The following is a 113084-nucleotide window of genomic DNA, read 5'->3' as shown; positions in this document are numbered from 1 at the left end:
ATCTATCTATCTATCTATCTATCTATTTGTCTTTTTAAATTTGTCTTGACAACAGAAGGTGATTACAGGAACACAAGAACTGCTTACCTTTCTGGGGTTATGGTTTTATAAAGTTTGAGAGTGTGTGTGTGTGTGTGTGTGTGTGTGTGTGTGTGTGTGTGTGTGTGTGTGTGTGTGAATGAGAGAGAGAGCAAAACAAAGCAAAAACAATCAACACTTGCATGCGAGTGTGTGTTGTGTGTGTGTGTTGCACCAAAATGAACAGGTGACGGGGTAATGCCAGACACCACCACCCCTCCCAACTCACTCTCCAACCCTCACACACACACACACACACACACACACACACTGGCCAGCCCATGCTATGTGTCCAGGGTATTAATACATACAGGAGAGCCCCCACCTTAGCAGCACTCTGTGTGTGTGTGTGTGTGTGTGTGTGTGTGTGTGTGTGTAAAACCCATGAAAGTGAGTGTGGACCAGAGAGTTGGACCTGCTGCTGGTGTTCATGTCCTGTTTGGCCGGCCCTGAGGCCTCCTGTGGCTCCTGGAGGTCACGTAGCGTGGGAGTCCAGCGGCCATTTTTCCAGAAGGCGCCATGCGAGCGGCCGGAATGCCCTGCACTTCTAAATATACAGTGTGTGAGAAGAGGCCGCTTCTTCGAGGTAACCGGAGCCTCCGGAGAGCAGATTCCAGGTCTCTTCGCCGGCGGGGCTGGGAGGCCTTCTTCTCACACCTTTGGACTCGGCCTCCCCGCAGGAACCCGGCTCAGAAAAACAACTGAGGAACGCGGCCTTCGCTGTGAAAGCGCTGGTCGCTGCGTCGAAGTGAAGAGTGGGCGCCGGGCCATCTAAACATCTTGAGAACAGTCACGGGACCTTCATGAAAAACACCGGCGACCTTCAAACCCGCCGCCCCTCCGACCGCTACGGATTCCTCAGAGGAGATACTTTTCCATCTCCCTCGACCGTCCGTCAACAAAGGAGCGGCGGCGTCGAAGGTCGCCTCCGCCGACCGCCGAGGAGCTCGGCTGGACCTGGAGATCCACCTGACTCCGTGTGACTCTCCGCTGACCCTCTGAGACCAAAATGGCCTCCTGAATAACCGCGGTGTGAGAAAGGATCAAAACCACGGAGGAACCTGGAGAGCTAACAGCTGCCATGATCCAACGCTCCTCGTCCTCCATCCTGGAGCGTTGGAGCTCCAGGGTGAAGTGGAGATGGAGACGGTTGGGATGGACTTCAGTAGCAGGTGGTGAACATTCTGAGATGAACCATCCTAAGCCTTAGAAATGACCTGATGGATTCCCACGCTGGGACGCACCGGGTACGAGAAAGGATGTCCGTCCTCACATGGAGACTTCCGAGCTTCCACCCTGTCATCCACGTGTTCTCCACTGAACCTCCTGCGTGTGTTTGGGCTGCAGGAGGAACCCGGAGAACCCTGAGGAACCCTATGCAGACACAGGGATGACATGGAGAACCCAGAGGAACCCCACGCAGATATGGGGGCGACATGAGGAACCCTGAGGAAAACCACGCAGACATGGGGACAACATGGAGAACCGGGCCCTTCTGTCCATGAGTTGGAGGTTCTGACCTCTGTCTTCAGAGAGCAGCTCCATCTTCTCAGCAGGTTGAACTGACTGAGCAGCATCCATCTGGGACCACACCTCCCGGATGCAACGGGAGGACAGACTGTTTAGAAGGTGGACGAGGCGTGGAGACCTCGGACGACCCCTCGAACATCATCCTTCACCCTCAGATGTTCCCGCCGGCCTCCGCACGGAGACGTCACATCTTTGCACAAACAGGCCGCTCTGTGTGACGGAACATCTCCACCAGGTGCCGGAGACCCGAGCCGTTCCCTCCGCGGGGAGTCCGGAGCGGGGATACGCCACCCCGACCCTGGAGGACCTCCTCCAACCGAGCTCCACGCGGAAACAAACACACACGGTGTGTGAGATCTTCCCTCCTGACGTTCGGGGAAATGAACCCGGTCCCGGAGAAGAGGCTCAGCTCTGGAAGGAGGTGGAACCAGATGTCTTCAGAGGGGTCGCTCCCCTCCAGACGGGCGTCCATTGGCTGGCGGAGGAGAAGAAGCCCCGCGAGCCGCCCCTCCCCCGCCTCCTCACACTCCTCCGCTGAAGAACCCATTGTGGGTTTGACCACACATGAGCTTCAGCTCCAGGTCGGGGTTCAATGTCCAGCCCCCCACTGAGGGAGCTGGTGGGCTTCCCAGGATGAAGCCACTCGGGGAGCTGGACCTTCTCCCCTGGACCAGGAGCAAAGATCACAGATCGCAGCTCCGACCCCGTGAGAGCGACGTGTCCTTCTCACCCCCCTCCATGTGCCCCCCCGGGGGCAGAACCAATCAGACTCTTTGCCCCCCCAGCGTTACTGATCGACCAGCGGAGCTCTGGTTCCCGCTCCTCCCCTCGCAGACGCCACGCTTTTTTTCTTTTTTTGCCGTTGTTACCGGCGGCACCGGCAGCGGCAGCGGCAGCGGCAGCGGCGGTCCTCATGGGGTGTGTGTGAAAGAGAGAGAGGGAGGGACGGAGAGAGAGAGAGAGAGAGAGAGAGAGAGAGAGGGAGGGAAAGAGGGAGGAGAAGGAGTGTTTCCCGGACTGACCGCTAATACAGCTCATATATAGAGATGGACGCGCGGCGGAGCGGGTTACTGGCGGACGAGACGCTTTATCAGCCGCTGACGGGACGGGGGACGATCTCTGGACCCTCCCATTGAGCAACCACACACACACACACACACACACACACACACACACACGCGAGCGCACACAGCGGCGGGAAACAAAGGCAGGACGGCGCTGAGAGCCACGTGAACGGCGGCGAGGGAAACCCCACGGCGGCGGGTTGAAGATTGACAGAAGCTCCCCGAGGAGATAACTTCCTATCAGAGGGGCTTCAGGGGAGGAGAATGTGAAGGCAAGAAGAAGGAGGAGGGGTCGGAGGAGGGGGGGGGGGGCATGGTGACGGCCGGTACGAGGGACGGGGACGCACGTGAGGACCGGAGGGCTTAGAAGACGCCAGAAGAAGCAGGAGAAGTGGAGGAAGTGAAGGACCTTCAGCATGGGTGTGAAGAGCAAGGCTGCGGCGGCCATCCTGGTGCTGCTGCTGTTCCTCGGCTCCCTGTGGCTGCGTGAGTAACACACACACACCCCGCACCCCCACCCCCGAGTGTGTGTGCGTGTGTGTGAGCGTGTGTGTGTGTGTGTGTGTGTGTGTGTGAGAGTGTGTGTGGTGTGTGTGTGGCTTGGAATGCATACATCCAGGATGGAATGTCATGTGTCTGCGGTGAAGCTTCCCGCTTTCCTCCAAACACCGACGTCCACCGTCGGAATGGCCGAACTTCACTTTCTGCTTTGACTCAAATAACTTAGACAGCGTTGGAGCAACAGGGGCAACAGGGGCAACAGGGGCAACGGTGGCGTTCTAGGCCGGACCGCTGACCCTGACCCTCCTGGGTCCTGAGCCGTGACGTGGAGCTCAGAGTCAGGAGGTGGAAGATCCGCCGAAGCCTGGGATGAGAAGAAAGCGGTTTCCCGTGATGAGGAACCACGTGGCGTCCGCCTGGATCTCCTCCGGTGAGCTGAAGCCGGACGTGGGTCGTGACCCCTGAACCCCCGCGGTCACATGACCCAGACGTGGAGGCTCAAACTCCGTGACCTCAGCCTGGACGCAGTGGACTCACAGACCCTTGGAGGACTCACACCTGAACTTCATGCACGGTGAGAAGTATCGTTGAGGAGAAACGCTCCCGTCTCTCCTGATAGAGCGAAAGATTTGAATTTACCGGTGGATCTACATTCCCACCTTCTCCTGTGGTCACCAGCTGGTGGAGACCCAAAGAAGATGATCATGGATACGTGGAGTTTCATCCTCAGGGTGTTTGAGCTTTCCCTCAAAGATAGTCAGAGGACCTCCAGGAGGAGCTCAGATGAGCCGCCGCTCGTCCACATCCAGAGGAGTCAGCTGAGGAGCCTCCGTCTGGTGAGGAACACCTTCCTCCTCCCGTCCCACCTGGAGGAGGAGACCCAGGGCACGCCGGGAGGACCGGGAACACCTCTGGATTCCCCTGGAGGAGGTGGACCACGTGGTCAGGAGAGGGAGGTCCCGGCCTCAGACCCCAACCCGGAGAGCTGGAGAGGAGGGAGAAGATGTTTGGATGGACGGATGGATGAAGGGATGCTGATCTGTTTCGGTGGAGGATTTGAGACAGAGGACGTCTGGTGGGGCGGCGAGGACGGGCAGATGTTGGACATCTTCAGCTGGTTCTTCCCAGTAACCCTCCCTCGCACCCACATCTGTGAGATCACGTGGAAAAATCCGGTTCAGGTGTAGATCTCCGAGAAATCCGAGCCCAAATTAAGGTCAGAACCTCCACGAGGTCAGGACGCCGGCCGAGCGTCGAGCCCTCGGTGAGTCTGGACCACAGGGTCGGCTTTGTGGAAGGAGCTGGAAACGGATTAAGAGCCGGCAACATGTGAACAGAACGTTGTTCTCGGCCTCCAGAATGCGGGTCTTTGTGTCCTATAGGCAGCAGCTCCATCTGAAAGGCCGGGCTGGAGTTAATCAAGAATCTCCTCATAATCGGTTTCTCATGTGGGACAGAAATAGAGCCTCCACATGACGGTGGCAGAGCACTTTAATCAGGAACGAGGGATTCAAACCCCCAGAACCGGGGCCACGGGTGGCATTTCAACTATTCGGCTGACCGACTGCAGAAGGAGGTCCAGACCAGAGCCGGATGAAAACCTCGTGAGGTTCTTCTTAGTCGCTGTGGACGAAATGTTGCTCATATCAGCGGTAAAAAAAAGCGGTGCGTCATCCGCAAAGAAACGGAGGCAGATTCGTCTGTTTAAACCTGAAGTGAGCCGGATGAAATATAGTGAAAGAAAACGTCCGTCTGACGTCCGCGTCAGTTCGGGACGCCCTTCTCACCCGAGACCTCCTCAAAGCTCAAGGCTTCTCAGACGGCGTTGTGTTTGTTCTCCGCAGAAGGAAGCCTGGACTACCACTGGGACTCCTGCCTGAAAGGCTACAATCAGGTGAACAAGGTAAGATGAAGGCCGATGAAGGGGATTTGGGTTTATTAAATCATTCTGCTCGCTTTCACGCGCCGCCCCTCTCTCAGCTCAACCAGCTGTCCAACAGCAGCGTGGCCGACGGGGCCGAGGCGCTGCAGATCCCGGAGGAGTGTCCCGGGCAGACCTTCCAGGTGTCGCTGCTGCTGGCCCACCTCCAGGCGGCGCCGGCCGACTCGTCCGACGTGCTGCTGCGGCCGTATCTCTCCAGCTGGGACGAGCTGGTCAAGTAAGTCGGTCGGACGCGACGTCCAGTCAGGATCCTTTGATAGCCTGGACTTTGGCCGCTCAGTGATCTTTTTATTACTTCTGATCCGTCCCGCAGGTTCATGGAGGCTCTGGGCCCGATGGTCGGCCTGATATCTAAAGAGATCAAAACCAAGACTTCAATAATCCGTGAGCTGGCCCTTCTGGCAGGAGAAAGCCCGGACGCGGAGCCGGACTCCAATCTGCTGTTGAGAAACCCTTCCGGCGGCGAAGCCGGAACCGACGCCGGCGCGGAGAACCCGCAGCGCTCGGGCGGGTACCGCTCCGTGCGCTCCATGATCTGGCTGGAGCTGCAACGAGGCCTGGTGGACTTCCATCGCCAGACGGACTCGGGGTGCCGGACCCTCCTGCGTCTGCACCGGGCTCTGCTGTGGCTGAAGCTCTTTCTGGAGAAGCTGGCCTTCATGCCTACCGGCGGCCGTCTGCGGAGCCCGTCGGAGCTGTGCCGCGAGGCCTACCAGAGCACCCTGGCGAACTACCACACCTGGTTTGTCCGCCGGGCGGCGGAGGTGGCCTTCATCGCCATGCCCGAGCGGGGTTTCTTCTTCAGGCTGGTGTGCGTGCAGAGCCAGGAGGAGCTGAGCATCATACTGGGCAGGGTGGCCCGGGCCCTCGGCGAGGTGTACGATCGCACCCAGGTGGCCCTGCAGGACAACGGCATGCTGGAGCTGCCGTAGCCGCGGGGACGGCCGAGCCGGACACGTAGCCTCTGCGGCCGGTCTCCGCTTCGTCTGCGTCGCGCCCAAACATCAACACGAGAACCGACGACGGTAATGTCCACACCGGCCATAGTGCTCCGGTCAGACCCGGAGGACGGTGGCCTTCAGGTGCAGCTTCACCAGGGAGGCGTCTTTTTGTCTCCACGAAGCAGAGGCTTGTTTACAAGGCAGCGTTTAACCAAAACATACTCAGACTGTTAAAACTAAAGAATGAACAGACGAACGGGGCGGACGGACAGGTTCTCAGAGGAGAACCAACGCAGAAGTGCCTTAAATCTGCACTCTTTGGGTTGCAAGTCGATGTCAGAGTCAAGAAGTTTACTCACTGCGAGCCTTACAGCCTGTCCAGGCTCCAAACCTTTTCTATCGCCTGCCGATGTTCCCCATCAGCCACGCCCGTGTTCCTGCCCAGGGTATCTCTGAGCATCTCCGAGTATCTCCGGGTATCTCAGAGTATCTCCGAGTATCTCCGAGTATCTCAGAGTATCTCAGAGTATCTCCGAGTATCTCCGAGTATCTCAGAGTATCTCTGAGTATCTCTGAGTATCTCTGAATATCTCCGAGTATCTCCGGGTATCTCCGGGTATCTCAGAGTATCTCAGAGTATCTCCCAGTATCTCCAGGTATCTCCGGGTATCTCCGGGTATCTCAGAGTATCTCCGAGTATCTCCGAGTATCTCCAGGTATCTCTGAGTATCTCCGAGTATCTCCCGACAGCTGAGCCAAACGAGGCCGGTGTTCCGGTGTTCTGGGGGAGTTGTTTGGGTTCGAGGAGAGCCCAGCTATTTGCCAGGTCTTGGGTACTGGTCTTCAGACCTTTTCTCTTTGAAAGTACCGCATCCGTCGCTGTTTCTTGACGGAGGCCGTCCAAAGGTCTGTGGACCTTCCTTACCATGCTTTGCCTTCCCCTTTCCATCCTCGTCTTTCTTCTTCTCGAAATGAGCGCCACCAAGTAGGACGTGTACCTCACTGCTCCTCGCAGCCGCCACCCGCGTCCACCACGTGACCAAAGAGTGATGTGAAGTGTTTGGACCAGAGCCCAGACCACCAAGTCATGGTTTTTTTGTAGGGGTCTGGTGTAGAAGGACCCCCAGCCCCCGTCCCCTGGCGCTCCTCCATGCGCCGCAGCGTTCATTTCGTTAAGTGCATTGGGCGGGAGCGGCTGATCGGACGGGCTTGATTGATTCATCGGCGCTGAATCAGGATCCGTCCGTCCGCCAAACATGGCCGCCTCCGGACGCCGCGCCGGGAGGCCCGTCTGTAAATCGGAGCCCTCGGGGTCGCCGCCTTTAAGGGCCGAGACTCAATCTGGATTATAATCCGCGTGACGGGGCTGAGAGGTTTTAAAAACCGATTGTGCGCCTCGTTTCCCAGGGGATCTTTATTCTTTTTCATCCGTAATTCCAGAGTAACGCTCGCGGTTCAGCTCGCTACCTCAGAAGCCCTCGCAGGAATCCAGGACCGCCGGACGATGGCGGAGACAAATCGCTATGCTGGAGAACAACAACGACGGTCTCCGTCCCTGGGGGGGCAGAAGAAGGAAGCTTCGCCAACTCGGCAAAGCCCGTCCCAGACGACCCGGACGTTTACGGCGCTAATGCAATAACATTCACTCGTCTTAATTCTCAGTTTGTTACTCCGTCCGAAGCCAATCGCCGCCATGTTGATTTTCCCTCCGGTTATTTATGATGTTCTGAAGGCGCTCTGGTCGCCGTCGGACGGACGCCTCGCCACCATGAACCAATCACTGATTTACTGCCAATCACTGACAACTTTGTTTCTTTTGTAAGAACCTTTCAATAAAATTAAAGCGCTTTTTGTAAATGTAAATCCGTCTGAGGGTATTTGTTCTCACGCAGGTCAGCGGGCTCAGCACACACACATTCATTAACCTTAATAAAGCCTTTATTACACATTCCTGCGAGCTTTGCAGCATCTGGCATCGCTTGACCGCGGCTGACCAGCAGATGGCCACGAACTGAAAATAAACCTTCGGACAAACAGGACAAGAGCATGAAAGGTTCAGCGATATAAAGTGTAAATATCAGCGAGTTCTTACATGACTTGTGATTAGAGTTATGGCTGCAATCAGAGTGGGAGGAGAAAATCATCCGCCACAGCGTGACCCTTTCAAAATAAAACACTTCCAACGTCACCAGCAACGTCCGCCTTTACGCTTCCAGACTGATTAACACCCTCCTCACACACACACGCACACACACACACACACACACACACACACACAGGAAACATGCCAGCAGTGCAAATGCTGAACACAGTTTTGTGTTTGATATTCATTAAAAGTTAACAGTCTCGGACGCTGTGATGAAAACTGATTGATGAGGCATTTATCGCTCCGTCTCCATCAGACTATTTTAAACCTACAAATACTTCTAATGCCGCCTAATCCCGTGTCTCTCCCTGTTCCTGCCAAGCCTTCTCCCTTTCTAGGAAGGCCAGCGCTCTGAGGACGGGGGATCAGGGCCGCCGCCGCCGCCGCCGTCCCGAGGAGTCGCCGTGAAGACGCCACGTGGCCGGAGCGTCAGCTCTGCGGCGACACGGCGATAAAACCGCCGAGGATAACGTCACCCAGGCGATCTGTAATCACGCCTGGATCGCCATTTACAACGGCGGCTATCTACCGCGCCATAAAAAGCAGACTCTGACCTTTGACCCCTGCCAGGCCCCGGTCAGGATGACAAGTTACTGTCCGTTTTTATGCAACCGACATGTAATGGAGCGCACTGGCACACGGGAATTCATGGAACTTTGTCCATTCCACCTGTGTGTGTGTGTTTGTGTGTGTGTGTGTGTGTGTGTGTGAGGCTGCAGGGATTACAGCCAATGGGATTACCTCAGATTACATCCACCTACTTTGTGCTGCTTTGACGCTCCGCCTCCCCTCCCTGCATTTAACACTGACAGCTTCAAGCTCGCAGGCTAGCAGCTAGCCAGCGGCATGTAGCTCGTAGCATGTTAGCTCCTCCTCATCCACATTCAGCCGTTTCTTCGATGCCATTGAGCGAACGGTCATGTGTCTCCACGTGATGACAGGGTGCACGGTAGTATCTTCTCTTGGTGCTGGGTCCAGGGGGGACCCTCCTCTCGACCAATCACAGCGAAGATAGCCCCCCCCCCCAACCCTGCAGGACGAGGTGCAGAAAATGAATGGATGAATGAATTTGGAGCAGCAGATGTTTGCGTCTATACCCAATCAATAATTAATAGACGAGTCATCGCTAAAATGAACCTTGTCATGGACTACTGTGATATCAGCTTTATCAGTTGTATTTTATTACTTTATCAGTGGTACTTTTGCTACTTTATCAGTAATATTTCCATGTTGTCATACATGAGTTAACTCCTGCTACCAATATCTTGCTGATGTGACCTGCTGGATTTCCCCCTGGTCCTGCTTGGACGCTGAGGTCCATAGATGTTCCCTGGTCCTGCACGGGGGTGGAAAGACGAGGCGAAGGCCAAGCATTTCAGTTCCCTTAAATGACATTTATTAACTTCTCTATCTTGTTTTTGCAGTAAACATGAGCAAAAATAAAGGTACAGTAATAAGGACTTTCCATCCTTTGAAGAACAAACTGAGGGTTCTGTCTTTCTTCCACCCGGGAGGGGAGGGGGGGTGAGGGGGGGGTGCAGTGGACCTCTTAAAGGGACGGGGAACGAGACACCGGAGGGTCCGTCTGACATTCACATCCACGGACATACGGCGGGTCGGATTGATTCTCCGCGGCGTTCGGACGCCCGTAATAACACTGTAATAACCACGTTATGACAGGGGTGCGGTGACCGCCGCAGAGCCGCACGCGCCGCGGCTCAGAGCGGGCCTTTAAATTCTGCTTTTCGTCGAGTCGACGAACACGCGGCTCCCAGGACGCCGTACAATCCGGGCCGATACATTCTCATCGTTGCATTAAAAATACTCTTATAAACAAATACTTCTTTACATCGCCGTTCCCTGATCCTCGCCGTCTTTCCCGCCCGCCCTCCGAGAACCGCATCACACGGCGGCACCGCGAGGAAATATATTGCTTTTTTTTTGTGTGTGTGTGTGGAGGAAAATGTCCCGAAAAGCCGTCCGGAGAAGAAGGGATGGAGAGAAGGCAGGAAACGACGCTGTCCGTCCACCAGGAGGCGCTGCTATGTTTCACCCGCAACGCTTCCTCTTTGTGCGCATTATTACCGCGTAATTATCATTGTCATTACATAATCGTAAGCCTCTTAATAGCAGAAGGTCTTCTCCCTGCCACCTGGATCCCACGCGGGATCGCTAATCCCCTGCCGAAGGGGGGGGACGGGGGGACCGGGATGAGGATCTTTGGTTGAAGGACTCATCTTCACGGGGTGGAACGCGAGGAACCGCGAGGAACCGCGTTCTGCAGGGGTCGGAGGAGAAGCGGAGGACATTTTGGAGAGGAGAGGAGGAGGAGGAGGAGGAGGAGGAGGAGGAGGAGCCGAGCAGGGTGAAGAAGTTCAGCGTACAGGCTGTGGATTAGCCCACCAGATTAAGAGATTACAGTGAAATTAAGTAACTGTTGAAGCCGAGCCAGAGGAGAAGGAGAGGCCACGTCCTGACCGCCGGGGGGTGAAGACCTCCTGGTGGAGAGAGTGTGTGGAGGCCGGAGGGCCGGAGGAGAGGGGGTCCCGACCGGGGGGGACCCCACCTTCATCTGACGCTGTCAACGGTCGCCCGTCGCCCCGGAAACCACAGGTGTGGTTTGAAATGATGGACAGCTCAGGCCGGGAGCTTTACTTAGTTACATAACTAGTCGATTCCACCAGGACACGCGTGTAGGCGTGTTGGCGTGTTGGAGGACGCCCACACGGCTCCACACACACTCTCCTTCTCAGGGCAGGAGACACACCCACTTCCTGCTCGGGCGTCTGGGGGTTTCCGAGGGGCCGGGGGAGCGTCGCCATGGAGACCACCGCCACGACCGGGAGGGGAATCGATGGACGGCCAACTCAAGGGGAGGAACCATAAACTCCACGGACGTGGAGGAGGAGGACCAGGACCAGGAGATCAGGAAGAGGTCCTCCTATCAGACGGCAGGGCGCCGGGACGCAGACGCCTCCTACAGAGCTTCGTTTCACGTTCCAGACGACTCCTCTGGACCCCCCCGACCCGGAACCCACCCCCCCTCGTCTACGGCGACCGGGTTGGAGACAGAAAGGATGAACGAGACGGGATTATTATGGTCTGGTCTGCCAAAGCTACAACGGAAATAAGCGTTCATGATGAATATTGCACATTGCATGCAACTTCCCGACCTACAGTGTGAACAGTTGTGGAAACGAGCCCCGCGCACGCACACACACACACACACATACACACACACACACACACTTGAATGTACACAGTCGACTTTTGGGGTAATTCTGGTTCAATCAGACGTTACCGTCCCGCTGGTGGCCGCGGCACAAAGAGATGCTCCACCTCATCCACGGACCTCCACCCTGTCCTCCACCAGATGGAGAGCTCAGGGAGTCCACTGACGCTCCTGCATGTGTCTGGACTGTGGGAGGAAGCCTGAGGAACCCCACGCAGACACCGGGGAGCATGGAGACCCCACACAGGAAGGTCCCCGGTGGGAATCCCAGCAGGGACCTCCTGGCGGCGAGGAAGAGGAGCTGACCTCTGCATCTTCATCGCTAAACTGGATTTAAACGCCACACCACCGACACGGGAGCGATTCTTAATTTCTGGGCCAGGGAATACCGGCGCCATAGGCCACCCCTCATCGTGCTAAGCTAGCTTGCGGGGCCGGGTCTCTGGCCCGTCGAGCGCCGGTCTTCCTCGGGAGCCGCGCCCGACAGGCGGACCTCCCGAAAGCTAAGACCTCTAACTACCTGGCTTACGGTTTCCTCACACACAGGAAGAGTGTGTGAGGTTCAGTAGATCACATGGTGGTTTGTCCTGGTCAGTGGTTCACACTCAGCAGACGTGGTGGGAGGGGTGGGGTCGGGGGTCGGGGGTCGGGGGTCGGGGGTCGGGGGGGGGGGGGGGGACTCCGTCCCTCAGAGCACGCTAAAGACAACACACACATGCAAAATGGCTTGGTGTCTGCATCCAGCCGTCGAGTCGTGAGCTCGTCTGTCGGATCGGGTTTCTTTAAAATCGCAACAAAACAGAGGTGCGGACAGAAGGTTATGATGCCGTCGAAATAAATACGGCGGATATACACGCTCCGGAACGCCGCCCGCGTATATTCATATATAGAGGGACGCTCGGCGAGGAGCGGCGGTCCGGCGGGAACGCCGGCGGCCGCCCGAGCGTCGGTCATGCAGTAGAAACAGACGTCACCTCAAACTAATTTACAGGAAAGATTCGGTCCCAAAGTGCACGGACAGAAACCTCGGCGGGGTTCTCAACCTCCGCCTCGCCGCCGACCCGCCCGTCCCACCGTGTAAACAAATCCCAGAAGGCTGAGAACCCCGACGCCGGTTTCTGTGTGTGTGAGCGACTCGCAGAGGAGGAGGAGGAGGAGGGCGGGTTCTGAGAGGAGGGGCGGCGGGACCTAGTTGTTGATCCTCAGCTTGAAGGACACCCGCCCGGCGAACTTGTCCCTCTCGCTCCCGGAGGGGATGTTGTTGGCGTTGATCTTGCACTCGATGTGGACGTCCTCATTGAGGGTGATGTTCAGGAACTTGACGGCGACCAAAGGCTGGGAGTAGTTGACCTGCACCAAAAGATCCCAGGACATGTTCAAGGAGAGCACAAAGCCTGCACTCGGACTGTCGTGCCGTCTAAGAACACCTGAGCTAAACCCTCGGGGACGGGGGGGGTGGGGTGATTGTTTCCAGAATAATCCCGCTCAGCGGTGACTCCCGTCTTCTCTGAGGACACGACACGCCGGGATTAGAAGGCCTGAACCCATCGCAGAACTCTGTTTACACAACCACGTTCCGCCTGGTCTCCGGCGACCGCTTTCAAACGGCCCCTCGAGCACCATCGCGAGAAACACAAGGGACGCTGTAGTACATGTATCGCCCCACTAGTTGACGCTGTTTGTAACGAGCCCAAACATGCGGAGACACTTCCTGTCTGGGCAGGACAGCGTCAACCTCAACAGCGCCGAGCCGTTGGCGGACCGACGACGATGTGGAGCTCGCGCTCGGAGGGACCCTGAACTCCAGGGTGGCGCAGCAAATCCGCAGTTTGCCAAAGAAGCATATAAAGATGGGACAGAACGAGAAGCTCGGGCAGAACCCGGGAGCATAAACGCAGACGACGTCGAATAAACGAGTACTTGTACGGACCGACGGTGAGGCGGAGGCGCTGCTTGCCGTGACCCTGGACAACAAGACGGCTCACTTCCAGGAGGATGTGGACTGGGAGTCATGGTAGTCCGAGTACTGCAAAGTATTTCACAGTGTCTTAAAGTACTTCACAGTACCTTAGAGTACTGAGGGGTACTTCACAATACTCTAGAGTACTGCAGAGTACTTCACAGTACCCGAAAGTACGTCATAGTACCTTAGAGTACTGTGGGGTACTTCACAATACCCTAGAGTACTGCAGAGCACTTCACAGTACCCTAGAGTACTGTCTCTGCTCTGGAGTTTACAGTTGCTATGGTGTACCCATCTGTGCACAGCAAGTGACCCCCAGAGTACTCCTGAGGAGGCCACGGTCGGAGGGCGGCCGCCGGACCCTCCGGACGTATTCCACCCCGTTACAAAGTGCTGTGTTTTCCCATGCGTTGTTGCGTAAACGGGGCCTGAGACACATCCAGACGTTCACCCTCCCCTTCAGTGTTGGAGTGCGAATGTGACCACGTGTCAAAGTGACACTGTGGTATCAGCGGCGTCCATTTTAACAAAAAGGCGGCGTAATGATGAACCTGATGCGCCGACGCCTGTTTCATAATGTTACATTGGCTTTGGGGGGTTCCGATCAACATGTCCGACACTCCCGGGGTGGACGGGTCGCCTCACCTGAGCTTTCTTGCCGTAGTAAGGGTAGTACATCAGGTTGTAGGTGCCGTTCGGAGGGAAGAAGATCATCTCTCCGATCTTGTCCCCGTCTTCTCTCTGTGGGGATGCAAGAAAACCGGTCAGGCCATCATGAGATCTTCCATGTTTGCGTCCAGGAGAGCCAAAGCTGGTTCCCACCAGCTTGACCCGCGAAGGGGGGGGGGGGGGACCAGAACCGCTCTACTTCACATCTAAGACTTGGACCTTCGGACTGCTGTGATCACCCCTCCAGCTCTCTGAAGCACTGGGAAGACGGTTCCTCTGGTCTCAAACCAGCACATACCAGAACATATGAGTAATGGGTGGTGGTGGTGGGGGGTCGACCCCCGCCGACCTCGGGACTTGGACTTTTCCACTGGATGAATGCAATGCTCTATTTTCTATCCACCCTCTTTTCACCATCTCCTCACAGCCTTCTTCTTCTTCTTCTTCTTCTTCTACTTCTTCTTCTTCTTCTTCTTGGACAGGTTTAGACTGGCTGAGGTGACCCCTGAAGGGAGCAGCCCACAGGAGAAGAAGAAGAAGAAGAAGAAGAAGAAGAAGAAGAAGAAGAAGAAGGCTCATCTGACTTCATTTCTGAATTGTGTGAGAAGGTTTTGTGGCTCCGCTCTGTCAGACTCCACGTTCTTCCTTGGTTCTGTGTCTTTTACCCAGAACAAGTGCTGAAGAAGGTCAGAAGCTCTAACTATCATCGAGCAGGACAGACGTGAAGACACACAGGAGCTACTGGGAGGAGCAACTTCTAGCATCTACTCTACTGCTGCCCATCTTACCCACTGGTCTTTGCCCACTTTGTATTTCTGGAGCAATGTGAAGAGAAGACACACACACACACACACACACACATACACACACACACACACACACACAGAGTGGTGAAACAGGACTGAGATGGCGGTGAGCAGAGGCGGCCATGTTGGCTCCCCCGGCGTCTCACCTTGGCCCCGCAGGTGACGAAGGGCGCCTGGCCGTTCTTCCCCGGCCGCATCCCGATCACCTGTCGTCATGGAAACGGGACGTCAACACAGCGGGCGGGAAAACGCCGCCGCTCTTTCACTTCCTTTTTTTAAACCGCAACCATCTTTATTCTCTTTGTCGCAGCCGACCGGCGTCTCCTAGCAACACCGTCCTCTCGCTCCTTCCCCCTCATACCCGATTCAGCTTGATGATGATGCACGGCCTTCCCTCCTGGTATCCATAGTAACGGTCATCGATTCCCGAGCACTCCTCCAGGACGGAGCGGTTGAACTGGCAGGAGCGTTTGGGGTTGTTCTTCACGTCGCCGCTGTCCTCCTGCACGAAGTACTGGTCCGGGGTGCACCGGTCGTTCTTCTGGGCCTGGACCGAGTTGTTGTAGGCTGCGGGGGAACATGGAGGGGAACATGGAGGAAGATCTAACCAAGGACTGCAGCAGAGGAGCGATTTCCAGCAGAGTGGCGTTTTGCTACGTACGTGCCAAGAACTTGTCCAGAGCCTGAACGTAGAGGTCCCAGGTCTCCGTGTCCTGGAGGCTGTAGACGATCTCGAAGGTTTCGTCGGCTTTGGGTCTGATCACCATGCCTGCGGGGGGGCGAGGAGACGGAGGTCAAAGCGCTGCCGGCGCCGCTCTTTATCTGGGCGAGCGCAGCGAATACTGCACCTGGCGTGGAGAGGCGGTCCTGCCAGGTGGGCTTGTGGTCGTCCAGCGTCTGCAGCATGACGTACATGGTGAGCGCAAACAGGCCGGCCAGGAAGATGTAGAAGACCAGGTAGAAGACGAAGATGAGGCCTGCACGCGACACAGCGCCAAGAACACTGTCATCCTCCCACAGCATGATTTCACCGCACCGCCGTTTATGCCGGCGGTTCACGAGCGACGACGAGAATACCAGACGGAAAACGGGTTTCAAATTTACGTCGATTTGCGTCCGATTCCCGGAGCCTCGTCGGCCTTTTAAAGCCAAACGACGCCGTGACGTTTTCCTTCATCCGTCTCCGACCCTCGGCCGGCACCAGGAGGCCCAACTTAGAGGTGGAGACGCAAACGCTCGCCTTCTCGTTCGCACCTACGGACAACCGATAGAGCGGCCGCCGTCTTGGAAGCACCCAGATCAGATATTACCGGACGTAAAAGCGTTCGTTTTCTCCTTCGTGCTTCGAGTCTCGTCGCGCCCCGAAAGCTTCTCCCTCCCGTTCCCGTCCTCAGACCTCCTCGGCCTCAAAACCCCGCTTCTTTCTCTTCGGAGCCGGCATCGGTCCGAGGTCGCGTTGGGTTTCTGCGGATCATCTGAAAGATCCGGATCACGGAGCGAATCTGGCGCCGCGCAAACCGGAACGTGATTTGTCCTCATTAAACCGGGAGCCGCTGGAGCGCCGGCCCAGAGGGACGCGTCCAGGGAGGCCTTCCATCACCGTCAGACACGGAGATAAACCTTCGGCCGAGAGTCGGCTCCGCTTTCAGAGCGGCGGGAACGATGACAGAGTGAGACGGGAGCCGGAGGAGGAGGACGAGGCCCCGGGGACGGCGGCCCGGCCCGTTATAGACGCTGGCATAAACAGTCATCGGGTTACATCAGCCGCTCGCCGGTCACATGACAGGAAACCAGAGGGGAAGAACCCGGCCTGGAGGCCTGCACACTGTCACGGAGCTGACAGCGCTGGCCGGGGCCGACGGGGCCGCCGGGGCCGCAACTCCAGCACTTCCACACTGAAGTTCTTCTCCATCTCCATCTTGTTCTGCACTCACCGTTTGCTACCCTCTCTGGCTGCCTGCCGCCACACCTGTGGTATGAGCCGGGCAGCAGCTGTGTGTGTGTGTGTGTGTGTGTGTGTGTGTGTGTGTGTGTGTGTGTGTCACCCCCCAGCGTGGAGCTCCTTGGCTCCATCAGCAGCCCGGGCATCTGGCCCTGCTCACCATGACAAATGATCCCTGAGTTAGCTTTGAGTGTGTGTGTGTGTGTGTGTGTGTGTGTGTGTGTGTGTGTGTGTGTGTGTGTTTTGCAGCAGGGGGTGTGCCCAGCCAGCAGCTCACTGCGACCACTGCAGCCGAGTCATCGGATCTGGACCCGGCTGATGAAGTGTGTGTGTGTGTGTGTGTGTGTGTGTGTGTGTGTGTGTGTGTGTTGAAGGGGACTGTAGGAGCGAACGTAAACATGACACCCCCCCTGAGAGACTAGACGAGCACACGTGCACGTGGGGTCATGTGTGGGGGGGGTGTTGTGGTTACGGTGTGGAGTGTTGCTTTCAGGGCCTGCATTTGAAGGTCTGAAGGCCCAGGACAAAGGGGCGGCTCAGGTGTCTCCCCCCCCCAGGGCCTCCTTTCTTTCACAATTAATTAGGAGGCCATGTTTTTTTAATCAATGTGGAATGGGTGATCACACACGGTGAGGAGGTCTGGTCCCGTTCCCGTCCTGTCCGGCCCCGGACCGGCCCGGAGGCTTCTCGAGGGTCCCAGATGTCCGGAGGGTTCGGGTGCAGCCGAGGGGGAGGACCTGCGCCTGCGGCCAGATCTGCCCGTCCAATCCCCTTCTCCGACTGATCTGCTAGGTAACGGTGGCGGCGTGGGGGCGCCGCCCGGCCGGAGGGGAGCGCGGCCCGCGGCCAAACGCAGATTCCGATGATTTTGGCGCTCGCGTTTGGCGTCCGGGCCGGATCTCACGGGCTTTGGGGCTCCACGCCAGCGTCCGGACCAGGGCGGCGTTCTTCTTCACGAGGGCGTCTCCATGACGAGGAGCTCAAGGGCGTCTGATGCGACGCCCCTTCGAGCCGCGCGACCTCGGCCACGGAGCGGGCGACCTCGCCGGGCGAAGGCCGCTCGGACAAGAAGACACGGTGAAGGAAAGTCCGAGGTGAAGATCCGAGGTCGGCGGCCAGGAGCCGCCCCTCCGCAAATAGGCCAATTAGCGAGCCTTAGCAGAGCGCGGCTTAGAGCCACCAAGACCCCAAGGCTCCTGGATCCCCTGATCCAGATTAACTGGCCCGCGGCCAGGGGGTCCCGGCGGAGGAGCCCCGGACCCTCCCCTGCCCCCCCCGCTCAGGAGAACATCTCATCCCGATTCCTGAAAGTGGTTTTCTGTCTCGGGCCGGCGTCCCTCAGCCGTCCCGGCCCGCCGGCCAGCAGAGTCATTAGATTAGGATTAAGTCCCTCGCAGTTTCAGCCGCCCTCGGCTTTACCCAGATTACACCGACCCAATGTCATTAGAGCCACGCCATATGGGACCAACACCACCGATCTGCTCTGCAGCTTCCACCTTCTCCACCTTCTCTGGGACCATGACAACCTGTGTGTGTGTGTGTGTGTGTGTGTGTGTGTGTGTATGAGGGGGGGGGGGGCACTCTGCTGCTGCTGCTGCTGCTGCTGCTGCTGCAGGACCAGCCTGGACCCGCTGGAGACCAGGAGACCAGGAGACCAGATCCTCCACCCACTGCGCCACAGAGTCAAAGACTCCGGTGAACCAATGAACAGATGAACCAATGAAGGAGGGAAGGAAGGAAGGATGGAAGGAAGGATGGAAGGATGGATGGAGGCATCAGGAGCAGCAGAGCTGCATCCAGACTCTGTCCTGGACCAGGACTCACCTGCCCCCCCAGGGTGGACTCAAGTTTAACCAGGGTGAAACGCATAGTAACGGTGATCTCCTCTCCGCGACACACACACACACACACACACACACACACACACACACACACACACACACACACACACACACACACACACCGCCCCCGCCCCCCCCGGCGTTTGCTGCATTGCGCGGCGGGCTCCTACCCCAGCTGCTCGCCGTCCGGCCCAGGAACTCCCGCGTCCTCGGGTTCCAGATGAACTCCCGCCACTCGCCTTTCTCTCCGTCCTTTGCCATTTTGTCATAAAAGGTCGGGTCTCCGCGGCGGGAACTCCTCGATAAATACCCTCCTCCGGGGCAGAAGGAGGGAGAGAGAGAGAGAGAGAGAGAAAGAGGGGGAGAGAGAGAGGGAGGGAGTCCTGCTGCACCGGAGCCCGGGAGAAGAGGCAATTAACCGGCTCCGTTTGAAAAGACGAGGGAATTAGAGGGAAGAGGGGAGAGGAAGAGGAGGAGGAGGAAGAAGAGGAGGAGGAGGAGAGAGAGAGAGAGAGAGAGAGAGAGAGAGAGAGAGAGAGAGAGAGAAGAGGCAGCTGCGTCCGCGCTCCCGCCGCCCGCCTGCCGCAGAGTTTTGATGAGCGCTGCAGAAACGCACAGACACTGCGGTAAAGCCCCCCCCACCGCGCACCGGAACGATCATCAACGCGCATGCGCCTGCCCCCCCCCCCCGAGCCACGTCACCCGAAGCCCGGGAGAGACTAGCGTGTTCGCCCCCCCCACTCCGCACACATACACACACACACACACACACCTGATCGAGATGATCGATTGGTGATTCCGCGGGCGTCACGTGCAAGAGATATGATTAGTGTGACGTCAACGAGCGTGCACGACGCCCCCCCCCCTTCCCCTTGCAGACGAGTCCTCCGGATGACGCGCACAGGTGGAGCCGCAGCGGAGGTGGCGCTTCCTCCTCCGGACCTTCTGCTGTGCAACATCCGGGGTTCCTCCAGCTCAGACCGGACCCGGGAGACCCCCGTCCCCCCCCGACCCCCTCCCGACCCCGGCTCCCCGGCGAGTCGCCCCGTGTGGCTGGTTGGACCATCTCTGAGACCCTCGAGGTCCAGCTGCCCTCAGAGGAGGTGGAACACCAGAGGAGATCAGGAGGATCAGAGGCGAGGAGCTCCTCGCGGGCGCCCCCTGCTGGACGCCGCGGGAACTGCCGCGTGTGTGTGTACGTGTGTGCGTGCGCCCGCACGCAAAGATCAGCGTGGTTGTGTAAAGTTCAATATATAAAATTTATTTTTAATGACAATATCAATGCAAATATAGCACTACAGTGATTTCCAAGGTACACCGTATCTTACCATATCAATATAGTATGGCACGCATATAATGGCCACTGTTTTAGTAGACACACAAAACCAACAGCTTCTGTAAACTATTCCGGAAAGTTCTTCGGTCCTCGGTCGGCGAAGGGGAATCGTCACGAGAGCGACCGAGCCGGAACGCGGCGCCGCGCTCGGCGTGGTCGGAGCATCTCGGGCGCGAGGAGCCTCTGCATGCATTGCACTTGCCCTTCGCCCCCCCGCGGGCCGAACCGAAGGGGAAAAGGCCGAGCGGTGACTCCCCTGCCTGCGGGTAGGTCTTCTTCTCACGTGCGCCGTACAGTTCGGTGCTAACTATCCAAACAACAACAACAACCAGGAGACATTCAAGTGCCTTGGTACTATCACAGGAGGGCTGGCTCCGCCTCGCGTGGCTCGCCGAAATGAAAGCAAACCGTTTTCTGGCGGTGGGGGGGTGGGGGGGGGGTGAGGTGGGGCGGGGGGGTCGGGGTGTCGCTCCGGATAGCAGCAAAGTATTGGAAAATGTCCGGACGAGGAGCGGAAAACCTGTACGGGACGGGGAGCGGGCGTGGAGATGGAAAGAAAAGAAGGCATTGAAGGAAAAGAACACGGCTTAAAGGGAGTCTTGCATAAATCTAAATCAAGTGGGCGGAGCTTCCTCTCAGGGCCTTCCGGTTATTAGTGGGACTACGGGTGACGCGTGGACCGGCCGCGGCGGCTGACGAACTTCACTCCTTAGAAAAACAAGAGGACGCTTTATACAGGATATGCTACATCGTATGTGTCGATTACGCGTATGAAAACGGAAAGTTGCTACATCTCCAGTACGGCGGGACCAGGTGGTACCAGGTCGTCTATTTACAGGCCGTCCGGCGCCGTCCCGACGCCCTCCGCAGAGCGCGTCTTGTGCAGATTGTTCCGGCGTTCTGTCCCGGGCGGCCGTCCCTCCTCGCCGTCGGCGTCGGGAGGCCTTTGGCTCCGCCTACCTTTTGACCGGATCTGTCGCGCCGCCTCTTTTATTTTTTTTAAATACAACCACATGATATAATAGTGAAGATCTGCTGGATGTAAAAGTGGACATGATCATCTCTACACGTGTACATATATAGATACACATATATATATGTATGTATATATATATATATGTATCTTACAATACTGTATGTCTATTGTGACATGCAGAGAATGACGGTAAATATGTTCAAGTCTCAGATACGTACGTCGGCTCGTCGCCTCGAGCTCGGAGTCGCGCCGCTCCGGCCTCGGGAGCCGTATTGCTATAAAACTGCAGAAATGTTGAGAAAGTGAATAGATTTTTTTTTTACATTACAAATATTTTCAAACGGGTACGGTCGGTAGCTTCTCGCTCCTCGCCGAGTCCCGCCCGTCGGACGGCTCGCGGGATTCCCGAAGACTCGACGCCTCGAGGAGCGAGGAGGAACTTTTGGCGGCGCCCGACGAATCCCGGGCGTTCGGTAGAAAGAGTACGGCGGGCGGGAGGGTCGGCAACTAGAACCCGGCGGTGGGCGGAGGGGAAGCGGGCGGGTCCGAATCCAGAGGGCGAGGACGGAATGAGTTGGAGGCGGCGTGCGTCCCGGCCTTCCCTCGGAGCACGAGGCCGTCCGCGACTTCGGTTCCCTCCTCCGTCCCTCCACCTTTACCTTCCGGAAGCGTCCCGCCCCCCCCGGCCGTCCTCGGCGTGCCGCGCGGTCCTTCGGCGGTCCTTCGGCGCCGTCGTCCCGGGTCAGATGGCCGTGTCCCACACCACGGCCTGCGGCCTCTGGCAGGGCGGCGTGCCCGTCTTCCGGGGCTCAGGTGTCCGTCTCCAGCTGGGGAGGATGGGCATGCTGTCCTGCTTGCACAGGCTTTTGTCGGGACGCCTGTGGGCCTTGATCTCTTTGCAGAGGCAGCGTTTCCGCTCGATGACTTCCAGCAGCTTCCCGTCTCTCTGGGTCTGGGTCGCGGAGGGGGCGGCGCCCCCGCCGACAGCGGGCTGTCCCTGCGCCAGCTGGGCCAGCTGCTGGAACTGCAACTGCAGGTGGTGCTGTTGCTGGAGCTGCTGGAGCTGCTGCTTCAATTGCAACTGCTGCTGGTGGAGCTGGAGCTGCTGCTGCTGCCGGGACACGCCGGGGCTGCAGGGCGCCTGCGACGGGCCCAGGCCGTGCAGCTGGACACAAAGAACGCAAACGCAATCAGACACGGCGACGGATCCCGGAGAAACCGCCGCCCCGGGCCGCCCCCTGCCAGGGCCGCCCCGGGCCGCCCCGGGCCGCCCCAGGCCACCCCGGGCCGCCCCCCGCCCCGTGCAGTTCCCGTGCACGTCCAGCAGGATGCAGCACCGGCCCGTCTGGCAGGGGCGGAGGGAGGGTCGGCCAGACGCATGCAGACGCCTCTGCAGCACACTCCGACTGCGTCAGCGCTCGCTATGCAGCCAGAATACGCTTCAAAAAAACAACGGCGCCGCCGAAAGCCGCGTCTCTCGGCCCCGGAGCGCGGAGCGCCGCCTTCTCGCCGCCGATCGCTCGCGCTCACCGACCGGCGTCACGCACCGGCTCATGTTATCCTCCTTTTTTTCTTCCGGAGAGGCGGCCAGACCATTATTCTGCTCGGCGGGCGAATCTGCCGGCTATAAATAGACCTGCAGGAGCACCGATGAACGGGAGGGGAAGTCATACCGAGAGCCGTATTCATGCTCGCTCCGGACCGAGTTCATCCAGTCTATAGTCGTCAGGCCGGGCGCGATATATATTTAAAAATAGTCACCTGATTCAGGGCTTCTCGCGCCGGTAGGCTGCTCTGTCTCTGGACGTCTCCTCCGCCCACCTGTCTCACCCCGGCGGCGGACGAGGACCGGCCCAGACGCCCCACTTCTGCAAGGAAACAAACGTGACGGCGTGAACCAGAGCGTCCAAACACCACGTTTAGTTTCCGGTGCGTGTCCCATGTGCTCCCCACGTGTCACCTCATCGGACGCTCATGTGTGTGTGTGTGTGTTTGTGACAGATACTGCTCATTGTTTGCTGTTGTGTTAGGTAGCGGTGACTGTTTACATCCTGAAGTTCGGGCTGAATAGAACAAGGTTCTGGAAGCCGGCGGCGGCGGCGGCTCATCTGCGGCCGGCCAGTTTGTGAAGCCACGCCCTCTTCGGGTCGACGCCGGCGGAGATCGGCGCCTCCGTCTCCCGAGTCGGACCTCGGAGACCGGGGAGCGAGGAGGACGCCGGGAGGCTACCTGCAGTGCAGCAGGGAGTGTCGGGGCAGAGCGAGGCGTTAGTCGTGCAGAAGTGCTGGCTTACCTCCGTTGCGACAGGCAGGAAAGGTCTGGCAGGGCAGAGGCAGCCCCGCCCTGGGGAGGGCCCTGAACCCCGGCCCGCCGTCCGCGCCCGCCAGGGATTCGCTGTGACCCGTCGCCCGGCCGGCGGCGCCTCCGAAGTGGAGCGGCATGCTGGACGGGCCTCCCCGGAAGCCCCCGCCCGGCTCCTCCTTGTCCATCCTCAACAAGGCGTCGGCGCTGCCGTTCCACGCGCGGCCTTCGTCTTCTGAGACAAGACGGGACAGAGTTCTATCGGCTCGTGCCGAGGCGGGTGTCGGACAAACGTTCGGTCGTCGGAGACGGACGCCACTTACTCTCTGCCTCCCGGCTCCCGTGGCTGAAGGACAGTTTCCTCTGCATGGGCCAGTAAGAGCCCTCGTCCGCAGCCAGGCCGGCGCTGCTGTCCCAGGGCATGAAGCCCGCCTTCGACTGCAGGGACGCCGGCCCTCCGTTGCTCTTGGACGCCCCCTCGCCGGCGCCGGAGGGCTGCTGCAGGGACGGCGTTTGAGAGCTTCCCCTCAGGCTCTCGTAGGCCGGCGGCCTCCGGAAGCCTCCGGACGGGTACGTCCAGAGCAGCGGGCTGTCGGACGAGGGCGGCTTGTACGCCGGCAGGCCGTGAGGGGTGTGAGAGCGGAGGTGGGGTCGGGAATGAGGACGCTGGGACGAGGACAGCGGCGTCGGCGTCGAGCCGCTGCCGCCTTGAGACGTTTGGCCGCTAGAAGGAACGCTGTCCATTTGCAGAGAGTGCGGCCCTCCGTCCCGATCTCGGTCCCGGTCCCGGTCTCGATCCCTGTCCCTGTCCCGGTCCCTGTCCCGGTCTCTGTCCCGGTCTCTGTCCCGGTCCCTGTCTCGATCCCTGTCTCGGTCCCTGTCTCGGTCTCTGTCCTTATCTCGCTCTCTGTCTTTGTCCCTGCCCCGATCCCTATCCCGATCCCGATCCCGATCTCGGTCTCGGTCTCGGTCTCGGTCTCGGTCCCTGTCCCTGTCCCTGTCCCTGTCCCTGTCCCTGTCCCGGTCCCTGTCCCTGTCTCTGTCTCTGTCTCTGTCTCTGTCTCTGTCCCGGTCCCGGTCCCGGTCCCTGTCCTTGTCCCTGTCTCCCTTGTCTGCCTTCAAAAGGAAACTGACAGATTTCCCCTCCTTGCTGGTGGCCGAGGTCTGGGTCTGGACGGTGGTTTGGGTGCAGGTCTGGGAGCTGCTCTTGGTCGGGGCGGGAGAGTCCCCCCTCTCCGGCTTGCGATAGTGATGGTAGTGCGAGGGCCTGTGGTGCGGGTGGTGGTGGTGATGGGAGAAAGGGGAGGTGGACTTGGAGGAGGGAGGCAGGGGCGTGGAGTGGCTCCGGGCTCTCAGTCCGGGAGCCGGGCCCAGCTGGGAGTCCCTGCTGTGTTTGTCCTGCGGCGTCACGCCGCCTCCCGACGGCTCCTTGGAGCCCGACAGGGACGCCGGAGCGTTGGAGGACGAGGCGCCGGCTTGCGTGGCGGCGCCGGACGTCTGAGTCCCCATTTTGGAGGAGGCGGAACCCTTGTTCTGCACGCCGACCCCGCTGGAGGCGGCGGCCGGCTGGGGGAAGGCCAGCAGCGGGGGCCGGTGCTGCAGGAGGTTGGGGAAGGGGGCGGGGATCTTCGTGTTGGACTCGCATTCGGACTTACTCCCTTGCAGCAGATAGGGGGTCGGGGCCCGCGGGGTGTGGGGGCTGGTGGAGAGGACCTGGGGAACAGGGGTGGAGGAGGCGGAGGAGGGCAGGGGGGACGAGTGCGAGATGGACACGGCGGCTTTGGGTTTGGAGTAGGACGGCGACGAGGACGAGGGCCGCGGCAGCGAGGAGGAGCTGCTGGAGGAAGAGGGGGCGACGTGGAAGTGCTTGGAGCTTTTGGGTTTTTCGTGCTTGCCGGGCAGATGTCTGTGGGACTCGCGGTCCTCCTGCAGAGGGTACTTCATCTCCTCGTAGATGGCCTCGCTCTGGTCCGAGTCCGAGTCCGGCGTGGTGGCCACCGGGGTGACGGGGTGCGGCGTGGCGGTCTGGCTGTCCCTGGTGAACACCTGGCCCACCATCTCTATGTACACCGGCTCGTCCTCCCCGTCCCCGGTCTGGATCTGGGAGTCGGCCGACTGGAAGGGCAGCGACGTGGCGCAGGGAGGCACGCGTGGAGGCAGGGGGTCGAAGGACAGCTGGGTGCTGGGGCTCCTCTTGGGCTTCAGAGGAGGCACCTTTTTGCCGCCGACGTCCCCCGAGTCGGACTTCTTCATGGCTGCGGGAGAGAAAAGCGCAGGTCGCAAACACACAAAGACGGGGGTCGTTTTGACCGAGCCGACGCGCGGCCGGAGCGCCTCCTCACCGTTCTTCTTGTCCGAGTGTTTGGACTGCGAGTGGGCGGGCGGCGGGGGCGGCGGCGGCGTCTCCGGAGGTCCTCGGCTGTCGGCGGAGGAGGAGCTGAGGCGAGTGCTGGGGTGGCGCTTGGGTTTGGCCGGGGGGCAGCGCCCGCCGTGCTGAGACTGCGTGTCCGAGTAGTCGCCGTTCTCCAGGCCGGCGTCGCCGGCGCCCACGGCGTGGCAGGACTGCGAGCGCGGCGCCATGGCCGAGGCACAGGAGTGGGGGGACAGGTCCTGGGAGGCCGGCATGGTCATGAATCCCATCCGGAAGTGGCGGCGAAAGGAAGCCAAGTCTCTGACTTTGCCGACGGTCGCCGAGGGGTCGCTCTGGCCGGAGCTGCGTGGGGGAGAAACGGCGAGACGTTCAAAGACACCGGCGTTTCGGCGCCCGCGTGACCGACCGCCTCCTCCGTCGCGCTCTCTCGGCGGTGCGGGAGCGCCTCGGGGGGCTCCTCCTGCGGCGGGGGAAGCCCCCCGAGGCGCCTGCGTCTTTTACGCTCGCTTTCCATCTCGTTTCCTCCACATCTGCTTCCCCCTCAAACGCACTTAATTAGGAAATCAATTCCCATGTCAAAACAAAGTGCTCTTAGCGTACGCCGCGCCGCCGAAATTCACTTATTCTTTTATCCTCAACCCACATCTGTAGTCCGCTCTTATCCGTTGCCATGGGAACGGTGGCGACCGTAGCATATTTTCGACGGCTTCGCCTCTGAAACCGTGAAGTCGTCAATGACACAAATTCCCCCAAAACAACAAAGCGGGGGGGAAACAAATCCGGATTATTGTTGTGCTTGTTTGCGGCGTTTCAGCCGCCGCCGCCGCCGCTCCCGCAGTGAACCCCGGCTGCGACCGCCCGCAAGCCTCGAGGAGGACGTCGCCGGTCTGACAGAGCGAGTGCCGAGATGGGGTCGGGTCCGGCCCGAGGTCAAATGTCTGAGCGTTCGGGTCGAGCGGATTCCACCGAATGCCCGCGCGGGGGCCGCCGATGAGCCGGGACGACGCCCTTCGGACGCTCGCCGTCACCACGGCGGCCCGCGCCGTGACCCTTGCGGCGCCTGGACGTCGGCTCTGGATCGGCGGCGGCCGCGGGATCTGCCGCAGGACGACGGCGCGGCTTCCTCGCACTCGGGCGGAGACGGGGCGCATCTGGCTAACCACAGCTGTTTCCGCACATCCAGGGCCGCCAGTGCGTCCTGTGCAATTAAACACACAACCGCGGTCACACGGATCGGCGGCGAGGCTGATATTTATTTGTGCGCGTCGCGTAGCGACACGGCATTTCTCCCGCCGAGCTTCTGCCCTTGAATCATGGCGGAGATGTTCTTGTGACTCCTCGCATTCGACATAGATTCTGCGGGGCCAAATTTAGCCCAGAACAGGAGCCGGGCCGCTCCTCCGGCCCGCCTGAACTGCTCCCTTCTTTCATGTCATTCATTTATCGACGTAATTCCTCCTCAGAAGGCAGAAGGAACCGACGACGTCCCGGAGCACAAACGCTCTCGGAGGCGACGTGAGCCGGGTTTTCTCCGGAGTCGCCGTCAGCAGGAAACCCTTCCAGGCCGCGGCCGGGCGCTTCCAAGCGAATGTGTCGGGTCAGGAGACCCGGAGCCGTCGGTCGACATCCGAGGCGTCGGCGGGGAGGCTTGATTTTCCAATCGCGGAGCCACAAAAACCAAACGGTTCGGCCCAAATGTTTCCCGTCCACGTCCGAATGACGTTTATTTGCCGACACCGAGACTCGCCGCTCGGCCGCAGGAACGATACGGAAACCGGCTCCGGGGTGGAAAGACCTCCGTCTCCATGGAGACAAGGAAACGCAACACCTTGTAACCCTTGTGTGCCCAATAAGGTTGCACTCAGTTGCCTTGCGCAGATGGATCCGCCGTCAAAACAATGGCTGCCTACAGAGTACTACTCCCAGTCCCGACTACTCCCAAGTACTCATGAGTACTCCAGACTCCTCCAGAGTACTTGGGCTGGAACGGCTCCCGGTCCACAACCTCATGGGATGCACCCTCCTCGGAGTTTAGTCGCTGCAAGCAGTAACTCCGTGCAAACACTCGGTCGACGTTTACTCTCAAGGCACTTCCCACGTCTGTAACGGTGCTCGGACATGAAGCGCCTCTGCGCATCAAAATCACAGCGCCACCCGCTGCCCCGGCATGTGCACTGCAGGGAGGCCCACCAGCAGACTCGGGAGGGGTGAAAGTTTGGGCAGCTGACATGTTAGCCTGATGCTACGGACTGCGTGCGACATTATGGGATGTGATCGACGTGGTTTCACAGCTGATTCTCCGCCTGTCACCGGAAGGTCAACGAGGAGAGGTGGTGATCTGATCTCCTCGCGTCGTGATTGACGTTTTATGTGTTGCCGCTTCAGCGACGGACACCTTTATCTCCCGGTTACGAGCGTGTCCCGGACGCCCCCCGAGGCGCCGCCCGGCGCACATTGAATTCTTTCTGTCGGCGTGAAACCGGAGTCGCACGAGGCATCGACCTTAAGTTCTCCGCGTTTCACCGACGAGACAAGGCCTCCTTTCTCCTCGCACTTCCCCGCCGAGCCGCAGTGACAGCGCTCTCTGTTCGCAGCCCGAACGGGACGACCTCAAATAGCCGGCATCCTCCCGGGGCGCTCCGAGCCATGTGACGCGAGCGGGCTCGGACCGGCGCCGCGTTTGACCCGGAGGCCCGTTCTTCTGCGGGTTCCGCTCGCTTCAATGTTGCCGTTATCACTTCGAAACACAAGCGTGCACCTCATGCGACGTTCTAACACTGAAGCCACGAGGGATCTTCGGGGAGAGCAGCGCCGAAACATGTCTGACCTTCTGCAACGCACACCCGATTGGTGGCGGGACCTCAAACACGAGGTCAGGCCACAAAAGTACGAGCGAAGGTGGGCCTACAGGTGTGGGGTCTCCATGGTCTCCCTCGTGTCTTCGTGGGGTTCCTCGGGGTTCTCCGGGTTCCTCCCGCAGTCCAAACACATGCAGGAGCTTCACCGGAGGCGGTGGATCGTCTAGACAAGGTGAAGGTTGTATGTCTCAACAGTAAGTCTTCCCCACAACTGTCCTCATTGCTTGGAGAACTCTGTCTCCTGCTCATGTTGGACACCTTTTTCCCACTCAGTGTTTCCACATCCTCTCCAAAAGTAGGAATGGCGACGGCTCACGTCCTGCTCCTCACCTCCCGCCGTCCCGCCCGTCGGCCTACATCTCCAAGCCTCTTTGGCGACGCCGGGGTTTTGGTGCGGCGGCGCCTCTTCTTGCCGCTGCAGCCGGAGACAGCTCTGGGACGCCGCTCTGGGACGCCGCTCTGTGAAGGTGACGCCGCTCTGTGAAGGTGACGCCGCTCCGATGGGCGCTTTATATTTCCGCCGGTAAACAAGTTTTGTACGCCGGTAAACCGTGTTTATGAACTGTTTGTGACCTGGTTTCGGTCGTTTCTTGCTAAAAACGCTGCTTCCGTGCTCCCGAGTTGCACTGCCGTGCCAAAACTTCCGGAAGAGGTAGCACGGGTTCATCAGAGCAGTGTTTTCACTGCCGTCTAATCCGGGATGAGCAGGATTAGCGCTCCCTGCCCAACTTCCCGTCACGACAACACGTGGGAGCGTGTCGGATCCGTGGTCACGGGTCGGGGGGGACGGGGACCCGCACCTCGGCCGCCGCCAGCTTTTCCCAGAATATGGAGTGGCTCGCAAATGTTTAAATGATCGATCGCGGCTTTTAATGTGTGACTATGTGATGGGTCTCCTCAGATGCCTGGAGGTCCCTGGACCTTCTCAGCAAGCGCTCGCCTCACACCTGGAGTCACACAAACGCAGGACCCAATGCCATCGCGGGGGTTTTCACCCGCGAACAGCATTCCCATCGGCCTCTCCCGCTCCTGTCCGACCAACCGGAGCGCTAGTAATCCAATTACTCCGCATGGATCCGCGCTCCTCCTCCGGAGCGCCCGACAAGCCGACCTCCTCCGTCCACTCGCTCAGCACGGAGGTTTACTCTTCTTCTCCACACATCTCGGCATCGTCACCACATCTTTTAAGGGATGCGCGTGCGCATGAGATCTCCTCCCACGTGTGAGCAACCAACGAACCCAACCTCAACACCAACATCTGGGACCTGTGAGGAGGACAAACCCTGAAGGAGACCACGGTGGTGTTCGCAAAGCGGTGGGGAAGCAAAGCGGAGGGTCGGCCGCCTCGCCGCCGGAGCCGCAGCGTGAACGAGTGAATGAACGGCGGCGTGCTTGGAAACGCCGAGTGAGCGAGAGGGTGAACGCCTGCGTGCCTCCATCCGATGGATCCAGGGTGAGCCCCGCCTCTTACTGCGATAGGCCCCGCCCCCCACGACCCCGCTGCCAGGACAAGCGCTGGAGATGATGAACGAACGAATAGACCTTCAGTCCAGCACCAGTGAGGCCACATGGAGGTCGCTCCGGCAGACCTCTGCAGGTCCCACACCCAGATGATCCCCAGGGTTCGGTCCGCTCGACGTGAGCTTCAAACGCCGCGTCTTCGCCGCAGTAAACGCTCGAGCGAGGGACCGTACGCCGACCACGACCCAAAGCGTGGAGAAGAAGAGCGGCTTCATCTCGACCCGGAGATTGGCGAGAGCCGTCACGTGTCCTTCAAGGAGCTCCGGCGGCGTTCAGATGAAGACACGAGTCCTGGAGGAAAGCGAAGTGAAAACGATCCCGCCCATCCGGAGACGAAGGCCGACCCCTGACATTTGGGCTGACATTATCACGGTGCATCTCATTAGCATAGCATATGAAGATCATTACCGGCCGCGGCTGCGCGGACACGCCGCGGATGTTCAGGGCTGACTTTGCGACAAGATGCCGGCACTTAAGTTTAGCAGAAGACCTTCTGCCGCGGCTCACCTTTTCTTGCCGCCGTCTTGGTCCCTCTGCCTCCAGTCCAAACGGCTCCTCCGGTACAGCAGGTTCATGTCGCCGCGGGGTTGCTCCTCCTCGCAGCCAATCACAGCGCAGTGCAGCCGCTTGCTCCGCCTCTCTATGTCACGCAGGAAATGCTCGACTGCCACATCCTGGGCGGAGCCAGAGCTCATGGTACAGGGGTGGAGACCCGGGGCGGGGGGGCCTGGACGGGAGCGAGGACAAGGAGACGGATCAACACACTTGAAGCCTAAACACGTCGGACCGGACCTCGGGCGGAACCGGAGGCGGATCCGGCATCCCATAATGTCTGTTCGTCACGCTTCCGAGACGGCGGTCGTCGACGCCAACCGATGTCAGACGTCTCTACGGACCCTGAACCAACAAATACGTTGATATCGGGAAACCCGGCGTCGAAAATGGTCTGCCTCCGTAGATCCGGGCGTTCCCAGGCGTCTCCGACTGGAAAGCAGGGGAAAGTCTGCGGTCGAGGCGGCTCTCTGGCCTGCAGATGCAGTAACGGGAGCTAACGGGAGCTAACGGGAGCTAACGGGAGCTAACGGGAGCTAACGGGGGGTGCGCTCTTGTTTACCTCTGGCGCATCACATGCAAACTATTTATACTTGCATTATGAATATGTGAGTAAGCAGAGTGTTCGCGGCGGCCGCAGGCCTGGGGCCGCCGCGCTGCCTAATGTGGGATGTCATATGTGGTGCGTGCACGGCTCCATGCTCACGCTCGCCCTGCCAGAAGCCCGGCCTGTTGCGGGGCAGACATCCCGGGCTCCGGCGGCGAACGCGTCGCCCTGCCGCGCCATTGGCTGAGGAAAGCGCAGCTGTCAGCTGATGCGTGTTTCCAGTGATTTTCCATCATGGACGGAAACAGGAGACTCTGTGTTTTGGACGCCTCGGGCGCCGGGACGCCGGCTTCGGGAGGTCTGACCCTCCGTCTATCCGGCCTTCCATCTACGAAACGCAAACTCAGTCTCAATGTGCTTCAATGACGTGAACCCGATTCGGCGTCTCAAAACATCGCATTTGAGGACGCTGAGCTTCTGTGAAACATTCATTCGTTCTCGCTCATCCTGAGGGCGGCGGACGGCCGGAGCCTCCCGGGCCCTCACAGGGCCACGGAGAGACACCGGCTGGACACCAGGACGAGGCAGGGTCTCCTTGAACCTGCACCATGTGACCGGACTGAGGGAGGAACCCGGAGGAACCCGGAGGAACCTGGAGGAACCTGGAGGAACCTGGAGGAACCCCATGCAGACACAGGGAGAACACAGAGACTCCACACAGAAAGGCCTCCCGTGGGAATCCAACCGGGGACCTTGTTGCGGCGAGGGGGCGGGGCTAACTTCCCCTCCCGCAGAGTTCAGGGCTGTACGGCGGCGGCGGCCCCCGACTCCGGCTGAGGAGACGAGGGTCCGGAAGCGTCCGATATCTCCAAACATCGGAGCTTCTCCCTCCATTCTGCAAGGTTTGGCGGCGGCGTGTGACTGTGCTGTCGGAGCCCACTGGGTCATCCAGTGTCTCGGCGTGGCCACTGCTATTCCTGTATCGCACCGCCGCCGCCGCCGCCATGCTTGCTGACTCAATGCTAATTAGGTTAGGGAGCTGCGGGGGGGTGGGAGGGGCTTTGGGAAGCAGGATCTGTGATTGGGGGTTTCTGGGATGTGGCCGCTGAGCCAGCGGCCTCGCCGCAGGCTGAGGAGCAGAAAACACCCGCACCTCGCGCCGCTTTCACACAAAACGTAAAATGCCGTCACCCGCGATCTTCAACCGACCCCGGGCTTTTCGGCGAGCCGTTCCCGGGGCGACGGCGGCTCGAGCCGCGCTCTCGTGCCTCGTGCACCGGAACCGGGAGGCAGACGGAGCTGTGATTCACGTGACGCCATCTGCATGCGGCGACCCAAACCACTCATTCATGCACATAAGCAAACACAGCTCTCATCCACCACACACCCGCTAAACACACACACACACACACACACACACATGCATGCTGGCCGTGTAGCAGCAGGTGCAAACGTTGAATGTTGGTTGAGGATGAGGAGGAATGGAAATGCAGCAAGGATGCAGGACAGATGAGCAGAGCTGACCAGGAGGCTCCAGCATGAAGAGGAGGACCTTCACCGGCCCTCTGTGGAGCCACAGCTTCTTGTCATTCATTCATTCATTCATTCATTCATTCATCGTCCACGGCCCGCCCGCTCCAGCTCACAGATCAGAACAATACTCGATGAATGGGTGTGAATCCATCTCATCTGTATATTCATGTTCTCCCCCTGCGGTCCCCGTCGGCCCCGGAGCGCTGCGGCGGGTTGACCCCGCGGCCGGACCGGAAACCGGCGGCGCCAGACGCGGCGCTGCGGCTCAGTCTGGAGGGGGAGGAGGAGGAGGAGGAGGAAAAGGAGGAGGAGGAGGAGGAGGAGGAGGCAGGGAGGCGGGGAGGATGCAGCAAACATTGGGGAGAAGACCGGGCGGCTTAAGACGCACTGCCGGGGAAGAGAGAGAAGCGGGAGGCCCGGGGGGGGGGACGGGCGGGGGGGGGACGGGGGGGCAGGGGAAAGCCAATAAATCCGCAGCCGTCGAGGGATCGACGGGGACGAAGATAAACACGGCCGGGGGCAAAGAAGAGCCGTCCGGAGGGCGGAGGAGAAGCCGGAGGAAGAAGAAGCAAATGGAGGAAGAGATGATGGAGGGAAGAAAGAGCGCAGTGAGCGGCGGGCAGCCCGCGAGGAGGGGGAGGGAGGCGGAACCAGCCTCTCACACTGGTCGCTGTGTGTGTGGTCTCCTAGCAACACTGTCGGCCGCGCATCTCTGCCGAGCCCGCGCACGCGCGCCGTCCTCATCGCGCGCGACCGTCCCGGGGTTCGACTCGGCCGCCGCTTCATCCGCGTCCGGTCCTCCCGCCGTGCATCTCTGACCGGCCGGACGGAGGTTCGCCTCCCGCATCCTCCGCAAACCGGGGGAGAGCATCTGTAACCGATGGCAACCGCGCAACCCCGCACGCCGCCGCGCGTCCCGGCGATGATTCGCCGGTTCTCGGCCGGACAAACGTTCACGCCGCCCTTCATCTCCAGGAACGGAACCTTCTCGCCATCAAAGCGACATCACGGACTGATTCCCGCCGCCGCAGGACGCCGTGCAGCGTCTCTGCGCGGGAGACCAGATGAATCGGTTGATTCCTGGACCAGCATCTTCTCCTCCGCTGGGCTTCTCCCTCAGGCTCCCGCAGACGATCCCTGCCTCCATCTAACCTCCCGTCCTCCTCCCTCCGGCCGTCAACCTCCTCTCTGGTCCTCCTCCGACCTCAGCTTCCTCCCACCCAGATCTTCTCCATCCCTCCTCTGTCCGTGGCCGAACCATCTCGCTGGGATTTCACTCCAGAGCATCTACCAGGCGCCGTCCCTCTGACGGACCTCTTCCCGATCCGTCCTCCTCGCTCCCAAAGAGGAACCTCCACATCTCCACCTCTGCGGCCTCCTGTCTTCTCCTCAGGGTCTCCAAACCAGGCAGCATGGCTGCTCTTCACCTCCATCTCCTCCACCTTTCCTGTCGTTCTGGAGAATACTTCTGTTCCAACCTGCTGGCAGTCCTTCCTCCACCTCTTCTCCACCCTCTCCACCACTCTAGACCTTTGACCATCAGTACTTGAAATCCTCCACCACCTTCACCTCCACCACCTTCACCTCCACCACCTTCACCTCCACCACCTTCACCTCCACCACCTTCACCTCCGCCACCTTCACCTCCACCCCCAGAGCCTCGCCGTTCCTCTCGGGTTCCTCTCATTCACAAGCGTGCATTCTGTCTTGCCGTGACCACGTAGCTCCACCTCTCTAGATGTTCCTCCACCTGCTCCCTGATCTCGCCGCATGTCACAGTGTCATCTGCAAACATCACGCTCCATGGCGTTTCCTCCTCCTCCTCCTGTCCGTCAGCGCCGCCGAACAAGTCGTGCACGGACACAAACAACACCAAGAAGCAAAAACAGGCGCTCTGGTTCCTGATGTTGCTGACGGCCATTTTCTCATCATCTAGCAGCTCAGATCATCTGCTGCTTGCGGCCACTGGTTTTCCTCCAGCGAGCCTCCTCATTGCCCTCACTGGTGTTCTGCCGCGAGCGCCCGGTCGCCGGCGAACGCGCCTCGAGCCGTCCGGCCAGCACGGAGAACAGGATTCCCGCGGCGCCGCCGGAGTGGCGTGACTGGACGCGTGATTTCATCCCCGTTAAACGCTCGTCAAAGACGGAGCCGCCTTCCATAAACGTGTTGACCGTTACTCTTCGCTCATTACGCTCGCAGATTTACTGCCTCCTGACCTTTACGCGCCGTGCTTTTGGACGGCCGTGTTCTCGCGTCGAGATATCCGGCTAATTCCGGACCCGACGCTCGGTAACGATGGTGTTTATGGGATGCCACGTCCAATGACGTTTGTAAATGGATGTCATCAGTAACCTGGTATGATGCTTTGGTTTACGAGCCGCGCAATAAAAGAAGAAAAGCGAAACAATGCGGGGGGAAACTGGCACGGGGCCGTCGGGACGAAGCAACGCGCTGACTCACTTTTTATGTCTGAATGACATCTTGGCATCTTTAAACGTGGGTCCGGAGACACCGGGCGGCCGCCGGGCTCAGGTTACGCAGTAAAAGCCGGCGCCGAGTCCAGCTGGTCGGCCGATCGGGTCTCCGGTGAGCGTCCGCAGGAAGGAGCGCCGCGGCTCCGGGAACACGGACCGGGGGAACCGAGGGAGCGTGGCCACCTGGACACGGAGAGCTGAGCCCACCTCAGAACCGGGTCGTCAAAAGACGGGAAAACGCTGCAACACCTCACTTTGCTTTGGACCGGGCCTTTTACGGTCTCTGTGCTAAGCTAAGCTAAGCCAAGCTAAGCTAGGCTGAGCCGATGCTCGGCGTGCGGTTGTTTCTTCTTCCGGTCTCGATCCGGTTTGCGTGAGGAGGATCGACCGGTTAAAACTTGTGAAACGTTCTGGCCGTCCGGTTCAGGTCCGGCCCCGCTGAGGACCGGAGGCTCCCAATCATCCCCTGCGATCTCCCGGATCAGGACCCGCTCCGTCTGACAAGAACCAGACCCGGCGCCCGGCGGCCCGAGGGCCGCAAACCCGTTCCGGTTGCACTTTGAGATCCGTCTGGTCCAACAGAAAGGTTACGGTGCGCCGCGCCCGTTAACATTTACCGCAACGGTCCGGACGAGGGCGAGCCGGTCCGACGTGACGCCCGACCTTTCCTGCGCCTTCATCATCATTACAGTGAGGAGGATAAGGATCCACGAGCCTCCGCCGTGCACCGCCAGACGCCGTTTACAGCCTTTGACGTCTGTGTTCGCCGGCCTCGACCCTTTTTAATTCAAATATAGATAAAGACCGAGGACGCGGCTCATTGCGGCATGAGGAGGAGGAAGAGCCTCTTCTTTAAAATGTAAATATAAGATCCTCTGCAGGAGGAGGTGACGGAGAAGGTGCGGCGGCGCCGGCCGGCCACCTCTGCTGCTGATGCGTTGCAGGGTGGAGCGGCGTGGAGCCCCGGGCGCCATTTATCCGGAGTTTACTTCTGAGCGTCTCCACCAAGAGGAGCCTGGAGTTGGTGGAGACGCCTGGGGTCGGTCGGTCCCGTCCGTCCCGTCTCTCAAATAAGAGGGAATTACTTCCCTATCGCTTTCCGGTAAGAATACCGTCATGACGCTACGCTACGTCCCCCGCTGTTTCCTTCCCTCTCAAAATGAGGTTAAAGTCTGGGCGCCGGCAGCGACGCGCATCGTGTTTTCAGATCTACATCCCTTCCAGATAGATGTCCTTCATAAAATGTTTATTTCACACTTTCAGACTGTTGATCCGTCTTCTGGTCGTAAGCGTTACGACTGGAGCTTTCTCTTCTTTCTCTTTCTTCTGCAGCGTCTTTGTCTCTCCCAAGGATTGCTCTCTTCAACGAGATGCGCCTCAAGTTTCCAGGAACACACAGCGGCTCGAACGGCACTCCGAGGTGCCGAGACGTCGCCGTTTGATCACCAGAGGAAATCCACTGCGAGTAAAGAAGCGGCGAGGAATAAGCTAGAAATCAAGAGGAATCGCCTTCAAATTTGCAAATATAAAGAGCAGCACCTCATGAGATGATGGAGGGAGTTGTGGGGAAAGAATTACCAAATCATCTGTGAGAAATTTGGTAGAAATAAAGTAGCTGGAATTGTGGCGGCGATAAATGACTTTATCCAAACATGCTTGACTTTTCAAAGACACTCGCGTTTCCTGAGATAATATCTGCTAACACTAGGGGGCGCTGTTGCGAGAGCCGTGTTCACGGTCGGCTAGGAAGGAATAAACACGACGCCGCGCCATTTTGGATGACATACAAAACTATATAAACAGACGAAACAATCCGCTTTTGAGTGATCGCCTCGTCGACCCATGTGTGTAAGAAAGCGCCAGCAGCCGAGCGTTTGGCAAGCATCGTCTTCAACGCTAACGCCGAAGTGAACGTGTCGCTTTGCATTGCCGTCTTGACGACGACCAAGAGGTGGCGTTCACCTTTTTACCCTTAAAAGGCTGGAATGCCCACGGAGAAAATGGACAGACACATATTTGTGTGTTTCGTCGCTGTTTTATCCGCACAATCATGTACCGGTGATACGGCGTCGATGTCGAATCGGCGTCCTGATGCCGGAAGCTAACGTAGCTTTCATCCGGCTTAACTCTAAAATCATAAAGCTTTTTTAACTAGAATGTAATCGTCACGGTCGTCATGACCTTAGAGTGGCGGACGGCGGTCATTTCAATATGAATGCTACATCGCAGAATCGGTGCGCAGCCGGAGCTGGTTGCACACAAGCTAGCGCATCTGTTCCTCCCTCCTGCACAGGTCTGTCAGGTACGCTGTGAAGGAGTAAATACCAAGTGTCCACACTGCGTAGCTTTTAAATGATCATATAGTCAATTCAAGTGTGAAGTAAGCGGTGAAAAGCGAGTGTTTTGTTGTTGTGCTAAGCTAGCGAGTGTCGTCTCCAACGGGAACCCAACAGTTAGCCTGGAGCGAAGGCGTCTACTGGGGAGATCGCAAAGTGCTATTTTCTTATGTAGCCAGACTTTATTCATGTGCCGGGAAAGGAGAGAACACACGACGTCCTCTTTGGCCTAAACATGCCTCTTCAACCCACTGCCCGGTTTCCGTTGTTGCTACGTGTTTACGTCGCTATCGATCTGCGGATCGCGCGGCGAACCGCGGTACGACGGCAGCACCGTAACAGCGCCTCTATTTGTGCAACTCGGCGTCAGAAACTCACTCTTACTTGCTGATGTTTTGGTTGTTGTGGGGTTTCTGGTTCATCATTTACATTGTTAAAGAAGCGTTTTTCGCGTCTTCTTTTAAAGGATTGTCTAATACAGAAGATGATTGATTTTTCCAGGCAGGAACGCTGCGAGATGTTGTCTAGGATAGAATAAAATAGAACAGCCTTTTATTGTCATTGCGTTTCAAAAACACAACAAAACTGTAAAGCTGACTGATTAGATGACTTGCAAACAAAAATTGTAGATGGTCTTTATATTTGGTATGAATGTGTGGCATTAAGCTGTCTTTATTTCCTCATAAATACCATTAACAGCCGCCACGACTAGGAATTCCCGTCAGCCGCGATCTATAACCTCCGCAGCGTCTCAAAGCCGCGAGCGCCGTTCAACCGTCAGAACCCGGAAGCCGTGGGTCGAACCCGCTGAACCGGGTCTCCCCGGCGCCCCGAGACGCTCCCGGCGTCGGGTCGGAGCCCCGAGAGCAGCCGGCCTCCGTCAAATCACAGGAAAGGCGACCGAGATGGAAAGAACGGCGTCCTCAAATGCGTCACGTAAGAGCGTACTATTTTCCTGAACTCACTTTCACCCGTCAGCGTAACTTATAATTCTGGTAAATCTCACCCTCCGTGATCCCCGGTGGAAAGAAACGCTGATTTTGAAGTATTTTTTTTCTGTTAAGTGAAAAAGCGAAGTCAATAGAAAGCCCCGTCTCCTCCGAGCCGCTCGCAATGACATCAGCCGAGGACGGTTTGGAGCCTTTTCATCCCTCGTGACCACATTCTCCACAGCCCTCGATATGAAATCAACGCTTCGTTGTAATATAATCTGTCGGGTCTCGCTTCCCGATCCAAATTCCGTGTAACGGCTGACTCGACAACCGCCGCTCGCGAACGGCGAAAACCCGACCGGGTTCTGGTCCGCGAGGTCTTTAAAACATCAGGGCTTCTTGGAAGCGACCTATGACACGACCTCCTTCCTTCCCGCTCCGCCTCCCGGCGGGACGAGGACACGCCGTCGGCCCCCTTCGGTTTCGGCCTCCCGGTTTGTTCGGGAATGGATTTGAGCGCTTACCTCTGAGCCCCGGTGGCCTTCCTCCCAGCTTCGGCCCTGCTTTCCGAGCCCCCTCCCAGCTTTCAGGGCCTCGGACGGAGTCTCCGGAGCGTCCCGGAGACTTTGAGGGCTGGAAGGGGCTGGGATTTGGCAGCCGGAGCCGGAGCTCCTCTTCTAAGTCCCTTCTTAAGACCTTCTTTTATCTGAGCGCTCCCTTCAGGGTTTTATCCCACTCTTCGTTTCCTTCGCGTCGCTTTTTATTCCCTCTCGGAACACTTAGTTCAAACTCCGATTCCTCCGACGCAAGCCGAACCCTTTTAACTTAACAATGTGTTTTTACCTGTTTCAAATTTACGTCGCCGAGCATTTTGTAACCGCCGCTTTGAACAATATTATATTATTCCATTTTCTGGCATGCCGAGCCTCTTTGGCATGTACGTGAAGTCTGTCTGTTGTAAGATTCTTCGGAAAATCGCCTCGGCGCAGGATTCGGCATTTCCACCTTTATGTGAGGCTCCTCAATAAAAACGTGCCCGAGCTGCGCTTTGTGCGCGGCCGTCGTGCGGCGAAAGCCCCACAATATTGCATCGTGCGGTGAAACGCCCGTGGCCGAAGAGAATGGACAGGAGGAGGAGGAAGATACAGAGGCCGACGCTTCGCTCGCGGCCGGCGATGGAAGGCGTGCGGAGGAATGTAGCCGAACGTTTCTCTGACCTCTTTTCTCTTCGCTGTTTCGGGCACCGAATGAAAAGAGAAGCCGCGGTAAATACAGACGAGCGATAAACGGAGGGAAAGGCATCACGCCGAAGCTGCTCGGGCTAAAAGACCCCGAGCCCACGGGTGCTCGGGGTCGGCGGCCGCTGATGTCGTGGCTGCGGGGGGGTCGAGGGGGTCGAGGGGGTCGAGGGGGTCGAGGGGGTCGAGGGGGTCGAGGGGGTCGGGGGGGTCAGGATGGGACCGTGTGCTTAGCCATCAAGGAAGCAAGGAGTTACCCCCACTTTAGTTTTGGAAATATCTTCCAGAATCCTCGCAGTGATCTGGTGTTTCCTGCTCTATTTAGGGAAGTTCTTCCTTCCTTTATTTGGCCTCCATGCTAGTTTTGCACCTGGTGCACGAGCACCAGGTAGTATCCTGCTCACCTCTCGCCGTCGGAGGGTTCTTGCCGCTTCTCGGCCGGATGAGTCGAACAGGCGAATGTTTGTCGAGCTATATTTGGCTTTAGACGGTTCATAAGGACACTTATTCAGCTTTTTCATTTATTTATCGAAAATTGTCTTTCTGGTAATTCACCACTGAGTTCACAACAACCTGTTTTGTTGTTTTAATGCAAACAACAACGAGACGATCCAAGGTCAAGATACGTGGCGTTAAATATGAATGCACGGACGCCCCGGACACGCCGGTCCTCCCAACCTCAGTGTTGTACAAACGGAACAACCGTTCAATTTTTCATGGACTGCAACCAGAAATATCCTACAAAAAGCTTCCCCCCCCCGCCGCCGCCGCCGCCCCCCCGCCCCCCCGCCCCCCCGCCCCGAGCCCCGAGCCTCGAGGACATGGACGCGAGCCACGGAAATGTTTCCCCAACCGTCCCGGTGACAAATTCACCTATTTTTATCCCTGTGTGAAGAAGTAAATATCTGCGTGGTGCGTTTACAGCCGCACGTCCGGGGTGTGAACCTCCTCCCGGAAAACACACCTCGTCCTGGACGTTTACATGGCGAGTGCGGGAGCGGCGGCCGGCGCCGACCCGGCGCCAGGCCTCTCACCTCGGCCGCCCTTGGCTTCACCATCTTCTGCCGGAATCTGCAGAAACCAAGGTGACTCGCTGCACTTTGCACACATGAGCGGGGAAACGCCGGCGCTCCCAGAAAAGCTCCGCGCTCGGCTCGGCTCGGCTCGGCTCGGCTCGGCTCGGCTCGGCTCGGCTCGGCCACCGCCGGCTCGCGCCTTCGGATCCGGAGGAACGTCTCGTCCAACATCGGCGCTTCTCAGAGGTCCGTTCTTCCGGCATCCGTGTTCTGGCATCTCCCAGAGTAAAATATCTTGTTTTTCCGAGCGGACGCCGCCGCCTCGCCGAAAAATAACACGTTGCATTTTTAAACGTATTCAACAACCGGCGACGTGGTAGTTAGGCGGGATTTGATACGTATCGATTTATGGATGCTCTATTAAGAAGCGGCGGGCCGGACGTCGCCAAGAGGAGATGGAGCGAGGTCAGGAGACACCCGGGGAAGAAACCGATGCAGAACAGCGGGATGTGGAGGAAGACATTTCTGGGATGATCATGACGTGCGTCTCAAGAGGTCTGGCTCTGGATGCCTTCAGAAGAAGGAAAAAAAAAAAAAAAAAGAAACATCTCTTGTGTTGGAATTTCTCAAAGCCGCCTCGAGATAATCTGCTTTTGGAAAATGTTGTTCCACTGGGTTTATTCATCGCATGACAAGAAATCCATGGAGGAAGCATGTTTTGTTTGGCCTGTGTAGAAGATTGCTCTTATTAGAAGGTGACGCTGCAAGGAAAAGAGCCACCGCTGGAAATCTTGGTGCCAAAGCACAAAGGAAGAGCTTCGCTCTGCAGCCGCACTCGCCTCGCCGAGCAGCATCCGGCAACATCTGACTTACTGCAGATTACATGCGGATCATCCAGCGGGTCCTGCTGCTGCTGCTGCTGCTGCCGCCGCCGCCGCCGCCGCCCGCTTTCACTGCCGTTCCAGCCTTGGTTTCTGCTGAACACGTCCGTCCAAATTCATCGTTCATGATCTGTACCGCTGATCCCGGACTCGCTCTGGACGGTGCAGGGTGTGCTTGGACTGCGGGAGGAAACCGGGGGAACCCCACGCGGGAGGACAAGGAGACCCCTCACGGGACTTCCCAGCCCCTGTGGGAATCCAACCAGGGACCCTCTGGCTCTGAGGAGGCGCTAACCTCTGCGCCGCCAAGCCTTCCCTCCGGTCAAATCAAGATAAACAAGAGAGTAGACAAGACCTCGGGCTGTGAGATCAATCAGGTCAAAGTCAGCAAACCACCAGACAAGATGCCTAAAGTTGCAAGAAATGACACGAAAGGACAGGAAATCGCGGAACAAAATATAGTTGTTGTTCAAGACCACAGACGGGCCTGCAAATCGCCGAGCGGCGCGCAAATCCCAGCTGATTCGAAGCGTCTCGCAGGTCTGCGCCGACTGATCTGCGTCTGATCGGCTTTTAAACGGCTGAGAACACGTTAGCCTGCAGGATTTTAGGGCGCCGGCCCCGACCTGGCAAACCGCATCAATTATTCAGCAACAATTAAGCAAAGCCCAACAGCCCGAAGCCAGACAGGGATCAGCTAAACATCTCGGGAACGTGCACGTGTGATCACTCTGAGGGCAGCTCCGCTCGCTCCGTGATCGGCTCTCCGTGCACGGACGCCTGGCGACCCGGAATCCGGAACAAAAGGGGGAACGGATGGGATGCTCGCAGGCGCCGGAGCCGCCGGACCAGAAGACCGGAGGCGGCAGAGACGGAGGTGTGGAGGTTCTTCTGCGGGAGCGAGGAGGACGGAGAAGATCAGGAAGGCGTCCATCAGAGGGACGGCACACAGGAGATGTTCTGGAGATGAAGTGGAGATGGAGACGGTTTGGACACGCGAGGAGGAGGCTGGGAGAAGATCTGGGCGGAAGGACGCTGAGGTGGGAGCTGCTGGGCAGGAGGTGTGGAGGACCTGCACACAGGAGGTGTGTGGATGGAGGAGGTCCTGGAGGTCCACGTCCCACAAACTAAACCTCGGAAGTCACGGAAAGCCGGGTTTGTATTTCAAATGTGGTCCCACGTGGTCACCAGAACACCAAACTGATCCCGGGTCAGAACAGGCTTTGTTTTCTGATTGTTTCTCCAGCGTTACCTGGAACACAGAAAAGCCCCGGTTCTTTCTGGCCTCTTAGTTGAAGTCTGATTTCCCCCGGCTTGGAGTCTTCACTTCCAGAGCGACCAGGGTTGATTTCGAGCCTGATTGTCACCGGCTCTTCTCCTCGTCCTCCTCGTCCTCCTCGTCCTCCTGCTCTTCTGCCGCCGCTATCTTTAAGCCGCATCCTCTGTCAGACTTAATTGCTCTCAAACTCGTCTGAGAGCAATTAAGTCTTTAAATAAGTCCATGTGGGCTTCCTCCCCCCCGGCTCGCCGTCTCCCAACCCCGATGTTCTCCCGTCTCTCCGTCCTGGCGGGGGTCCCGGGTCCCCGCCGTGTCGGGTTCTGGGGTCGTGACCCCCCCGCTGAGGTGCGGCCACCCCCCGCCCCCCCACGGGCAGATGGTGGTGAAGCAGCCGAGCAGAGCCACAAGTGGCTCCCGAACATCACAATCATCCCACTCCTCGTGCTCTAAATCCCCCGGCAAGCCCGTCACAGCGTAGGCAGCGCACACACACACACACACACACACACACACATATCCCTCCTACTCGTTCACCTCATTACACACACATCATCTCTCTCACCGGCACAGCAGATTTCATGGACATGAGACGCAAGATTTTGTTTGACGTGTTCAATCAATGTGTAAATCACATGAACCGCCGGCTGAAAACTTTTTCTGTGTGTGAGGATGTAAGGATGTAAGGATGTAAGGATGTAAGGATGTAAGGATGTAAGGATGTGAGGATGTGAGGATGCGAGGATGTAAGAATGCAAGGATGTAAGGATGTGAGGATGTGAGGATGCGAGGATGCGAGGATGCGAGGATGCGAGGATGCGAGGATGCGAGGATGCGAGGATGTAAGGATGTAAGGATGCAAGGATGCAAGGATGTAAGGATGTGAGGATGTAAGGATGTAAGGATGTAAGGATGTAAGGATGTCTGGCGCCCAGGAGGCTGCAGGTAATCAACACGTCGGCCATTTTTTGAGGGTCGGCGCCGTAAATGCTTGTCTTGCCGAGGTGACTGTCGGCTCTCCGGCCTCAGCTTGTCTCCTTCCTGCTCTTTACCGCCGTGACAGGGATGAAATCAAGCGGAGGCAAATGACAGGTGTGTGTGTGTGTGTGTGGGGGGGGGGGGTAATCGGTCAGAATAGCCGGAGGGGAAAACAGGAAAACACTCCAGATGTGAGGGTTTGATTGAACGAGGCCGCGTGGCTTCGAGGCTCCACCCGCTGCGGCGCAGCCGTGATTCCCGCCTCCGCCATTCATTTAAGAGCCGTGGAAAAGGAAAGGAATCATTCGAAAGGGTTTGCCTGCTCGGGTCCGACCCGCCTGACCCGCCTGACCCGCCGGACCCGTTGGACCCGCCTGACCCGCCTCTGGACCGACGCCACCGACCACGAAAGCATGATGGTCGCCATCAGAAAAACAAAGGTGTGGGTTCACGTCCACGGTCAGAGACTTTCTTCTCCAATATTCCTGGTCGGGACAAAAACCAGGTGGTTCTCCAGGTGGTTCTCCAGGTGGTTCTCCAGGTGGTTCTCCAGGTGGTTCTCCAGGTGGTTCTCCAGCGGGTCGTCCTCGGTGCTCCGTATCGATACACGTTTTGCTCTTGTGATATTTCTAATTAAAATTGAGTGTATTAAATGAGCCGTCGATGGTCCCCCTTCCCAGAGCGCCGCCCCACATTTGTACCCCTGCTTGTGATTTATTGATTTCGCTTAAACTTCCTAGTTTGTTCTCCTAATATCGGGGATTTTTTTTCTAATTGAATTATTTACCATCACGTTCTACGATCCATTTTCTCAGCGTTGTTTCATGTTTATTTAAATATCATCATTTCCTTCCCGTTGAATTGACCTCCTTGCGGTGACGCTCCTGACATCGCCCCCTTAATGTGTTCCTGCCGCTCGCCTTATCAAACATGTATGTGATCTTGTGGGGAAACGGGGCTCACACACCGTGAACATATCAATTTACCAAATTCAATTATTTATACGACACCACAAGATCAAGTTACCCGCGACCAGAGCCCAATACACTCTTTTTTAATAATAAAAAAACAGTTTAAAGGATGGCCATACTGATATGGGAGACCAATAGTGTGTGTGTGTGTGTGTGTGTGTGTGTGTGTGTGTGTGTGTGTGTTTGTGTGTGTGTTTTAAGGTACCATCATTTGAAAGGTGGAGAAGGTGGAGTCTCGAGCAGCCGTGGTGTCTGGTTCAGGGACAGGAGATGCAGCAGAGGTGAAGACGTGGAGGAGCCGTCAGAGGGACGGCTCCTGGTGGACGCTCTGGAGATACAAGCACGCTGAGATGGTTTGACATGGACAGAGGAGGGATGGAGAAGGATGCAGAGGTTGGAGCTGCCAGGCAGAAGTTCTGGATGAAAAGCAGAGAGAAGAAGGCGGCGTCTGCTATTCTGGGCGCCGAGGAGCATGAAGACCTCCATGATGGAGACAAGACAACCACCGCGGAATTGGACGTCCGACCTCTTGGGGTCGGGCCTCTGAAGGTCTCCTTGAAGACGGCCAGGTCCTCTTTCTGGCCTGAGAAGACAGATGGTTTGAGAGGCCACCTGTGTCAGAGTGGAGACCTTCTCCGAGCAGAGGAGGAGCTTCCACACAACCACGTCCATATGGACACCATCTCCACAGAAACACTGCCGGCGGGGCGCTGATGAAGAACGGTGCAAGAAGAACTTCAGCCAAGTCTTCTCCGCTCCGCTTTGTTTGCCGTCGGCCATGAGAATCTTCTGGAAGCAGCGGGATCCTTCCAGAACAAGTGAAGATGGTTGTGACATTTGCCGGCTGGCGGGCGAAGGTACGCCGCCTCCCGCTTCGCCGCGGGTCGCCGTGTGCTCGCCGCCTTTTCGCTCGCCGTGATGTTTTTCCAGGTTGACCTTTCAGAAGGTGGCGGGCCATGCATTAGTGCTCCAGGACCATCAGAGCTCACGTGTGGGACGCAGTCGCTGATTCCAACCTTCCATTCCAACCTTCAAGCAGGTTGGAACGGGTGGAGGGAAGCGTCAGGGGGACCAAGAGATAGAAGAACATCAGCCGGAAGGAAAGGAAAGCTGGGGGAGACACTGGTGAGATGATCTACAAACACCGACCAAAAGACAGCAGGCAGAGCTGGAGGTGGCAGAGATGAAGATGCTGAGGTTCTCTTCAGGAGCGACCAGGATGGAGAGGATCGGCCATGAATCCATCAGAGGGACGGCACACGGAAGATGTTTCGGACCTAGACTGAGATGGTCGGGTCGTGGACGGAGGAGGGAGAGTGAATCTACTGGTAGACGGATGCTGGAGTTGGAGGTCTAGATGAAGACCAAAGAGAAGATGGATGGACGTCATGAGAGGATATGAAGGTAGTTGGTGTGAGAGGAGGATCCAGAGAACAGGGTTGGACGGAGAAGGTGGATTGGCTGTGGAGACCCTGAAGGTAAAGCCCAGAGGTAAAGAAGAAGAAGACGATCGAATACGATCATTTGAATTTAGGAAATACGACGCACTCAGTGCCATCAAGGTTTGACCGAACATCAGACGGCATCGGAATGTTTGTGTTCCGCACTATTTCAAGCGCTAATTGATTTTTGTGACCTCTTTCCAGATGGCCTTCATCCCTCGGACACGTCCAGAGAAGATGCGAGGGCGCCGCCCTCGGCAGGGCTCCCCCTCCTCCGCGCCAACGGGAGGACGGGAGGAACCGTCGCCTCCCGACGTTATTTATTTTGCAGGGCACCATGCAAACGACTTGGAGGGGAATAATGAGAAGAAAACAGAGGGGAAATGAACAGAGATGAGTCGCCTGGAGGAAATCATTAGCGCACATCATTACTCCTGCCTGCTCGCCGCAGCCTGGCCGGCCGCCGGCCTCTAACAAGCACACTTTCATTCGCATTTCAGACGCTCGATTTGGCCACTTTCTGTCCGAGACGTCCCGCGGTCACGGAGGGAGGCGGCGAAAAGATCTCCTGATGCGGCCGCATCCGACATCCTCCTCCTGCTGCCGCTGATCTTTGTTTCTGGAGTCTCAGGAAGGAAAGTGCACGAGGAGATACGTTTCAAACGTCGTCCGGACGCAGGTGAGACCAGGTGGCGCGGAGACGCCGAGGAGAAGACGGGAGGCGCTCGTCGGACGCCGGCGCACCTTCTACCTCCTGGAGATCCTGGAGATCCTGGAGATCCGGTCCCACCCAGATGGTCGGGACACGGACAGAGGAGGCGAGACGGATGCACGGGATTGGCTGCGGTTGGGATGGAGGAAGACGATTGGCCGTGACGCCGCTCGAAGGGAGGCGACAAAGAAGATCGTCATCTCGTCGCGTCAGACAAAAAAAACCTCTCAAACATCCGCGGAATCAAAGCGTAAAAGAAATGAGTCCAGAATCCGGGGAAAGCAATAATCGGAACGAAAGCGTCTCAAATAAAGTCCTGTGTTTTCAAAGGATGAGCGTTGAAGTTTCGGGTCCTCCTCCATCTGCAGGAGCAGCTTCTGCTCGCCGCCGCTCTCCTTCCTCCTCCTTCCCTCTCAGCCTCGGCAATCAAGTGCACCAAACAAAGAGCGAGACGATCGTTCCCAAAAGGAAAGCGGGCAATTTGTATCTCTTTATGATGTCTATTTTGGGGGATTTACAGTCTCCCAAACAACAGGAGACGTCTAATGGAATCCAAGTCTGGCTTTTCTCTTCCTCCCTACCTTCACGCCGGTAATGACCCGGAGCAGGAGGACGTCTGCAGACGTCCCGGGCGGCCCTCGTCCCTGCGACCCGGCAGAGGGCCTTTACCTTTACGCCTAATTATACCTCGGCCTCGGAGGCTCGGGAAGCTCGGTCCGATCTCTGAAGCCGACGGACGGGCGGAGAAGCTCCCGCGGCTCCGAGAGGGGAAGTCAAAACCTCCGCGGGTCCGGGGGGCCTCGCCCCGCGGCCGAGCGCCGCACAGGAAACAGGGAGCCGGGTTTTGACGGCCACGAACGCCGAGACGAACAACGATGAACTCGAAACGCCAGAGGCGATACCGTCTGATTCGGCGGCGGCCGGACGGCGAGGAAGGACCGGGAGCCGACCCGACATGTCACCGCCGCCGGGGAAAACACCAGACGTCGGAACTTCGCCGTCCAAGCGGGTGTCCGCAAGGCACGCCGACCGGCGCCGCCCGGACGCCTCATCAGGGTGTTTGGGCTCGACCTCAGGCGCCCCCGTCCAGAGGTGACCGCGACCGACGCCGTAATATCGCCGAGGACGCGGCAGAAACCGGAGATCCTCGCGCTGATGAAACCCTAACATCTGTGCCTGCATGACAGGCCACCCGGCGAGGAGGAGCCGCCGCCGCTTCGGCGTTTTAATCACAGGAAGCCACGTGGTGCCGTCAGCTGACGCCCCCGCAGGGGTCTGAGGAGGAAACCGCCGCCGATCCAGAGAGACTCCGACCGACGCCGGCCCGCAATCTTATTTAGCCTGCCGGCGAGTTCGCGGGGGAAACGGTGACGAGATTCAAAGTGAAACCGTCGTCGGCACAAACCCGGACGCTCCGGCCTCAAGACGGCCTTCTCCCTCACCTTCTGTCCAGCGACCCTGACAAACCCCTGGGAATCTCCCCCCCGCCGGGGACCAGGGCAGCGCCGGGTCGCCGGGACGCTGAAAAACACCCAACACCGATCTTGGTCCGGGACAGAGGAGCGCCTTCTTTCCCTCCTTCCTTTTCCCAGTGACTTGACAAGTCCTCTCTCATCTAGTTTGTCACAGACGGGTGGAATCCAACCGTCGACCCCGATACGAGTCGCCTCCGCGACATCCGCCGGCCTCGGAATCCCCCGGAAGCCGGCGTGCGAAGAATACTCGGATAGAAGGATCGGCCGGACGGGATCGGAAAAGATCGATAAACGCCACGGAAACATTCGTGAATATTTACTTTGGAAACGCAAACGAAGAACATCCGAGCGTTTCCCGAGAAATCAATGGAAGGGATCGATGATGACCTTGAACCCGGCGCCCTCGGACGAGGCGACCGTCCTTGAAGACGGGAAGCGTCGTGCGTTTCACTGAGGTTGAGATGAAACTCCGTCCCCGAACGGGTCTTGACATTCATGCACCTCCTCTTGTGGGATTGGATTTTAAATGGACGGCGGGTCTCGGGCCGACCGGCGCCGCCTCCCTCCCCCTCCTTCCCGGCGTCGCCGCCGTCTGACGCCACAGATGGACGGAGCACCTGCTCGGCGCTGCGGTGTGTTCTTTTGTATTTTTCTTAAGCCTGCACATTTCCACAGCTCCCTGCCAAACTTGAGGGAAACAATCTGCTTGGGCTGCTCCAGGAAGTAGACGGCACCGGGAAGAACAGCAAAAGAGTCCATCACGGACGGGGCCGACGGGGCCGACGGGGCCGAAAGGCTCTCCTCCGTCGGGCGGGGGTCCGGCAGCCGCCACCCAGAAGGTCTTTGCTTCTCAGGGGCTTCACTTGGACCTTAAAGGGCTTCAGAAGTGGACAAAGTTGTGTGACGACGATGGGAACCTCGCTGGCTTCACATCGCTGACAAATGAAAGGGCTTTTCCCGATGAGTACCGATTGTTCTCATCATTTTAAGGAATTTGTGAAGTCAATTATTGATCCATTTATCTTTGTTGATGTTTCTTCTCTTTCTGGTTGATTTGGATTCATTTTAAATGATTTTTCACGCCACTTTCAACAATCCGGCCCTGATTATTTTGCCGAAGTAAAGATCACCAGCCAGCAAAGCCACTGCCTATTTGAAGCGGATGATTCCTTTTTTAAATCAATTTATGGATTCATTTTACACGTCGGTCGAATGTATTTGTTTCATCTCGAAGCGGATCCATTCATTCCGTTCTTTCAAACCATTTCCGCCACCAGATCTTCAGTTTTATCATCGCGGGGTTTGTTAGCATCCCTGTTCCTCGCGCTCCTTCAGATCAGCCCAGGAACAAACAGCAAAGTCAAAATGTAAACAAAACGGCAAAGGATGACAAAGCGCGGGGATCCGAGCGACCGCAGCCGGCTGCGCTGCCGCGTCCTGGCCGCCGAGATCCTCCGGGATCCCAACGCCACCTTCACACACACACACACACACACACACACACACACACGCCCGCTAACTCTGCTGACATCTCCTCTGCATCTACACACTGTAACCCTCCTGCAGCTCATCCAACCCCATCCTAGGGTGGAAGCACCATCAGCAGGTGGACGGCACACTGAGCAGCAGCCTGGGCCGACCCCCCAACACACACACACACACACACACACACACACACACACACTCCGAGCTGCCTGCCAGGCCTGAATGCACAAGGAGAGCGGCCATGTGTCTGAGTATGTGTGTGTGTGTGTGTGTGTGTGTGTGTGTGTGCGTGTGTGTGTGTGTGTACGCACATGCACTCGCTGACCCCAGTCCACAGCTGCTCCTCCAGAGCGGCCCTGGACGTCACAGCCCTGTTTATCCAAACCAACGCAGCGCTGTGACGTGGAATTCTGTCATTCAGCCCCAAGGTCAAGTGTGTGTGTGAGTGTGTGTGTGTGTGTGTGTGTGTGTGTGTGTGTGTGTGTGTGTGTGTGAGTGTGACATGGGGGGGCGGCGTCATGAGCGAATCATACATTGATATTTTTAATCCTATTCCATCTCTTTGTGTTTCTCCTGAGATATGGAGGAGCTCCTGGTCCTCCTGTGGTCGGGGTCACCACCTCCTCCAGCAGAAGGTCCCCGGTTGGATTCCCCGAGGGTGGCCTTCTGAGAGGAGAGTCCGTGTTCTCCCCGGGTTCCTCCCACAGTCCAAACACACACAGGAGGTTCAGAGGTGTGTGTGTGAGGCCTCTTTGGGTGGCCCCGCCAAGGATCCGGGGCGACCCCGCCTCGTCCAGATGGACCCCGGCGCCCCCACGACCCCGACCGCAGGGGAAGGGACGACCATCTGACGCCGCCCGCGAAGCCGCCAGGTTGCTTCTCGATCAGAGCCGAGGGAATGAAAGGAGAAGAAGCTCCCGGAAGCAGTGACGGAGAACGTCCACCAGGACGAGGCGGCCCGTGGGACACGGAGGTCCGAAGCTGGCGGACGCTGGTGTTCGGTGCTCTCGCTCAAAACCACCGATCCATAACAAAACCCGGAACGTCTCAGCACTAAACACACAATTCGGATAATTCGTGGTAGGACGTTCTCTGGTCTCCGGCCAGACTCTCCCATCAAGGCAGGGCATCTTCTGTGTGACGCCGTCTCTGTTTTTACCATCTTTTATTTATCTTCTCCGTCTAAATATAGCAGGCTGCTTCCCAGGACAGCGCCGCACATGTTTGACGAGCAGGAGAAGGTCCACCCACACCCGGGGCCTGCTCGTCCGGCCAGGAGGACCACCATCACCTCCTCCACCATCACAACCACCTCCACCGACATCAGCACCACCTTCAACATCACCATCGTCATCATCATCACCTCCACCTCCCACAGCAGGAAAAACACCGATGTGCGCGTGCCCGACTCCCTCATCCAGACGCCACGACAACAACCTCACCTGTGCTGCGTGCGCACACACACACACACAAACACACACATACACACACCAGGGGAACTACCGCCCATTCTCACACACACACTCACGCACACACACACACACATGCAGATCCCCCGCGGACCCATCAGCTGAGGCTTCTCTTCTTCTTGTTTTAGTGAGATATGTATGGAGCCTCGTGATGTGTGTGTGTGTGTGTGTGTGTGTGTGTGTGTGTGTGTGTGTAAATAACAGGCCGAACATCCGGGACACGCGGGCGGACCGGCGGCTTCAAGGTTGAATAACAGCCGCTCCGGTCCGCCCGCCGGGGGGAGGAGGAGGAGGATGGAGAGGATGGAGAAGATGGAGAAGATGGAGGAGGTCCGTCCGGTTCCTCCGCAGGCCGGTGACAGCCGGGCCGGGAGGAACCAAGGTGAGACCTACCTCGATGGTGAGCCGAGCCTCTCGGATGGAGCCGCCGCAGATCCGCCGGAGATCCGAGGTCGTAAAAATAGGAGACAACAACAAAACCACGCCGGTTGTTGATGACACAGCTGGACTGGCGGAGCGGAGGATGAGGATGAGCCTCCTCCTCTTCCTCTCCTCCTCCTCCTCCTCCTCTTCCTCTCCAGATGTGTCAGTTGAGGCGGAGGTGAGGACTCAGTGTCCGGGCTGCCGCCCCCCCCCCGGCCCTCCCGGTGCCGCCGCCGCCGCCGCCGCCGCCGCCGCCGAGGCCATGATGAAGCTCAGACTGCGTCGGTACCGGAGGCGGACCTCCGCCGCCGCCGCGCTCCGGGATCCACGGGCGAGGAACGGCACCAGAAACGTCCGTGTGTTCTTCAAAAACACGACCTCCGTGACGGGAACATGCCTGCAGCTCCGGCAGGAGGAGGAAGAGGAGGAAGAGGAGGAAGAGGAGGAAGAGGAGGAAGAGGAGGAAGAGGAGGGGGGGCGGACGTCAAAACAAAAAAAAAAAAAAAAACTGCGCAGATGAGCGCGGTGCCGGTTCACGCGCTGGGCATCCGGATTAACGTCCGCACCGGAACACCGGACCGCCTCTTCATCCCGATTACCGGGACAACAACACGCACGTCACATGAGCGCGTCGAGCATCCGTTGGAAAAACAGCCGAACGGCAAGAAAATGAAATAGAAGAATAAAAAAAAAACAACAACTCTGGATCGACGGCGGTATCGTGGGATTACCGGAGTAACGAGTAACGCTGCGTGACGCGGAGACCGGATTTACATGCACGATCACCGGTGCCTCGGATTATTGCGCAAACGCGCACATATGTATATATACTGTATACACGCACTGTGCATGTACACAAACACACATAGGTACGCGGCCGATGTGAACAGTGTGTATATATATATATTTATGTACGTGTGTGTGTGCGGGCACGCATGCATTTATGCACACACGTACATATGTATATATAATCAGGATATGCATTTTTCATGTATGTAACACACGTGTGTATATAAATGTTTAAACACATGGATACAATATGTGTGTGTGTGTGTTTATGTTTATGCGCTGCTCAATCTGGATTATAACATGAATCGTCCACAATATAACGTACACATGCATGTGAGTCTCATGGAGCTTCTTCTGCGGGTGGGTCTGGACCTCCACCTGAGGACCTGCCCGGAGCTCCGGCCCAGGTGAGGTCAGGCGCTTCGCGCCGGCGTGGCCGCGGGCGGAGAAGATCCACGAGGACCGGCTCTCTGACCGCCGTGTGACCACACAGAAGGTAGAGCGTGAAGAACACGGTCCAAGCCCGCAGATCCACAACACTGCAGTATTCGGCAACGCGGGTCTCCTCCGAAGACCAGCTTCCAGAAGCTTTAAAGGTCCTCCGTCGTCCGAGCGCAGGAAGCCATCTCTGCATTTTACCGCCCTGAATCCGCAGCGCCGGAGCTCGAGGTCGGCACCTCCAGACCGGAGAGCAGACGCGTCGGCGCCTGGAGGAAGACGGGCGTCTCCGTCCGACACCGAGCCGGCCAAGATCTCCAGGTGGAGAAGGTCAGACACGAGAGGAACACCCCTGCGGAACCCACAAACATCAGGTCCGGCCGACAACAAATGACGTCAGCGGAGGGCCGGTTCCTGGCCGGGCAAAGGAAGCGAGCCGTCCGGCTTCTCCTGCCCTGGAGGAGGTGTCAGGAGCCGGGGAGCCGCCCTGCTGGCAGGCCGAGGGAGTGAGAAGAAGCAGAAGAAGCCGGCAGAAGACTGACTGGATTTGCTTTGAAAGGGAAAAGCACCGTTTGACAAAGACTCACAGCAGAAGGAGAAAGAAGAGGAGACGAGCGGATGATCGGCGACCGATGAACAAGAAAGGAGAAGAACAAGGACCGAGAACGCTGTGTGTTTAAGTCTGAAGACACACACATCTCAGCGGAGACCTTTATCTGTGGCACTGATTATCACGGTGTGTGTGTGTGTGTGTGTGTGTGTGTTATCAGTAGCTTCAGACGATGCGGTCAAAGTGCACCCTGAGCGTGGAGCTGCCCGGTCAGCGTCCATTTGCCACAAAGCAGCGGACGAGACCCAAGAGAAGGTAAAGTTGCGTGCAGGTCATCGTGGACCTGAACAGCTTTGTGTATTTTCAGGGCCCTTGAGCCTGAGGGGCCTCTGGGCCCGGAGGAGGTCCCGGGGGACCTTCTCCCGGGGGACCTTCTCCGGGCTGAGGATGCCCTCCGCCGGCCGCCGGCGAGAGGCGTGGCTGACGATCCTCCCCCGGGTTGTGTTCTCCAGCTGAAGGAGAAGGGACGCCGGCAGGATGCGGGCAGAGAAGTCTGGTCAGAAGGCTCTCCTGGAGACGCTGAGCGTCCTGCAGTGGGTCCTCACCTTCCTCTTCCTGGGTGAGGTCTCGCCCCGCGTTCCCCTCCGCTCGGACCGCGGCCGCGGCTAACGCTGTTCCCCGCGCAGGGCTGAGCTGCGCCGGCCTGTCGCTGGGGCTCATGTTCACCTCGCTGTGGCCGCTGGCCGTCCTCAACTTCCTGTGGCTGGTGGCCGACTGGCAAACCCCTCAGAGAGGTAGGGAGGCTCCGGTCTCGATCCACACACACTCCTCACCTGGAGACAAGTTACTGGGGAAAGATGACTTTGTACACACACACACACACACACACACACACACACCATTCACTTTGTGAATTTCTTATATTGTCATTTAAGCGTTTTTTTATTTTACAAATTCAGTTATTTTCCTTCTCAAATATCCGTGCTGAAGGTATCAGGTAAGGACCTGCACACCCATGACCTTTGACCCCCCCATATAGTACATTTCCGTGTTTGGGTGTCCATCCACCAGGGGGCAGGAGGACGGCGGCTGTGCGGCGCTGGAAGGTGTGGGAGCACTTCAGGGACTATTTTCCAATCAAGGTAAAAGGAAAGCGTCAGAAGACAGAACGTTGATGCTTAAAGCGCTCCTTCTAGAAAACCAGCGGGAGTTAAAGAGCGAAGGGATGAGTCGGCGAACCCGGGCGGATGTTTCTTCTCCGTGCGATTGTCAAAAGCCGATCCGTGCTGCGGAATATTTCCCTCAGCTGGTGAAAACGTCGGCGCTGGATCCGAAGAAGAACTACATCCTGGGCTGCCACCCGCACGGCATCATGAGCGCCGGCGCCTTCTGCTGCTTCAGCACCGACAGCTGCGGCTTCCGGGAGGCCTTCCCGGGCCTGCGGCCGTGCCTGGCCGTCCTGGCGGGCCTCTTCAAGATCCCGCTCTTCAGGGACTACATCATGAGCGCAGGTACCGGAACCCTCGCCGTCCGCCGACCGGCCCCCGGGACGCGCTGACCCGGTCCCGCCTCCCGCCAGGCCTGTACCCGGTCAGCAGAGCCAGCCTGGTCCACCTGCTCTCCGAGACCTCGGGCGGGACGGCGGTGGCGATCGTGATCGGCGGCGCCGCCGAGTCCCTGGCGTCCTCCCCCGGGGTCAACGCGGTGGTGGTGAAGCGGCGGAAGGGCTTCGTCAGGGTGGCGCTGGAGCTGGGGTGAGACGGACGCCGAGGGCCCGCCGGCGCCCGGGGCCGGCGCCGCGGTAACGGACGCTCCTCTCCCTCAGGGCCGACCTGGTTCCGGTTTACACCTTCGGCGAGAACGAGCTCTTCAGACAGCTGGTCTTCTCAGACGGGACCCTCGGACGGCGCCTGCAGGACCTGTTCAAGACCGTCATGGGTTTCGCTCCATGTCTGTTCATGGGACGGCGTCTGGCGCTGCTGCCCTCCCGCACACCACTCACCACCGTGGGTGCGTACCAGAACCAGAACCAGAACCAGAACCACAACCAGAACCAGAACCAGAACCACAACCAGTACTGCATCCAGTACAACAACCAGAACCACATGACTGGATAAATATTAGCAGAGGGCAATCAAGGGAAAGATTTAAAAAAATAAAGGAATAATCTGCTTTTTCAAGCGTAATGCAGAATGTTTTGAAATTTAAATGAGTAAACGATAAATAATGAATATACAGCAAACAAACTGAAGAAGGAATTCAAATCTGAAATGCATAATTACCTTAAGTGACCCAGATTAATCCACTGGGACTTCCAAGGTTTTTCATTTCAATTCCATATTTTTTTTTTTTTACAATTGATTTTTAATTTGTTTAGCTCATTTCTTGCCAATATACGAATGAATGCTGATCAATTTAGCCACAATTTCTGAAAGAAGTGTCTTGTTTCTCCATGTTTCTCCACGATGTTACTCTGAACGCTTGGCACCGACACAGATGTTTTCAGATCTTGGATATGATAGATTATTTCATGTCTTGGAGATGATAGATCGCCGTCTCACTCCGACCGCCGTCCTTGCAGTGGGACGTCCCATCGCCGTGCCCAAGCGCGTGACGGCGTCCGAGGAGGAGGTGGACCACTACCACCGCCTCTACATGGACGCCCTGGAGGAGCTCTTCCGCCAAAACAAGGTCAGCTGTGGACTCTCGGAGCATCACGAGCTGAAGATCATTTAGAGGTCGCCGCCGTGTTCGTCCACGGCGTCCGACGCTCTCCTCGAGGACGCAACGCCTTTGGGAACGACGTGGCCACGAAGGTCGGCGGCGGCAGGTTCCCCTCGGACGCACCGTGAGCTCAAGACTCCATTCAGGAGTGGTGAAGGACTTCACGTCATCAAAAAGTAAAACGTTTCACTCCATCATCTTTTTGCAAGTCATTCTATGAGGCCGTGCAGAACTCGCCAAAATACTGCACTGGAGGAGCTTCTGGGCTGAAACATCTTCAAGTGAAGAAGTTCAAGTCCAGAAGCCGCGACAAGAAGATTGTGACAAGAATCAAATCCCAAATCCACTGGAAACAGGAACGCAGAGAAACAAAATGTTGCTGGAAAGAGAATAAGGCAGCGTGCTGCACTTAAACAACTAATTTAGTCGTAATTTTGAAATCAAACATAATTCAAAATAGGAAACTAATATTTAATGTAATATATAATTGACACTAATATCTGCAGGATGTCTGTGGAGGTTCTCAGCCGTCCGTGTCGCGGTGAATTCTTGTCGAAATCTTCTCGTCTCGGCAGCCGGACTCGAACATCTTCCCTTGGAGATGTTCGTTCTCCCGTCCCAGAAGCTTCTCCAATATTTGCAGGAGGCGCTCGACGCAGTGTCTCGCTAGAAGTGGACGATGTGAATACTTACGGGTATTTAGGGTTCGGCTTCATCGGGGAAAATAAAATGATCTGAGAACAGAAAGTGTAAATTTCTAGTCATCGATTACAGAGGAGAAAAAACAGAACATGTTACAGTTGCGGTTAAATTTGCGCCCCAGAAGGCGCTGCGTTCCGGGGTTTCCGGTCATGCAGATTTTGGGTGGACGGACCGCGTGGGGACGCCAAGCCAGGCCAAGGTCAATGAAATGGAAGCTTCTAGAAGGACGCAAAAGAGGAAAGACCTTTGCTGATCTTTGGACTTTCTGCTGGGAGAGTTTGTTTATCACAGGAGCTCCTCCAACCCCGGGTAGCATCTGGAAGCTAACCACGCAGGAGCTAGCCCTTACCGATGCTAGCCGGGGGTGCGCTCGGCCCAGGTCCGGGTCCAGGTCCCGGTCCCGGTCCCGGTCAAATATGTGGGCGGGAGCGACGGGCTTGCAGGAGGCGCTGCAGAGAAGATCAGCTGGTGATCAACAAGGAACGGACCCAGCGGCTGGAGATCACCGGACACTTTGCACCTTTCCATCTGCACACTGAACACACACACCGATGGTCACAGTGAAACCAAGCCGGGAGTCCAGACCGCTCAGATCTCAGAGTGACGGCTGGATTCCTGGAGGTTTCATCTGTCACGTCATGTCAGGTCAGGTTGTCATACGATGTGCAATGTTTCACTGCCACGTGCGATCTTACCTTTCACTTTGCAATTTGGAGCATCTGGAACAAGAATATCCTTTTGCATTATCTTTTGAATATACCGAGCTTCTATTTTGTTACATTACATTACATTGCATTTGGCAGACGTTTTTATCCAAAGCGACTTACAATAGAGGACATAGTGACTGCAAATACACTTGCAAATACACGATGCACAGTTCACCTATGTTTTGTTGTAGTTGCTAGCCATCTAGCATCAGGTAAATGTTAGCTACCTAAGATGTCTGTGGAAGTTCTCGGGCCTCCAGGTCAAGGTGAATGATTGTAGAAATCTTCTTGTTATGACAGGAATCCTCCGGGATGAGGGGTGGAACGCCTTCAAGGGAATAAATTCGAGTCCGTTTGCCATGACAAGAAAACTTCCACCAGAGTTAGCTAGCTAATTAGCCTCAGGTAAATGTCAGCTAGCTCGCTAGCACCTGCACAAACTCATAGTTAGTGTTTACTTTGTGAAAGTTGTGTTAAATAAGATGCAGATGTCAGGTAGACGTCTTAACATTCCTTTAGTGTGACTTGTTGTTAATGCTTTTACTTTACTGTGCATTTTAGCGGCCTCTAATTAGACGCTATTGTGTCACTAAGTTACGTATAAATATTGCATATATTTTGTTGGCCAATCGTGGCAGTGGATTATTAATCCGATCTGAGTATTGACAAGTTTAAATTGGAGTCTTGTTCTTTAATTTGAGTTCTTGTTGTGGTAACACAGTCTGCTAGTTTGAACAATTCTGCCTCCACGCCTACTCAGATCACTTTTTGTTCAGAGTATTTAGTTTGATCCAAAAGGACCAATTTGAAGATACAAGACTGTGATGTCAAACATACTCATCACAAAATACTTCAGCTGGGTTTTACACTTCTATATTACCTTTCAAATGCAGCGTTCTTACGTGTTCTGAATGTTTGTAGGTTTCCACTGAAGATGGCTGTTTCCACCCCAGCCTGCCGTCCAAGTTGATTTCTGTTTGTCACGTGGCTTCAAACTAACACGGCGCCAGAACCGACCGGTTCTGAAGAGTTGGAGTGTAATATTGATGGAGGACTCCATCAATGTTTGCACATTGGATGCAGGCGTATTAGGTTGTTTACTCTCAGTAATAACCTCCTTTGTCATTTGTTCAGTGTCCCACTTTAAACAGCCGTTTTAAAATCGACGCCGCAGGTTTGTTTTAGTTCAGATCTATTTTCACACGTTCCTCGGAGATGTCGATTCTGCGTGCGTGGTTCCATGCGGTCCGTGGGTTCATCTGCGAGCACTCTGAACTCTTTGCCAAGCCGTCTCCTGTGCTGTTGTTTTCCCAGTTAATTTAAAGTAAAGTAAAAATCAGCATGTCTCAGAAACTTGTCTTTCCACCGTGAACTATTATTCTCCACAAGATGGAAGCAGTGAGAGTGTTAGGCCTGGTTTTCTTAAAGGGGTGTTACACTGTTTATGCACATTTAACCTGCGCTTTCTAGCCTTCACTTCATCTCCTCGCGGGAAACAGACGGTGACCGTTTTTGCTTTTTAGCACGTCTGTCCAGCCTAAGGAAGCAAATCAGATCCATCACACGCTTGTTTATTTATTTCTACCTTTCCTCCTCCCCTGAGGAACCGGCCGCTGGACTCATGCACGTGTGAACGTGCAAACACTCAGTCCGTCTCCTCGCCTCGTGGGACCGACGGCCACTTTCCTGTCCTTTCTGTCCACAGTCCACAGCCCGGCTCCGAGGGGCCGCCGGAAGACGACGGCGTTCCCCGTGTTCCTCGACAAACACAAACTGTAACGTTGTTGAGAAGAACCTGGCCAGGTCACTCCGAGCACCCGCATCACCCATTCACAACATCTCCAGGACACACCAGCAGGTTGCCTCATGGGAGGTGTAGGACTGGAGATCTGCCGACATCACGGACATACATCCTATTGAAATAACTTCTGGAGACCCTGTGGAAGTTCATGGTCTGTGAGCAAACGTGTGAAGTTCAACAAACACGTAGATGTTCTTTTGCAGCGTTCGCGGAGGCTTAGCAGATATTCCATCAAGCTAGGTTACGACAGCCGATTATCTGTATTGACTCGCACACGATTGGCGTGAGACACAGGACAGATGAATAAACACCGCCGGTTAAACTCGGCCTCGCCTCCGATGAACCGCCGACGTCACCTGAGGACGTCTGATCTGTGACTCGACCGCGTCCGAGCCCGAAGCGGGACCCGAAGAGCCAATAAGATCCCGATCGTGAATTTGACGGTACATTGACGGCGAGCTCGGCCGGAGCCCCGGCGCTGGGACGCCGCGGCGAGACAGGCAAAGCCGACAACCGATAGAAAAACCCAGGTATGGTTCATGGTCTCCAGTAAGACGTGCTGGTTCCGATGAACCTCTACAAAGTGTGTGATTTGACCCGTGAGCTTGTTGTGTTTCCCTTCAGAGCGACTGGACGTCCAGAAGAAGCGCGTCCTCTGTCTGGAGATCAACAGGCCCGTCTGGCACCTGAACCCCTCAGACAGAAATAGTGCCGTTTTCCTCCTCGCCGCTGCTGACGGACCGCCGGCTCGACTCCAGTTTCATTGCCCTCCCATATCACCCACATGCGAGTGTTTTTGCTCTATTGGGACATTTTCAAGCTTAAGGGGGCTGAGGAGGGGGGGTCATGTGATCACAGTAAAATTACAGGGACGCCCACTGGCATATTTGCATTATCTTGAAAAACATTAACGCCAAGTGGAAGTTTTCCTTTCCAATACCTGTTCACTGGGAAATCTTGGAGCGGCTGAGTATTCGGCCCCAATCCAGTTCCATCCTGTTACAGCTGGAACGCCGAGTGTTCAGAACCAGGACCGTGTGTGACTCTGACGTCCCGCGGATCATCTCTCAGGACGTTTTGTTCTCCCGCGGTTCCCGATCTGAAGACGTGTATCGAGTTAGACCATGAAAAGTCAGCATTCTTTCCACCATGACGGTTGAGAAGTTGGGTCCGGTCGTGATCCTGAAGTCACCAAAGACCAGGGTTCCACGGATGCCTGGGAGCAGATAGCGGCGGCCCGACGTCAGAGGGGCAGCTATTTGCCCCGGCCGAGAGCCAGAGACGCACGCAAACAATTATCTGACAGCTGAGCCGGGGACGTTTGCCGTCTCGGCGAAAATAACTCTCGGGTCTGTTATGAAACGCGGATTCCAACGGTCGGCGAGGGACCTTGAACGCCCCGTTCAAGTCCGAACACATCACTTCTGGCTCGGGAAATATACCCAGAAATACCGCAGGAGTCCCGAGGACGCCGTGTGAAAGTCACCTTCAAGTTTTCAGAACGAGAAGACATTCTGGCCAAATGAGTCAAGCGCGCATCTCGAGGTCGTGCCGACCTTGACCTTTGACCTAAATGTTCCGGCCAACGAGTCAGAGGCCTCTTGAGCGTTCGTTCCTCAGATAGCGCCTTCACACCAGGTCGCCGACCTCCGACAGCCGAGCTGTAAGTCACACCGCCGGTTAAGCGCCGGTGTTTGTGCCAGGCAGTAAAACACTTTCCTCGAGGTGTTCGCCGGTGTCAGATCACAAGACGGGCGCGGACAGATGGCTACGCAACAAGAACGCCGGTCGCCGCGCCGACCAGCGAAGAAGCAGCTCGGGTCTGATGCGTCGAGGGCGCTGTGTTTGCGGGCGGAGGGTTCTGTGAGCGATGACGGCGGCGCCGGGCCGCTCCACTAACCTTTCACCGAGGCAGGCGCCGACTTTATTTATAGCGCCGCGGAGATTAGCTGTTTCGCAGCGCCGCTCCGAGTTCACGGTATTCAAAGGCGGCGGGAACATCGGGGCTGAACACGCGGGGTCTCGCTCGGGTTGGTCTGCAGGGCCGGAGCTGGAGCTGATTTCAAACAGGAAGGGAGGGAAATAAAAACCCTGTGTCTTAAAGGCTCACGACTGAACTCTGACTGTAATAGCGGCTAAAAATGTTTGCACGTCCTCCTCCGGCTCCAGTCCTGAGGCCTTTCACTTCAGGCGGACTTGAGCGTTACCGGGGAGACGCCTGGTTGTGTGTCCGGGTCCCGAGGAAGTGAACCCCGTGTTAATTGGCGATTGCGTCTGGGTTCCACAGATTCTTACTTCCCTCAGACGACCCGGCGTCCATCACAAAGCCCTCAGACTGACCAGGACCTCCGGACCAGCGACCCGTCGCTGCCCGAATCCCTAAAGTGCCTAAATGGGAATTTTCCCGGCCTTCTTAGACCTCCAGAGAACTTTCCCGGTGCCTCAGGTCACGCTAACATCAGGTGTCGATCCATTAGATTTGCACATTTGATGTGCATTTGTAGTTACACATTTGACCGGTGCGTCGACCCGACCGCACGAGCGCCTTCCTCCTCCTTATTGTTGTTCCAGGTGGAGGCCGGAGGGAACGCTCGGGTTCGGCCTTCGGAGAATCGGAAGGGGCTTCTCAAAGGAGAGGCGACCGAAACAGCCGCGGCCCGACAGATGGAACGGCTGACAGCTTTGATATGTAGCAGGAGCGGCTCTGCCAGGGCGTGACACGGGCCGCCGGTGGAAAGTCACATGGACGCCGGCGTGCAAACTGTACCGGGACCAGAGAGGATCTGCTCACAAACACATTCCGTGCAAAGCGCATCTTTTTCTTCATGTGCTTTTCTGTGGGCGCCCTGAGCAGACGCTGCAGGCAGGCCTGATTACATACAGATGAAGCCTCCACCCTCCCACTGCTGCACCCACTACACCCTCCCACTGCTGCACCCACCCACTGCACCCACTACACCCACCCACTGCTGCACCCACCCACTGCACCCACCCACTGCTGCACCCACCCACTGCACCCACCCACGGCCATGCATGCTATGGATTGGCTGCGAAGCATCGCAGCGCCTGGAACATTCTGTAACTTCACTGCTTGCAGGAGGTTGTCTGTGTTTACAAGTGTGTGTGTGTGTGTGAAGGAGAGCGAGGGAGTGAGACGGCTGTTTTCCTGGTATTACATTTCAAAGGGTTTAATAAGTTTACCCATAAATAGAAAAAGATGTTATCTTATTTTTATATTAACAAGTCATCGGCAGCCGATGCCGAACACCAGTGTTCCAGTGTTCCAGTGCACCAGAGTTTCCTCCTCCTTCGGTGTTGAGGTTTCACTCGAACCTCCGGCTGAAGAATCACCGTCGGCTCGGTCGCCTCAGAGCCTTTGCTCCCGCCTGTCGGCCCTGGGAAACACACAGCGGCGTGTGTGTGTGTGTGTGTGTGTGTGTGTGTGTCAGTGAAATGCCTCTGAAGACTCTGGAGGAATTCCGATGGGCCTCTTTGTCTGATTGGCTGCAGGACGTGACCAATGAGCACGTGAAGGAACTCTGTGTTCCATGAGCTTCACACACACACAAACATCGGCCCCTTGGTGACCTTCTGAAGACAGAATTATGGTCTGGCCACTAACGTAGAGGAAGGTCTCTCCTTCCGAGTGTGAGCTCACACCGGCCCTCCTGACGGTGCAGGTCCTGCCGAGCTCCGGTGTCCCGGCGCGTCGCTCGGCTGGTAAACACGCGACTCACATAACAGGTGCGAGACGCCGTCAGGCTGCCGCCGGTCACGTGCGCAAACCCGCCTATAAATGCGAGGCGGGTTTGAGCGGCGGGGAAGAAGAATGCAGTGAGGCTCGGACGGCGAGGGATTACGGAGGGAAAGTCTGCGCTGCGCCGGATTATAACTCAACCATTTGGGGTAAACCTTTGCATCGGGAGAAGCGCGGGAAAGCAAGCGTGCAAAGCGAGATTTTCTCCGAACCCGGGTCGCTTTCATGCTTCCTGACCGATCCTGCGAGGAAACAATTCTTGTCACTTGTTTATGGAATTCAAATTCAACTTTCTATTGACTATAAAAACAAACCTTTGCTAATTGTAATTCGTTCTAATTGGTATTTCCTCCAGCGGACGTCTACAGAGTTCTGCTAGTAATGATGGTTATTCATGGTGTTTCAGCAGAGTCGCTCAGTGGGAATCATGCCGCAGTCCTGAGGGCCTGCACTTGGTGTGTGTGTGTGTGTGTGTGTGTGTGTGTGTGTGGCTGCCATGTGGAGCTGTGAAGCATTGAAACGAATGCCCTGTAAACGGGGAACCTTTGACTCAGTGTCTGCCGAGGTGCGACACATCTAATGGTAGATCTGAGGCGGACGGGGAGGCGCTGATGTCACACGGAGCTGTGCGGCCGCCATTGGACGATCAGAGGACACGCTGTGATGTCAGAAGGGGGAAGCTGTGAATGGGGTTGCGGTAGAGGCTGTGCTGCGGGGTAACGGGGAGCTGTGTTGCCCCGCGGGGGCGTCCACGGTGTTTGTGACGTCTCTGTGAGCGTCCTCCGGGCCGGCTATGTTCCGACCGCCGGCAGAACCTATAAGACCGGCTCTGGAGGATCACTGACGTGCCACGTCTCCCGCCTGTCCCTCAGGGAGCTCGCCGGCCTCCGGCTTCGCACCGGGAATCCAAAGTCCGGTTTCCTCCGGAGGAGACGCGACTGTTCCTTCCTTCCCGGGTGACGGGTGAGTCGGCCGTTCTCTCGTGGCCTGGTGTGTTTGTCCTTCCAGCCGACACGCCCTCTGTTTGCCTTCTGCGTTCCCAGGATGAGCCTCGTAGCCGGCAGGCCGGCCCGCGGCGCCGCTCGCGCCCAGTCCCGTCTGTGCCGCTGACCCGGCCGGGACGACCGTCGGCATGAAGGCCAGAGACGCGGCGCCGTCCGCGGCGGTCAAGTTCTTCGGAGCGGGGACGGCGGCGTGCTTCGCCGACCTGGTGACCTTCCCGTTGGACACGGCTAAAGTCCGGCTGCAGGTCCGGGAGACCTTCACGTGTTACGTCTCGTTCGAGCCGCCGGGCATTTCTGATCCCCGTCCTTCCTCAGATCCAGGGAGAGGCTCAGAGGGCCGAAGGCGCCACCGCGGCCAAGTACCGCGGCGTGTTCGGCACCATCAGCACCATGGTGCGGACGGAGGGCCCGCAGAGCCTCTACAACGGCCTGGTGGCCGGACTGCAGAGGCAGATGAGCTTCGCTTCGGTGCGGATCGGCCTCTACGACTCCATGAAGAACTTCTACACTCGAGGAACCGAGAGTAAGCCCGCCCTCGCCGCTCCAGACCGCACCTTCGGGAGCTCCCGCTCCTTCACCGACGTCCTACGCGCTCGCAGGCGCTGGGATCGTGGTTCGGCTGCTGGCCGGCTGCACCACGGGAGCCATGGCCGTGGCCTTCGCTCAGCCCACCGACGTGGTGAAGGTGCGGTTCCAGGCCCAGGTCCGCCTGGCCGACGGCGGGCGGAGATACAGCGGCACCCTGGACGCCTACAAGACCATCGCCCGGGACGAGGGGGTGCGAGGCCTGTGGAAAGGTACCGCTGTGCGCCGGACGCTCGCCACCGACGGTAACCCGTCCCGAACATCCGCCGAGAACTAAGAAGCCTCTGCTTTCAGGCTGCCTGCCCAACATCACCCGCAACGCCATCGTGAACTGCTCCGAGCTGGTGACCTACGACCTGATCAAGGAGGTCATTCTCAAGTACGACATCATGACAGGTGAGCTCCGCCTCCGCCTCGGGATTCCGATTCAAACTCCCAGACACGGAGGCGGGACGTGTTTGTCCGTCTGTCTCAGACAACCTGCCCTGCCATTTCACCGCCGCCTTCGGCGCCGGCTTCTGCACCACGGTGGTGGCGTCCCCCGTGGACGTGGTGAAGACCCGCTTCATGAACTCGGGCGGCGGCCGTTACGGCAGCGCCCTGGACTGCGCCCTCAGCATGCTGAGGAAGGAAGGACCCGGCGCCTTCTACAAAGGGTGAGCGCGACGCCTCGGTCACGTGACCCGAGCACGCCGTCGCCCGACGGAGTCGCTGAAGGTTTCCTTCTCCTCCAGGTTCACGCCTTCGTTCCTGCGCCTGGGCTCCTGGAACATCGTGATGTTTGTGACCTACGAGCAAATCAAGCGCGGCATGAGCAAGGCGCAGGCGTACTGGGAGGCGCCCTTCTGAGCCGCCTCTCCGGAAGGGGAAGCCCGGACGGGACGGGCGGCGCCGGACCCGTCCGAACGGGACGCCCGGAGACGGGGCTCGGGGCGGCTCCGACCTCGGAGCCTCCGCAGGGACATCGGACGGCAGTCGTCGCAGTTGTCGGGACGTCGGGACGTAGGTGGTTGTTTTATGGCGGTGTTTGCAGCGGCGGCTCGGGGGAGCCGGCGGCCGGGAGGCCACGGGACCCGAAGACGGGTGCAGCTGTCGGACCGTGACAGAACTTCACCCCTTGGAGATGCAGAAGCCTGACCTCCGTCGGGCACTGCAGCGCCTCCTCTGACAGACGCTACTTCCGGTCGGCGTGTCGTGGCCCGGAGGGACATTTAGAAACTTGCCAAGTCAGTAGGAGCGTCGCCAAACCCCCAAACACGACCCGGACGGAGAGCCTTGAACGTTGAGGACATCTCCTCTTAAAGACCTCTGTTTTGCCCTCCGGCACGGGAACCTCCAACCACCTACGCCCCTCCATGTCGTGCACGTGAGCCGGGGAGAAAGAACTTTCTATCTCTCAAAGTCAGGACCAAAGCAAATATGCGTTTGTGAATAAAAGTACACTTTGCTAAACAGCCGCTTTGTTTACTTTCCCTCTGAGACGAGACTTTACATGCAAGTTCAACACATCTGAAAAACATCGAAGCTTGAAGTTCTTCTGAGGATCTGCTGAACATCTGAACAACAGCAGGATCCGAAGATCTGCAGCTCATCCATCATCGGCCGCAGATGGAGTGGTTATATAACCACACACACACACACACACACACACACACACACGCACACACTTTTCCACCACCTGCTGTGGCGTGAAGATCAGGTCAGGGGTTCCAGCCTGAAGCCTCCACCAGCAGGCTCCCTGGTCTCCAGCAGCTCCTGGAGGTTCTCCTCCTGGCGTGTCTCCTCCAGCTCTTGGAGAGCAGCAGGCCGGGCGTCTCCAGAGCATGTGGATGTGATTTGGCTCCCCAGGCTTTTGTGTTTTCACCGTGACTCAGCATCGCCGTCGCTCTGCGCCTGAAGATGTCAGGAGGGTTCGTGAGGAGGTCCGTCCAGAGCCCGGGACTCCGAGGGGACGCAGAAGACCCGCCCCGCCTCCCGTCGGCCTCGGGCGCCGGGCCGTGCACCACCTTGGAGGCCTCTGCTGTGGACGTGGTGAAGAACATGGTGAAGGTACACGAACCCGGCGTCGCTACGAGGTGTGAGGACGCCGGCCTGGACACACAGAGGGGCTTCACCTTCCACCCATCAATGTTCATCCTGCTCTCTGGTCGCTTTTGTAGCTTCATGCTGTCGTTCCTGCGCCTGAGCTCCTGGACCCTGGGGATGATCATCATGTATGAAGCAGCTGAAGCGAGCCATGATGGCCGCCGGGCACAGCGGCGCCTGAGCCGCACGCTCACGGGACCTTCTGCAGGAGGCCAGTGGCACCAAGTGTCATTTTCACACACACACACGCGCGATATCTGTTTTCAATGAGTTCGCTGAAAGGAAGCTAATGCTAATGCTAACACTAGGGGTGGCTGACCGCGACGGAACTTTTGTTTTGTTTTGAACTTTATCCGGGGAAGCTGATGACCATCTGCTCTCCTGGACTCCTGTTTTAGATGAAGCCGAACCCGAAGCTTTCGAGATGTTTGTTGTCTTTTTGACTTCCATTTGACCAAATTAGCAATGTTAGCATTAGCCTCGGGGAGGCGTTTGCAGCTGCGGGCTCAGTTCCAATTGCTTCTCCAGCATTTACATCCTGATCAGTGAGAAGAAGGTCTGGGTTCTCTGGTCCACAGTGAGGTGCAGCCAGCAGAGGCAGGGGGAGGCCCAGCCTCACCCGGCGTCATGGAAAGAAACAAATGTAAAATGAAAAAATTGATTAAATGGTTAAATTTATTCAGTGATTTGTTCTATAATGTTATTTTCCACCAAACTTTTTTCCACCAAACAATTTTTAGTAATTTTGTTTCAAAATCAGTTTAAAAAAAAAAAATGTAGCATTTAAATATGAAGAAGACGTGCGGTGACACGGCAGCCAGCGGAGCCACTGTGGATCGCACAATGATTCTGCTAACTGTGCTAGCATGCTATGCATATTGCTGTCTCTGTGGATGTCACTAGTAAAATTTTCAAACACCTCAAGCACTAATATATGAACTAAATTTCCAGACTTTAGCTGATGTGTATTTTTTCGTCATCAACCGTAACATGTTTCTCGTGCCGAGCGATCGTAAAGCGTCAGCGAAGACACACTAAGTGAGGCACGCAATGACGGTGCCTCATGCTAGGGGGCGCCGCTGATCCCAGGGAGCCTTTTAATACTCGGCTAAAGAATGATAGAAGTTGCAATAGCAAGCTACTGTAAACAGTTAGCAAGTCAAGTGCAGCCATCTAGTTATTTTTCCTCTTGCTTGGCTTTATTTCCAAAATGGAGGATTACATAGCTACTGAAAGAATTTTCTAAACTGGACTTTCAGTCGAAGCAGGAGATAATAAGTAAGGGAAGACCGACGCCGGCGCTAACGGATTAGCTTCAGACTAGGAGACGGAGGACTCGGTCTTTTCAAACGGAGTGGTTCACTCCAAAAGGCTGCGGTGTGGATGTCCAGTAACAAAGAACCTTTTCTGCTTCTCCTGCATTCTTTTCTCAACTTCTGACAATCAAACATGAGCGGTCGGCCGCTCGCATTCAAAGTCAAATCGTGCTAAAAACATTGGAGATGTCCAGGATAGATTTGGCTTCGAATGAACAGCAAAGGCTCAACATCAGCTCCCACAATGCTAAGCTAAAGGAAAAGCGAGAGATTCATTCTCGGCACTGAAAAGGCTAAAAACATGCGGTCGGAACAGGAACGATCAAGGACGACTGTCTTCACCGGCCGTGATTTCTACTGAGACAGACTTTTAAAACTGAAGAAAGACAAGGACCATTTCTACAAGCAAGTTACCGATGCTTTTCTTCAGAAGCGGCGCATGGATTTCATTTATAAGTAAAGGTAAAAGATAATAATGTTTCTTTTAAATGTGCTTTTTTCTATGCTACAGTTTGCATACGCAAAGAATGCTGATATATTTAAACATGTTAACTGCTGCCAATAAAACGGTGACTAAGCTTCTCTGTGACATCAGCGCCTCAGCAGCCATCGACCTCGGCGCACGTCACCGCAGATCCACATGTCCTTCACAAAGCAGAAGCTGCCGCAGAAGATGGCGGCGCCTTCGCCACGGACGCTCTCCTCCGAGGGCCACCTTCACCTCACAAGAGCTGCTGGACATCTGGTTTCTCCACAGGCCTCTAGATGTTGCACAGATCTTCCTCCTTTCACCCTGTAAACTATATGGCTTTGACCACGCCCACTGCAGACAACCGACCAATCGCAGAGCAGTTCTCGGAACACCCCTCGAGAAGAACGCTCTGCCAGATGTGGCGTGGAGAAGAAGCTGCGGAGCAGCTGTGGAGACAGAGCTCGTGGGGGATGAGGAGGCCTTGGATCGGCTGAAGGTTCCCTCATCCCTCCTTCATGCTTTGGTCTTCTGGTTGGAGATGGTGGTGCTCCATGGAAGGAGACGGAGCGGGAGCGCCTTCATCTTCACCTCGTTGAATCTTATCAGGGTTTGAAGAGCAGCGCTCGCTCGACCAGCCGCTTCCTCTCCGCCGAGAGTTTCTCCGGGAAGCGCACGTCGAAGGCGATGACGAGGTCTCCTCTCCTGGACGGGTCCTGGACCAGAGGCATCCCTTCTCCAGACACCACCTTCCTGTAGGACGGGCTGACGGGGAGAAGAACACACCAGGAGAACGTCAGAGACGGACGCCGAGGTTCCCGGACGTTTCCTCCCGAGCGTCGTCCGAGCTCCTCCTCCGAGCGCCTCCTCCGAGGTTCTTCATCCGAAGGTCTTCAACCGAGGACCTCGGCTGAAGATCTGACTTACTGCACAATGTCGTTGACGGGGATGCGGAGGATCCTGCCGTCCAGCGTCTCCACGCTCAGAGAGAACCCGGTCAAGGCCTGGGGGGTGGAGAGCATTCTTCTCAGACCCGCTCAGACGTGTGAGGGTTCAAATCCCTCACCCAGACCTGGTCCAGAGACCTGGTCCTGACCCACCATGAGCAGGGAGACCTGCGCCGTGTAGACCAGCTCGCTGTCCCGCCGCTCAAACTGAGGATGAGTCTTCTGACGGACGATGAAGACCATGTCTGCAGGGACGCTGTTCAGTCCCTGAAGGGAACACACACACACACACACACACACACACACACACACACACACACACAGTCTGGTATCTGCCGGTGTTGAGGCGTGCTGGCAGGAGGCCCTCCCTGACCTGATCTCCCTCCTTGGAGAACACCACTCTGGTGCCGTCCTGCCAGCCGGGTCTCACGTCCACGCTGAGGATCTTCTCCCTGATGCTGGAGCTTCGTCCGTCCTCGTTCAGAACCTGGAGGCGGCAGGAAGGGAGCGGAGCTTCTTCTCAAACGGGTCTGAGCTTCTCGGGCGGACAGGTGGACTCTTACCCGCCGGCTAATCTTGATTTTTTTGGTGCATCCGTGGTAGAGGTCCTCCAGGGACACGTGGAGGTCCCTCTGGATGGGGGGGTCCTGGAGCTCTGCGGCCGGCGGGCCCAGGAGGCCCCGGGGAGGCGCCTCATCCTGGGTGTAGAACTCTGGCGGGGAGGAGGAGCCGTGAAGGCCGGCGGCGGCGGAGGAAGGCGGTCCGGGCCGGGCGTCGTACCTGCGAACGGGTTGTCTCCGCCGAAGACCCGCCTGAAGGTCTTGTCCGGTTTCCCGTGGTAGACGAACTTGGAGGTCCAGGCGCCGCCGGCGTCCACCTCCAGCGGCAGCCCGGCCCGGAGGCCCTCCTCGCCAAACCTGTCGTAGGCGGCCCTTTTCCGAGCTGCGGCACAGAGCGCACGGTGGCGGAGAAGATCCCGGTTCTGACACGTGACGGGACTTTGAAATAACGTTCATCGAATCAGAACCGGAAGCCACGGCTTTGAGAACGCAGCGCGTGCGTGGAGTCGTCTCACGTCGTGATGCGTTCAGGGACCAGAGGTTGGCGTCGACCGCCACCTCGTGGTCACGGCCGAGCGAGACGCGGGCGGCGGGAGGCGGGCCGTCGCCGCTTCCTGAAACTGACGCGCACATTTGCGGGAAAACAGACATGAAAGTCTGACGCCTTCGCTTTTCCTGCCGCTGAAAACAAAACCGCCGCGACAAATCTCGGTTTAAAGGCTGACTTTTCACCTTTACAGCGACAATCAATCAATCAATCAATCAATCAATCAGGATTCAAAGAGTTAAGCTATAGATCTTACAAACACATCGGTTCCTTCTCTTGTAAACTCATCATCTCCCACCACAGGTGCGCTCAGCTCTTAACCCCGAGTGGACGCGCACACGCACACGCGCACACGCACACCCGCCAAGCCTCGATAGGACGTATCGATCGGAGTGTGCGCGCACTCACGGTCGCTGAGCACCTCGTAGGCCTCCCCGAGCCGGAGGAAGGTGTCCTGCGCCGCGGCCCCGGGGCTCCTGGCCGGGTGGGAGTGGAGCGCCAGGCGGCGGTACCTGCGTGGATCGAGTGGGAACATGAACACGAGGAACCCCGCGCTTCACGACGCGCCGACGCGCCCAGACTCACGCCTGCTTGATGTCCGCGTCCGAGGCGGCCCTGCAGACCTGCAGGGTCCGGTACAGATCCCCCGCCGCGGCCATGGGAGGTCCACCCGAGGCTGCACGGTGACGGTGTGCGTGAGTCGCACGCACACGCACTCACCGCGGCGAGTGTTTGGGGCGCCTTGCCATGGAAACCCCGGCCGGGCAAACTCTCGCGAGAGCTGAGGCGGTGGGATGACCTCCGCCCGGAAGTGGAATTGTAGTTCTTTGTCATGGGCGGGAAATGAAATGGTTCCATGTCTGTGATTAAAAATCTGAGTGGAGCCACGAGGCGCTTCCACTGGAAGCTTCCACAGGGTTCTTCCACTGGATGCTTCCACAGGGTTCTTCCACTGGAAGCTTCCACAGGGTTCTTCCACGGGCCTCCCAGAAGCCTCCAGGACCTCCAGTCCTCCCCCTCCAGCTCGGCGGCTGCTTCACGCTCACAAATCAAACATCCACCCACCGGCAGTGACAAGTGTATTTTATTATTTTTCTTTAAAACTTCCCGGACAGACGCGAACACGAAGGACGTCTGTCGCCACATCCGACTCTCCTAGAGATTCAGGCTAAACTGCAGGAGCCGGCGACGGAAAAGGAAGGGCCGCTTCTGTTAGACGGGATCACACGGACGCAGGACTCCAAAGGAGGGTATTAAACAGCCTTACAAAAGAAACCCGGAAGAAATAAATATTACAAGTCATCGTGGATTAAATACGGGGTAGAATCACTAACGGAAAGACGGACGCCCCGAAGAAAAAGAGGCCAGAATGAAAGCGAGGATGAGGCGTGGAGCTCTGAAGGTCTAAGGTTACAGGATCTGTCAGGAAGTCTCAGGTTCTACCGCCGGCAGGTTAATCTACGCTTAGTCTCAACAACAAACCCGGGGGGCCAAACACCGGAGGGCAGGAAACGGATAAAAAAAAAAAAATCAGCCTTTGTGATGGAGGTGGTGGAGGTGAGGGTGGCGGCGGAGGTGTCATCCAGGGAAGGGGTCCGCTCGCCGGGGGTCTGACCGCCGCCACCAGGGTTTGGGGAAAGGGTCGGGTCCGGGCCCCCCGGGGCCCCCCAGGATCCTCTGAGGGGTTCGGGGTCCCATCAACTGATGCCCGCAAACTTTCCCCAAACACTGCCGTCAGTGTGTGTGTGTGTGTGTGTGTTTCAGCTGCGCACGGCGAGGACACTTCCACCGACTCCAACACTAATTTGCATTCCTTTCCAAACAGCCGGCGCTGGAAGAGCGTCTCCCAAACTGTCACATTTGAACTCTTCTGCCGCTCTGCCACCGCCTTCCTAACGTTTGGTTGGAAAAGTGACGGTATTCCTGCCTTCCTCCTCCTCGGGGCCGCCCCTCCGGCGAGGGGGGGGTTAGTGTCGTGTCGGGCCGGAGGCGGCGGGGGGGCGGACGTGGTGAAAAAGGGTGGCGGCGGAGAGAGGAGGTCATTAGCAGGAGCAGCCGCCCTCGCTGATGGGCTGCTCCGGAGGTTTCTCCAGCTTTATGTCGATCACTGGAGGCGCCGAGTCAAGGAAAACCAAAACACAGGAAGAACAACCGTGGCAACAACAGCGAGGAGACCAGCGCGGCGGCCAAGGATACTGTCCTCTCGGTTCTTGTCCTGCGTGGTGTCCATGCCGGGCAGGGCGGCGGCCACGCGGCGGAAAAGCTGCGGGGGAAGAAGAATCAGAAGCCTGGGGTCAGACTCGGGTCCGACTCGGGTCAGACTCGGGTCAGACTCGGGTCAGACTCGGGCGGAGGCGGCGGGCGAAGCGTGCTAGCGTGCGTCCTGAGCCGGTCGCCCGGCCATTCACGCCGGTTACGAAGGATCGCAGAGCCCTTCTGCCCCGCGGGGCTCCGAGGACCCGTGAACCCCAGAGCGTGCACGTCAGGACCCGAGCCCACCCGAGCCCACCCGGGGCACGAGCGTGGCGGCGGCTCGGCTCCATGCAGGAGAGGAGCGGCGCCCCCAAGCTTTCCGCCCGCCTTCATTTAGCTTTGGACAAGACTGGAGCCAAGATGGCGGCGGAGAGCTTGGGGGACCATCACACCTCTGCCAGGACATGCAAAGGCTGAAGGGCTGTTTGCCTGCCGGTCATGACCCACACACACACACACACAGGAGGATGGAGGCTCCTCCTCTGTGAGTGTGTGTGTATGTGTGTGTGTGTGTGTGTTAGGGGGCCATACACCCACTTTCAGCTGTTTAGCTTAGCATAGTGAATGGATATCCTTTGTAGCTTTGCGCTGACGGGTCAAACATGCACTCGCATCATTCCTAAACAGTCCTGTACACACACACACACACACCTCATGTTACTGTAAGTGTCATGACAAAAAGCCAAGTTCCCAGTAAGGTTGGCGCATGGCTGAAGCACACAAGGGAATGACACGTGTGTGTGTGTGTTGAGTGCCAAATCAGGACGGCATGAGTATGATGGAGACACAAACACACACACCACTCACACAAAGACAGGCAGGCACACACACACACTCCCGGGTGCACACGCTCTACCTGTTTCACATTGTAGCCTGTCTTTGCACTCGTTTCAATAAACAGAACATTCATGTCTTTTGCTCTCTGCTCTCCCTCCTCTGTGGTTATCTGTCTGCCGACACACACACACACACACACACACACACACACACACACACACACACACACACACACAGGGGAAAGAGTACAGACTTATTATTTAGCAGGGGACTGTAGAAGTCGTGCCCCCCCCTGGCTGCTGCCGGTGCTCCCCCACAGAAGCCGGCGTCTGCCAGGCCAGCTGGAAGGCCTCCAGAATTCCAGACTCCCAGACTTTCAGACCTCCAGGAACAGGAAGCCGGGGTCTGGGATTCGGGGATTAACGGATTCAGTGGCGGCTGCAGGGCTCCCACACTGGAGCAGAACCCCTTAGCTTGGATTAGATCTCTCAGATGCCCCCCCCCCCCCTCCCACCCCAGGGGCAGTAAGCCCCCCCCCGGCTTCGGGGCCGGGGTGCAGGCGGCAGCGGCTCAGGAGGACCACGGGGCACGACTGGCACGCACGCTTACCTGCTTGACGTTGTAGCCTGCCTTGGCACTAGTCTCAATAAACATTACATTTAGCTCTTTGGCTTTCCGCTCGCCCTCCTCAATAGAGACCTGCCTGCGGTGGACAGAGGGGTGAGACAGGCAGCCAGCGGCAACACACTTCATCAAACCGTCGGCTAACGGGGAGACGGGCGCCGCCACGGCTCTCCGCCCGCGATGGGACGGGGCGGCGGAGGGGCGGCAAAGGGGGGGGGAGGGTTACCTTTTGTCCGCGAGGTCTGTCTTGTTTCCCACCAACATGATGATGACGTCGCTCCCTCTCTCCGTCCTCACGTCGTCGATCCACTTGGTGGTCTGCTGGAAGGAGTTCACGTCTGGGGCGGCGCCGGACAGGAAGCACAGCAGGGAGACACGGGAGCAGCCGGTCAGGAAAGAACGGACACCGCAGTGCTCACAGGAGTAATCTGGGTGATATCACTGATAACCGTTTACGGCGTCCTCAACGTACGTTTCCTGCTGACGCCGCCATCTTCCATAAACGTATTAAGAGAGTCTCGTTAAAAGGGTGTCAGAGAGGAGGATGCTGAGGAAGCTCCTCAGCATCATGGACGTCCATCACCCCCTGCATGGACACTGACATCCTGTCAGAGCTCTTTCAGCCGTAGACTGATCCCACCAAGGAGCTCCACTGAACACCAGGAGGTCTTTCCTACCTGAGGCTATCAGACTTTTTAATTCCTCTTCCCTTCAGCCGAAGGCAATCTTCAAATCTTTGTACTTAAGACCTTTAAACACTTGATAGCCTTAACCTTGACAATTTATATTATTGTATTTCTTATTCTCCCTCCTTCCTACTATTATCTATTATTGTTGTGTTTTTGCTTGAAACTCTGGCACAATTTCCTTCAGGATAAATAAAGTTGTTCTCATCTCATCTCATCTCAAAATGAATTTTGCTCAGGAACTATGCGGTGAGGGAAGCGTTCTCACGCCACCCAGCGCCAGGAAGTCGTCTTCCTTTCCATTCGCCAGATCGGACTACAGACTACATTTTGTAAATAAAAATGCAGTTCCTATATTGTCTGCTAGGACGCACAGTTTGAGTCAGTGTCAGCGACACGGCACAACACCGAGTGACTCACAGCTGACAGCAGATGGCAGCGATGAGGCTTCCGGGTCTGTAAATCACATTTTACTTCTTGTTAGTAATGGACTTGCTTCTCCTTCGGCCCCGACGCCTTCATTGTCAAGATGTGGTTGTGAAACAGAGAAAAGCGGACATGGACTGAAGGGTTTCTAAGAAAAACGGACCGCTTCTTATTTGTCGGTTGAGGTAAATAAGAAACCTGTGCGTTCAGTTTTGGTGCTCAAGGAATATAATCTTGGGTGCCGCTATGAGACTCACCATGGCGAAAAATACAACAAGATGCCCGGAAAACTGAGAAAACTGAAGATAAATGAATTACAGGTGGGTTTGAGGAAACGGCAAAAAATCAAACCTAACTATATCTACCTCAGCAGAACTCACCGTTGTTCATTGTTGTCTGTGACTAATTATTGATCATCTGGTGCACTTTGCACCGTGGGTCTGAACGTAACGCTGTGTGTGTGTGTGTGTGAATATATGGCAGTATTGACTTTGACTCGGTTTGACCGTCCTCTCAGCGAGGCTAACATCACCCAGGTCTTCCTCACCACGCTGAGGTAAGACGGCTGAGCCGCGACGCTGCACTAAAGCACTTCTTCGATCTTTGTCAGGAAATCGCACCGTTCTTGGAGAGAAAAGGTAAAGCGGTTATGGAATGACGACGCAAACAGTGGGCGCGGGACCTTGCATTTCTGGCTTTAACAAGCCGAACAAAATGTCACGAGGGCGCAAAAGACTTGTCGGGCAGTATTAGGAGAGCATCGGTGCTTTCCAGTGAAAGCTCACATTCTGGGAGCAGCAGCTTGCAGGTGATGACACTGCCCACTTCCCCCGAGTGAGAGACGGATGCGCGTCGAGTGCGAATGCCGAAACGAGACCGCGCAAAGACGAGACGGTCGGATGGACGTGCCGGTGTGAGAGACGATTCAGGTCTTTAGCAGACTGCAGAGAGAATCTGTGGTTTATCAATCAGCGTTCGGTCAAAGCTCCTGACGTGCCCTCTGACATGCAACTTAAAATATCTCCTTCCAGGCTACCCTAAGTTAACAACACCGGCCGCAAACGTGTTGCGTATGTTTGGGACGACCTACCGCTGCGAGCACGTTTTCTCAGTAACAGACATGAATAAAAGAGCTCACACATAACGGACATTGTGAAATTGTCCGCGACTCAGGACGTGATGCACTTGTGGAGGCGAGAAGATGACAAGTGTCAGGAGCCAAATACAAAGCAGGAATGAATCCTGAAAAATGCTGCTTTAAACATGGTTTGCGCTACTGAAAATACCTTTTCTAACGCATGCTTCCGTGTTGCGTTTTGTGTCTATTTTTTACATTTCATACATAAACAAGGCAACACGTATTCTTAATTGTCTGCACAAAATAGCTGCCACTTAAGATGTAAAAGTGTACAGACTTAATTTAGGTTTTCAGAATAGCTTTTTTTTCCCAGGACTATGTCTTAGTTCCACATACCTGTGACTAAATATCACTGTGATCAGTTGTGATGAACAACACACACAAATAAATGTTAAACTGAGGCAGAGCGTTGTTGACATTGCACTTTTCTTCATGAATCTCAGGTTGATTGTCGTACACTTTTAAAGGAAGAGTTGATTACATTAAAAGATCTTTATCATTTCCCTGTTCTCCTTTACGCCAAAATAAAGGCAACACTTGGACTTTGTGTTTCTTCAAGTTAGTTACGCTGTGATTTTACCGGTCGGGCCCCTTCACATCAAATGAAGCCTTATGCTGCCGCCGGACCAGAATGAGTTTGCCAGCCCTCAGCTGTGCTAACTCTGCCCAGACAGAACCTAGAATCTAGATTCTGACTGTGTTAGCGTCGCTGAGGGACACGAGTACTTCTGCAAGTCCAGACTTACGGCCAAAATCATGTTACGTGGCACCGTAGGAATGGAACCCCGACGCAAGTCGAGGACCTTCTGAAATCACTGCCAACTTCATCCTTATTCCATCCAGATTAAAAAGACTGATGTGCAGATGCGACTGACTGGGAAATCTACTTCTGTGGTTTCTGACCATCCTCAAATTCAGCTTATATTCCACCTGATAGAATGCAGTGTGTGTTTGGGAAGTGAAGCGAGGGCCCGAAGAGGAGCGTGAGGAGCGTGAGGAGCGCCTCTGTCCACAGCCCACGACTCAGAGGAACCAGGACGGGTTTGGGGAACCAGGACGGGCGTGAATGAACGTCTGCGGCTCGACTGTAGCTCGACGGCGCCAGTCCGTCTGGAGCAGGTCTAAGCACCTCACTGTGTGCGCAACCCACGCTGAGCTCACAGGCTCTTATCTAAAGTCAGCACACCTCACTAACATGTCCCTGCTTGGACGGCTGGATATGCCTGCAGGCCCCGTGCACCGCCACGGGCTCCGTGCACCGTCACGGGCCCCGTGCACCGCCACGGGCCCCGTGCACCGCCACAGGCCCCGTGCACCGCCACAGGCCCCGTGCACCGCCACAGGCCCCGTGCACCGCCACAGGCCCCGCCCACCGGACACCTACTTGTGATATCGTACACCACCACGGCGGCGGCCGAGTCCCTGATGTAGCTCGGGATGAGGCTCCGAAACCTCTCCTGTCCCGCCGTGTCCCAAAGCTGCAACCGGATCTGAGGGGGATATCAACCTTCACTTGGCATCGACACAGACAGATAATAGATATGTAACAAAACACACACACACACACACACTTTACTCACTGTTCTGTCTTCCAGGTACATAGTTTTGGACAGGAAATCAATCCCTATCGTGGCCTGAAATTGGAACAGGTTATTAGATGATGTCATGTGACCTGGCGCTCGGCGGCCCGAGGTGGTGTCTCACCTGGTAGGTGTTGTCGAAGCTGTCATACATGAACCTGGTGATCAACGAGGTCTTCCCCACTGCAACACACACACACACACACACACACACACACACACACACACACACACACACACACACACACACACACACACACACACACACACACACACCTGCAGTTGGTCAAAGGTTGACAGGTGGGTCTCCTGGGGCGGGATCCATCATCATGATCACCATCATCTTCTGCACCCTCAGGTCAGTGACTCACACACGTGTCCCAGAGAACAGAAGCAGGGTTGCGCGGCGGCCTGATGCCTCCACGCCCCGTCACAGGTGATTCAGCCATTCATCACAGGACATGAATTTGCACCGTGCTGACGTTCCTCTAGGAGGTGTGATACCTCGCTGTTCTCTGGGGCCGTCCCTTCGCTCTCCGGGCTCCGGCTCCGCCCGGCCCTCAACCGGTTCAGTGGGTCTGAACCGTAGGTCGGCCTGCTAACACAGTCGACGGTTCAAAAACCAGCTCCGGAGAATCCAAACCCAGAGTAGGTGTGGAGACAGCGATGCCGGAAACAAAGCGGGAGTCATTTGAGTAGAATGGCGGCTCCGGGCTGTTTCCAGGCCCGGATTCCCAGCGTCTCAACTCGTCTGCTCCCGAACCCCCCGCCCCCCTCGGCCCGCCATCGCACAGAGCGCTCAGCCCGCCGGACAGCGGACAGGAGCGCCTACGCAGCTGCTCATATCAGTTACAGCGTGTCAGAGGCCACGCGGCTGTTTGCACAGTCATACCGACAAAAATGTCTGCCGGCCGGAGGCCCCAGAGGCCCCGGAGGCCCCGGAGGCCCGAGCACGTCGGGTGCGCCCTCACAACCCGAACCGTCCCGACACAGTGTGGCTGAGCTGCTTTCATTCTGACTGACGTTTGTGAAAAAACCAAAGCAATAACAGCGTTCTCCTCCTTTGCAGGGCTTATCTCCAGGGCACACCGGGAGCTTGGTCCCCGTCCAGAGGTCAGCCTGCAAGCCAGCCTACCGTCACCCCATCCGACACTTAGCGTGTCATCGGCCGCTGGATAAGCAAAAGTAAACAGAGGAGTGAGTGAGTCTTTATTCAAATCGCCTCCCTGAATATTTCCCTTGTACTCGACTTTCCGGCGTCTTTCCTGTGACCGCACCTCCGCTGCGCTGCTCTCCGGGACTCGCCAGGGATTAAATATTAACGGGGAAATGGTTTATTCATGACGACGACAGCGATGCTCTGGCCGAGCTCGCTGTGAAAGACACGACATTAAACCAACGAGATGGTGATTATCAGCCACGCCGGAAGGTGCCGGGCTGTGTCTCCAGCCGGTGGACCACCAGAGACCACCAGAGACCACCAGCCTGACGCCAGACAAGACAACACCACCAGACTCGTGTCCTGGGGTGCAAATAAGAGTGAACCTTACAAACAACTCCTATGGTTCCCAGAAAGTTTTCCTCACACGTCACAGGAAGTTGGAAGAAATATGAATAACAGAGGTGAACAGGAGGGGAGGAAGGAAAGGAGAGGCCAGTGATACCTGACCGATGGCAGTGGATTATTTAACGTCCCTGCATGCGAGAAGCGTCTTCCGGTTGCACCGTGCTGGTGGAGAGTCCTGGTAGAAACAAGGCATCTCAGTGTGCACTTCATTTAGTTCAACAAGGACGATGCAAGAAATCAATCGGTAAATGACCTGCAGCTGATCCAAAAGGTGGGAACAGAGAAGCTACTTGGAAAACAAGTTACCTCAAAACTGACAAGCTGAAGATATGCAAGGGAACCTTGGATCTGTACATAGAAAGATAGTTATTACCTGAGAGGGCTTTAGATCAAGGATCCAAACAACCACATCCTGTCTCACTCTTAAACACACCTTCTGCATGTCCAATAATCCATCCAAGCAGAAGGGGATTAAACTGCTCCTCTCCAGTTAACAAAATATTGCCAACATCCACACCCTGGTGTGCAGTTGATCTGGATGAGGAGGTCTGTAGATGGACTCAAGGAGGACAACAAGAAGAAGGTGGTTCTTCTGTGGGAACTGATGAGAGGTGAAACGTCTACAAGGGAGGACTATCAGGTCCAGGTGGTATGAGAAGAAGATCTCGACAAGAACTGGCGATGGCCTGGATGACTGAGAACCTCCAGACAGGAAGAGGGTGAGCTTAATAAATGTGAGACAAGTCAGTCGGTTGTAGAGTTTTTTAATTGTTTGGTCTGTTTTCGTATCCAGGTTTGGATCCCCGCACCGCCCGGGCCCAGCCTCCGGACTCCAGGCTCGGGGCCCCGGGGAACCGTTGGAGCGGATCGGCCAAACAGGGCACGGTCACCGGGGAGAGGTGGAGGAATGCCGCCGGGCGGGATGCGCGGCCCGGGACGGGTGAGAGAGCCCGACCGGCTCAGGCGCCACGGACGAAGGCGTGGAGTTGCCTTTCCACGCCGGCGCCTTCGAGCGGAGGCCGAACTTCGGCCAACTGTTCCCCACTGCGACCGTTGAGACGGCGCTCCAAACCGCCCGAAGTTATCCCGGACGCGCAGACGGAGGGAAATGAGAGGAAACATCGGTATATCAACCGAACCGGAGCCGCCATGAAGCAGATATTTGACCGCGACCGGGCGGCTAGCGGCGGGGTGAGTTAGCTAGCTGCCGCGGCGGCGGCTGGAGATTATCACCCGAGCCGCTGCGTCGGAACTCCAGCCCCGGCAGCACTTTGACCGGACGGGTCTCCGGACGGGACCCGGGCGCCGACTCGGAACTCGACTTGACCGGGACACTCACCGCTCTGCTCCCCGAGGAAGACCAGTTTAAACTTCCTCAGTGGGTTTCCGAAGTCCCCGGCCGTGGACATGGTGCGGCGGTGAGGCGCTGCTACTGCGGCGGCTGCTGCTGCGGCGGCGGAGGCGGCGACGGCGGGTCTCTGCGGGAGCTCCCCGGCTAGCCGGCTAGCTAACCAGCGGGTGTCGGGTGTCGAAAGTCCGGGATCCCCGGGGGTTCTCCTGGTCCGCCGGGCCGTCCGAGCAAGGGAACCGGGGTAGCTTCGGGTTCTACGGCGGCTCCTCGAAGCTACGAAACACTTTGGAAAAGTCTCAAACTACCGCGGGCAAGTTAGCACTGCTGCCCCCTGTGTGACATGTCTGCCCGGCACCAGCTAGCTGCCAGCTAGCCGCCCCAGGCCACTCGCTGCCGCGGCCGCCGCTTCTTCTTCGACGGAACCAACAACACTCACAACTTGCGTCGGTGACTGCGGGTGCTGCGGGCCGCGGTGCTGCCCCCTAGCGGCGGGATGGCAGCATTACACCCCGCGCTCATCCGAGGCACATCTCAATAACGCATCTTACTAGAAGGCGCCTGTCGAGGCGATCGCGTTCGGATAAAGCGAATAAAGTGAATAAAGTGGCTAAAGCGTCCGGATATCGCGTCCAAACGGCTCATCAGTACCGTTTCCCCGGCGCCGCTAGAAATCCGGAGGCCCCGAGCCGCCAAGCAGGGCTATGTCCCCGGGTGGCCACAAGAGGGCGCACTCGCATGACCACCGCGCAGCCGCTGACGACTGGGAGGAAAATGACCTTTCAAAAGGATTTAATACTTTAAGGGAAGAAATATTAACATCACCATCGTTGATAAATGATTACTTCGATAATGTTCATGCAGTAAACATGACTCTGATAACAATTGGACTTCTACCTTCATCGTGCACATTTATTTCAAACGGCCGTGTATTTATTGCAGTTATTTGGTTTATACTACACTACAACATGCTCGTCCTGACACCACGGACCGTCGACTTCTCCCACTGTAAGTAGGAAGCGCAGTTGGTTTATTGTGTCATCTTGAATATTTATAAATAAAATTGTCGCTGCCAATCAATCCTGTTATATTAGTGACGTACATACAGTACATATCTGCACGTGTATTTACATTTGCACATCCATTATGTGAGCTCGTTTTAATCGCATCAGGCACGAAACCCTTGAGAGCGGACGTGGTCGCTGGGGCTGAAAGCGGAAGTCGGACTTGTTTGGATGATCATGTCACACACAATTTAAGGCCGGGCCTTTGTCAGGTTTATTAAAGGAGCTGCTTTGGTGCTGATGTGATTGATGGTGACCCCCGGCTCTTCAAGCAGCTGTAAGACAGAAGGCTGCAGCCCCGTGGCAGAGGAGAGGCCGCCTCGGTTCACTGTCATTACAGAGATAATGAAAGGGTTCACGGGGTAAATATATTACCGGGTTTATGGTCGACAAATCTTCTCTCGCCGTTTTATAATCATTTTGGAAGCTGTAATTCGCGGCGCTGTTGACCCTTGTGTATGAGTCCTATCTGCAATAACCTCCTCCCCTTTTCAAGCCAGAGGGAATGAAATTGCAGTCCGTCTTTTCAAGGACACCCCAAAGATCTCCGAGATCCCGCGGACGTCCTGACGCCTCACCCGCTCCTTGTATCACGCCGAACACGCCACACGCCAGGAACGCAACACCGCAGCCCGCCGACCACGTCACAACATGATGCGATCCCTTACACACAGCAGCGTATGCCAACACACAATCATCTCACACACTCCCGGCCCCACCACATTCATTTTGCCATTTCCCCCAAATCTCTCCGTTCCCTGCACATTCAGTGTACGTTCTGCAGTGATTGGTCCAGGCCACAAACACACACACACACACACACATGTTTGAGGGCAGCTCTAAAATGTGTTTACACTTCATGAACAGCTCCTTGGTGGAAAATGCCCCCCCCCTCCGGCCGTGTGATGTATTAAAGTAGAAAGAGTGGCGGCGCTCCCACATGAATGAATGTGTTAGTGTGCGCTGGATGTGTGTGTGTCTGGGTGAGTACAGTAGTGTTGGTGCAGCAGCCTGGCTCTTCTGGGTCAGTGAAAACACACCTGCGCCCCCCCAGCGCCCACAGCTCCGGCCGGCTGAGGCTGGCGTTCAGCTGCTCTCTTTGTCACCAAACTGAAGCCGTCCTCCTCTACTGCCCCCCCGACGCCCCCCCCCCCCCCCCCCCCCGACACCCTCCCCTCCCCCGCCCTCCTCAGTAGCTCCTCCATATGTCCTCTGGAAGGAGACCCCATCTCCCACTGCAGAAGATGCTGAACCGACAAAATCCTCTCAAGCACTGCTGTCTCCCCCACTTTATCTCCCTGCCTCTCTGCACACACACACCAGAAACACACACACACACACACACACACACACACACACACACACACACACGCGCGCGCGCGCGCAGGGGTTCCTCACGTGTGCCTGCACACACTGGAGAGGGAATTGATCACCAGCTCATTGAGGAGGTTGTGGATCGGCACTTTGATATGTGGATACAAACACACTGGATTTCTTTCTGTGTGCGTGTTGGTGTCACACACACACACACACACACATAGACACACACACAACCATCAGTGTGTGTCCGCTGTGTGACGGAGGCCTGCTCTCCACGCCTTTTGCACACACAGATTACTCACCTTGTTCCTGATGGCGCTCCGTCTGGGGTCAAAGTCTCTGACAACCATCTTCTTTGTGGATCTGTGTTTCTGTCATGGCGTTGCAGAGGCCAGCTGCTGCTCCTCCTCCTCCTCTCAGCCAGAAGGTCCCTGCTTGGATTCCTGTGTGGAGTCTCCACGTTCTCCCCGTGTCTGCGTGGGGTTCCTCAGGGTTCTCCGGGTTCCTCCCTCTGTTAAAAGACATGGTGGAGGTTCACCGGAGGCCCTACGTTGTCCAGACGCGTGGATGAGAGGGTGAATGTTTGGATCGGCCAATAAGCTGCCCTGTGATTGGTCCAGGGGGAGCCCCACCTCTTGCCCAATCACAGCAGGGACAGGCTCCTACCCCACCAATGCAGGGTGAGCACTGTAGATGATGAAGGAATGAATGAGTGAATGACTGAATGTTCCTGTTGTGTGTGTGTGTGTGTGTGTGTGTGTGTGTGTGTGTGTGTGTGTGTGTCATAATGAGGCCAGTATTCAGCTTGAAAGGCCTGTTTCTTTAACCAAAGCCAGAGGAGCTTCTCGAGGAGCTTCCCAAGAGGGGCTGCTGGGACTCACCGTCCGAAGGAACTAACCCACCGGTGTCCGTCGGTGACACGCCCCCCCCCCCCTCCAGAGTGGGCTGGGATGGAGGGGGGCGTCCCATCTCCACAGCACCACCATAAATCTGATGAAGGCAGCGCTCAATGTCACAGCAGGGGGGAGGAGGGGGGCAGGATGAGGAGATGGAGAGAAGAGGAGAGGAAATGGAGAAAGGGCAGGAGAGCTGGGTCAGCACGAGATAGCCTGTGCAGGAAGATGGAGACGGGGAGGGAATAGATGGATAGACGGGGGTGGAGCGGAGATGATTTGTAGCGGGGATGCGAGGAGGACAGGGAACGCCGGCTAGTTCCCGCACCGCAGGGAAAAGATGTGGAGGAGGGAGTCCGTGAACGCATCATGAGATGTAATATTCATCTGCCGTGGGGAACATGCAGCAGAACACAGCGGGCGCTTGTAAGCAGGAGTGAAGCGGAGATACGGTTAGCAGCTCAGGAGCACCTCGCAGAGAAGGCGGGAGAGGGAGGAGAGACCGGGAGGAGGGGGGGGGAGGTGTTGCATGCTGGCGGTGTGTGACAGAGATAGAGGAGGAGACCGGGAGCGCGCAGCGGCCACGGGGAGCCGGCGCTGAGAGCCAGCTAGCCGGGGAGACGGGAGATCTTCGGGAGCGAGGGGCGGGCGGAGGAGGGCCGAGCGGGGACGGGAGGTGATGGAGCCCGGGGACGGGAGGTGCAGGACGGCGTTTCCCCTCGGCTCGCCGCCGCACACCGGAGCCTGAGCGGCGGACGGCGCTGAGAAGGACGCACAGCAAGTCTGCAGCAAAGCGCCTGCCTGGATGCAGCAAGGCAGCTGATTTATTACCGAGGGGCCGGGTGGCAGCGCACGCCGGTGTGTGTGTGTGTGTGTGTGTGTGTGTGTGTGTGTGTGTGCGTGATGCTTGGGGCTGCAGGAGCCACCATTCCTCCAGTCATAAAGTGACATTCAGCAGGCTGGAGCCTCCAGCGCTGCTCAGAATCTAGGAAGGGAGCGAGTGTGTTTGTGGGCTTTTGTCTGCTCCAAGCGTGTGTGTGCCTTTGTTTACGGCGTGCGCGGCGAGGGCAGGCAGGAGGGAGGAGAAGGTGGTCGGTTCTACGCCCGGCAGAGAAGCAAGGGTGCAGCAAAGGCAAAGGCACAATGCAAGGACGAGTGGAGAGCGGCAGCGATGGCTGGGAGTGCAGCTGAAGTACCAGGAGCGCCCTGGGGGTAGGGAGGAGGACGGAGGAAGGGACGGGGGAAGAGGAGGAGGAGGAGCGGGAAGGAGCGAAGGGTCGAGGAGAGGGAAGCCAGGAAGAGAGAGAGAGGGAGATCATGGCTGTCATACGGTGAGCTATAGCATATGCTGTAGCGCAGAGCAGAGCGGTGCGGCAGGGGGAGGACAAGCATCACTGCACCGGGGGGAGGAGGAGGAGGAGGAGGAGGAGGAAGAGAGGAAGAGGGAGAGCCAAGGGGGAAGCGGTCAGACCAGCACCTCCTCCACCGGGAAGAGGTGCAGCTTGACGGGCCGGGGGGGCTCACACCACCGAGCCGGCATAGACTGGGACCAGAGCCAGGATCGGGACCGGGACCAGAGCCGGGACCAGAGCCGGGACCGGGACAGGGAGGGGGTCGGATGCTCCCCTGCGGCCCTGCGAGGAGGCGAGAGGAGCCCGACCGGGGAGAGAGGGGTCCGCTAGCTTTCTTCTGACAACCCTGACACCTCTCCATCACCATGGGGGAGTGGACCATCCTGGAGAGGCTGCTGGAGGCGGCGGTCCAGCAGCACTCCACCATGATCGGGAGGTAAGTCACACACACACACACACACACATCTCCCGCATCAGTGTGTGTGAAGCTTCTATTCCTCTGCTCCGTATCTGTGGTGGCTTCCTGGACATGTTACTGTACATCGATCAGCTGATGGTAACCCCCCCCCCCTTAGCTAAAGGATAATTGCAAATAACCAATCAATAATCAAGAGGTGAGTAAGCAGGTGTGGCGGGGAACCGCAGAATGCAGGGCTCTGAACTCGTGGAACTCCAAGAGAACATATGAGCTGGGCTCCTTCAGCGTCCTGGTCTTCTGCAGACTCTCACTCCCACCACCGTCCAGCCAGAAGCAGAATGCAGAGGCTGCTGGTGGAGCTGAAGAGCTTCAGTGAGCTTTGACTCTGACAGGCAGAGGAGACGCCATGGAGACATGGGGGGTCCACATCAGCTCAGTGATTAACCAATGCAAAAGTGTATTTTCAGGTGCATTTAGCACAAACCTCTGCTCCACTGGCTACTCCCATGTGTGTGTGTGTGTGTGTGTGTGTGTGTCACCTGGATGACTCTCACTGCATCACAGAGAGTCGATGTGGGCGTCATCGCACCAAACTCCATGGGTGGGGGGATCTGATTGGCCGTGTCCCCCCCAGCGGGGCCCCTGCCGCCGCCCCGCTGGGACGGAGACGTGCAAGCAGCAGCGCATGGCCGCCCGCCTGGAGATGCACTGAGCGTTAGCGTGAAGAGGCCGGGGTCCGGCCGCCTCGCGTGGAGGTCCCGCTCCGGCAGCTCTTTGGGGCCCCCAGATGTTTTCGGCCCGTCGTTCCGGTTCCCCGGAGACGTTCCGGTTCCCCGGAGACGACCGGGGGATCTGACCGTGGGCGGGGAGAGTAAGATCCCGGTTCGGCCCGCTGTGAAACAGCATTGAGAGGCAAGGGCAAGGAGGGTGGACATTTGTCACGCTAAAGAAAGTAGCTTCTGTGATCACCTGAGCTGGAAGCTGAGGAAAGGCTAATACGCCGGTCAATATTGGAATTACGTTCAACAGGTGGCCCGAAAAAGGAGACCAAAGGGATATCCGTGTTGCTCTCTTTCTGCTGGATATGTAAGTAGGCCACCGTTTGCTACCACGTTAGCCGTAACCACTTGATAAGCTAACCGCTAACTGTTGTGACCTTGTTCCTCGAGTCTTTCCGCCTCCTAGTGGTCAAAAAAAAAAAAAAAAAAAATCACGTAACGCGGCTTTCAAATCTCGTCCTGGCGGCAGAACTAACGTTCTAACGTTCCCCGCGGGGACCGTTGTGACACGGTGGAGCCACCGACACCGTTTCAGAGGCACAGAGGCAACTCTCAATTTGTCTGCTACCTCTTTCAGAAGCCCCAATGAGCCACGCCCTCTCCTTCTTCCTCTCCTTCGCCCAATTCGAGCTATTTGCCCATCACGCGCTTCGCTAGCGGAGAGGTTAGCTCAGCTACTGCGCTAAAATCACCCTTTTCCAAATTTCCCGAGCATGCAGGACATCAGCGGTGCTACTGTGCTGAATACAGCGACGGGCTCTGGTTTCCCTCAGACTGTGTTTGTCCTACGAGACGCTCAAGTTGACCCGAGGGGTTTAGCTGTAACATTAGCCATTTGCCGATGAGGTTTCCTCAACGGGCCGCTTGTCAAGTGCAATAGGAGCCAAGAAACGTAGTCGACGGAACTCCCTGTCCAGCGTTTGTAGGAGCAACAGGCTGCGGGTCCCTGCAGGCTCGCTTTTTGATCTCTTTTTGCAGGCCATTCTAATCAAATACCCGGCAATTCTCGGGGGGACAGAGCTGGAGCGATCCGCCATCGAGCCGTTGTCCGGACCTCGACAAAAACGTAGAACTAATCCAGATAAAGACTTGATTCCTTATCCTAAGCATGTGTCTGCATGGTCAGGAAATCAGTGACACGCAGCCATCTAGAGAATGTAAACAGTCCCTGTTGGATGTACCGGCAAGTTGGAGAATTGTTCACCACTGGCGCAGTGTTTACGCTGTACAGGTGCCTCGCAAAATGCCAACAAACCATCCCGCGCTTAAATTGCGTTTGGAGTCCAAATTGTTGCACTGACCTCTAAGGGTTGAAAGGTTCAAGTCTGCCGCGCAGCTGACGGCACCCGGCGGCGCCGTCAGCTGCGCGGGCCGTCGCATCTGTGAACGTAGCCAACTGTGCGGCAGTGTTGCACAGTTGTGTGTCGGCGTGCCGCGCCCCGGCGGCAGCGGCCGCAGCAAGCATGCAGCCACGGCCGGACGGCGGCGTCCGAAGAAGCTTTGCATGCCCGTGCCTGCAGCCGCTCCGAGAAGATGCCGTTCCAAAGAGCGGAACAGCCATGTCTCCCCGTGGCTGAAAACCTCTCCCTTGCATTCAAACTTTGGAACGCGGTTGCATGTCAGTTTCTGTTTGAACCCCTACCAACCTCCACCGCGAGACTAGGGCTCAGGGGACATTATGGGATGTCCAGCTGCGTTATCCAGCTACAATTAAGCTGCTTCTTAATTGTAGGTTTTAAGCTAACCTATGCCCCGGCATGGGGTCGATAATTATCCGAGCGCTCAAAAGACAGGGAGCAGCAGTGGCATAGGTTAGCTTAATGACGGCTTTTGGAGAAGCGCGGACCGAGTGATGCTTCTGTGCCTCTGACTAACCACGAGTGGCTCGCATACTAAGCTTTCACGTGTCCCGTGTGATTTCCGGCGTGGGTTCGCGGCCTGCATGGATCCCCACCGTCCCACAGGAGCCGCTGTCGGGTTGCGCCGACACCCCAACACCCGGCTACCTGCCCCGTCACCACCCGGGGACCCGGGACGGAGGTCCCGCTCCAACCGTTGCCCAAACACGGAGACGGCTAACACTGGCTTTACGACACAACGGGCTGATGCCTCGTACGTCCAGGTGAACCCGCTCCCACTTCTCGCAGGCCTTTGTGAGCTTGCGTTCTCTGACGGACACCTGCCTGCGAGGGCTCCGCGTGGAGGCGGTTCCACGCAGTTTAGACGCCGTCACAACGTCTTCCCTGCACCGTAGACGACCGAGCGCGACACTTGTCGGGCACCCGTTCGCCGTCCGGCGCCGTCGCAGCTCGTTACGTTCATAAAAGTAGGGGAAGAGCAACTCGGATCCGACGGCTCGGAAATCCGGGGCCGGAGGGTTTGCAGGAAACCCGCGGGGGACGAGGCTCATCAAAGTAAACGTCGACCAGAAAACAAGCCACGAGAATGTCCCTTTCCCTTCGGTGTCGATGGAGTTTACGCCGTTGGTTCTCAAGAACAACCCGACACGGCTCGGGGCGTCGCAGCCACGCAGCCCGGCCATCTGGAGCAGGAGACCGGGAAGCTCCGAGGAAGCCATTCTGACATGAGCTTCTGTGACAGGTCGTCTTAAGGAGATGAATATTTCAAGTCCCAACTTATCGCCCCCTTTTCAGGGAGGAAACCTCCCGCCGCTCCGTACGCTAAGCTTTTGTTTGTGGGACCGGATCATCTGCAGGAAGACAGGATGGGAACGCCAGTTGATGAGGACGCAGGGGGGAGCGGCCATGTTGTCTGGGTTGGAGACACTGACAGGAGGCAGAGCTGCAGAGGTGAAGATGTGGAGGTTCCTCTTTGGGAGAGACGAGGATGGAGGGAATCAGAAGGACGGCACATGGTAGATGTTGCGGGTGGAAGGATGCTGAGGTTGGAGCGGCCAGGCAGGAGGTCTAGAGGAAGACCAGAGAGGAGGCTCATGGATGGAGGGGAAGAGGACACTTGGAGGCAGATGGTTGGTTGTGGCCCATGTCCTCTTCATGGGTGGTGATTTCATCAAGCATGCAAAGATGGCCAGGCTAGCTGTAGCCATGTTAGCCATGTTAGTAAAAGCTCATCAAGCAGTAACTTAATCATGATAATATCCATTCCTAAGGCTTGAATAAACTGCCGGGTGGACCTGGACCTGGACCTGGACCTGTTCTCCAAGACGCTCGGCCGCTGTTGACAAATCACCTCAGCGGGGGGGAGGTGATTGATGGATGGAGCCGGCAGGTCAAGCTAATGCGGTTTTCCTGAGATTACACTGAGCCCGGGGGGGTCCACCAGGTGGATCCGTCCACTTTGCTGATTGCGGAGATATCAGCTCCTCCACGGGTGCAGACCCAAGGAGGAGCTCAGGAGGACAAAGAAAAAAATCCCAACCAAAAGTGTTGAGATGAACTTTGGACCTGACGGTGCCTTGGATCCACCTTCGCTGTCCTTACACTCAGTATTCTTCATGAGGATCTCTGGAACCACGGCTTCCTGCCGCAGAGCTCTCCTCATCGGCACACATGAATAGTGATTGTCCTCACCGAGTGCCGGGATGGAGTACAAGTACTGCACCCGCACTCCGATGGTGGCGCGGCGGCCGTGGCCGTATGCGTTCTGCACGTGCGGCGCTCAGGCTGCAACCACGAGCTCAAAGCGTGGAGCCTTCAGAGGCAGCAGGAAGTAAAGGTGCACACCTGGCGGCTCGGAGGCCAGGAGGAGGCGTGGATGTGCCTTCCTGCGGTGACATCAGAGCCTTTCTGAGAACAACTGGAGCAAAAAACAGGGTCTGAGAGGCGGAGATAATGGAGGGCCGAGTGATCCGGGAAGGACGGGGCGATGAGAGTCGGCAGATGGAGCGGAGATGTGATGCAGAAGAACAGGTGTGTTGCTCTGCAGAGCTGCAGATCTGTGTCAGAACTTCAGCGGGGCGACCCGTCGGCCGAGGACACGCTCGCACAAATCCGATTCTCCGGCTTGATGAGATTTCCTCCCGGCGCACACATCCTCCTGCTCGTCCGGGGCTCCGGAGGCCGGAGGAACCGAGCGCGGCAGGTGGGAAACCTCTGCTGCTTCGCTACATTTCTTCCACGTGCACCTTTGGGCTCCGGAGCAGCACCGTTCTGGCAGATGTTGCAGATGCTCCTCAGAGATGTCCAGGTGTCCCACTGCCTTCAGTCCCTTTCTCACCCCGGGAACCTCCTGCGGCTCCTCGAACCTTCTCAGGACCTCTCGGGTGCCTTGGGACAGCAGGAGAACCGGGAACCTCAGTTCCTAGAACCATCTTAGCCCAGGCTCCGAGGCAGGGTCTCCTCACGGTTCCGTGGGAACTCCTGGGAACTCCTTGGTGATTGGTGGAACTCATAAGCCACGCCCTTTCGCAGATACTTCTTGCAGAGTACCATTTTCAAAACCTATTGCAGTCCCCGGTCAGACGTTGTCTTCTGACAAAGCGGATCGAAGCAGCGAGAAACGGACCGGCCAGGAGGTCCAAGCTCGTCTGGTTTCTAAGGCAGAGGAACGTCTGCGTTTTGGCCTGAATAAGTGAGGGGTTAGCTAACGGCTGACCTCACCTGGTGAAGAAGTACAAGGAGAAGATAAAAACACGTCAGCCATCTGATAGCCGTGGTTATTGTCCCATGAAGGGACGGCGCGGCGGCAGCTTCACCTCCACTTCTTCTTCTTCTTTGCTGGTTTGTCTGTGCATGCGGAGCTGGAGGTGCTTGTTGTCGCCGCCGTCCCAACCGTGTGGAGCCGGACTGCAGGCCTTCACCTTGCGGACCATGAGTGTCCTGAGGAGCAGGAGTCCCCCTGCCGAGGATGCAGACGCCGCCTCTGTTTGGAGCAGCAACAGATGACGAGCTCCTCTTTAAAAATGGATGCAGATGCGAAGTGGAGTAGAAAATATCTCGCTCCTTAAAAATGCCCCGAAAACCCCACATCCCGCCGGCTAAAAGCACAAAAAGGCTCGGACGAGCGCGTTTGTTGCGCCGTCTCGGCCTAAATGGGCCAGGACGTCCGGGAAGAAGGCACCCCACTTTGAGGAGGCCGCCCGGTCCTCCCGAAATAGTCCGAGGACAAGAAGCTTCCGAGGACAAGAGGCGTCCTCAAGCGGCGACGCGTCTTCTGCAGCCCGCTGATGCTCTTTGACGGAGGAGAAGCCGCTCCAAAGGCAGACACTCAGAGGCTCGGGGGACGGATTCAAACACCTGCTGGTGCTTCAGGGTCTGCTGTGAGTGAACCCGGTGAAGGCTGGCGTCACTCCATATGTGGCCCGAGATCCAGGGGGAACAATCACAGCCAGGATACACTCCGGCGCTCGCGACCCTGACAGCAGGACAAGAAGGAGATGATGAGGGAAGGAACGAAGGAACGACGAAGGAAGGAACAAACAAACATACAAACAAACAAACAACAAACAAACAAACCAACTAAACGAGCAAACGTGTCTCCTCTGGTCCCAGAAGTCCTCTGCTGGAAGATGTTCTAAGTACCCAGGAGAAGTCTTCCTTGAGCCTGACAGACACTATCTGGACTTGAAGAAGGTCCTGGTTCCTCTCCTCTGGTACTCCATCAAACTGAGCTCAGCAGAAGACCGGGTCCCCTCGCTAATCCGCACATCTCGCTCTGATTCATGGAATAATCCAAAGCCAGCGGAGACGTGAAGGTGAGGATCCAGGCGGGACCCGCGGAGTCGGATGAGGCGGTTTAGCAAAACGCCTCCCTTCCGCTCGCTTCGGAGCGAAGGGTCACCTTTCTCGGCGGCGTTCGAATAAGCCCTTCAATGACGCCGGACGTCAACGTCTCCGAGCACGAAACACCAAGTCAGCTTTGGAGCGAGTCAAAGTATCTACATGAGAAAAAAGATAAAAAATCCATAATAGTGATCATCGTGATTATATAATAATTCTTAGCTCGTCTCAGATTTAGCGGCGCGGCTCATCTCCGCTGAGCTCCTCCTCCTCCGAGCCGAGGCCCGGACACTCAGCGCTCCTCAGATTAGCCTTCGGCCGCCATCGTCTCACAAATAACACGGCGGATTAAAGCGCCGACTCTCCGCCGACACTTTATCCTTCACCGAGGCTCCTGGCGGGGCCTCAGGAAGGTCCGGCTGACGCAGGGAGGAACGTTTGAAACTCCCTGGAAGTGGAACGGGGGATTAAACTGCCTCATCTGTGAGTCTTAATTCATCAGCAGCTCCGTCAGAGATCCATGGAGCTTATTAGCCTGCGCAGGATGGGGGGGTCCGGCATCATCCGCCCCGAGACCAACCTCAGGAAACATCAGCTGCACACACACACACACACACACACACACACACACACACACACACACACACACATCCATCAGGCACACACACCTGCACGTGTGTGTTCATCTCTGTAAATATCTGCAGTGCTTGTAAAAATGTATGTTTCTCCCGTTGCATCTGCCGCGGTGCTCGGGGGTCGGCGGCCGTCCCCAGGGGCCACCGCAGCAGATGCTGCATCACTGCATGCGAGTGTGTGTGTGTGTGTGTGTGTGTAAGCCTCGGAGACACACAACGCCAATATGTCCCTGTCAAAACACCAGCTGAAGAGCAGCGCTGAGGCAAACCATGGGTTTGCGCCACCGGCGGCGTCGCTATGGCAACGCAGCCTAAAAATGAGGATTTGGGCGAGAAGTTTGAGGGAAGGGGTCCTCCTCCGTCCCCGGACTCCAAACTCCTCTTCTTCTTGGCGCGGCCGGTCGTCATAGCGACACCGCATGAGACCGGCGTGACCCGGTTTCTCTGCGTGACAATCATGTGTGTGGAGCTTCTCAGCCACCCAGGTCACTCTTGCAGAGCTCTCGCTGAAATCTTCTCCTCGTGGCAACTGGACTTGAATGTCTTCACTCGAAGACGTGTCTTCTCTGATCCCAGAGGCTTCTTCAGCTCAGACAAGGACATTGAAGAGTGATTCTCTTTGGAGAACTCTGGTCGCAGGCGCCGCCGCAGCTCCGGACCTCTCCGGAGCCCCAGGAGGCACCAACGGGAATCGGACGGCCAACAGCGAGTCACTGTTTCCTCTGGTCCCGACACGACTGCCCGACTCGCTCCACAGCACCTTCTGGCAGCCTCAGAGGTGTCGGACAGCTCCTCCTGGTTGTAGCTCTTCCAGCCTGTCCTGTCCTGTAAAGCCCTTCAAAGCAGGAGCAACAGGACAACTGTGTGTGTGTGTGTTTGTGTGTGTGTGTGTGTGTGTGTGTGTGTGTGTGTGTGTGTGTGTCAGCCTGGTCCTCTGGCCAGGTCCGGCTCTGAGCTCCAGGCCCGGTCGTAAAGCTGCAGATGCAGCCCCCGGTCAGGAGCAGATATCTGCACTCCTGACGTGGAGGAACTGCAGATGAGGGCGGCAGCGAAGCCTGATCTGCGCTGGTCAGCAGCAAACATGGCCGCTGCGGCAAACGTGGCCGCTGCCACCGAGATGTTTCCTGGGGTTCGGCAGGAGAGTCGCTCCACGGCGACGGTCATCGCGGTGCGTTCAGGGCAAATGGGAATTTGCCTGATTGACCCTCTTGAGCTGCGACATCCTGCAGGAAGTGCTGATTGTCCCTCACCCTCTGGTGACCGGTGCAGTGTGTGTGTGTGTGTGTGTGTATTACCCCCCTGGTTTGAAACTTTGAGGAGTGCATCTTCTTGACTCAGCAGAACGTCCCGCTCTTCACTTTCTGCAGCGCCCACGGCATCGGGGGATATTTAAAATTCCAAACCCTTTGTTTTTTCATCATTAACAGGGGTTATTGAACGTTCTGCAGGTTCGGTGGGGGGTCGGGGGGGCTGGAGGCTGGGGGCTGAAGGCTGGGGGGGGGGTGATGCCCAGATCTCCTCTCAAGCACAGTATTGGCTTGTTAAAAACCCTGCCGTTTGCAGATAACCCTCCTTCACTGCTTCCTGCTCACGCAGCAATCCGCCACGTGCTGATTATCCAGCAGTAAGACACACACACACACACACACACACTGATTCACAAAGTAAATGATCCAATGGGTGCACCTGATTAGGATCCAAACGGCCCGGCAGAGGAAACAAGTGGAGTGTGTCGACACTCACGGAGCCACACACTCCCTAACCGCAACCGTCAGATCATCGATCAGCACGATTGATGATGGCGAGGCAATCAGTGTGTGTGTTTGTGCATGTGTGTATGTGTGTGTGAGTGTGTGTGTGTGTGTGTGTGTGTGTGTGTGTGTGTGTGTGTGTGTGCGGCTCCTTGCCGAGGAGCCGGAGACCAAGTCCTGACCGGGGACAGATTGGTGCAGACGCTGGTCCTGCAGAGCTTCAATCTCAGCCCAGAGGAGGAGGCGGGGCGGGGTTAGCGGTTAGCGGCTAGCAGTAAATGGTTAGCAGTTAGCAGTTAGCAGCAGGTCGGTGGAGCGCGGGAGACGAGGGTCGACTTGGATCGGTGAACGGATGCAGATCTTCAAAGAGGTCATTGTGGAGGAGGGTTGTTGTTGTAACCAAAGACCTCCAGCCGCTGGACGAGGGCAGATGGAGGAGAAGAGCGAGGATCTTCTCCCTGCGAGCAGGAGCTGCAGAGCTGCTCAGCCTCGGCACCACCGAGACTTAGTGACATTTAGTTAATGCTATTATGACGTGGATATAATCCCTGGCATCAGAGCTGCAGGCCTCTCACACACACACACACACACACACACACACACGCACACACACACACACACACACACACACACACACACAGAGTCCACACCTTCTAGCATTTCATACATCCTTTCACCAACAGCCTCCAGAGCTGAAGTCCACAAGGAGCAGCTTCTTCTACTTCCTGATTCTCCTCCTCCTCTGGGCTGCTTCCTTCTGAACCTGAGCCTCTCCGTCCCTCCAAATCTTCTCAGTGTGACTTTATCTCCAGAACATCTACCATGTGGTGTCCCTCTGATCCTCTCCATCCACTCCCAAGAGGAACCTCCACTCCTTCCCCTCTGCCGCCTCCAGCTCTGCCTCCTGTCTTCTCCACAGTGTCTCCAGACCAGACATCGTGTCTGCTCTCGCCTCCGACTTTTCCACCTTCTGGCTGGTGCTCTTCTCTCCAAACCTTCTCGCACACGTTCCCCCACCTCTTCTCCACCCTCAGCACTTAAACTCCTCCACCTTCTTCATCTCCGCTCCCTGCAGCTTCACTCTTCTTTGGTTCCTCTCATTCACCCATGTATTCTGTCTAGATGTTCCTCCACCTGCTCCCTGACCTCACCATCAGTAGTATCTTCAAACTCCGCATCGCGAGGAGACGATCCCTGGAGATCGGCCCTCCCGTCAAACCTCCTGTCAGTGAGCAGTGAAGGAACGCCAGGAGAAAATGAGAAGATCAGAAGAAGGTCCGACCTGAGCCTCGAGGTGCCTCCACCCTCCGGAGGACAAAAGAGGCCCGGACGCCTTTTTGCCGCCACATTTTGCGTCGGCTGCGAGTCAGCGGAGCGAGTCGGCTGGCAGCTGCTGCTAGCAAACACACACACACACACACACCACACACCACACACTCACACACATTTTTGCCATTTTACATGAGTCTCACACACACACACACACAAAGGCAAAGGCTCTGCTCACAGGTGGAGCAGGAAGTCCTGCAGCGACGCTCTGCTGTGTTTCCCAGGGTGTGTTTCCAGGACCTCCACTTTCAGGCCAGAACTTTCACCATCAGGACTTCAAAATGTCTCTGTTGGTTCAGCCTGAGGCTCAGCTGGTCGGCCTCTGCTGCCGCACTGCCGGGACTTGTTCGCAGGTTGCTTCAGTAAACAGCTGTAGGAAGGTATGTGTGTGTGTGTGTGTGTGTGTGTGTGTGTGTGTGTGTGTGTGTGTGTGTGTCACCCCATTAAAACACCAAGTATGTAACATGTGAATGAGATCAGGGTTGTAATTTTCCATCCCGGTGTTTGGGGGGGGGGGGGGGGGTCGATGGAATGAGTGTGTTTTTAGTCACTGCTCCTCCATGCTGCCTTCTGCACATCTGCTGCATTCTAGCATAAACCCCAGACCCTGGAGATACATAGGCCTCCATTAGAAGGAGCTGAGGAGCTGAGGCGCCCCCCCCCCCCAGCCCCTCCTGCACCCCCCCCCCCCCCCCCCCCCCCCCGGCCGTCCACACCTCTGGAATAGATGGGCCACCTTCCCCCATCGAGGCTCAGCTGCTTTCATGGTTCTTTAGGAGACAACCAGGCTGTGACAGAGGAGGTGACCCTGCTCTGAACACACACACACACACACACACACACACACACACACACACACGTGTGTGTCTCTTCTCCAAGGAGCCGCAGCAGCAGCAGCAGCTCCACCCCAACCCCCCTGCAGATGCCTCCTCCTGATCCCCCCCCCCCGTCCCGTCTGTGTGCAGGATCCTGCTGACGGTGGTGGTGATCTTCAGGATCCTGATCGTGGGCATCGTGGGTGAGAAGGTGTACGAGGACGAGCAGATCATGTTCATCTGCAACACCATGCAGCCGGGCTGCAACCAGGCCTGCTACGACAAGGCCTTCCCCATCTCGCACATCCGCTACTGGGTCTTCCAGATCATCCTGGTGTGCACGCCCAGCCTGTGCTTCATCACCTACTCCGTGCACCAGTCGGCCAAGGCCCGCGACCGCAGCTACTCGCTGCTGCACCCCTACATGGATCACCACGGCCACGGCCACCACGGCCGCCACCACGACCACCACGCCCGCAAGCTCCACTCGCGCAACGTCAACGGCATCCTGGTGCACCCGGACAGCGGCAAGGAGGACCACGACTGCCTGGAGGTCAAGGAGATCCCCAACGGGCCGCGGGGGCTCCCGCAGACGCACAAGAGCGCCAAGGTGCGGCGGCAGGAGGGCATCTCCCGCTTCTACGTCATCCAGGTGGTGTTCCGCAACGCGCTGGAGATCGGCTTCCTGGCGGGCCAGTACTTCCTGTACGGCTTCAACGTGCCGGGCATGTTCGAGTGCGACCGCTACCCCTGCGTGAAGGAGGTGGAGTGCTACGTGTCGCGGCCCACCGAGAAGACCGTCTTCCTGGTCTTCATGTTCGCCGTCAGCGGCATCTGCGTGCTGCTCAACCTGGCCGAGCTCAACCACCTGGGCTGGAGGAAGATCAAGACGGCCATCCGGGGGGTTCAGGCCCGCCGGAAGTCCATCTGCGAGGTCCGCAAGAAGGACGTGTCTCACCTGTCCCAGGCCCCCAACCTGGGCCGGACCCAGTCCAGCGAGTCCGCCTACGTCTGACGACTCGCTTCCCCTCGTCCGTCGCCGTCGGACCCCTTCTTTCGCCGGCCTCCGCGCGCATGCCGCCGCCGCCCACGCGCACGCGTCGGCACGTGCCAGAGGTGAGCCGGCGTCACCGGGACGGACGGACGGGCGGCGACGAGCGCCCTTTGCTGATCGCCGTCGGGGGAATTGAACCTGAAACTGGACGTGGTCTTTGACCCCCCGCCGCCGCCTGGCGTCTCCCCGCCGCTCGCTGGAGTCCGACACCGCCGACCCCAGTCAGGTGACCCTCGCTTCTCAGAGCCAACCGCAGGCCGTCAATAACGCGTGTGTGTCAGAGTGTGTGAGCGTGTGTGTGTGTGTGTGTGTGCGAGTTCCATCCAGACCTTTTCAGGAAACCACATGCCGGCGTTTGCCAAATCCAAGGTACTGTACTGGACCCCGTCCGTCCCTGCACGCCGCGGCGGGCCCTGGAGGAGGCGGGGCCTAATGAAGAATAATCATAGATCGCCAGCTTTAAGAATATGTATTATTAACTTTGCTCTTTGCCCCCCCCCCCCCCCCCCCCCCCCCGATGGACTGACCGAGGCATGTGAACGAAGCATTTAAAGAGCGGACACACATTTACCCGGTGTGACTTTACAGAGGAGAGTTTGATTCCTTTGCATCCCTGAAATGTATTACTCAGCATGCGTTAAAGACCAATAGATGAATAAATAAAGGAATGAACAAACAGGAAGTGAATCCCTGGAGGCGCCGACCCGCAGCAATAATAAGAGACAGGACGTGAAAAGACATGAAATATATATGTGAATAAATTATTATGCAAACAGCGTCTTCTGGCTCTGCGGGATTTTTTAAATAACTCACCAAGATGTCTGTTTACGTATATAAGGATACATATACATGTGAATATATATGTATATATATTCAGTACACGCTGAAAGTATCTGTCGTTCATCAAATACTACTTTGTTGAAGTACTTCTATTTCCAGCGGTCTTCAAATGTACTTGACTCAGCAGGAAGTACTAGATGGAAGTGTCGAGGTTCTCTGGTGCGTCTTCCCACCAGAACCCTGCAGCTAAATGGACCCGGGCGGAGAGGACGGTAGCTTTAGCACGGTCGCTACGCGGTTGCTATGGCAACGTTTGCGACGGAGCCGCTCCATCAATCGTGAACTCCACTGCGGTGAGGAGGAAGGAGGTCAGGAGGTGCATCTGACAGGAGGACAGTATGAAGGTGTGGAGGCCACATGCAGACAGGCTGCCACTGGAGTGACTGACATCACTGTGTGTGTGTGTGTGTGTGTGTGTGTGTGTGTGTTGGGGGACCTTTTAACATTATTAAAGCTGCGGTGGGAGCAGCGGCATGCAGCTGTGTCCCGGGAACACAAAGAGCCCAGCGGGAGGTGAGGAAGAGGAGGGCGGGTGATGAAGGTTTGATGGAGCTGATGGTCGGGGGGGGGGCGAAGGGGGGGTCACTCATTGGCTGAAAGGACACACCTCGCCATGATTGATGCATCGCAGCGTGTGATGTCTGCTCACATCTCACACACACACAGTCAATATCTGGCTAAAACAAAAGCACGCAAGGCGGAGGGTGGAGCTGGGCCGGTTGCCGTGGTGACAGGAGGCCAGTAATGATGGAAAACTTCCAGGCCAGAAGTTTAAACCTACTCCCAGTTCTCCTCCACTCTCTCTCTCTCTCTCACACACACACACACACACGCACACACACACACACACACACACACACACACCTTGGCCAAGGTCTATGTCATTTGTTCAGAATTCAATGGAATCAACAGAGCTGTTCTGCCGTGGCGGACAATTAAACCCACAGCAGAGGGTCAGCAGGAAATGTGTGTGTACATATATACAGTGTGTGTGTGTGTGTGTGTGTGTATGTGTGTGTGTGTGTGTGTACATGCAGTATACATATATATCATCCTCCTTCACCGGTCTTTTCACACAATTAATAACAAATGGGTTTTTAATCCAGGTTAATCCAAATGAATCCAACGCGGCCTGGAGATTAATCTGCTGTGCAGAGAAGCAGCGCAGGTCTCTGGAGGAACAAGACGAGGACAGAAGAAGAGAAGAAGAAGAAGAGAAGAGAAGAGAAGAGAAGTGCTAACAGTAGTGATGATAGTAGTAGCCATGTTGTTTTGCAGCAGTGCTGTTTCTGTCAGCAGATTGCTTCCGGTTGCCATGCCGACCGCAGGGTTCACCCTGCCTCCTAATCAGAGCTCCGTCTGCTCGCTGACCTTCATCGTGATGCTCCTCCTCCTCCTCCTCCTCCTCCTGGGCTGCAGGTGGAGGCCCCGTCTCTGCAGGTCTTGGACCTTCATCCTGTTCCATCTACACCTCCTCCACCTTCCCTCCTGTCTCCCTGACGACAGGTGCTGTTGGAGGTCCTGCTGCGACGCCGCCCTTATTGATCATCTGCTGATCCATGGCTTTTCTAATCACCCATCTACTGATTATCAGTAGAAATGCCTTTCCTCCTCCTCCTCCTTCCCTTCCTCCTCCTAAAGAACTGAGACCCTCCAGCCTCTGCCTTCACCTGCCACAATAGTGCTGACATCTCACATGCACTGTGAGCTCCGCGCCTGTGTGTGTGTGTGTGTGTGTGTGTGTGTGTTCTATCTGACTGTGCTCTCTGAACGTTCTCCAGCCTTGAGGCCTTGAGAAGGTTGGTGTCCCGACCGTCCTCGCTGTGAGGTGAGGAACATCAACCAGGACGCTGGAGGACAAGATCCAGCCGTGACATTGAGGTTTTTGACCTTCAGCTGCGTCGCCGCGGTAACGCAGGACGTGCAGGTGGAGGAGGACGTTCCTCCAGCCAGAAGTCATTTAGCAGAAGTGTGTGTGTGTGTGTGTGTGTGTGTGTGTGTGTGTGTGTGTGTGTGTGTGTGTGAGAGAGAGAGCACGCAGGAGCAAAAGATTCCTCTGAATCCATGGCCCGGAACACACACACACACACACACACACACACACACACACACACACACACACACACACACACACACACAGGCTTATGGCAGGGCAGCATTCCTGCACAAACCAGTTTCTGCTGATTTTCTTTTCCTTCTGTCTCATCAGCCAAGGCTGGGGTGAAGGTGAGTGTGTGTGTGTGTATGTGTGTCCATGGGTATGTGTTCACCTTGCAAAGGCATGGGGTGGGCCTGTGCACTAACTCACACACACACACACACACACACACACACACACAAACACACACACACACATTTAAACTCAACAAGCGAGTGAAGCTGACAACCCTGAGAAAACATGGTGTGTGATGCCTGGAACGCGTTCATCACACAGCTGGGGGGGGTGACGGGGGGGGTGACGGAGGCGGGGGGGGGTTGATGTGGACGTTTGGGGGTCACAGTTTGGAGGCTGCAGGGTGGGGGGGTGATTGGTGGGCAGGTCCGTTTGGTACAGCGCCCTCTGCTGGAGGCTTCAGGAACTGCAGCTACCACATGGAAACCACACCGGGTGGGGGGGGCCTTCCGTCCTTCCCTCCTTCCCTCCATCCCTCCATTCCTCCATCCCTCCTTCCGTCCTTCCGTCCTTCCGTCCTTCCCTCCTTCCCTCCTTCCCTCCATCCCTCCATTCCTCCATCCCTCCATCCCTCCTTCCCTCCTTCCCTCCTTCCGTCCTTCCCTCCTTCCCCCCCACAGGTAGGTCACCTGCAGACTCACAGAGGAATCAAACGCCAGGTGACCTGAACCTCCAGCTCAGCATGGAGGTCGTCGCTGCTCTCATCCATCCAGCCGTCCGTCCGTTTACTTTGAGGTTAGAAGAAAATACATCCACACACACACAGACCGACTCTGGTTAACTGTGTGTGAGTGTGTGTTTTGTTGAATGTATGTCTTTGAGTCCTCCTGGGGTTTGGGTCCTCCTAGATGCCCTCCTCCTCTCCTCCTCCTCCTCCTCTCCATCTCTTCATGCTCTTCCTCCTCTCCTCCTCTTCCTCACCCCTGAAGGTCGTCCTTCTGCTGCTGATTCAACGCCATGGTGACATCATGGCTCTACAGACCTTTTCCAATTAGCACCTCTCAGCAGCATCCTGGTTGAGTGTGTGTGTGTGTGTGTGTGTGTGTGTGTGTGAGAGACTTTCCACCTGAGAAGTACACGAAAGCCTGTGTACTCAGGAGGAGGAGGAGTGTGAAAACGCTCGACAGCCGAGCGAGCGGCGTCTATTTTTACGGCGTCGGTGGGCAGTGAACGCACCGCCGTGCCTCACAGTGAACACCTTCTGGATGAGGTCATCCAGCCGGGCCCACGTGGACCTCAGAGGGCAGCAGGTCCTGCCACCTTCTGCGGCTTCTGCTCCTACGTCAGAAGGCTCCGGGTCCTCTCTCCGCTGAAGCTCCAGCTGTCTGAGCAGAGTTCCTCCACGTTCTCCTGTGTTCTTCACAGAAATGACACAGTGAGTGAAGGAATGAGAGGTATGTGAGCGTCTCGCCCCACTGCCATATATGGAGTGGGCGTGGCCTCCTGCCCCCCCGGCCTCCAGATGTTGCTGCAGAGCAGAAGGCTCCTGGTGGTCCTGGTGGGTCCTGGTGGGTCCTGGTGGGTCCTGGTGGGTCCTGGTGGGTCCTGGTGGCCCACCGGCAGAAGAAAACCTGTGCTGGTCTGGGAGCTTTGAGAAGGCAGGCTCGTCCCCTCACGGCGGCGCCATGACAGCGACACCTATGTCACCCTGGCGACAGTCTCCATGGCAACCAGGAGCAACATCTGGACACCCAAGGCCGCCGCCAAAGTTGTGACTCAAGAAGAGCACACACACACACACACACACACACACACACACACACACACACACACACGGATACATACATACACACACACACACTCAGAAGAACACAGGGGCTCATTCACATGAAGAATTTGTCATCTGTGCTGCTCCCCACATCTACATGATCCACACGCTGAATAAGATTTTCCATGTTCCCACACAGTCTCACACACACACACAAACACACACACACAAACACACACACACACAAACACACACACACACACACAGATATCTGCCATTTGGTTTAACAAGAACACCACCCCCATCGGATTTCCACCATGTCAAAGAAACCACTGCATTCCACACGGCTGTCTGGGAGCTTCTCACACAACCATCACCTCGCACACACACACACACACACACACACACACACACAGTGTGAGTGTGTTAGTGTGTTAACCCTGTGCTGCTGACGTGAGTCCCCTCAGAATCACAGGCTGATAAAAAGAACCATGAAAGGGTTTGTGGTTATCTTGGACCCGCCCATCTGTGTGTGTGTGTGTGTGTGTGTGTGTGTGTGTGTGTGTGTGTGTATGTGTCAGAGGTAATAATGTGATTAATCTGAGCTTATTATTGTAGTGATGTGCAGGTTTCTGTGGCTCCTCTGAGCTGATGGGCTCCTCATCGCAGGGAGAAGACAAGGACAAAGATGGGACAAGGACAAGTGAGCTGAGGGCCAGCAAGGTCCTGAGCTCCTGAACATCTTGAGCTCCAGACCATCTTGAGCTCCAGACCATCCTGAGCTCCAGACTGTCCGACGCTCTTGAACATCTTGAGCTCCAGAGCTCCAGGCCGAGGAGAGAACAGGCCTCGGCAGTGAGTCAGGCAATCATTAACTCTGTGGCGCTCACATATCAGGCCTGGGAGGGGAGTGACGTGGAACTGACACACACACACACACACACACACACACACACACACACTTGTTGTACCACCTGGACGGTGACTTTGCACCCTCTGGCCGTGGCGCCGCCCTGAGCAGACGGACTCGCCCGTCCACGCTGAAGCGCCCTGGAGGGAGGGGCTCGCTCTCGCTCTTTCTCCGTTGCCATGGGAACCACCAGGATCTGAACCCGAGCGGCAGCAGTGAACACACACACACACACACACACACACACACACACACACACACACACACACACACACACACCTCGGTCGGCGGCAGGACTGTGATTGTTTATTTTGCAACTGCGGTGGGGAAGGAGGGCAGTGTGTGTGTGTGTGTGTGTGTGTGTGTGTGTGTGGAGTCTCCTTATCAGCGGTGTGTTGTTCATGTCGGGGCAGTGAAACAATGGCGCCCCCCCCCTCCCGTTCCTCCGCTCCGCGGCGGAGCCGAGCATTCCTCCCGGTGACCGCAGCAGGATCCCCGGTCACATGGGCTCTTTTTCCTGCCTTCCTTCTCCTAAATAAGGCCTTGGAGTTGCGTGGGAGGCGGCGGAGGAAGAGGCGGAGCCCGCGTGAAACCAGAGGCCCGCGGGCGTGTCTTCTCCCCCTTCCTCGAACCTCCTCGAACCTCCTCGTTCTGCTGAAAGCGGTGAAGTCATCCTGTCCGGTGAAGCGCCGCCGCCGCCGCCGCCGCGTTTCCCTCGCTGACTCTTTCCGCGCCGCCGCCGCTGAGAAGAAGAAGCAGGAAGGCTCACCTGTGCTCACCTGAAGGCCACGAGAGGTAAGTCCAGATCCAGATGTTCTGCCGACCTTCTCTCGGGGGCCAGAAAAGCCGGAGGACAAACGTAGGCTTCTCCAGCTGCTCCTCGGTGGGGCCTGTTCCACCTTCTCCTGTTCTTCTGTCTACTCCTGCTCCACCTTCTCCACCTTCTCCTGTTCTTCTGTCTACTCCTGCTCCACCTTCTCCACCTTCTCCACCTTCTCCTGTTCTTCTGTCTACTCCTGCTCCACCTGCTCCACCTTCTCCACCTTCTCCACCTTCTCCTCCTGCTCCTCCTTCACGCCCCCTGTGTCTCCTCCGCGGTGCCTCCTGGATCACCACGCCTCGCTCTTTCACAGACATGCGAGCAGGTCGGGCGTCTCCTGGCAGGGCTGAGGGTTGTCAGACAGCTGGAGGACCTGGAGCCGGTGAGGAGCTCAGGGCGGGGGGGCGGGGGTGCAGATCCGATCGGATCTCCAGTGAGACCGGGAGGGGTTCACTCCACACTTCTTCTCAGTGAGCAGCTGGACGACGTGCTCGGCGTTCCTCAGACATCGAGGGACACTTCTTTAGTTTCTGTAGATCTCCAACCACAGCCTACAGGAGATCCATTTGGTGGATGGATGGATGGATGGATGGATGGATGGATGGATGGATGGATGGATGGATGGATGGATGGATGGACCTGACCGAGGTCCTGGTTGTGAACCTGACCCTCAAGAGGGGTTCCATATTAGTGAAAGGCTGGTGCTTGGACCGGTTGGAGGCCCACTGGGTTCCCTCCTGAGTGGAGTCCTCATGTTCTCCTGGTGTCTGCATGGGGTTCCTCCTTCAGCCCAAACACATGCAGGAGGTCCAGCAGAGAGATTGTGTGAATGTCTTTATAAGAGGCCCTGTGACTGGTCCAGGGTGACCCTGTAGAAGATGAGGGGACGAATGAAGGAAGATCGAAAGAGTGAAGGCCAAGAAGGAGGAGGACGTTGCAGTGTTGGAGCTCTGAGCATGAGGACGTGAGGACGTGAGGACGTGAGGACGTGAGGACGTGACCCCGCCGTCGCAGGTCTCCTGCTCGGCCGCTCCCCCCGGATCTCGCTAATCTCCAGAGCACACAGGAACACCTTCACGGGATTGTTCTCCTGGCGCTGGAGGATCCGCCCAGGCGATGAGGAGATAGCGAGAAGCCTGACGAGCTCAGGGGCTCCTGGAACTCCAGGAGCGCCGCCGTGGCCGGCCCTCATCTCCAGCGCGATGCAGAGATAGACGGCGGATCTTCTCGGGCGTGTTCGGGCGCCTCGGACGGAACTCCTCCGTGTTGCGAAAGAGGGTTTAAAAGTTCAGATGCCTGGATGTCCAAGTCAGTCTGGCTGTGGATCATCTCCAATCTCCAGGGAGGAGCTCCGGCACCGCCGAGGGTCGTCTTTGGCGCTTCTCCGTCCGATCCAGATGTTTATCAAAGCTCTCCTCTCACCCTGTGCTCGGCAGCTGCCAGCAGGGAGGAGCTTCCTGACATTTTCAAACATCTCCAGATACAATCTGATGCTGTCAGCTTGAAGGGGGGGGGGCAGGAGGTCCAGCACCTCCACCTCCTCCTGATCCAACTCACACAATTCTCACTTCCCATAGAGACCAGAACCTGTTGTTGTTCTGTTTAGCCCTGCACACACACACACACACACACACACACACACACACACACACACACACACGTGTGTTAACCAGGGAGGAAGGAAGTGACAGCTGAGTGAGCAAACAGGATGCAGGAAGTGGGTCTAGAAGCCACCAGGAAGCGCACACACACACACACACACCTCTTACCAAATCAGTGGTGCAATCAGACTTTGCTGCATCCACGGCCTCATCAGACGCCTTCTCACCTTCTCACCCTAGCTGGACTGCAGGTCTGTGAACTCTTCTTCTTCTTCTTCTCCTTCTCCTTCTCCTCCTCCTCCTCCTCCTCCTCCTCCTCCTCCTCCTCCTCCTCCTCCTCCTCCTCCTCCTCTTCCTCCTCCTCCTCCTCCTCCTCCTCCAGTCTTTCCCCTTCAGGGTCTCCACAGTGAATCCACCTTCTCCATCTCAGCCTGTTCTCTGGATCCTCCTCTCACACCAACTACCTTCATATCCTGTGGGTTTGTGAACCCTGGTGGAGGCAAATCTGAGGAGAGGAGATGGTGTTTGGAGGAGGTGAAGGGACGGTTTGATATCAAGCTGAGAGACAGGAGAGGAGAGCCTTCATCTCATCGCTCGTCCTCCTCTTCACTTTTGGCACCATCTGCACACCTTTCCTGTTCTTTCCTGTTGTCCTAAAAACCTGCTTCCTCCTGCTCCTCCTGCTCCTCCTCCTCGGGGTGCAGCGTCCTGCCAGAAGCTCGGTCTCCTCCCACCTCCTGCATGAACCAAGATGGTGGCGGTGAATGACAGATGGTGAGAACCAAGATGGCGGTGGAGTTTGGAACAACACAATCACACTCCAGACACACTCCTGGAAGCAGCTGCTGCTGCAGCTCGGACGTCGGTGGAGGATGAGGATGTGTAGCTCCAGCATGATGGAGGTATCTCGTGGAGATGAGGAGGTCCTCCCCGAAGACAAGCTGGTCTCTTCAGACATGAGGAGGACTCTCTCAGGCGGCGTTCCTCTCGCTCCCGGTGACAAAGCCGCCATTGTTGTGGCCGACAGACGGCTCGTGTGACTTCCAGAGCTCCGCCTCCAGGACCATGAGCTCACCGCCGCTTTTCTTCAGTGCTTACACACACACACACACACACACACACACACACACACACACACACACACCACCACACACACACACACACACACACAGCTGTGGGTGTGGTCACACAGGGGTTTGAATGTCGTCTCACTGGCTGGTTGGAAGGCGGAGCTCCGCTGACCGGCGCCGACCTTCTGGTCCTGCAGGAGCATCATGGCGAACCGAGGCCCCGCCTACGGCCTGAGCCGCGAGGTCCAGAACAAGATCGAGAGGAAGTACGACGTGGAGCTGGAGGAGCGGCTGGTGGCCTGGATCGTGGCCCAGTGCGGCCCCTCGGTGGGCCGACCCGAGGCCGGCCGGAGCGGCTTCCGGGATTGGCTGATGGACGGGCAGGTGAGCGCCGGGCGGCCGGGCGGCGGCGGCGAGGAGGAGGAGGAGGAGGCCGGCGCGTCATCTCACGAGGGTTCTTCTCCTCCTGGTCTGCAGGTGCTGTGCGAGCTCATCAACAGCCTGCACGGAGCCAACAAGCCCATCAAGAGCATCAAGGGCCACAGCATGGCCTTCAAGCAGATGGAGCAGATCTCCATGTTCCTCAAGGCGGCCGAGAGCTACGGGGTCACCAAAACCGACATGTTCCAGACGGTGGACCTCTACGAGAGTAAGACGGGTCGCGCCTTCGGGTGGCTCCGACGGCAGCCGGTCTGACCCCGATGTTTGCTGGTCTCCAGGTAAGGACCTGGCCGCCGTGCAGAGGACCCTGATGGCCCTGGGGAGCCTGGCCGTCACCAAGAGCGACGGCAACTACAAAGGAGACCCCGGCTGGTTCCACAAGTGAGCGCCGGATCGCCCGCGGAAACCAGAAGGTCAGAAGGTCAGAGCAGGAGTCGATGACGGCATCGTGTGTGTGTGTGTGTGTGTGTGTGTGTGTGTGCAGGAAGTCCCAGGAGAACCGCAGGGACTTCTCCGAGGAGCAGCTGAGCGAGGGCAGGAACGTCATCGGCCTGCAGATGGGCACCAACAAAGGAGCTTCTCAAGCCGGCATGACGGGGTACGGGCGCCCCCGGCAGATCATCAACAACAACCCCTGAGACCACCGACCCCCCCGACCCCCGACCCATGACCTCTGACCCCTGACGGGGGCAAGGGTGGAGGAACTGTGTAACTCTTACTGTGGTCACGGGGGTGGAGGGTGGAGGGTGACCAGGGTTCTTCAAGCTAAACTGGATGAAAACGGGGACCAATGAGATCATGTGCACATAGAACACACACACACACACACACACACACACACACACACACACACAGCAGGTTGGATGTATCTTGGTAGCCAGGCTGTGCTCTGCGTGGCCTGCAGGGGGCGCTCTCTTCTCCACCCACAGCTGGAGATCCAAGGACCTGCTGGAAAGCCCCGCCTCCACCGCGGTGCCTGAAGGCATCTAGAAGGCCTGGCTCCCTTTTCCAGCAGGTCCAGGGTCTCCATGGGTTCTCCTCCTGCTGCCCTCTGAGGTGGAGACCAGAGGAGCTGCTCCGACCCCACGTGGCTGCAACCAGATGATCCACAGCATGAAAACCACTTTCCAATAAAGTCCAGTCTCACTTTGGAACACGTCTCCTGTGTGATCCATGGAGGAGCTCACACACACACACACACACACACACACACACTCGAGTCTCATGATGTTCTCAGGACAGGCTGTGGACCCTGAACTGAGTCCTCACCTGACCGAGGAGCTCCTCCAGGAGAGGAACCTTCTCCATCCACCTGGAGGCTTCTTATCTGTTGGCTGCATCTTCTCCATCCCTCCTCTGTCCACGCCTCAGTGTGACTTTATCTCCAGAACATCTACCGCATGCTGTCCCTCTGATGGAGTCCTTCCTGATCCTCTCCGTCCTCCTCCCTCCAACCAATGTTCCTCCACCTCTTCTGCTCTTAAAGTCCTCCTCCTTCCTGAGACAAGAAGTAAATAAAAGTCCAGCCTCCTTTGTCTGTCAGACTTGAAGAGTCTGGACTTTCAGCAGAGCAGAAGAACCCCCTTCTTCTTCTCCCTGGAGAGCGTCAAGCGTGTGGAAACCCCACCAGGTCCTCGGTGCTGGACGGTCCTGCAGGCGTGGACCTTCTGCCCGGGCCAGCTGAGTTCAGGAGTATGTGAAACAGGAAGCCCATGTAACACCTTCTCTGCCCGGACGCCGAGCCGTTGAAGGCCAACTTCTGCAACTTCCTGAAACGTGTTCTCCGAGGGCCGCGGACAGGAAGCCAGGTTCAGGCTCTGAGAGAACTTCCTGTTCCAGGTCCTCGGAGACGTGGGGGTGCAGGAGGCGCCGCTCCGTCCATTCAGAGGACTCTTCTTCACAGTCTCCATCTTCACCGACTCCTGAGGTTCTTTCAGAGGCAGGTTCAACTGGAGAGGATTCTCATGTTTCAGTTCCCGGTCAATATTTGGACCGTCCAGAGTTGGAGAAGATCCTCACCGTGGGAGGACCATCTCATCTCACCGCGCTGGCAAGTCGAGCGTTGAGGTCCTCTTCATACTCTTGCATGGATCTCCATCTTGGAGGTTCTCCCAGAGGTCACCTCGAGGAGGCATGGAGGCCCTGATTGACCCCCAGAACCGGAGAACATCAGGAGAAGCAGGAGCTGCAGGAGCCAAGAGACGTCTGACGGGGCGGCTCCACAAGGATGAAGGTCACTCCATTAGAGGTTTCATGACTTTATTCAGATCCAGTTCGGGGCCGGACGGACAAAACACACACCACGGCAAGTCTCGGCCCCGTCGCCGATCAATAATCAATCCTTCCTTTGGGCGGAACGTCACGATCAATACATAGTAAACACACAGAGCGTTCATGAACGCAGCTAGATAGCATTCAAGCTAGCAGACGTCAATCCATCATGGATTGATGTCAGTTACCCGTCCTCTTGTGTGTGAGGCGCCCTCTGCTGCCACACACACACACACACACACACACACACACACACACACACACACACACACACACACAAACCGCAGGCACGCACACACTTCTGATGAATAGGAATTGAATCCAGCTGTGAGGAAGTTGAGTAAGTGTGGGGTTTTACATTGCTTGAGTCACACACACACACACACACACACACACACACACACACACACACACACACACACACACACACACACACACACACACACTTTGGCAGCCTGCACTACATCCCATCACTGGTCTCCTCCCGTCCCTCCGCCGCCTTGCTCCGCCTCCTCCGCCTCCCGCAGAGTTCCGGAGAGCGGTAACCATGGCGACGGCAGGCGTGTGCCGCGGCGGCGGCCCAGGACGGCGTGCAGCGCGGCGCCCGGGCCCGGCTGCTGCTGGGTGTAGTACCCCTCCAGGCCTGCGGGGGCGCAGTGCTTGTCCTGCGGGACCAGGGACAGGAAGAGACGGCTGACAAACAGGAAGTGCGAACGGCGTGTGGAGGTCAACGCCTCGCTTGTCATGTGATCAGCTCAGAACCTGAGCGCCATCAGAGGGTTCTGCGGACGTTCTCCTCTGGTTCTGGGTTCTACATGTTAGCAGGTTCTCCTGCTGTCATGGTCCATCTTCCTGCCTCTCCCTTTCTGTCTGTCTGTCCTCCCGTCCTGACCTTCTGGACGAGGCTCTCCACGTCTGGTTGTGATGGTGTCAGAAGGTGGTCCCGGGTAAGAAGGTCTCTGAAGGCCTTCTGCGCTCAGACGGAGGTTCCAGAACCCTCTGATGATCGCCGGACGCCACCGCGGCCCGGTCCGGCCGGCGTGTCGGGGACGGATCCAGAAGGAACGGCGGCGTGGGGTGAACACGGAGGTGGAGTCCTCCAGGCCTGGAGACGTTTCTTCTCACGCTCAGAGCAGAGAAGAACAACAAGCTTCTGGCTCCGGCTGAGGAGGACCTTCTGATCCAGACAGAACCTTCCTGAAAAGGGTTCTCCTCAAGTCAGCGTGAACCTGCTCACAGGCACCAGGAGAAGGCTGGGTTTCATGGCACACACCATCTCCAAGGTGTGTGTGTGTGTGTGTGTGTGTGTGTGTGTGTGTGTGTGTGTGTGTGTGAGCTGCAGCCTACCTTCAGGATGAAGCCCTCAGGGCAGGTGAGGTGGTCGTACCACATGGCTTTGTAGGTGAGCAGGAGGAGGAGGCTGCTGAGGAACGCCAGCGTGATGAAGATCAAACCAGTGATCTGGGAAACAACACACACACACACACACACACACACACACACACACACACACAGTTACACTTCTAAAATGTAATCTGATTACAAGCGGCAGCTCCGCCGTGACGTCAGGGATGAATCTCCATAGTTTTACTTCTGAGGTTCTTCTCCAGACGTCCCCAGGGTGTGTTTCTGCTGTGGAGGACCGTGCCTCAGCATGAGGAGGACCACGTCTACCTGCTCCTGGACCAGAAGCAGGAGGAGCTTCTCACCCACCTTGGCCTTCTCCGACACCTCGGCATGGACGTTGATGCTCAGCCTCTTGACGTCCAGCAGATGCAGCTCGCTCCTCTTCTTCTGCTGCTGCTCGAACCGTGTGGCGGTCCTGACGGTGACCTGCAGACGCAGAGGGTTGGTATGGACACACACACACACACACACACACACACACACACACACACACACACACACACACACACACACACACACACTCACCCTGTTGGCGAAGGTCTGCTGGAGCTGGCTGACCTCCAGAGGAGCGATGAGAGGAACATTGTCGAAGCCGTCGTCAGCAGCCGCCGGCTTCTTCGGCTTGTCGGACAGGTGGCTGCCCAGCTTCACCATGGCTGCTCCTGGTCCTGGTCCTGCTGCTGGTCCTGGTCCTGCAGCTGATCCTGCTCCTGATGCTGGTCCTGCTCCTGGTCCTGGTCCTGCTCCTGGTCTGGGTTGCAGAACCTCGGTTCAGCTCTGTGTCCCACAGCAACAGCCTCTGCTTCCACTGAAGCTGCTTTGCTGGGCTATACTATGCTAAGCTATGCTAAGCTACGCTGCTACAAATGGAAGCCTTTTAATTTTTCTTGATTGATGATTTGACTTCCTGTCACAGGTGAGACTTCCTGCTTCCCCTCGTCTTCTCCCCAACTCACACACTCACACACGCACACACACACACACACACACACACACACACACACACACACACACACACACACAGGTGGGTGAACGGACAGTCACGTGACGTGACGTCAGGAACACACACCTGGTCCTCTGGATCCGGTCCTGGATCCCGGACCGGAACCGGCAGGAGATCCAAACCGGCGGCTTTAACAAACGCACGCAATGGGATCGACGCGCGCCCGCCGTGCGTGTGATCCCGAATCACTGCGCGCGCGTCTGGGATCCGCTCGAACCGGACGCGGTCACACGCGCTTTGTTTTGTTTTGTTTTCCCAGAGACGGGGACTCACCCGGGGCTGGTCCGGTGTCCGGTGTCCGGTGCGCGGTGCGCGGTCGGACCCTGCGGGTCTGCGGGTCTGCGGGTCTCCGTGCGGGCGCTGGTTGCTGCGGTGACGAGCGGCCGCGCTGCGCGTGCTCGCCGGGCCGCTGCGGCGGCGCGTGCCAGCTGTTGAGGAAGTGACGTCACTCCGCGGAAAACGATCGCGCGCGCTCCCCGGTCCGCCGCGGTTTCCCGCGAGCGGCCATGTTTGTTTCCAACGGCAACCGACGGCCGGACGGAGCGGCGGAGCGGGAAACTACCGGGGCCGGTAAGGGCGTGCGCAGCGGCGGA

At 57.0% G+C, this 113084-nt stretch overlaps 10 protein-coding genes and 1 long non-coding RNA gene across 14 annotated transcripts; 6 read left to right on the top strand and 5 right to left on the bottom strand.

Annotated features, from left to right (window-relative positions):
- Nucleotides 1-2485: 2485 nt before the first annotated feature.
- Nucleotides 2486-7919, top strand: gltpd2b (glycolipid transfer protein domain containing 2b). The gene is made up of 4 exons (XM_086177195.1): nt 2486-3158; nt 5018-5076; nt 5154-5332; nt 5429-7919. Exons 1-4 carry the CDS (start codon nt 3089-3091, stop codon nt 6045-6047), a joined length of 927 nt encoding a protein of 308 aa, XP_086033321.1. The 5' UTR covers nt 2486-3088; the 3' UTR covers nt 6048-7919.
- Nucleotides 7920-10482: 2563 nt separating this feature from the next.
- Nucleotides 10483-19300, bottom strand: atp1b2b (ATPase Na+/K+ transporting subunit beta 2b). 2 transcript variants are annotated; one of them, XM_086177193.1, is made up of 8 exons: nt 18826-19205; nt 15721-15849; nt 15534-15641; nt 15234-15439; nt 15019-15078; nt 14855-14881; nt 14043-14138; nt 12092-12784 (listed from the first exon to the last, which is right to left on the bottom strand). In XM_086177193.1, exons 1-8 carry the CDS (start codon nt 18914-18916, stop codon nt 12623-12625), a joined length of 879 nt encoding a protein of 292 aa, XP_086033319.1. In that variant the 5' UTR covers nt 18917-19205; the 3' UTR covers nt 12092-12622. The 2 variants fall into 2 exon arrangements, with proteins under 2 accessions (XP_086033320.1, XP_086033319.1); XM_086177194.1 differs by lacking the exon at nt 14855-14881 and having other exon boundaries at nt 10483-12784; nt 18826-19300.
- Nucleotides 19301-21274: 1974 nt separating this feature from the next.
- Nucleotides 21275-52270, bottom strand: nyap1 (neuronal tyrosine phosphorylated phosphoinositide-3-kinase adaptor 1). The gene is made up of 7 exons (XM_086177192.1): nt 51729-52270; nt 30526-30745; nt 25611-25981; nt 23592-25523; nt 23261-23503; nt 22729-22835; nt 21275-22132 (listed from the first exon to the last, which is right to left on the bottom strand). Exons 2-7 carry the CDS (start codon nt 30711-30713, stop codon nt 21710-21712), a joined length of 3264 nt encoding a protein of 1087 aa, XP_086033318.1. The 5' UTR covers nt 30714-30745; nt 51729-52270; the 3' UTR covers nt 21275-21709.
- A 1786-nt stretch (nt 52271-54056) lies between these two features.
- On the top strand, nt 54057-56664 carry mogat3b (monoacylglycerol O-acyltransferase 3b). Its single transcript, XM_086177191.1, has 7 exons — nt 54057-54154; nt 54222-54329; nt 54607-54677; nt 54842-55046; nt 55115-55289; nt 55361-55545; nt 56117-56664. The coding sequence occupies exons 1-7, from the start codon at nt 54073-54075 to the stop codon at nt 56269-56271; spliced, it is 981 nt and encodes a 326-aa protein (XP_086033317.1). The 5' UTR covers nt 54057-54072; the 3' UTR covers nt 56272-56664.
- Nucleotides 56665-63218: 6554 nt separating this feature from the next.
- On the top strand, nt 63219-66267 carry ucp3 (uncoupling protein 3). Its single transcript, XM_086177187.1, has 8 exons — nt 63219-63375; nt 64099-64189; nt 64270-64475; nt 64546-64753; nt 64830-65027; nt 65110-65211; nt 65291-65471; nt 65550-66267. Exons 3-8 carry the CDS (start codon nt 64359-64361, stop codon nt 65662-65664), a joined length of 921 nt encoding a protein of 306 aa, XP_086033313.1. The 5' UTR covers nt 63219-63375; nt 64099-64189; nt 64270-64358; the 3' UTR covers nt 65665-66267.
- A 456-nt stretch (nt 66268-66723) lies between these two features.
- Nucleotides 66724-67575, top strand: LOC147216513 (uncharacterized). Its single transcript, XR_015109061.1, has 2 exons — nt 66724-66864; nt 66975-67575. It is a non-coding gene; the product is annotated as an uncharacterized LOC147216513 (long non-coding RNA).
- Nucleotides 67565-71499, bottom strand: LOC147216512 (dnaJ homolog subfamily B member 13-like). The gene is made up of 8 exons (XM_086177186.1): nt 71325-71499; nt 71148-71251; nt 70413-70574; nt 70196-70344; nt 70006-70119; nt 69786-69899; nt 69613-69689; nt 67565-69450 (listed from the first exon to the last, which is right to left on the bottom strand). The coding sequence occupies exons 1-8, from the start codon at nt 71396-71398 to the stop codon at nt 69291-69293; spliced, it is 954 nt and encodes a 317-aa protein (XP_086033312.1). The 5' UTR covers nt 71399-71499; the 3' UTR covers nt 67565-69290.
- A 308-nt stretch (nt 71500-71807) lies between these two features.
- LOC147216511 (ras-related protein Rab-6A) lies at nt 71808-81580 on the bottom strand. Of its 2 annotated transcripts, none has more exons than XM_086177189.1 (8): nt 81130-81580; nt 78348-78406; nt 78224-78277; nt 78028-78133; nt 74620-74731; nt 74379-74472; nt 72936-73002; nt 71808-72846 (listed from the first exon to the last, which is right to left on the bottom strand). In XM_086177189.1, the coding sequence occupies exons 1-8, from the start codon at nt 81197-81199 to the stop codon at nt 72782-72784; spliced, it is 627 nt and encodes a 208-aa protein (XP_086033315.1). In that variant the 5' UTR covers nt 81200-81580; the 3' UTR covers nt 71808-72781. The 2 variants fall into 2 exon arrangements, with proteins under 2 accessions (XP_086033315.1, XP_086033314.1); XM_086177188.1 differs by lacking the exon at nt 74379-74472 and adding an exon at nt 73849-73942 and having other exon boundaries at nt 81130-81575.
- A 2879-nt stretch (nt 81581-84459) lies between these two features.
- Nucleotides 84460-99018, top strand: LOC147216510 (gap junction delta-2 protein-like). Of its 2 annotated transcripts, XM_086177183.1 has the most exons (3): nt 84460-86203; nt 87215-87271; nt 97344-99018. In XM_086177183.1, exons 1-3 carry the CDS (start codon nt 86133-86135, stop codon nt 98206-98208), a joined length of 993 nt encoding a protein of 330 aa, XP_086033309.1. In that variant the 5' UTR covers nt 84460-86132; the 3' UTR covers nt 98209-99018. The 2 variants fall into 2 exon arrangements, with proteins under 2 accessions (XP_086033309.1, XP_086033310.1); XM_086177184.1 differs by lacking the exon at nt 87215-87271.
- A 5481-nt stretch (nt 99019-104499) lies between these two features.
- Nucleotides 104500-108964, top strand: LOC147216509 (transgelin-like). Its single transcript, XM_086177185.1, has 5 exons — nt 104500-104673; nt 107567-107753; nt 107847-108018; nt 108089-108191; nt 108295-108964. The coding sequence occupies exons 2-5, from the start codon at nt 107574-107576 to the stop codon at nt 108446-108448; spliced, it is 609 nt and encodes a 202-aa protein (XP_086033311.1). The 5' UTR covers nt 104500-104673; nt 107567-107573; the 3' UTR covers nt 108449-108964.
- Nucleotides 108965-110052: 1088 nt separating this feature from the next.
- On the bottom strand, nt 110053-112917 carry caly (calcyon neuron-specific vesicular protein). Its single transcript, XM_086177179.1, has 5 exons — nt 112765-112917; nt 112014-112239; nt 111795-111914; nt 111429-111542; nt 110053-110746 (listed from the first exon to the last, which is right to left on the bottom strand). Exons 2-5 carry the CDS (start codon nt 112140-112142, stop codon nt 110552-110554), a joined length of 558 nt encoding a protein of 185 aa, XP_086033305.1. The 5' UTR covers nt 112143-112239; nt 112765-112917; the 3' UTR covers nt 110053-110551.
- Nucleotides 112918-113084: the final 167 nt, after the last annotated feature.

This window comes from Fistularia commersonii, chromosome 29, assembly GCF_037954325.1.
Source record: "Fistularia commersonii isolate RoL2024-O1a breed Wild chromosome 29, RoL_Fcom_v1.0, whole genome shotgun sequence".
NCBI classification, from domain to species: Eukaryota; Metazoa; Chordata; class Actinopteri; order Syngnathiformes; family Fistulariidae; genus Fistularia; species Fistularia commersonii.
Note: the sequence above shows the minus strand (reverse complement) of the source record. Positions and strands in the feature narration are given on the sequence as shown.

Bases quoted from the DNA above. Each gene is read 5' to 3' on its own strand.
- gltpd2b (XM_086177195.1), top strand. From the start codon at position 3,089: ATGGGTGTGAAGAGCAAGGCTGCGGCGGCCATCCTGGTGCTGCTGCTG. The intron at 3,159-5,017 runs GTGAGTAACACA...TGTTCTCCGCAG, and splicing joins CCTCGGCTCCCTGTGGCTGC to AAGGAAGCCTGGACTACCAC. The intron at 5,333-5,428 runs GTAAGTCGGTCG...TCCGTCCCGCAG, and splicing joins AGCTGGGACGAGCTGGTCAA to GTTCATGGAGGCTCTGGGCC.
- atp1b2b (XM_086177193.1), bottom strand. From the start codon at position 18,916: ATGGCAAAGGACGGAGAGAAAGGCGAGTGGCGGGAGTTCATCTGGAAC. The intron at 15,440-15,533 runs GTACGTAGCAAA...GTTCCCCCGCAG, and splicing joins TCTGGACAAGTTCTTGGCAC to CCTACAACAACTCGGTCCAG. The intron at 15,079-15,233 runs GTATGAGGGGGA...CCATGACGACAG, and splicing joins TCATCATCAAGCTGAATCGG to GTGATCGGGATGCGGCCGGG.
- nyap1 (XM_086177192.1), bottom strand. From the start codon at position 30,713: ATGAGCTCTGGCTCCGCCCAGGATGTGGCAGTCGAGCATTTCCTGCGT. The intron at 23,504-23,591 runs GTAAGTGGCGTC...GTCTTGTCTCAG, and splicing joins CGGGAGCCGGGAGGCAGAGA to AAGACGAAGGCCGCGCGTGG. The intron at 22,133-22,728 runs GTGACTATTTTT...CTTTGTGTCCAG, and splicing joins CGCGAGAAGCCCTGAATCAG to CTGCACGGCCTGGGCCCGTC.
- mogat3b (XM_086177191.1), top strand. From the start codon at position 54,073: ATGCGGGCAGAGAAGTCTGGTCAGAAGGCTCTCCTGGAGACGCTGAGC. The intron at 54,678-54,841 runs GTAAAAGGAAAG...TATTTCCCTCAG, and splicing joins GGGACTATTTTCCAATCAAG to CTGGTGAAAACGTCGGCGCT. The intron at 55,290-55,360 runs GTGAGACGGACG...CCTCTCCCTCAG, and splicing joins AGGGTGGCGCTGGAGCTGGG to GGCCGACCTGGTTCCGGTTT.
- ucp3 (XM_086177187.1), top strand. From the start codon at position 64,359: ATGAAGGCCAGAGACGCGGCGCCGTCCGCGGCGGTCAAGTTCTTCGGA. The intron at 64,476-64,545 runs GTCCGGGAGACC...GTCCTTCCTCAG, and splicing joins CGGCTAAAGTCCGGCTGCAG to ATCCAGGGAGAGGCTCAGAG. The intron at 64,754-64,829 runs GTAAGCCCGCCC...ACGCGCTCGCAG, and splicing joins CTACACTCGAGGAACCGAGA to GCGCTGGGATCGTGGTTCGG.
- LOC147216512 (XM_086177186.1), bottom strand. From the start codon at position 71,398: ATGGCCGCGGCGGGGGATCTGTACCGGACCCTGCAGGTCTGCAGGGCC. The intron at 69,690-69,785 runs GTGGGTCAGGAC...TCCACCCCCCAG, and splicing joins CGCAGGTCTCCCTGCTCATG to GCCTTGACCGGGTTCTCTCT. The intron at 69,451-69,612 runs GTAAGTCAGATC...TCTCCCCGTCAG, and splicing joins CCCGTCAACGACATTGTGCA to CCCGTCCTACAGGAAGGTGG.
- LOC147216511 (XM_086177189.1), bottom strand. From the start codon at position 81,199: ATGTCCACGGCCGGGGACTTCGGAAACCCACTGAGGAAGTTTAAACTG. The intron at 74,732-78,027 runs GTAGGTGTCCGG...GCGCCGCCCCAG, and splicing joins GGTGGTGTACGATATCACAA to ACGTGAACTCCTTCCAGCAG. The intron at 74,473-74,619 runs GTAACCCTCCCC...TGTCCACCGCAG, and splicing joins ACAGACCTCGCGGACAAAAG to GCAGGTCTCTATTGAGGAGG.
- LOC147216510 (XM_086177183.1), top strand. From the start codon at position 86,133: ATGGGGGAGTGGACCATCCTGGAGAGGCTGCTGGAGGCGGCGGTCCAG. The intron at 86,204-87,214 runs GTAAGTCACACA...TACGTTCAACAG, and splicing joins CACTCCACCATGATCGGGAG to GTGGCCCGAAAAAGGAGACC. The intron at 87,272-97,343 runs GTAAGTAGGCCA...GTCTGTGTGCAG, and splicing joins GCTCTCTTTCTGCTGGATAT to GATCCTGCTGACGGTGGTGG.
- LOC147216509 (XM_086177185.1), top strand. From the start codon at position 107,574: ATGGCGAACCGAGGCCCCGCCTACGGCCTGAGCCGCGAGGTCCAGAAC. The intron at 107,754-107,846 runs GTGAGCGCCGGG...CCTGGTCTGCAG, and splicing joins ATTGGCTGATGGACGGGCAG to GTGCTGTGCGAGCTCATCAA. The intron at 108,019-108,088 runs GTAAGACGGGTC...GCTGGTCTCCAG, and splicing joins GACGGTGGACCTCTACGAGA to GTAAGGACCTGGCCGCCGTG.
- caly (XM_086177179.1), bottom strand. From the start codon at position 112,142: ATGGTGAAGCTGGGCAGCCACCTGTCCGACAAGCCGAAGAAGCCGGCG. The intron at 111,915-112,013 runs GTGAGTGTGTGT...CTGCGTCTGCAG, and splicing joins AGCAGACCTTCGCCAACAGG to GTCACCGTCAGGACCGCCAC. The intron at 110,747-111,428 runs GTAGGCTGCAGC...CTGGTCCCGCAG, and splicing joins CTGAGGGCTTCATCCTGAAG to GACAAGCACTGCGCCCCCGC.